This window comes from Coregonus clupeaformis, chromosome 17, assembly GCF_020615455.1.
Source record: "Coregonus clupeaformis isolate EN_2021a chromosome 17, ASM2061545v1, whole genome shotgun sequence".
In the NCBI taxonomy this organism is placed as follows: domain Eukaryota; kingdom Metazoa; phylum Chordata; class Actinopteri; order Salmoniformes; family Salmonidae; genus Coregonus; species Coregonus clupeaformis.
In genome coordinates, this window is record NC_059208.1 from 41,763,223 (window position 1) to 41,905,866 (window position 142,644).

Consider the following 142,644-nt stretch of genomic DNA (forward strand, 5'->3'; position numbering starts at 1 on the left):
GGCTTCGCAATGGCATGTTGGGGTTTCATTTGTGTTTTGTAATCACTCAGCAGTTTTCCAACACCATTGGAAAAACATCCATGGAAACTGCTTGCTGTCCATCTGTTAACTGTTAAAGTAACTGTCCGGTGTTTCCAGATTTCTATGAAATATGACCTATAATTACTTACAATTTCAGTGAAATAGTTTTCTTTCCAAAACATGTTAAAAAGCAGCTTTTCTGTGTTGGAATGGTGTGGGCGTACCCCAACAACAGAATGGGGTGGGCATAAAAAAATATTCATGCAAGTAGACAGCTGATTGGCCAATCAGCTCAGGAGTATGACATCATACTCTATGAGGAAATAGCAAACATTTTTGAAACAGTCTGTTTGATATACATGTTTGAGGTGTGGTTTTTAAATTGTTTTTTTCTCCAATATATGCTTTGGCCACATGAGTATAGAACAAGTCAACAACATTATTTGGGTATGAGTTATTAACAGAATATTAACTTTTTAAAGTGAGATTTTCACTTAACAGTTACTTTAAACACCCTAAACATCAGCGCTACAGGGTCTGTTTTAAAAGGCTCTGAAAACATAGTGTGATGTGAAAACCCCTGTGCTTTCCCTGCCTCTACCATAGTATGTAATTGTCCCCTTTCTGGGCATTTTTATTTATTTTCAAATGCCAAGATAATCAAGTCTTTAATGAAGTTCAGTAGTGCCTTAAAGTTACAGTATGCAGAAATCGCCCCACCATTTTCTGGTTGCTAAAACTCTAATAGTTTGCCTAATTTCAGTTTGTGACTAAATAAGATACTATAGTGTAGAGAATCATTGTACCATCTAAACTGCTGTGAAATATATTTTCCATAACCAAAAATATTGTTGTTTCAGCTGTTTGAAGCTGGTGTACAAAATCAAAAGTAAAAGACCCAAAAACAAAACTTAAGAACGGGAAGCATAGAAATAGCGCACATAGAACAGATCTACCGCTTCTTAGACTTGCTTCCAAGTAGAATGATAGATCTATAACTCTATTTCTATGTTAATTTGGTCGGGTCGCCTAAAAAGTTACATATTGCCACTTTAAACATCTTGGAACTATATTTTTCTGAGTTAAGGATGTTTTTCTATTTGACGGGCACCGCATATCAACATCTGTTTTCTCAATTCACATCCGCTCTCTATAAACTGTACTGTTCAATACTGTACAGTATAGTTGCTGGCCCAGACAGTAGCAGTTGCTAGACAATGAACCTTGCTGGACCCTGAACCCGCCAAACCCAAGAAGCCATAGCTATGCCCTCATCATATTGCAGTGCCAACCCCAATGAGGAACATCCCTCACAGCAGGCCATGCCCAGTGAACCTCTCACTCTCCCCGCCTCTCTCTCCCCTTCTGTCTCTCTTTCCCCTTCTACCTGCTGTGCCTCTATTCGAATGAACAGGTGCTCAAAGTCTTAGGGGGTTGCCTCAGGCAACAGGATTGGTACACCATTAGCCACTGCTATAGTCTGAGAGAGCGAGAGAGAGGTGTGTGTGTGAGGCATCTTTTAGTTCACACGCACTGCTTACCGGGACAGAGGTGGGCAATCCGAGTGGTGGGGAGATCTGCTGCAAGCGCTCGTTTACACTGTGTGAGAATGTATATTTGTGAGAGAGTATCTTTCTCTCTGTGTGTGTCTCCGGTGTGTGCCTGCGCACACTCTCCGGCGTGGGCACAGAGCTGGAAACGCTGAGACAGACAGCAGGTTTATTTTTGGGTCAGTGACAGTGTGTCAATGGCTGCAGATGCGTCGGAAAGGAAGGCTTTGAGATACCAACAGACCCTGGTCAGTTCTCTCTCTCTCTCTCTCTCTCTCTCTCTCTCTCTCTCTCTCTCTCTCTCTCTTATCTTTTTCCATTTGCTCTGTCTGCTGCTGCGTAACGCTATATATCTCTATCACTAACTTTATCTCTAACTCTGAAATGAATCTTGCACAATCTCTTGCATGACATATCGGGTCGTCTCTGCTCTTTACTGTCTGTGCATAGGGAGCATGGGGGGCCACACTGTCTGGTTACGGTGGTCACGGAGACCTCTTAGCAGGTCTGTGACTGTGGCAACAGGTGTCTGTGTGTCTGAGGATCCCACACCTTTAGTCTCCGTCACCGTCTTAACTCTCTCTCTCTTTCTCGGCCACCTGTTCATTAACCTCTCCACCTTTTTAATTCCTTTCATTTATTACCCACAAACATAGATCGCTGTTAGTTCAACTACCTCCTTGGTATTGGATGGTGGTAAGTGCCTCTCTGTGCTCTCAGATAGACCTGGGAGAAATGTGTTTGCATGTAAGTGGGATTTCATCCATGGAGATAGATAAATCTATGTTTACAGCAGTGTATTGTGGGAAAGGGGAAACCCGATCGTGCATGTGGAATATATTTGTTAATCTCCGCTCATCACGTAGTCTAAGATGACCCCGGGGTCCAGAGTGTTCCAAAACATCCGGAGGGACTTCAACCATTGGATGTTCAGTATGTTTATTTGATTTATAAGAAACACACAGGCTGGAAATTGGTGTGGTGTACTGTATTGAACAGGGTAATACTATACAGTGGGCCTTTGGCTAAGGCTGTTAGTCTGTGTCCACATGGTGGTGGTTGCGTTTGTGTCTGCGTGCATGCATGTACTGTATGACCTGTGTGTGTTAGTGCAGGCCATGTGGGCTGTGATAACCGTGTGTTTACACTGTCGCCCAGGGAGCCGGGCTATATTGAGAAGTGTCACTTTCTTTGAGCGGGAGTTTGTTTCTGTTCTCCTTGTCATTGTGCTTGGGAGGATCAAGAAAAGAGATCACGCGGGGGCCTCCCATTCAAATTGAACTGGATGCCATTGCCAGGCACAATAGAGAGTTATGTGGAGAGTTGTTGACAGACATGTGGAGAATGTATGTGGTTAAGACTCTGGAGGATATTTTCGAAGACCTTCATGTGTATTACATTTGACTTTACATGACATAAGAGTGGTGACACACAACACCGTCCAACCTTCCCGTCATGTGACCTATTGCTGTAGATGTCATGCGTCTGTAGGACAACTGGACTAGCAGATGGACGGACATGTAGATAGGCAGAGGTACGCAAGCAGACAGACAGACAGATAGGCAGGCGGGCAGGCAGGCAGGCAGTAGATTAGGAAAGTAGATAGGTAGATTCGTATTTGTTACTAATACTATTATTACTTCTTATATTTTTGTCTCTCTTCTGGTGCCATTGGGCTGCCACTTGAGGACATGTTATATTGTGAATACAGTTAAGGGTGTTGTCAGACCCGACGCGCAGTGAAGGGCCCTGCAAACGCTAACAGTGATTATTCATAACATGTTATGTATTTTATCCATCCAAGCTATCAGTAACAGCTTGACAGTGTAATACATTTAATTCTTCACTTTACACTGTCAAGCTGTTACAGAAAACTTACTCATGGTGTCTTCATCTATTCTCATGTTGTTATCTCTGATTTTCATCCACCTTGCCTATCTCACATGTGTCCAGGTATGTGTCTTCATTGTGAGAAATACAAAAAGGTATGATGATTACGAGCAGATATGTTCTTTGAGATTACATCTGTTTTGTAGTGAGTTGATAAAACCTGACACTGGCAGTTATTGATTTCTCTCTATATACTTTGTAATAAACGTGCTCGCTTTCCACTTTACGAACATGCTCTATCCACACAAACCAAACTCCCCTTACAGAAGTCCTTAAGGGTCAGTGGGATGGACAGACAGATAGTGAGAGATCGAGAGATACACCCGGAGGGCGAGAGATAGTGAGAGGTGTGGAGAAGTGTGTAGCGTGAACGTTGGGTCACACGGGTGCTAAATATAACTCCCAGAGTAGTGTTACACCCGGTGAGAAAGGGGGAGAGAGGGAAAGTGTTCGAGGGGCATGAGGTGTAGAGGCAGAAGAGAGTGAGAGGGGCTCGGAGAGGGGAGGAGAAATGTGGAGAAAGAGGGGGATTACATGTACTGACAGAGGTAGGGAAAGGCAGAGGATGACTGATGGAGTTGTGAGAGAGCAGCAATGCGATGGTATGTGATAAAACACATGTATCAGGCACACATGTATCATTTCAAATTTGAGTATGTTGACTGTTCAAATATGTTGAACTTTTAAATCAACCAGCTTGTTGATAAGGTGTTGATACTGGCACTTTATAAGACTAATCTGACACAATGTATAGACAAGCAAATTGAAGGGGAAGTTAACCATTTTGTAATATTACAATGGTTACAAAACCTTTAGCATATGACCTGTTGTGTAGTATATTAGCAGTAAAATAAGTAAGAGTAGTTGTAGTATAGTATATTGTGTAGAATAGCCATATGATAGGCATGCATTACAGCCATGGACCAGTTAGTTGATCTCATGACTGTCCTGAGTGAGATCCAGTTACATGCTAGTTAAGTAAATGCCTGGTAAATGTTTGTCAATATTTCTGTGTACTAGACATATTTGGTGAAATCTTTAAGATTCCAATTTACATAAAATAGATTTGCCTTCCTGTCACAGGTGTTTGCCAAGATGTTATGTTACCACAATATATCCTGAATGTGAGACAGCCTTGAGTTTGTACAGAAACCACTAGGAAACATAAAAAATAGGGCAAACGAGAAAGAAGTGAGGATTGAGTCTTGCGGTACACCTCACACTAATAAGGAATCTGCAGGGGAAGAATTTCCTCAAGTTCCCCAAACAGATTTTTAAATCAAAACATACAGTATGAAATTCCTTAATAAAAACAAATGTTTATATAAAACATTATTAGACATGATTTTTTTGTCATTATTTTTATTTTATTTTATTTTATTTCACCTTTATTTAACCAGGTAAGCCAGTTGAGAACAGGTTCTCATTATTAACATTATTATCTTTTGATTTCCACTCAATTGCAGGCTGGTGTTTCAGCTAACCACACCTTGCACTAGAGGTTTCTTCTTCCTTGGTATAGTATAACTAGTGGCATAACAAGCCTTTACTGCTGCACTTCAGGGGACTGAAAGCATTTCTGACTCCTTTTCTGGAGGCTAGTATTTCCCAATAAATCCATGACTACAGCTATATGGATTTTGTGGACACAATCTCCTTAAGCCTGCTACTGATTGATACCTGTGTTGAATTCAGCCATTCAAATCCAACAACACACTGTTATAAAACATTAATGGTCAGTAAATCCTGTCCACAGAATCTGCAGACAGCAGCTGGGAATGGGCCCACATGAAAAAAGACTACAGTTTACTATAGAATACTACAGTACTTACTATAGAATTCTGTAGTAAACTGTAGTATATTGTAGAATACTATACTACACACTGTTATATCGCTCAATCGTGATGTGCTTACTATAGAATTGTGTAGTATACTGTAGAATACAATATTACACACTGTTATATCCCTTGATCGTGTAGTGTTTACTATAGAATGTTGTAGTATACTGTAGAATACTATAGTAAATACTACAAAATTATCAGCAAAAGAAAACACTGTGGTAAATACTGCAGTATTGTCCGCAAAACACTACACTTGTTTAACTATAGGAAATACTACAGTATTTAATTTGCATATACTCTGCCCATTCCCCTCCCCCATATTGCAATTTGTACCACCCATAAGTGAGAAACATATATATGACAATTATAGACCATATATTGTGTTCCCTACAGGTTATAGAAAAGAGCAGAAGCTCTGAACTATCCGTTCAGACCCCAGTCCTACCTACCGACAGGTTATGGAAAATTTGCTCTTTTAGTATTTCTCCAGTATATTTCCTGAAGGAGAAAGCCTCCACTTCTATGTCAAAGATTTTAAAAAATGTAAACACTATAGTAAATACTAAAGTAATTTCTGCAAAAACACTACAGTAAATAATACAGTATCAAAAACACTAGAGTAAATACTACAATGTAGTACAGTCTGCAAAAACATTACAGTAAATACCACAGTATCAAAAATACTACAGTATATACTACAGTTTTCTTTTACTACAGTATTAATACTAAAGTTAACTGTAAATACTGCAGTACACTACAGAAAAGTCAGCAAAAACACTACAGTAAATACTGTAGTATTTATACCATAGTATACTACAGTCTTTTTTATGTGGGTGTTGATTAAAGAAAATCCCCACACATTCTGTCTGGCTCAATGTACACTGAACAAAAATATAAACGCAACATGTAAAGTCTTGGTCACATATTTCATAAGCTGAAATAAAAGATTGCAGAAATGTTTCATACACACAAAAAACTTGTTTCTCTCAAATTTGGTGCCCAAATTTGATTACATCCCTGTTAGTGAGCATTTCTCCTTTGCCAAGATAATCCATCCACCTCACAGGGGTGGCATATCAAGAAGCTGATTAAACAGCATGATCATTACACAGGTGCACCTTATGATGGGGACAATAAAAGTTCACTCTAAAATATGCAGTTTTGTCAGACAACACAATGCCACAGATGTCTCAAGTTCTGAGCGAGCGGGCAATTGGCATGGTGACTGCAGGAATGTCCACCAGAGCTGTTGCCAGAAAATGTAATGTTCATTTCTCTACCATAAGCAGCCTCCAACGTCGTTTTAGAGAATTTGGCAGTACGTCCAACCGGCCTCACAACCGCAGACCGTGTGTATGGCATCGTGTGGGCTAGTGGTTTGCTGATGTCAATGTTGTGAACAGAGTGCCACATGGTGGGGTTATGATATGGGCAGGCATAAGGTACGGACAACAAATACATGTGCATTTTATCGATGGCAATTTGAATGCACAGAGATACCGTGACGATATCCTGAGGCCCATTGTCGTGCCATTCATCCTCCGCCATCAACTCACTTTTTAAAAGTGTCTGTGACCAGCAGATGCATATATGTATTCCAAGTCATGTGGAATCCATAGATTAGGGCCTAATGAATGTATTTCAATTGACTGATTTCCTTATATGAACTGTAACTCAGTAAAATCTTTGAAATTGTTGCATGTTGTGTTTTATATATTTGTGCCTATTTTTGAAATGAAACAGGTTCTTCAACATGTTAAGAGGTTTGTTCGACATTGAGAGCTGATATAGGTATGATACAGTATGATACTTATTGTCAATGTATCCCATGGTAAGCCTGACTGTGACATGTCTGGTCCAATGGAAGTCACGTCGTGTGTGCAGCTCATGTATATGTTGGTGATTTATTCGGTATACATATCCATGTGTATGACTGACGTACAGTACTCTTTCTAGGACCCACAGAGACAGGCTTGTACATGTACACTAAATTATGAGGTGTTGAAAGGTTATTGGAAGGCGGCCCACAGCATAAATGCTAGGCCTGACTGATTCCTAGTGTGGTATTGTTGACTGGAGGTCAACTGCACTGTGAAGATGTTGTTTGTTTGTTTGTTTGTTTGTATCTGAGCACTCATAGTATATGCATCAGAGGGTTTTCAGTGTCCTCAGATTGTTGGTTTCCCACAAAAGCTTTTGTTTCACTAATTCAACTATGTATGATGTCTACAGTATCTAAATTATGTGATAAAGATCAATTTACCACTTGATCAAAATGTTCATTCACAATAAAGGTATGTGTATATATATATAAAAAAAAATATATATATATATATATATATATATATATATATATATATATATATATCAAAAATGTATGGGTTCTACTCGATATTACATATTGTCCCAAACAGCCCATCACCCCATTGACATTGATGTGCGTTTGATTTCAGGAGGATGTTTTGTGTCAATATGCCCATCTACTGTGTAATAGGCCTTTTCTAATTTGGCCAAAAGTCCGTCCTCCACTCTCTCTCCTCTGTCCTCTCTCCTCCGTGACCCGGAAACTGATAAGTGGTCGAGGACATTTCAATTCATTAGTAGGCGAACGGAAGCGTGTCCGCAACAGCCACCTTAATCGAGGATAGTCGTGTATCCTACCGGAGTCCTTTGTGAAAGAGTTTTGTAATCTGCCACACCCCCTTTTGAATCAGCTTTTGTTTTGTCGGAGGTCAAAAGCATGCACACGTTTAAAAACAATATGCTACTTATCGCTTTATCTATTAAATGTCTCGCACAACTAACTTCATTTGTTTTATCACTTTACACATTTTATTTTGGGATGTAAACGTAATTTGCCTGATGGCGCGCGGTGGCGCGAGTGGAGAAGGAGAGTAATTTCATACAAGCGCATTTTCGTCCACATTTTCGTCCACATTTTCGTCCTCTCCTCGATTAGATTTTACCTTTATCAAATGGAGGTGAGAAAGGGCGGAGAGAGGATGCAGAGGTTGAGCAAATCCAATTGAGAAAAGGCCATAGTATTGCGTTGCAATGTAGGCCTTCACTCTGCATGCAGCAGGTATAAGAATAACTTTTAAAGGAGATAAATGTAGTCTACAACAATGGAGGCTGCACATAGTGTCACGGTAATAAGCAAACATGAATCATAAGGCCACATTAACTATACTGTATTATGACATTATTCAGGTCTCAAACGTCATTGTTATTTCATCATTATGTACATAGACAAAGGTTCATCTGTTTAAATAGGTTTGAAGACCATTCAACTGTTTATGTGGAAAAGATTGGCGTGGAGAACTTATTCCTTCCAAGATGGTCTGCCATTTGATTGTGTTTTTATCTTAGTAATTAGTAGACTTAATTGGCCATTTATGCGAGTGAATTAAAATATGTTGTCTTCCATTTAGAATGGAATGGATATTTGCCACCTCTCCAGTTTGATTGTGAAATATGTCTCATGATTTACAAAGTGGGTGAAATACTTACCCACAACCCAGTGCTGGTCGTGTCTGATAGGGGATCACATACCTTGGATCTTGGCTTGATCTTTGTTTGGTATAGTAACTTACCGACCCCTTGCTCCCCCCACCCCCATAAGAAACAAATGTAATAGCTATCACTCAAAAATATACATTCTATGTATTGTAATTACAAAATGATAAAAACCAAGTAATGTAGTATTAGATTTACTAGATAATAGGACATTAGTTTAGTGTGTGTTTATTATAATAATAATAATAATAATAATATGCCATTTAGCAGACACTTTTATCCAAAGCGACTTACAGTCATGCGTGCATACATTTTTGTGTATGGGTGGTCCCGGGGATCGAACCCACTACCTTGGCGTTACAAGCGCCGTGCTCTACCAGCTGAGCTACAGAGGACCACGGGACTACTTTTATGAATGTATGTCAGTGTTTCTATGTGTGTGTCTGTGCGTGGGAGAGTTACGGGCTGGAGTTCTCTCTTTGCCAGATGTCTGGATGCTGTCCAGATGTAATTAATCCAAATGTAGCCCCATGCAACATGTTGAGGAGTTTTGTCTTTCTGTGTGCCCTCCGTCTGCCAGAATACAGTGAGCTCCAAAGGTATTGGGACAGTGACACGTGTTTTGTTTTTTGGCTCTGTACTCCAGCACTTTGGATTAATGTGGATGCTACCGTTATTTTGTGCCCAATAGAAATTAATGGTAAATAATGTATTGTGTCATTTTGGAGTCACCTTTATTGTAAATAAGAATATAATATGTTTCTAAACACTTCTACATTCATGTGGATGCTACCATGATTACGGATAATCCTTAATGAATCACATTATTTACCATTCATTTCTACTGGGCAAAAAATTTGAAACACAACCAAAACAAACAGCAAATGGATCCAACAAGTTTGTAGAGTCACAAGCTTGATGTAATCATTGCGTGCTAGGAATATGGGACCAAACACTAAACTTTTGACTACTGTAATATACACTGAGTACAGTGGGGGGGGAAAGTATTTAGTCAGCCACCAATTGTGCAAGTCCTCCCACTTAAAAAGATGAGAGAGGCCTCTCATTTTCATCATAGGTACACGTCAACTATGACAGACAAATTGAGGAAAAAAAATCCAGAAAATCACATTGTAGGATTTTTTATGAATTTATTTGCAAATTATGGTGGAAAATAAGTATTTGGTCACCTACAAACAAGCAAGATTTCTGGCTCTCACAGACCTGTAACAACTTCTTTAAGAGGCTCCTCTGTCCTCCACTCGTTACCTGTATTAATGGCACCTGTTTGAACTTGTTATCAGTATAAAAGACACCTGTCCACAACCCCAAACTCCACTATGGACAAGACCAAAGAGCTGTCAAAGGACACCAGAAACAAAATTGTAGACCTGCACCAGGCTGGGAAGACTGAATCTGCAATAGGTAAGCAGCTTGGTTTGAAGAGATCAACTGTGGGAGCAATTATTAGGAAATGGAAGACATACAAGACCACTGATAATCTCCCTCGATCTGGGGCTCCACGCAAGATCTCACCCCGTGGGGTCAAAATGATCACAAGAACGGTGAGCAAAAATCCCAGAACCACACGGGGGGACCTAGTGAATGACCTGCAGAGAGCTGGGACCAAAGTAACAAAGCCTACCATCAGTAACACACTACGCCGCCAGGGACTCAAATCCTGCAGTGCCAGACGTGTCCCCCTGCTTAAGCCAGTACATGTCCAGGCCCGTCTGAAGTTTGCTAGAGTGCATTTGGTTGATCCAGAAGAGGATTGGGAGAATGTCATATGGTCAGATGAAACCAAAATATAACTTTTTGGTAAAAACTCAACTCGTCGTGTTTGGAGGACAAAGAATGCTGAGTTGCATCCAAAGAACACCATACCTACTGTGAAGCATGGGGGTGGAAACATCATGCTTTGGGGCAGTTTTTCTGCAAAGGGACCAGGACGACTGATCCGTGTAAAGGAAAGAATGAATGGGGCCATGTATCGTGATATTTTGAGTGAAAACCTCCTTCCATCAGCAAGGGCATTGAAGATGAAACGTGGCTGGGTCTTTCAGCATGACAATGATCCCAAACACACCGCCCAGGCAACGAAGGAGTGGCTTCGTAAGAAGCATTTCAAGGCCCTGGAGTGGCCTAGCCAGTCTCCAGATCTCAACCCCATAGAAAATCTTTGGAGGGAGTTGAAAGTCTGTGTTGCCCAGCGACAGCCCCAAAACATCACTGCTCTAGAGGAGATCTGTATGGAGGAATGGGCCAAAATACCAGCAACAGTGTGTGAAAACCTTGTGAAGACTTACAGAAAACGTTTGACCTGTGTCATTGCCAACAAAGGGTATATAACAAAGTATTGAGAAACTTTTGTTATTGACCAAATACTTATTTTCCACCATAATTTGCAAATAAATTCATTAAAAATCCTACAATGTGATTTTCTGGGAAAAAAAATCTCATTTTGTCTGTCATAGTTGACGTGTACCTATGATGAAAATTACAGGCCTCTCTCATCTTTTTAAGTGGGAGAACTTGCACAATTGGTGGCTGACTAAATACTTTTTTCCCCACTGTATATCAAAAGCATGTTTTTATTTAACTAGGTAAGTCAGTTAAGAACAAATTCTTATTTACAATGACTGCCTACCAAAAGGTAAAAGGCCTCCTGCGGGGACGGGGGCTGGGATTAAAAATAAAAATATAGGACAAAACACACATCCCGACAAGAGATACCACAACACTACATGAAGAGAGACCTAAGACGACAACATAGCATTGCAGCAACACATGACAACACAGCATTGTAGCAACACCACATGACAACAACAAGAAACACCTTCCTAATATTTTTATATTTAGTTGCACCCCCCCTTTAATCAAAGTGTTGGAGTACAGAGCCAAACAACAAAACGTGTCACTGTCCCAATACTTTTGTAGCTCAATGTACATTAACAATTCTCCCACAATCTGGAACAATCAATATACAGTACCAGTCAAAAGATTGGACACGTACTCATTCAAGGGTTTTTATTTCTACATTGTAGAATAATAGTGAAGACATCAAAACTATGAATTAACACATATGGAATCATGTAGTAACCAAAAAAGTGTTAAACGAATCAAAATATATTTTATATTTGAGATTCTTCAAAGTAGCCAGCCTTTGCCTTGATGACAGCTTTGCACTTCTCTCAACCAGCTTCACCTGGAATGCTTTTCCAACAGTCTTGAAGGAGTTCCCACATGAATGCAGAGAACTTGTTGGCTGCTTTTCCTTCACTCTGCGGTCCAACTCATCCCAAAACATCTCAATTGGGTTGAGCTCGGGTGATTGTGGAGGCCAGATCATCTGATGCAGCACTCATCACGCTCCTTCTTGGTCAAATAGCCCTTACACAGCCTGGAGGTGTGTTGGGTCATTGTCCTGTTGAAAAACAAATGATAGTCCCACTAAGCGCAAACCAGATGGAATGGCGTATCGCTGCAAAATGCTGTGGTAGCCATGGTGGTTAAGTGTGCCTTGAATTCTAAATAAATCACAGTGTCACCAGCAAAGCACCCCCACACCATCACACTTCCTCCTCCATGCTTCACGGAGGGAACCACACATGCGGAGATCATCCGTTCACCTACTCTGCGTCTCACAAAGACACAGCGGTTGAAAACAAAAATCTCAAATTTGTACTCATCAGACCAAAGGACAGATTTCCACAGGTCTAGTGTCCATTGCTTTTGTTTCCTGGCCCAAGCAAGTCTCTTCTTCTTATTGGTGTTCTTTAGTAGTGGTTTCTTTGCAGCAATTTGACCATGAAGGCCTGATTTCACGCAGTCTCCTCTGAACAGTTGATGTTGAGATGTATCTGTTACTTGAACTCTGTGAAGCATTTATTTGGACTGCAATTTCTAAGGCTGGTAACTCTAATGAACATCCTCTGCAGCAGAGGTAACTCTGGGTCTTCCTTTCCTGTGGTGGTCCTCATGAGAGCCCGTTTCATCCTAGCGCTTGATGGTTTTTACGACTGCACTTGAAGAAACTTTAAAAGTTCTTGAAATGTTCCGTATTGACTGACCTTCATGTCTTAAAGTAATGATGGACTGTCGTTTCTCTTTGCTTATTTGAGCTGTTCTTGCCATAATGTGGACTTACCAAATAGGGCTATCTTCTGTATACCACCCCTACCTTGTCACAACACAACTGATTTGCTCAAACAAATTAACATTTAACATGGCACACCAGTTAATTGAAATGCATTCCAGGTGACTACCTCATGAAGCTGGTTGAGAGAATGACAAGTGTGCAAAGTTGTCATCAAGGCAAAGGGTGGCTACTTTGCAGAATCCTTAATATAAACTATATTTTGATTTGTTTAACACTTTTTTGGTTACTACATGATTCCATATGTGTTATTTCATAGTTTTGATGTCTTCACTATTATTCTACAATGTAGAAAATAGTAAAAATAAAGAAAAACCCTGGAATGAGTAGGTGTCTCCAAACTTTTGACTGGTGTATGTATATTCTGTCTACTATGTATATTGCTTTTACGTTCTTCTACGATAGATGAATTTTCCTTTTAACATAAGAGTTTCTTAGATATTTTCATATGTAAACATATATGAACTGTTACGTGTAGATATACTGTATGTATAATAATAGTATATATACTGCATGATATATATTTTCTTTAAAATATACATGTTCAGTGCGAATCAAAATCTCTTAAACTATTATTTTTTATTTTCCTAAAATGAAATTGTTGCCCTCTAACCTTACCTGAACTACGTTTTCAGCGGGTCTTCATTGTAGTCCTTTGCTCATGAACATATGGGTAATGTAATCCCTCTTCCTCCTGTCACTTTCAGCTGTATGGGGAATACAGTGAGCACCCGGGTGGGTCTGGCCGGAGAGAGGCCACCCGACTGCTAACAGAGAGACAATGGAAGAAACACGACCATGGTCACCATCCGCAGCATCGCCATGGCCACCATCACCACGGCCACCACCATGGCCACCCCCACGGTCACAGACATGGACACGGGCTCCACAGCAGGCACAGGGGTCGGCATCACTCGGATGAGGCGGGACATGCACATATGGCTACAGAGCAAGGCAACCCTTTGTCTATAAAGAAACGCCGCTCCTACTCAAAGTGCAGAGGTGAGGAGTCCAAGCTCAGTAAAGTCGCTGGTGTTAAATTAACTCTAACAGTGTTAAAGTGAATCATGTCTGTCATGGTGTTTTCTCAGACTGTGTAGCGCGGGTACAGAGGTTCCTGGTCACCAAGCTGGGAGAGGACTGGATCTTCCTGGTGCTGCTGGGCATCTCAATGGCGCTGGTCAGCTGGACCATGGACTACACCAGCGCCAAGAGTCTACAATGTACTACAATACCCACAATGCAACACACACACACTAAACAATCCTGTTTTATGATGATGCAATATGCTTTTATAATGCTTGCATTCAAGCCACTGAACCGGCAGCTCATACAGTTGCATGAATGCTTTTACAGCATAAATAATTATCTAACCAGACACCTGGTTGCTTATTGTCGGAGGGTTAGTGTGAGTGATTATCGAAAAGGGTTGCAAAATAGTTCTGTGGTAACCTGATATGCTCAATTAAACTTGCAAAACAAACATTGCAAAATTATGAAATTATGTTTACAGTCATTACCCATATAAGGGAGTTTAGTGAAGTTTGGACCGCTATTGTTCTAATTTTATATGCTACCTCTCAGTGATATTATTCATAAACACAGAGTACATTTTCACTGATACGTGGATGATACACATCTGTGCATTGTAAAAAAATATTTGTTGATTCAACTTACAAATGTTTGTTAACAGGCTACCTTAAAATTCCATGTCAAGTCCAATTCGGATTTTGTGTGGAGTTAACTTCATCTAAAGTTCTTCAACCTGGTAAAGTTAGTGGAACTGACAAATGTGGATTTAATAACTTGTTGAATGAACTCCGTACTTTTAGTCAAATTAACAGATTATTTTTAGTTGTGCTAACAAATCTACTCAAGTTGTGTAGAGGACAAGTATTTGCTAGTCTGAAAAACTAAACAAAGTTTTTTCAACTTACCAAAGTTTGTTACCAGGCTGCCTTAAAATGTTAAGTTGTGTCAACTTCCAGAACTGACTAAGTCTTTGAAATGATATGATAGAAATTTCAGTGGGGAACATTATGCTCCCATCTGTCTCTTGCTCATGTGTGAGCTTTTTCGCCAGTTTTGAAATTGACAGTATACTCAACCAACCAACAGATCACTTTACCTACAATAGCATTCTCAGTAACAGTAGGCAGGTTTCCATTGACCCAGGTTTATTAGACAAAAGCAATGACGCAAAAAAAAATATTTGCAACATATGTAAAGGAAATGGCAGATTTCTTTTTTCGAACTGTAAAAAACATTTTGACAAATGTTGATGGAAACTGTGTTTTCCGAATAAATGATGATTGACAAATCAATTTGAAGGTACGTGGGGCACGTGATATCACCGCATAACTATAAAGCGCCACTCCACATTTAATTCTAAATACCTACTGCTTGCAAAAAAAAGTTTTACTATAAAAAAATAATGTTTCTTTGCAGGACAAGGATTGTCCTGACTTTCAAGAATACCTGAATTGCTTCACCTTGCTTTTCTGGTTGGCTGGCAAGTTTCACCATCCAATTATTTTAGATCTATAGGAGTAGGACGGATCGTGGCGGTACATTTACATTACATTTTAGTCATTTAGCAGACGCTCTTATCCAGAGCGACTTACAGTTAGTGAGTGCATTTATTATTATTATTTTTTTATTTTTTTTCATACTGGCCCCCCGTGGGAAACGAACCCACAACCCTGGCGTTGCAAACGCCATGCTCTACCAACTGAGCTACATCCCTGCCGGCCATTCCCTCCCCTACACTGGACGACGCTGGGCCAATTGTGCGCCGCCCCACATGAGCACATGGCACATGAGAATTATTAGAATATGTATTAGTGGATTTATACAACGGGTGGGTCTAATCCTGAATGCTGATTGGTTAAAACCGCATTCCAGCCAGTGTCTATTCCACAAGTTACCACCGGCTAAATCTATGACGTTAAAATGCCCATTTACTCTGTTCCATCTGACTGCGCAATCCGCTCTCTCATCAGCCCAGCCAGGCACTTTATAAACTTGATCTCCACTGTAAAAAGCATTTAGAAATTATCTCAAATTTGTTTTAGACTAACATTTAGTTTTCAACAGCGGAGATTTGTATAAACCTTGCTGTCTGTCTCTGACATTTGCAACATTGTTTCATTAGAGAGCACATTTTCTTTGCCAGGCGAAATTACCCCTCATTAGTTCATTGTTATGGATGTTTTCAAATAAATGTCAATAGAAAACAGCTTAAACAAATGCAAATGCAGCTACTGTTGTTATTCTGGCTGCACTGTCTAACGTGACTAAGTTAGCCGTAGTTGGCTAGCTAGCGAGCTATTTTCTATGTGAACTTTCTAAATGTCGACAAATAAATCACTGGGCAAGTTAATGGAAACAAAGCTACTGACAGAAACGTTTTACTTGTTCCTTTTTACATGTGGTTGTTTATCTACCTATGTTGAATGCACTAACTGAAGTCGCTCTGGATAAAAGCGTCTGCTAAATGTCCATTTTTGTTATATAAAACGCACAGTTGCAAAGTATGCTGGGTATTATTATAATGAGCCCCGCCCCCCCCCCCCAAAAAAAAAATTATAATAATTTAAGTCCTCTGAACTTGACATTTTCAGTCAACACTACTGTTATGTTGCTTCCGTTGATTTGACTTCATGGTTGTGAATTTCTAAGTTGAGTAAATATTGTTTTTTGCTAACTCAATTAGATTTAATACGTTTTGACATTTTGAAGACATTTATTGTCAACTCAACACATTATTCAAATGTATTTTACTTGGCTAGACAAAACTAGTCATTTTGACTGAATCTCAATATCTTTTTTTTACATTCTTCCTTCCCCCCTCTGTTTTTCTCACATTCTCCTCTACCTTCCTGCTTTTTCTCACATTCCTTCACATGCCTCACCCCTCCCCCCCCCTCCCATCGCTCTGTCCCTCCCTCTGTCCCCATGTCAGTGTATAAGTGGATTCACTGGGAGCTGAGGGGTAATGTCCTGCTCCAGTACCTGGCCTGGGTCAGCTATCCCATGGTGCTCATCATGTTCGCCTCCATCTTCTGCCACCTGGTCGCCCCGCAAGCCATCGGTGTGTACGTGCTCACGCGCTCAATGCTTACTGCTTCCTTTCCCCATCACCCGCCACCCCTAATGATCTGTTACCCGCAATCTGTTATCCATTGATCTTCTCCCCTCTCTGCATGTGTACCTACCTAGCCCTGGCCTCACACACTGATGTCCTCACTGTCTATCTAGAGTTATGACCCTTTCTTGTTGTTGAGTCAACATATATTTTGTTTTCCTGTAAAACAACAATTGTGTAATTATTTCTCTTCCCTGACCTCTTTTCACCTCCCCACCCTGTCTGTCTCTCTCTCTCTCTCTCTCTCTCTCTCTCTCTCTCAGGCTCTGGTATTCCTGAGCTGAAGACCATTCTCAGAGGGGTAGTGCTGAAGGAGTATCTGACTCTCAAGGCTTTTGCTGCCAAAGTCATTGGTCTGACTGCAGGTCTGGGCAGTGGGATGCCAGTGGGGAAAGAGGTGGGTTACACTCACTCACATCAGATTCCCTGATTACAGCTATCTAAAAAAAGACTACAAGTTTTCTTGTTTCTGCCCCCTTTTCTATTTTGCTTCCCAAGGGCCCATTTGTTCATATAGCCAGCATCTGTGCTGCTGTACTGAGCAAGTGTATGACATTCTTCTCAGGAGTCCATCAGGTTAGCATTTACCTGACCAGCATTGAAAATAACAAGGACATTACAGTTTTGTCGGATCACTTTGCATTATGCTTTTAGGCGTTTTTCATTTACTTTCTCTTTTCCTCCCTTACTTGTATGGGATCCTCTTATCCCTTTCCCTCTATCTGTCTGTCCCTTCCTCTCACTCTCTTCCTCTCCCCTCCTCTCTCTACCTTACCTCTCTGCTGCCCTCTCTCTGTCACCCTCGCTCTGTGTGCCAGTAGAGCCCATACTGCTACACAGACATCCTCACAGTTGGCTGTGCAGTTGGGGTGGGCTGCTGTTTCGGTACCCCTCTTGGAGGTACAACATTATTTTCCTTTTCCTCCTCTCTATTCACATTCCATTCATCTAGAATAAAGCAAGCTACAAAATCAGCTGAAACAATTGTCGTGTCTGAAAGTCAATATAGGCATAGTGCTGAAATCGCCTCAGTTAGATGTATTTGTGACAGGTCATCATAACAACAAGCCTTCAGTGTACAGTAAATATGCAATCTAGCCTTTGACTACATGGCACATTTTATAATATAATATCGGAATGATATTTTACTGGTCTTTCTTTGATCCTGTTGTGTCCACCAGGGGTGCTGTTCAGCATAGAGGTGACTTCCACTTACTTTGCTGTGAGGAACTACTGGAGAGGTTATTTTGCTGCCACCTTCAGTGCCTTCATCTTCAGAGTGCTCTCTGTGTTCAACAAAGATGCAGGTGGGTTAATGTACTATGACATCACTATGGGATGCAAGCTTTTTGGTAAACACATAACACTTTGTGACGTCTGTCTACAAACATGTTTGGCTAGAGGGCACCCTTTCCCATAGAACCATATCTGTGAAACTATATAGGCCTATTCAGGTATGATAATGAAAGCAGAAATTCTACTAGGTGGTGCCCTCTGGTTTCCTCTATGTTGTATAGTATGCATGTATAAATTCTAAGACTCTCTCTGTCTCTCTATTTACCTCTTCCCCCTGTCCTCTCATCCACTATAGTCACCATCACTGCTCTCTTCCGCACCAAGTTCCGCATGGATTTCCCCTTTGACCTCCAGGAGCTGCCAGCATTTGCCATCATCGGGTGAGAGAAAGGGTCAAGAGGGGGCCCCAGGAGCGTGGTGAGGGCACGGTGACCACGCTGTGCGTAGTTCTTTGTCACAACCCAACATGAATGCATAATCTCAGTCTATGTGCCATAAATCTCTTATATTGGTAGTTATTATAAGAACTGAGATGCTGTGAATGGTTTTTCTTGCTAGTGTTCTTGCTTCAGTTTCCTAGACTACAGATCTATCAATAAATATAGGCTAGATCAACACTAACTAAATTAACAGCTGAAGCAAGCGCATATACACTGAGTGTACAAAACATTAAGAACACATGCTCTTTCCATGACATAGACTGACCAGGTGAATCCAGGTGAAAACTATGATCCCTTATTGATGTCACCTGTTAAGTCCACTTCAATTAGTGTTGATAAAGGCGAGGAGACAGGTTAAAGAAGGATTTTTAAGCCTTGAGACAATTGAGACATGGATTATGTATGTGTGCCATTCAGAGGGTGAATGGGCAATACGAAAGATTTAAGTGCCTTTGAACGGATTATGGTAGTAGGTGCCAGGCGCACCGATTTATGTCAAGAACTTCAACACTGCTGGGTTTTTCATGCTCAAGAATGGTCCACCACCCTAAGGACATCCAACCAACTTGACACAACTGTGGGAAGCATTGAAGTCAACATGGGCCAGCATTCCTGTGGAACGCTTTTGACACCTTGTAGAGTCCATTCCCCAATTAATTGAGGCTGTTCTGAGGGCAAGAGGGGGGAGGGGTGCGCAACTAAATAGTAGAAAGGTGTTCTTAATGTTTTGTACACTCAGTGTTTATTCTTTAGAAAATGTACATTTTTTGTTCTTATTTGGACCTTGGGAGTGAGTGAGGTAAAGGTCCTGGTGGTTGTCTCTTCAGGATCTCCTGCGGGTTCCTGGGGGCCTTCTTCGTCTGGCTGAACCGCCAGGTGGTGCTGTTCATGAGGAAACCCAATGCCATGACACGTTTCCTCACCAGACAGTGAGTTACAGGGATGGGGGATGTATTTTGATGAGACACTTGAGGAAAATGCACACCTGAATTGGAGAGGATCAGGCTATGGACTTAGATTGGAATCTAAATAGAATAGAATATAATTATTCATTGTCCTCCCCCAAATAAATTATTGTTGCCGACTGGTAGATTTTACAAAAACAAACAGAAAATCAAACCATCACCCAGACATTGATTGATCCATCTATAAGCAGTCGGTGGTCTCTGAAAAAGAAACTAGTTACACACTCTCGCTCCAATACAAATGAATGATTTAGCAGCAACCAGTGCAGCTGCTTTTGTCAGAGCTGCACATAGTTACACTGTAGATGATGGACGGGAGCACTGAAATTAGGCCAACAGAGAGCAGGACGGGGTAATTATATTGTCAGCTTTGAAAGTGTTAAATTGGTGCTTGTTCTTAGGCCTGTCCTACTGGGAGACAGAGGGGGGTTATCTTATCTTATAGGAGGAGAAGCAGGACATTTTTGAAGAGGGTATTGTGGCATAGGTTGCAGTTATATTGAGAAGGTTATACAGTGCCTTCAGAAAGTATTCACACCCCTTGACTTTTTCTACATTTTGTTGTTTTACATAACGGGATTAAAATGGATTTGTCATTTTTTGTCAAAGATCTACACGAAATACTCTAATGTCAAATTGGAAGAAAAAAACTTTTTTTTTTGTGGAAAATAAAACACTAATATATTTTGATTATATTTTATAATTCTTCAAGCTCTGTCAAGTTGTTTGTTGATTATTGCTAGACAGCCATTTAAAAGTCTTGCCATAGATTTTCAAGCCGATTTAAGTCATAACTGTAAATAGGCCACTTAGGAACATTCAATGTCTTCTTGGTAAGTAAGTAATTGTCCCGCTGAACGGTGGATTTCTCTCCTAGTGTCTGTTGGAAAGTAGTCTGAACCAGGTTTTCCTTTAGGGTTTTGCCTGTGCTTAGCTCTATTCCTTTTCTTTTTATCCTAAAAAAACTAAATTGCCGATGACAAGCATACCCATAACATGATGCAGCCAAAACCATGCTTGAAAATATTAAGAGTGGTACTCAGTGATGTGTTGTGTTGGATTTGCCCCAAACATAATGCTTTGTATTCAGGACAAAAAGTTAATTTCTTTACCATATTTTTTGCAGTATTACTTTAGTGCTTTGTTGCAAACAGGATGTACTGTATGTTCTGGAATATTTGTATTCTGTACAGGCTTCCTTATTTTCACTATGTAATTTAGGTTAGTATTGTGGAGTAACTACAATGCTGTTGATCCATCCTCAGTTTTCTCCTATCACAACTATTTAACGCTGTAACTGGTTTAAAATCACCATTGGCTTTCCTACCTGTCAACTGAGTTAGGAAGGAGGCCTGTATCTTTGTAGTGATTCCAAAGTGTAATTAATAACTTCACCATGCTCAAAGGGATATTCAATATCTGACTTGTTAAGCTAATTTTTACTCCTGAAATTATTTAGGTTTGCCATAACAGAGGTTGAATACACATACAATCCTGGCGTTGCAAGCGCCCTCTGCCAACTGAGCTACAGGGATATAGGGTTGGAACATAGAGTTGAAAGAGAATGGCTGTTTTTAACCCTTATTCTTTCACCAGCCGACTGATTTTCCCTGGTGTTGTGACGTTAGTGATAGCCACCTTGACCTTTCCCCCTGGATTTGGACAATTCATGGCTGGAGAGGTCAGATTTCAAATTAAATTTTGTTTGCCCATTTTTGTGTTATCTGTCACTATGTTAAAATGAATATACTCTGTAGAAGACCCTATTTATCGGGATGTGAAAACACGTAACACTTATGAATACGCATAAATGTTATATAGTGTTACGAAAATTGTTATGCGACTTATTCTATTCCCAATCATGAAAAACATAACTGCAGAGACACATTCATAGGATTATCTAAAGAGTATAACTGTTTACTTAAATGTGTGAATTGTTAGCGCTGTCATTTCAACCCAAAACATTTATGTGATGACGTTAAACTCATTGGATTTGAAAAGGCAGGTAAGGGCATTTCGTATTTTTTTCACCCAACTTTTAACCTAAATCCTGGGAGTCGAAGCAAGTACAGGGAGTGAATTTAATAATAAATGAAACACGAGTAGCGTACAGACATGAAACACAGGAACAGAAGCAATAACGCCTGGGGAATGAACCAAAGGGAGTAACAGATATTGATAGGGGAGGTAATCAGGAAGGTGATGGAGTCCAGGTGAGTCTCATGAGGCGCGTAACGATGGTGACAGGTGTGCGTAATAATGAGCAGACTGGCGACCTCGAACGCCGGAGACAAAATCCAATGACATGGTGGCATTTTTTTTTTTTTTCACATTGAATTCACGTTAGTTGACAACTCAACCAAATGTACATCAAAGCTAGACATCGCACTAACGTCTGTGCACAGTGGCTGGCTACCATTACCAGTATGTTTCTGCTCTCATGAGAATTCCACAAGGAGTTACATTTTACATTTTAGTCATTTAGCAGACGCTCTTATCCAGAGCGACTTCCAATTAGTGAGTGCATACATGGACTGGGTAGAATCTAGATGCTCAATATTAGCTGGATATTAATTGAAGAAGCCTCTTTGCCCAGCCATGCAGAAATAAACCTAGGTTAATCATGTATTTTGAGAATGAATGAGGTGTGTTTAAAGCAGCCAGAAATAACTGTGTGGGTGGCATCTTCACCCTCAAGCTACGATGTTTAGCACCTTTTTAAGATGGGACTTGTGCCCCATTTCTACGGTGCTAAAATGCAGAGGTATTTCGAAAACCGACCATTTTGCTCACATTACAGTATTCGCATTTATTTCAAAACCTCTCTTTTGGCAATATATTGAATAGGCCTATGGGTTGACATATGTGATGCACACAAAGCAAACTTCATCTGCAGTATTTTGAATAAGTTCTGACTACAGTACAGTTGGTTTTGTCAAAATATCACTATATTTATATATTTAAACTATTCATTACACGTTTTAAGTGTTTTTCATTAAAACGTTTTAACAGTGTTTTTCATTAAAACGTTTTAACAGCATTTGCCATTACTTTTTCCTCATCCGTTCCCTTATTTCATGCCACATATAGCTGATGCCCAGAGAATGCATAAACTCACTGTTCGACAACTTCACCTGGACCAAAATCTGGGGTTCCCCCCATCCCCCCGGCCTGGGGCGCTCCTCTGCCTGGCTGCACCCCGACGTCAGCGTCTTCGTCATCCTCCTCCTCTTCTTCATCATGAAGGTAGCGCTCCTCATTCACCTACTCCTTCTTTTTTTCCACACCGTAGCGTTTGTCAGTATAGTCACACATTGCACATAGCGTCACTCAGTACAATGACAGACTCCTGGCTGAGTCACTCATCTAAGTAGAATAAGAATCTCCTATAGAGAAGAACCCTGTAGTGGAGATGTAATCCTTAACACTGCATCAGTATCACACTTTACATAGTTGCCTAGAGATTTCCACTGTGTGTACTAGAGGATAAGAGTGTAATACTGAGTGTTAGCATCAGTATGATTAGCGTTTCCCAATGAGAATAAATTGATTTGTATCTTGTCGCAATGGTATTATAGGATTGGAGAACTGTCATTGAATAGAGCAGTCGGGAATGTAGTCTATTATGTGAAAAATACCTTTAAAGTCAAATAATTCCTCTACACTATTGTGGAAGTACTAAGATGCATTAATTCTGCTCAGTTACTAATTGAATTCCACCCATGTCTCAGTTTTGGATGTCTGCTGTTTCGACGACGATGCCCATCCCTTCTGGAGCCTTCATGCCTGTGTTCATACTCGGTAAACAGAAGCGCAACATTATAGTATGTCATTAGTCTTAATATGAACACAAATTCCATATCAGTTTTAAATATTTAGTCTCATGTAAATTGACATTATTGTTCGGTGGTGAAATAATCTGATAGAGCGTTCCAATGTAGGCCTACAGTACATGACTATGGCATAAAGCATAATGGGTAATCATGAAGTAGAGCATTCTGGGTAGTTTTTAATCAGTGTACCTTCAAGGATGAGATGTCATATATAACCAAAGAGTGAAAAATCATTAGTGAGCCACAGAGGTAGATGAGTGCTTAGGAGAAGGTCAAATGAACATTGAGTGGCGGAGGAGGGGGGAATAAATGTCAGATAGCCAACATAATAGCAACGTAAACATGACATTCCACCTCCCATATCCACCATCATCTCTTTCTTCCCAGGAGCCTCTTTCGGCCGACTGGTGGGGGAGATCATGGCTGCCCTCTTCCCCCACGGGATTCTGTTTGATGGAATCTTGTACCGCATCATCCCAGGAGGGTACGCAGTCATTGGTCAGTCTCCCTTTCCACCTCCTCCTCTCCGTCTCTGTCAGTGCCTGCCCGTCATCACCCTATTGTCCCTTTGGTGTGATAGTAAAATGTCACTGTCTGTTCTCTCTCCTGTCCTCCGCTGTCTCGGTGACCCATAAACCTATACGCTACCATTCATCTTCATCTTCTCTCTCTCGCCCTACACACCCCCTTCCCCTCCTCTTTACCTCTGCTCCTTTTTTCCATCCACCCATCACCCCCCCCCCCCCCCCCCCTTTCATATCTCCATCTCCTGTGGATCATCCATCCCTTCCACCTGAAAATGACTTCTTTCTCCCCTTTTCTCTTTCTTTCTCTCCCTCCCCATCCCTCTCTCCCTTCCTCTCTTCCATTTCTCCCTCTCTCCCCCCTTTCCCTGCTCTTCTCCCGCCTCTCTCCCAGGAGCGGCGGCACTGACCGGGGCGGTGACCCACACGGTGTCCACGGCGGTGATCTGCTTCGAGCTGACGGGCCAGATCTCCCACATCCTGCCCATGATGGTGGCGGTGATCCTGGCCAACATGGTGGCCCAGGGCCTGCAGCCCTCGCTCTACGACTCCATCATCCAGATCAAGAAACTGCCTTACCTCCCTGAGCTGGGCTTTGGACACATCAGGTGTGCAGAGAGAAGCTGCAACCGAGGTGACATGTTGGCTCTGAGGGACCCAGTCGTATTGAGGGTCCCATGCGAAAACAATGAGTTGTTTGAGTCAATATGGCCGCCTCAGCATGCTTGATTCTTCAACATAGACACACCAGAAGTACACAAGTGTTGAGCATGAATGAATGATTGGCATTTCCTTCTGACTTACAGCCAGTATAACATCTTTGTGGAGGACATCATGGTTAGGAAAGTGAAGTTTCTCTCGTTACAGTCCACCTACAGGGAGTTGATACACCTCCTGGACTCCACTTCTCTCAAAACGATACCACTAGTGGATTCAACAGGTAAAATGAATGTATTTTTCGTGAACGTGAGGATACATTTCAGTGTCTTCGAATCATTTCTTGAGTGGTTCATCATGTGACTCTCTCTTCCCTGTAGATTCTATGATCCTATTAGGCTCCATCGAGCGGTCAGAGCTTCACGCTCTCTGTGATTGGTGGCTCTCTGCTGAGAGGCGGATCCTTAGGCAGGAACAGCGTTTACAGGAGCAGAACCAGTATGCCAAAGACAGCTGGGAATCCTTTGCCTTTGTGGATGAAGATGATGAGGAGAGTGGAGATAAGGTTTGTCAGAGAGACCGAGGGTAAATGTTCAAAAGGAGTCAAAAACAAACTCTTAGAAAGTCAATCAAGTCAAAGTTTATTGGTCGTGTACACAGATTTGCAGATGTTATCGCAGGTGCAGCAAAATAGGGTTCTAAAAGGGTTATTCTACAGGGACTAGGTTCTACATGGGTCTACATGCAACTTTTTTAATTCAAGAAGGTTCTTCGGAGGGTTCTAAAACGATTATTTGTTTGGTGACAAGGTTCTACCTGGAACCAAAAAGTGTTCTTCTATAGGGACAAGCTGGAAAACCATTACTGAAGCATCATGTGGCAAGGAACTTATTGTATTATGTCATTATTCAAGCTGTGAATGTGATGATTTACTGTTTTGTTAAATTTCCCAGAGCACCCCAGTTCAGGAAGAGCGAAATGGCCCCCTGCCATCTCCTAAACCGCAGGAGCCCTCGTCCAATCACACAGCTCCTGGTGAGTTGAACCATCTCTGTGGAACAATACTTCTATGGGTGCCTGGCAACAGTCACCTATTATTATACAGCTTATTGCATAATCATATTATTATACAGCTTTGAATTATTTAGTTATCAATCTCAACATCAAGACACCTTTGTAAAATACTTTGACCCTCCTCCATCACATCTTTTATCATCTGTCCTTTTCAGACAAGGGCCCTCTTCAGTCGGTTAGGAGAACTCTACAGAATATCTTCTCCTCCCAAGACAGACAGGCAGAGGGACAGTCACAGGTAGTCTATAACTGTGTGTGTACAGAATGTCTGTGTCTGTTTCTGTGCATGTGACTGTACGGTAGTGCTGAGTGAATAACCAAAATGTTGGTTATTTTTCGGTTTTTAAACAAGTAATTGATCAACTTCAGTTAAATTATTAGAATTTCAGTTAGTTCAGTTTTTTTCTGTGAGCTCAATGCACATTTTCTCTAGAGATAAATCAGATCAAGCCCGAACTGTGCGATGTAGTAGGGAGTTGTAGTTTTCAACAGGCCAATATTCTGGTAATTAACTACAATGACCATAATCCATTGTGCGCCTACTTGTCCGGTCCATGTGGTAGAGATGAGATGATGACTTGGAATTCAATAATAAAGTCATCAAATAAAACAAATGTAATATACACTGATTATACAAAACATTAGGAACACATGCTCTTTCCATGACAGACTGACCAGGTGAATCCAGGTGAAAGCTATGAACCTTTATTGATGTCACCTGTTAAATCCACTTCAATCAGTGTAGATGAAGGGGAGGAGACAGGTTAAAGAAGGATTTTTAAGCATTAAGACAATTGAGACATGGATTGTGTATGTGTGCCATTCAGAGGGTGAATGGGCAAGACAAAATATTTAAGTGCGTTTGAACGGGGTATGGTAGTAGGTGCCAGGTGCAACCAGGGGCGGCCTGTTCAATAGGGCGATATGGGCGACACACTGCCAAACGGGAAAAGGAAGGGATTTTTTTTCTAATCAATTATATCACGGCAACAGTAGTTATCAGTGTTGTAATCTAGACGTCTAATCTGCCACAGTGCCACACTGCCACTAAATGTCCAATCATGCTAAAGTCGTGCTTCAAATGGCCACCCCCCCTTTTGGGGCGATTTCAGTCAGGTTGAAAATCGCCCAGAAGTCTGTCATAGACTCCCATGTAAAATCTATTTTTTTCAAATTTCAGAGCTTTCAATACAATCTCTATGGGTGTCTGAGGGCTTGCACTTACGCGCTTTCGTCATACGTAACGTAACCATGAACGTAACTAAGAAAAGAGCGGGTATGCAACTCGATTGTGTCTTTGAAAGAAGTTCCTTTTTGTCGGCGAACAAATGAAGATAAATTGGCAACGAAACAATTAGGACCTCCCAGACCAAATTTAATAATTCAACAGGTTTCTACTGAAGGCGGAAAGTCCTACACCCGAGGATTTTCCAAAAATTGGTACGAACGAAAAAATAACATTGCCACTCAACTGGATGAGGGATACAGGCTAGCTGTCCGCCGCCACAACGATGAGGTTAGTGTTGATAATCACAAGTTTACTGGAGAACTGAGACCAAGTAGAGACTTTGGACAGGGTGGATATGGTATAATAAAGGCAGTTTATTCAGAGGTAAAGATATCTGGAATCGCGTGCACGGACCCGTTCGTCAAACTCTTAGGGAGCTATACATTAAGCCCCATTACTTACCATATCAGATAAGAGAAATTGCTGCAGCTACATATATTTTACATCCTGGCCCTACATAGTTCACTATTTGCATCACTTACCAAAATATTACATGTGGTCATATATGCTTGGAAAGTGGAGATGCCATAGAACGTCAAAAAAGTAAACATTGCTGGAGACACATTCACGTTTTGGAGAAGACATCGCGTTTGCTAGCAAAGAGATTTGTTGTGGCAAATGAACTTGGGCTGGGAATTGCCAGGAACCTCACGATAAGATATATGCATTGCGAGTCTCATGATTCTATACGTATTGCGATTCGATACTGTGATTTTATTGCGCACCATATGTCTGTTGCAGAGGGATCAGAAAGCCATGAGAACGAGTTTTGATCAGTCATGGAAATAAAAGTGCTGAAAACAAATTGGCTCCCAATGTGAAAAGATTGAGAACAAGCTATGAAGGAACAATAATGGTGTTTTGGTGCAGGTACAGCCAACTAGCGCTAAAATATTGCGATATTGTCAATACAGTATATCGTAAAGTATCACTATGTAACTCGATTTCTTTCACCCCAATCCCTCAAATTAACGGTAAATAACTGAATTGTTTGCCCCACATTTAGCTAAGATGATTAGCTAGCCAGCTAAAATGTTTTATTTAGTTAGCAGTCGCATCTACAATAGTTTACTGTCAATAACATGTCTCCAAAAATGACGTGGTGTCTCCAATTGTGTTGACATTTTACAATTGCGATGCGCATCCATGAGTATCCACTTTCTGTAGCTCAGCTGGTAGAGCACGGCGCTTGTAACGCCAAGGTAGTGGGTTCGATCCCCGGGACCACCCATACACAAAAATGTATGCACGCATGACTGTAAGTCGCTTTGGATAAAAGCGTCTGCTAAATGGCATATTATTATTATTATTATTATTATCTGAAGAGAGCCCCGAAACATTGTGTGCAGACATTTTATGCAATAAATGAAGTAGGTTGAATCTAGTAGTTCTGATCTTCTGATTGGTCCTGATGAGTTGGGCGAGGTCCCCTCCAGGCTACTGTCACTGTTGCATTGGCTCTGAGTCGGGTTCTCTGTCTTCAAATGTTCAGCCTAAGAGAGGGGATTTGTGTGTGTGTGTGTGTGTGTGTGTGTTTAACAGTGATGATGTGTGTGTGTGTGTGTGTGTGTGTGTGTGTGTTTAACAGTGATGATGTGTGTGTTTGTGTGTGTGTGTGTGTGTCCTCAGAGCAAGAACTCGTGAGTTGGAAGAACTGAGAGGCCTATGGCGTGGGTGTTGTCCTTGGCCACCTGCTGACAAGGCTGACAAGATAGGACCTTTTTGTCCATTGTTATTGGATAGGAACAGAACTTATAACCAGCTCCTGACCTAAATAGATCTTAGCACAACATTTTACTCAACATATCATATTCCATATTCACTATAACAAATATATTTACTACGACATTAGCAAGAACCGCCACATCCTCAGCCGGCTAATCCAGTGTGTGAAGTTTTGCGGAGTGTTTGAGTTAGCTTTGCGAGGCAAAGATGAAACTTAGGGCTCCACCAACCCTGGTAAGCCAACACTTTTGAGATCAGTCAATAAATGCTTCTGGTATTGACTTATATGCTGCCCCTGTCTTCATGTTGTTGCTGGACATATCTTTTTTAAAATGTGTGTAGGTCACCTAAATCATCAGAAAAATTGCCCCCCCTGAGAATTTTTTCAGGAGCCGCCACTGGGTGCAACGCTGCTGGATTTTTCACACTCAACAATCTCCTGTGTGTATCAAGAATGGTCCACCACCCAAAGGACATCCAGCCAACATGGCCCAGCATCCCTGTGGAATGCTTCCGACACCTTGTAGAATCCATGCCCCAACGAATTGAGGCTGTTCTGAGGGCAAAAGGGGGTGCAACTCAATATTAGGAAGGTGTTCCTAATGTTTTGTACACTGTGTACACAACTGAAATATTTTATTAAAGTAATGTGAATAAAGTGATAAGCAGTAATGGGCAGTCACTGCCATCATGGGACTTTTATTAATTGTTTTATTATGTGTCGTTACAGCATACAACTCACATAATGCATAGGGCATTTAATGTAAAAAAAAATTATCATCAAAATTGAAAACGTGATAATTTTTTCATAATCGAATCAAAACTGAACCAACCTCAAAAAGCACTAATCGCTCAGCACTACTGTACGCACACCAATGTCTTCCTAACGATCACTAAAGTATTTCTGAAGTCAAAAATTTAGCAGCAAATAAATGACTGGGGTAATGAGCCGTTGAGATGTAGATAGTCTATCCTTGGCAGTTAAATTGAAAACCAGATTTCAAGATGGGAAATATAAATATTTATCCATTATATTTGCATGGGATGATTCTTATTACTGGGCTCTGCTCTTTATGTAAACACACTTCTTTATCTAATTGAGTGTGACAAATGAATTCACAAAAATTGCAAATGGGTATTGCTCCCTAGTCAAACATATTCCCTCTGAGTTCTCTCATATGAAAATCAGCATATGAAATATGGTTATTATTTGCCTGGTATGGCTGGATGGCTTTTCATATTACAAATGTATACTGCAAATATGAAAAACAATGTATGTTAATGATACTATTCAATCTCCCTATTCATTGTTGATCATAATATTTTGCCACTCATCATAGTTTTACTACTGGATAGGCCAGCCTTTGGATTGAATTGTACACCCCAAACTTGTTACTATTTCATTTTGAAAAGCCAAGTCCATAACTATTTTATACTCAAGGATGTGCTTGTAAGTATGGGAATTGAATTGGATTCATACTATTCCTGCTGCACAAAGTACTGTCTATCTCTCTTTTCAGTCTTGATTTGTCAATTTTCCCACACAAGCCCATCGTTGTTGTAGAGTCTTCTACTGGCTAGCACTGCCTTGGGGTTGAATTGTACACCCTAAACTCATTACTATTTCATTCTGAAAAGTTAATATTATGTTTTACACAAACGCCTGGCTTAAAAAACCAACAAGAGTACATCCATGAACATGCAGCCCACACAAAACCTGTTATTCTTGACTCTGTATTCAACCAAATACGGTACATAATTCAATATATTTTGAAGAGACAAATATTAGTAATTGGTTTCAAGAACAGCGACAATCAGCTAGGTTATGGGATGCAGAAAATGTGGGCAACTAAAAATGTGTGCATGACGTTAGTCAGGAAGTGTCTTATCTTACCTCCCGCTATTTTCTCTCTATCTCATCAGGAGCCTTGCGCCAACCCTCCCCTGTCCGATACGATGACACCAGAAGAGGTAACTGATCTCATTCAGGTCCACTTAAGTGCAGTCCCAAGAACTTTACATCCCCTGGTGGCAGACCAAATGATTAGAGTAGGCTGCCTTGTACATTTTCCTACACTTTTGACCTTGTCAAAAGAGTCTGGGCTAATATGTTGAAACCCTTAAGAGGGTTAAAAAGTGTCAACAACCCTAAATCTCTTATGGAGGCAGTTGACGTTGAAGGTTGCATTTTAGAGTGTATTTAGCCAATTACAGTGTTGTGTTTCTTGACCTTGTGTCTTATTGGCTGGTGCAGATCAAAGAATGGGAGGAGGCCGAGATGGACAAGCCAATGGAAATTGATCAGATCCGAATAGATCCCTCCCCTTTCCAGCTGGTGGAGAGGACATCACTACACAAGGTTGGTTGAAGTGCTGCCAATTCATACCAATTTAGAGATACAGTATCTGACATGATGTCTAGACACAACTGAAATACAACCGATAGTAGATTTGCTCAGAACAGAAGCCATAGCAGAATGTTGAACCTAGAGCAGTTAAAAGTGGGGCCTAATTTGACGTCTGACCTTTTCTGCCTGTCCCAGACCCACACTCTTTTTTCATTACTGGGCCTGAGTCATGCCTATGTCACCAGTATCGGAAAACTGGTGGGTGTTGTGGCACTTAAAGAGGTAAGAAAATGACATTTTTTTCTCATTTTCGCTTTCTTTTATCTCTCTCTCTATTTCTACTCTACAGTATTTCATTCTCTTTTGCTTGTGACTGAACCTGACAATTTAGTAAGGGTTGAGTCATATTGCCATATGAGTCTACTTATCATGCTATTTTCATGTAATTCAATGTTGTGTTCTTCTAATGTTTCCCCTCTCTTTCCCTATCCCTACAACCCCATTCTCTCTTAGCTCCAAAAGGCCATCGAGGGCTCTACGCGTAGCGGGGTCCGGCTACGTCCCCCCCTGGCCAGCTTCCGCAACATCAGCCGAAAGTCATCCAAGCCCCAGACAACCTCAGCCCCCACCGCCCCCTCCTCCCCTCTCTCCCCCGCTCCCATCGTCCCCCACGCCCCTGCCCCACCACCACCTCCCCTGACACAGGAGGAGGAAGAGATGGAGGTGTGGATCGAGGGCACGAGGCGGGAGGTGGCGGAGGTGATCAGCAGTAGTAGCAGCAGCGGAACGGGGAGCAACAGTAGCAACAGTAGCCCTTCGCTACCCCACTCCTCGCCCCTCTCCATCCCCCTCACCTCACCCCTCTCCATGCCCCTCACCGCCTTCTCCACCCCCCTCACCGCCCTCCGGCCTGCCACAGAGCAGCAAGTGGAGGAGGAGGAGAGTGATGATGAGGAGCCCATCTAGCCTTATAGACGAGTGATGTTTTTTTATAACGTTTTTTTTTATGGCGTGAACTTCTCTTTTAGTCTTTCGCTATCCCTCCATTTTCTCTCTCTCCCTATCTCGCTGTTCCCTCTCGCTCTGTCTTTCTTCTCTCTGTGAATCCATGAGGATAAATAATCTGGGCTTGATAGTAGTACCTGACTTTTTAAGATGATCATTAGTGTCATTGGTTTTAAACGGGAGACAATGGCTACCAGTGGTGTTTCAAGAGGCCAAACACAACTTCTAATCTCATCCTCACCTAGTGAGGGAGTTCTATGATCACCATGCTGGGTTGATAGATGAGTGTTAAATCAGACTGACGACAGCCAACTCAGATGTAATGATGCTAGAGATTTTTTACTTAATGATGCTATGGCTACAAACGGAACAACCACCATCCATCCCCCTTTGTAATTTTGATTAATCGCTCACTTGATGATAACGCAAAACAAACACATGCTGAATGATTTTACGATGGTGACTTTTCCTACCTACCCCCCAAAAAGCTGGGTCGTGTTCTTTTGGCACTAGATGGAGGAAAATGGACTGAAACAGGAGGGACTACCTCAAACTCGGCCAATAAGAAATGCTCATTTTCATTTTACGTTGCGAAACATTGTAAAATGTTAGTCTTTGCATGCCCTAATGAACATAACCCTGATGTTCTTCTGACACCACTGAGCACAGAAGAAAAAATAAACAGTATGACAGTGTTATATGTGAAAAGTAGTTGAATTATGAATTAACTTCTCTCGCTCTACCACAACTGCTTTTCTCTCTCTCTCTCGCTCTCTCTCCTTCAAACAGTTTCTCAGGTTGCTCCCTATGTCTTTAAACCTGCAGATGTTGGACAGAGGATTCTTTGCTGTCTGTTAAATGAAAAGGATTTCAATTATATTGTGTCAATCCGTTTTTTTATGTTTGAATGTACAGTATGTATGTACAGTGTGCTCGTATGTGTGAGCACACGTGTTTACGTTTATCTGTCTGTGTTTAGTCATGTATTTATTTATTTATCTTTCGTAGAACCAATTTTTCTCAGAATATATAAACGATGACTAATGTAGTTAATAAAGGTTAATAACTTATCTGCCAAATGCTTTGTTGTTGTGATTATTCAATGCATATGGATTTGGAACAAAATAATAACTTGTATATAATGATTAAAGTAAAACTAATACAACTATTATAAAACTATTACTACAAAAGTTAATGCTACTTAATTTATATTAAATGAACATAGGCTTTTTGAATAAACTTTGTACTACGCAACATGCCTGTTCATTTAAAGCAATAGAGGCATTTTTGTCATATTGATGAATTGGTAAACAAATTAGTGCTTCCCAGCTCCACTCCCATACTCCAATCTTTTTCTAACTCTCACTTCTATTATAATCAATGTTAGAGGCAGTAAAACAATGTCCTCCAACAGAACAATTAGTCAGTTATAAAGAGACAGAGAGAGGGTAGTGAAGCCTACAGTAAGACGCCAGTAACGAAACCAGAAAAGCCATATTGTTTACAGGACTAACGCTCCAGATTTCATAGCATTGTGGGCGGAACTAATGGATTCCAAAATTCAATGAATAAATGTTGTGCCCTTTTAATCATTTTCAGCTATGTCAGAATTAATGGGATATTTGAGTTGTCCTTTATCCATGGTGGATGTGAGTGACCCAGTATACTCTCTGAATCCTAAACCAGCTGGCAAGCATACAGAATTGCAATTTTAATTTTAATTAAAGGAAATATAATTGAATTCAGTGAAATTCAAATACCTCTTCTATTCTATATTTGGTACAAAAATACATTGTGTACATAAAACATCAATGAAAATATAATTGGCTATTCTAAGTACTAAGGTTAAAAGAGTACATGAACATTCTTTCCAGAGAAAAGTTATATATATTCTTTGGTATCTTTGGTATTTGTAAAATGTAAATGTAATGTATCTGTAAGTGTGACCTGTCAGATTCAATGAAACTCTCATGTTTTATGATTGAGTGGAATTTCTTTGAATTGCACTGAATTAAATTATACTTCCTGTCACTCAAACCGAAGTTTAAATTCTACATCCTAACGCTAATTTGTATGGCTAATTCAATTAGAATTTCAACTCATGAGTTGAATGGGAGTCAAACTTCTAAATTGAGCCCAACCCTGGCATGCAGTGGCCAACAAGCGTCCCACCAGAGCTTTAAATGGTATATGTGACCACCTCGATTCGGTCTTATGTTGCAAAATTTGAAATGAGGATTTTTATATTGGATAAAAGTATTGTATATCATACGCTGCAGGTGAGGAACACTGGGAAAGTAATTTTGCTTTCAAAGTTGATAAACTTGTAACCCCACTTTTGAGAAAATGGCCCATGAATGTTTTGGTACTCCTACTGGAGAGCTCTTCTTTGTCTACAACTATTCAGTATCGTTCACACTCTCTTAAGCCTTAGCCCCACCCATCTCTTTAAGGATTCACATGCGAGGCACCTGGCTAATTTGATGGGTCATGTAATCATCTGGTGAAGTGGAGTTTTTTTTTAGACATGTAACTAGCTAGCTAGCTAGCTAGCTAAACAATAAAAACAGAATGTCATAGCTAGCTACCATGCATGAAATGTTGTTGAGAGCAATACCAACACTTTTTGCAGTTCTCCATGGCTAACGTTATATATTTCAAAAAAGCTGTGGTAGCAAGGATTATCTACACATACTAAGCAGCTCATGTTATAGACAGAAGCATGCTACATGCCAGACCAATCCAAACTCATAATAATAATATAATATGCCATTTAGCAGACGCTTTTATCCAAAGCGACTTACAGTCATGCGTGCATACATTTTTTTTGTGTATGGGTGGTCCCGGGGATCGAACCCACTACCTTGGCGTTACAAGCGCCGTGCTCTACCAGCTGTGGTCCTCTGTAGCTCAGCTGGTAGAGCACGGCGCTTGTAACGCCAAGGTAGTGGGTTCGATCCCCGGGACCACCCATACACAAAAAAAAATGTATGCACGCATGACTGTAAGTCGCTTTGGATAAAAGCGTCTGCTAAATGGCATATTATTATTATTAGCTGAGCTACAGACCATCCATTATCTCAGCCAATCATGGCTAGCGGGAAGGTTCCTGTCTTTTTCTGTGACTAAACCAACTAAGCTTGTAATTTAACAATTGTATTCATATTTACAGATGGCATACAAGTTTGTTATTAAGGCACATGAAAGTTCACATGTTCCAGCAGGCATTTCTGCCCCAAAACACATTTTGATCCCTCTCTTGTGAAGTAGTGATGTGCGACATAAGCCTAGCTTCCTGAAACAGTCACAAATTATCCATATTTTTTGTGTGTGTATGTAATCTCAGAAACCAAGAACTCAAATCTTGCGTCAAACGCTCAATGAAGTTATGTTAGAAAATATACTAAAACAAGGAGCGGAACTCTCTCTCTCTCTCTCTCTCTGCAAGTTTATGAGCCAAATGTCCCCTCCCCTTCTGAAATATATATCACATTTTTTGGGGGGGTCATTTAGCAGAAGCTCTTATCCAGAGCAGTTTACAGTAGTGAGTGCATACATTTGAGTAGTTTTTCATACCAGTTCCCTGTGGGAATCGAACCAACAACCCTGGCGTTGCAAGAGCCATGCTCTACTAACTGAGCCACACGTGAGCCAAAAATGCAAGCTCCTGCGAAATGGTGATTTGTCCAAAATGATCAGAGACAGAAATCTGACCACTGGAACGAAGTTGCTTATTGGTCGTCATATCCCATAGTCTGTTGAAAGACGTTCCGATACCATTTATGTTACGTGCGTCTGAGATTAGTTTGTGTGTAAAACTATTGAACACCACACACAATACCACTGCCAACAAGAATATGTTTTTCGAGAATATATATATTTTTTTGCATACATACATAAATACATACAAACTGTACATACATACATTCAAACATTTGAACACTCTCACATACACATACATGCACACACACGCACGCACGCACACACACACACAAACACACTAATACATATTACTTTATTTCATTTTTCGTTTTTATAAAAAATCATTTAGATATTTTTACTTTGTATACGGTTTACTATTATCGTTAAATTACTTTCAAAAGCATGCACTTTCTTTTGGTTGTCTCGTGATTTTCTGTATTGCACTGATCTTTTCCCAGCATTCTTTTTCTTTCTCTCTACTCCGTTCTTTCAATTTCATTTCCATAGTTCAATATCACTGCAAAACAAGTACTCACGTTTATGCAAACCTACACATTTTAGCAGTCAATGAGTTGTCTTTAAAGTTCCCTTTCATCATTGTCATATCCAATACTTTCTCCTCCAGGAAAAGTTGTTCTGTTTTTTCTCAGTCCCAGAGTGGGTAAATAGCTGGAAGGGGGGAAGAATAGCTTGATTGGTTGATTATTGATAAGTATATCCTGTTTGTCAGTCTCTCTTTCTGACTATCCCCCTCAATTGGTCGCCACGGCAACAATAGACCCCTTCACCACCTCTTCGTCCTTCTCCTCCAACGATTGGACAATGCAGGGTGTGACCACAAAGGGTATGCGCTCTGCCATTAGTTCTGTGCGTGCTAGTTGTGGACTGGTGCCTCCAATCGGGGTGGCGTCTTCTCTAAGCGGGGACGGGGTCAAAGTTGGTTCTAAGGTTAACGTAACCTCATCTTCCTGTGAAAACAGTAAATGGATGGTTTACTGGCTATACTGTACTTACCAAACTGTGAGGATCAGTCAAGAGGAACTACCTGTGGGTACATCATAAATCCATAACCCATTCATTAGCCTTGAACGATATCTTGTGGCTGGAGGACTTTGAAGTAAAACACTTGTAGTAGCCAAGCCAAACATAAAATCAATAAATCATAGCACCTTTTTTTGGCTCACTCAGTAGTTTTACCTGATAAAGTAGAATCCTGTTAAAATATAATGTTACATCTACCATTTATATTGCTAAAACATTTTTTTATATATACTATTGCTGCTTCCTGTTGTCATGGCTTTTTGATCTATGGCCGAGTGTCAAAACATTGGTTTTATATGTCCAAATTCATAATCAATATGCTGAAATAAGTTGTGATTTTTGAGGACCAATACATAAAAGTTCCTCCTTACACACACGTGCCACCCTTGTGTTTAGATTACTTGTATTTTGCTAAATTAGTACCTTATAAACTACACACGCAACAATATTTACCAGGCGGTCACTCAAGACGAGTTGATTAGCTTGTCCTACTGTAATAAATTGCACGCGCAAATGAATCATTCACATCGATATTGTATTTGTAGTGTCTAAACAGTTTAGACTTTGTTGATGTTTGCAAATGGTGTGTTAGAGGAAGTCTGTTAGGTGGCCTCCTGGGATTGGTTTATGGGAAAACACCCATATTATGTTACATAGGGCATAGGATATAAATACCATGGTTGAAACAAAGGACGGGTAGTAACAACATATCAGAGATTGGGCGGTTGTTCTCCAGATGTCTGCAGAAGTCTGTAAATTGGCGCTGAAATCTTCAATGTAATAAAACTATTATAATCGAGGACAGTGTCAGCGGATTCCTTGTTCTCACAGGAACTTTGGGACGTGTTGCGTCTCTCCAGCGTTCCATTCATGAGCTACGAAGTGACTCCCGCTCAAGACGCCGGCACATAAGGTGAGATTTCTCACAATTTTGTGCGCTGGTCGGTTCGTTTGCTTATGTGGGTGTGTGCGCTGGGGAGATGTACCGTTTGAAAGACTTATGTGTGCACTTTGCTGTTATTTGCTGTGGGATAAGAGTCCGTTCTAAATTTCTAAATTTGTTTGCGCTGGTAACAACGCAAACAGGGGGGAGTGTCTATAAAAATTGATAATACTGGACACAGGGATATTTTGCTTGAATAAAATTTTTCAAAAAGAATACAATGAAGGAATAAGGCCAAGGAAAAATGTATACAAATTAGGACGTCGTTGATCTATGGCAAGCCCTCAAACGAGGCGATCATTAGAATGGGCCGAAAATCCTGAAAACTCACTAGGTTGTTTTTAGGTCAGTTCCGGGGACTGGAGATTGTGGTAGATACATTCGGTTGCAAGTTACCGCTACACTTATAGTTGACGAGGTATATGTTCGATGTAACCTCTCATTTGAATATCTGCAAACTCGAGGTAGCATAAATTTAGGAAGGAATAAGGAGAAATAAGGAGCGACGGTAGCATGCTTTAGAGGTCCGTAGGAATGGATACAAGCCTCTTGAATTGTGTGTGTGTGAAAAAAAATAAAAATAAAATAAATAAAATAAAGACGTCTCTGTTGTGTTTAAACTGTGTGTCGACTCATGTTAGGATAACATTTATGTTAGAGATATATACATATATATGTTTTGGTTGAGAACAGGGGTTTTTGTTTTTTGTAAGGAAATATGTAAGTTAAGGTTAAAATCTTATGAGTCTCCGTTGGTGAGAACGTTAATAATTGTTAACTATATATGAACCCCCTGGAAGGACGTTAAGGTAAAAATATTATGAGTCTCTATAAAAAAAGCGAACGTTTAATAACTGTTAGAAGATCATGAGCCTACAGGTAGGAGTTTAAAGAGTGTATAGAGATGTTTTGTAATGGATAAGAAAATAACTATAAATCTGCAGATTAGGATAAGTGAAGTTAAGAAACTTCAAAGTAGGATTTGTGTTCTATGTTTTGTGTTGGTTTGTGAGTTCTGTTAAGTGTTACTGTTTGTCTGTGTTGGGGAAATAACGGAGGGACTACTTTCTGTTGTTTAGCTTGGAGAGAGCTGCTTGGGAGCTCCTTTTACTCTGAAATCGCACTGGTGAATGAACTGCGCATGTGTGGGATTTTATGAGTTTAGAGTTACGTAGAGCAAATATGCCACTCCCCTGCCTGCACTGAGCTGCTGTGACATGCAGACAGAGAAGAAGGGGGAGACTTACACACGAATAAAGTATTCTGTTTGTTAAATCGGCTGTTGCTTAACGATGAAACTATTTGATTGAGATCTATTGAATTGATAAATGAGAGATATGTTAATGGTTTATTGAGCTATTTATATTATTCCTGAGTTAAGCTGTTTGCTTATTTCTTAGCACGAGTGTGGAAATAAGTATGACTAGAGGGGTATTGCATGGTTGAAATAACCCAGGGAGTGCATAAAATGCTAAATTCTTGTCTGTTCCTTTGTTCTTCTGTGATATGAGAGACGATAAGGAGGAGACAGAGAGAGAGAGGAGGTGCTGACGAGTGCATCACGCGACAGGGTGTGCTGCAACGGATCAAGTAAAATCAAGGCTAGTACTGTTCTATTCACAAAACTTACCTTCCCATAGAGGATATTTTGTGTGCCTAGCATATTTCATGTTGTGACAATTTGACAGGGACTTGGCAACAGACTAATCAATTGATGTAATTGAGAATTGCATATTGGAGTTTTTTGTGCATGAGTTGGTTTGATTAGAGTTGAGTTGGAAATCCAGCACAGACATTATTCTGTAAAATTAAGGTAATTGGGTGCTTATTAAGCAATTGGTTTGTGAGTGCTGTAGTGTTGCTGGATTACAGGTCTTTCTTTTTTGGATTGCTCTGAAGTTGACTACTTTCCTTTACTTTTCCTGATCGGATGTGGTAAGATTGCCACTAATTAATAATTTGGTAAAATAAATAAATAAATATATTGATTGATAAAAAAAAAAATTAAAGGGGAGGGAACAATAAGCTACATAGTCTAAAATAATAAAATAATTCACAATAAAGGAATATAAAATAGTTGTTACAACGGGGAAAAAGGACATCAAAACTATGAAAGTAATTACTCCTGTTGATGTAGTAGAAAATAGTAATCCTCTAGTTAATGTTATTGCAAGGTTATCTGGAAAATGGAATAAACGTTGGCATGACATTGAACAACCATGGCCAGTGGAAGGGACTCTTAACCCTGATGTCATCAACATAATGAAAGTCCTTCTGTCAATTTATAAGGCAGATCAAAAGAAGCGAAAAAAAAGGGAACAACGTAAAGAAAAGAGACAAAGAGAGCTGGGTGATCTTGAGCTGTTTGAAAATGAAGGACAAAAACTGATAAAAGATACCAACGATAAAAGAAACAGAGGTATAGAGAAAATTGTAAAAGAGGTGAAGGTGACAGAAAAACTAATGGCAGAAGTCAATACACCTTTCTCACATACGGATTCAGCAAAAAGACCCCACCTTACAAGAAAGAAGTAGAGTTTAAGGACGTCTATCCTCAGCTTCTAATGATCATTCAGGAGGGTGATTATTGCATCAGAGATGAAGATGAACGAATAATAGAAAGAGGACAAGCAGAAACGACCATAAAGATGAATCCAAACTCCAAAAGTAAGAAGAAAATGAGATGTCTGGAAACTAAGGGTGCAGTGAGGTTCAGGAGGATGGAACTTGAAGATGATGATGATGATGATCAGAGTGATTCAGAAGAGATCATGGGTGGATATGACCCTGTGATCAGACGGAAGTTGGCCAGAGCGGAAAGAAGGGGTGATGGATGTTTGAAGGAGAAGGATACAAGATATTTGAGTTCTGATGAAAGTAAAGATGAAGACAGCGATAAAGATTTGGAGATTAAAGGTGCTTCATATTCAAGAGGATTTTATCCTACAATGATTAGCACAAAATAAATAGAAAGAGATATAGACCGATGCGTATCATGCCTGGATAAGGCGAATAATTTAGAAGAAGTAAGAGAACTGGAAGAACAACTCAAGAAGCTGAAGATACAGAAGAAAAAACTGCTGAGAAAAGGATCCCAAGAATTGGAGAAGAAGTATACATTGAGGCCAAGGAAAGAGAGCACAAGTAAGAAGATGATGTCAGTGATAATTCGAGGACAGAACCTAGAGTATAAGCCTTTGCAGAATACCGATATGTCAGATATATTTGAGAAGCTGCCTACTCTTCAAGATAGAGCATATCCTTGGATTTCAAAATTGGAAGAAATTACGGTGGGAACACAGTCTGCCATAGGAGACATTAAGAGACTTTTGGCTAATCTCCTTGGGATTCCAGATATGGAAGAAATTTTTCAGAGAGCTGGACTTGATAGATATGTGGGGACTGCGGTGAATGACCCTGAATTGTTGGCTGCAAGTAGAAATCGGCTGTGGAGAGCACTGAAAGATAAGTTTCCAACAAATGTGCATCCTGACAACATTCTGATTGACCCACTAGGACAACAAGAAAATCAGAGAGCCTATGTGTCAAGAGTTCATCAAGTGTGGAGAAACATTACCGGAAATGATCCAGATGTGAGTCAAATTGAGCAGTCAATTTTGAGATCTAAACTGCAGATGGGACTGCCCTCACCAGTAAGGAGCAAACTGGCAGAGGTGGTTGGACTTGGAAGCATGACAAAAGGCGTCTATACAGATCATATAGCCCATCAAGTGGATCTGTACAGGAAAAAGGAACACAACCAGAAAGAACAGGACCAAGAAACTCTCAGAAAACTCAATCAAATACAACTGGTGGAGAATAAGAAGGAGAAGAAACAAGCTTTGGTTATGCAGAATCAGTGTGCACCAAATCAACAATCACTGCCACAGCTTCAACCGGACCAGTTCCAACCGCAATTGTACCAGCCACCAATAGCGGTACCAGTTGTTTCATATCAGTCTCTGGACAGACACAGAATTGGAGAGGAAGAGGACGAGAAGACTTAGGAAGAGGAAGAGGAGGAAAATTTAAGCCATACTTCCAGCAATCTTCAGAAGTGTGTTATAATTGTGGACAGGTTGGTCACTTTGCCCGTGAGTGTAATGGGCCAGAAGGAAACACAAGAGGGAATTTCAGAGGAAGATACAGGGGCAAGTCAAGATCATCTGGAGGACAGGTGAACCCCTATAGGGGCCCGGAGCAAGGATTCTAGGGGTGCCCAGAAGATCCGAAAGGGGGGTGTCAGCTGGTAGCATCAGGACCGGAAAAAGATCCAACAATTGAGGTGAAAATAAACAACCGACCATTGGAAGTGATGGTGGATAGCGGAGCTGCTTTTACCTGTGTTCGGCCTGAAGATGCTACACATCTCCCTATGTCCAATCAACTAATTAGGACAATCGGATTTGAGGGAGTGAAACAGCTGATTCCTCTTACGGAACCAATTGAGCTCTGCCATAAAAATCTGAAAATTACAATACCCATACTGGTATCAGAACATACACCTATTGCATTGTTGGGAAGAGATGCATTGTGTAAGTTGAACTATACAATAAAATGTACACCAGACAGCTGTCTGGTAGAAGTGCCAAAGGAAAAGGTTTGCCAATTGGTGATGATGACAGAGATGGATTCGTCTTTATTATTCTGGATTGGAAATCTCAGTGAAGATTTTTTGAAGCAGGCTAAGATATGGGAGAAATGTATTGTGGCAAATATGCCAGATGCGAGGCTTCCGGAATATCCATTTCATTGTACGCTCAAGTATTTCAAGAATGCTGCCCAATCGAATTCAGAGGAATGGTTGAGTCATCAACCAAAGAAAGTTCAACTCAGCTCATGTTGCATAATTTTAGGACCACAAGGAGCAGCTATGAAGATAAACACAGACGACCGTGTTGGTTTCTGAAGGCTATGAGCAGAAGCAAATAGGAGAAATTATGACAGAAGCAGAGAAAGCTGTTTTTGTACCGATGAAAGAGAATTTGGCGATTTGGAGGAGTGAAGATCAGCGATTTCTCAAAATAATGATTTTGGCTCAAGGACAAGGAGAGCCACAAGCTGTACGGATGACACATGAATCTATTTGCAGTGTGAAGATGGATTCAGACCCTATGAAAGAGGAGATGTTGCAACAAGTTCCAGAATGTTTGTGGTCTCAACACAGTACCGATATTGGACTTGTGAAATCAGCCCAACCGGTGAAAGTTGAACTTCGACGAGGAGCAAGACCTCCTTGGAAGAATCAGTATCCATTGAAAGATGAAGCAATCCAAGGGATTGAACCATAAATTGAAGGACTTTCGAAAGCAGGTGTTTTGAAGACAATAAAAAATCCTTAGAGTAACAATCCTTTGTTGTCTTTGGAGAAACCATGAGGGGTTGATAGTAGCGCCTCTAGACCTATTAGGTCTGATGATTCAGGAAGCTATGGGTTAGCTAATGTTGCAAGGGGGGAGGTTAGGAGAAAGATCACAAAGGAGTATGGTTTTTGGGCACCATATTTGCTTGAACAGGTTGACTATGTCATAGGCAGGTGCACAATCTGTCTGAAAAATAATGTTTGCAGGGGTGTGACTGTTCTTCCTGGTTACATTCCTACACCAAGAGGTGCATAGGATGTCCAACTAAGCAAAAATATGCTCAGTCGTTTGCCAAGTTCTTGTGTAAAGAAGTCATAAGCAGGTGGGGATTACGCGATCGAATATCCCCAGATAATGGGAACGAATTTGTGGATAAATCAGTGAAATTGATGTTGCAAAAATTGGGAATTAAGCAATGTCTTGGAGCAGTTTATCACCCACAAAGTCAAGGGATTTGTGAAAAAATGAACGGTGTCTTGAAAAATCGCATTGTCAAAATTTGTCAGCATACGGGTCTAAACTGGATAGCGGCGCTTCCTTTAGCATTAATGGTGTGTCGCTCAAGTGAGTTGCATGATCTACGTATGACACCCCATGAACTGGTAACAGGAAGAAGGATGCCTACGCCTTGTTTGCGAACAAGCAGAAAGGGTCCAAGCTTGGCTCTTTTGGAAGATGAAATGAGAGCGTACGTTACACATATGGACAATTTTCATAAAAAGTTGTCCACATATGTTTCTGACAAGCAAAGAAAAGAAGAGGTGCAGGAGGAGCTTGATGAGCAAAAAAGGAGTGCAGTGCAACCTGGGGACAAGGTGTTCGTGAAGGTATTTAGAAGGAAGTGGTATACTGAATGTCGTGAAGGACCATTTGAAGTTGTTCGTAGTACTGGAACAGCTGTCCAGGTTAAAGGGTCTCCAACGTGGTATCATTTGTCACATTGTGTTAAAGCGCCTGGAGAAGAGGTGCCACGCGCAGAGAGACAGGATGTTGAAGGCTCAAGAGAGCAGGATGGAGATAGGGGAGAACAGGCAGAAGGAGAGATGCATGACAATATCCAGAGTGAAAACCCAGAAGGAGAGATTGTCCATGTTGTGGACAACGTTGATGATAATGTTTACACTTCTGATGATGCCAGAGATGACTCTGCAATGGATGGAAAGGAAAGGAGATTTGGGGACATTGATTTTCAATACGTCCCAGAGACAACAGGGAATATTTCAGTGGAATGTGAAGCAGCGGAGATCACCAAGGGTAACTCTGTTACAGGAGAAGCTGGTGATTCGGTTAGACAAAGTAGGCCCAGACCAGTTAGGAGAAAAGTCAGACCAAAACGTTACGAAAACTAGGGTTGAAGTAACTCTAGGACAGTCAGCTCAGCTCCCATGTAAGTGCACGAGAGAGAACAGTGGTGAAGGGAAATTTAGAGTTCAGTGGGAAGATAGATATGGCAGGAGTTTAGATCTGTTAGGAGCAGTTGCATTGAGAAAGTATGCGTTGCTGAATGATAAGAGAAGAATGAAGATTGAGGGTGATTGCAGTCTCTATGTGTACAATTCCCAGCAGGAGGATCAATGTGATTATAAATGTATTTTTTATAATCAACAGTTTGAAAGTGAGGGATTAGAGTTGGGACTGAGAGTTAATGTAGTGACACTAGTGGTGATAGATGGAAATATAAGTAAAGAGTTAAAAGCTTAGGGAAAATAGATGAATCAACAACAATGACATCAACACTTCAGCATATTACAACAACAGTGAGAAGCAATTCAACTCTTTCAACATTGACAGTTATTAAAGCTATAAATGTATCACATTTGATTATAATGGAGCCAATCGCTCCAACACCAATTTTAGAGGAAAAGACTGTCATTAGGGTTAGGATGGGTGGTACAGCTCATCTTCCTTGTAGATGTGAGAGATGGAGTGGGGGTGGTGACATTCCTCCCACGTGGAGAGATAATTATGGAGAAGAACTGTTGTTATCAGGACCAGAAGTAGAAGCTGTGCCCCCTAGTCAAAGGAAGTATATTTTGTACAACGATATGAAGTGGAAGAGGGTTATGAGTGATTGCTCACTTATTTTGCGTAATGTTACATGGAAAGATCAGGGAGAATATATGTGTACTTATTTAGTGCAAGCATTAAAATTTGTTCCGGTTAAGAATTATTGGTTAAAAGGCTATGTAACTCGTAAGGTGACGCTTATGATGGAAGATTTAAAGTCTGTTGAAGCTTCCACAGTCACCAAAGGAGTTCAGGAGAAGTATATTACAGTAGCCATTCCAACAGTAAATAATACACAGAGGACATCTGTCACTTTCCCACTGGAAATAGTTAAGAGTGTTAATACATCAACTAAAGCAACTATTTTAACAGGAACTTTGAAAGAGATTAATGTTACGACGGCAATAACAAATTTAGGTAATGTGACACAGACACCAACAACAACTTCTCTGAAACTAAAGGATGTAGTAAGAGTGACTCAGGAGTTTATGATACGGATGGAGAGTGCTGTGAATGGTAGTAAGGATAGTGTTGAAATAGGAGAGCAGATGGTAGTAGAGAATTATGTAGATTAATCTGAAATAGTGAAGAATACTATCATGGAGGTACAGGATGAGTTCTTTGATTTTGATGGAAGACAAGAAGATATATCTGATCAATACCGATCGTTAGGGAAGAGAGAAACTAAATGGAAGGCATATGGATTTGATTCTTCTGTTTTGCAAATTAAAGATGGATGGGCAGGTAGGAATCTATGGTTCCAGCAGTTAACTCATTCTGTAAGATCAGTGAGGAATCTTGAGGGTCCATGTCTGTTGAGAATTCCAGCACCAGGCACATGGGGTTCAATCTTATAGACGGTGGCTCAACCTCTATCAAGTACGTGTCAATCTTATGCTTTATCATGGCTGTTGTATCAGCAACAATCATTAATAGATACAATAATGTCATTGTCGAAGCATTTGTTTAGGCCTAGGTTTAAGTGTTCTTGGTTAAATGAATTACCCTATGTGAATTTGTAAGATCGGAAGGAAAATCAGTTAACAGCGATTCCTGAAGCATTGGAGGTGAAACCCGTGAGGGCTAAAAGCTGTTTTTGTTCAAATAAAACATATGATGGAAAGGGTATGTTTATGGGAATATCAGATTGTGATGATTATATGATGACTTTGGGTAAGCATGAACATAAGGTTAGTAATGAGGAATATAATGTAACTTTTTATGTTCCAGTTAGTAAGAAGAGCAGGACTTTGATGGTGAAAGATCAGCTTTTACATTTACATTTTAGTCATTTAGCAGACGCTCTTATCCAGAGCGACTTACAGTTAGTGAATACATATATATTTTATTTTTTTTATATTTTTTTATATATACTGGCCCCCCGTGGGAATCGAACCCACAACCCTGGCGTTGCAAACGCCATGCTCTATCAACTGAGCTACATCCCTGCCGGCCATTCCCTCCCCTACCCTGGACGACGCTGGGCCAATTGTGCGCCGCCCATGAGTCTCCTGGTCGCGGCCGGCTGCGACAGAGCCTGGATTGCGACTTTTGCCTGGTAATGTGACTATTGGGAATATTAGAGATATTTGGTGGGTTTTTGGTGATAAAGCATATATATTCTTACCCTATGGATGGACAGGATGTTGTTACATGTCGACGTTGAAGCTTCCATATGAGGCTTTTACCATTAAAAGAGGGGAAGCACCGGACACAGATAAATCTGATTCTAGGTTTGGAAATAGGGTGAAAAGAGACATGGTGAAGTTTCATAGTCTGGAAGCCTACCATTGGAGGATAAGTCTAGGAGAGAAGTGGGGACTTGGACTTTTTCCATGGTATAATGTAACATTTTTGGCAGATCACATTGATAATATTACCTATACTTTGCAGGGTTTTGCAAATGAAACGATAAGAGGGTTTAACCTTCTGTCAAATACTCAAAGAAGTCACAGACTGACGCTGTTGAAACATGACAAGGCTCTTGACTATATTTTAGCAAAACAAGGTGGCTTATGTTTGGCTATGAACTTGACGGGGGATGATTGTTATACTTTGATTCCCGATAGTTCCGATGATATCACTAGTGTTATAGATTAATTGAAGAATATAAGGGATGCGTTTGGTAGATCTGAAGGAGCTGGATGGTCAGCGAAGGCTTGGTTGCAAGATCAGTTAGGCTCAGTGGGAGCAGTGATAGTTCAGATTTTAGTGGCCGCTCTTATAGCGCTGTGTGTGATGTTTTGCTTTTGTACTTTGTTATTGACTTTTGCGAAGGCTATGATATTGAGATGGGTTGGAGTTGTGATGCTTGGAGAAAACACTCAGATGCCGTTGTTAACTGTTACTGATCTAGATGGAGATGAACAAGTGGGACTGGATGGAGTGTTGATGGATAGATATCCATTTTAAATATCCGATAATTTTTCACATGTTTTTACGTATTATTGTGATATTTAGTATTTTGTTATGAATCAAAGGGGGGAAATGGAATGTGATTCATTTTATATATCATTTTTATAATATATCATTTTATATTATTGTTGATATTGATGTTTTAATTTGCATGTGTTGTTTTGCAAAAGATACTGGTTGGTGTTTTATTTTCTTCCAGAAGCATATGGGGGAATATGTAGAGGGGATTCAAATACTCAAACATGGACAATATGAATGGACTGGAGGAAGTGGAACAAGGAAGGTGTGGAAATGTTCAGATTCCATTATCAACGTTTCATTGAAAGTCGACACTGCTGAGGAGATGCAGTGTAGTGGACTAAATTCCAGTGTCTGCAATGATATATAGACATATTTGCATGTATAATACATAATTTGTGTCATATTCTTTCTGTATTAATTTTTGAAGAATGATATTTTATGTAGTTGGGTACATGTGGGGATCTCAGTTGTTTTTGTTTATTTCATGGATGCTTAGGGATATTGGGTCTAGGCAGGGGCAGAGAGAATCCACAGGAGGGTCCGATGGGTCGACCAGCCTGAATGTGGACATTTTTTGATTGTATTTTATTTTCTGAGGCTTTCATGTGTATTCAATTGTATCATAGTTTAAAATGCATTGATAAAGATTTATGAATTGATCTGGAGTACTTAGGGGGTTGCCTGGGGCAGAGGGGCCGTGAGAGAATTTTACTGTCTTGATTGATTGATGGATATTTGGAAAGAAAGCTGCCAAACAGGTTTTTCGCTCTCACACTCCATAAAGATTTGTTCATATTTCATATAAATTTATTTACACTCCATAGAAAAATGTGTTTACTCTCCATACATTTTGGTTTATTGCTAAAGTTACTCAATAAGAAAAATAGTTATTTGTCATAATCCTATTCTTTTTGTTTTCGAACTTAATTAGTCTCGAGGGGGGAAATATGTAGTGTCTAAACAGTTTAGACTTTGTTGATGTTTGCAAATGGTGTGTTAGAGGAAGTCTGTTAGGTGGCCTCCTGGGATTGGTTTATGGGAAAACACCCATATTATGTTACATAGGGCATAGGATATAAATACCATGGTTGAAACAAAGGACGGGTAGTAACAACATATCAGAGATTGGGCGGTTGTTCTCCAGATGTCTGCAGAAGTCTGTAAATTGGCGCTGAAATCTTCAATGTAATAAAACTTTTATAATCGAGGACAGTGTCAGCGGATTCCTTGTTCTCACAGCGTAATTAGCATAATTATTTAGTTACAACATATTGAAATCAATGGAACTGGGACAATAACTGCGGCAACATGTACCGTTTGTGCTCTAACAGACAAACCTCAAAGATCTTGAGTATTCTACATATATCTGTCGATAGATGACAACCTGTCATAGCCATTCATCAACTTACAATCTTTGTGAGAAAGTGATTTTGGTAGATGGCCAACACGGAAAAGGAAACACAAAACTTATAAGTGGATAATTTCAACGAATCACCACCTCACACCGTTACTAAATAGCGACAGGGGTTAGCTTTCATTTGAATGATAGTTTAACCCTCAAATCCATGAAATTATGTGAGGCTAGAGACGTTTACGGGAGGAGCGCACAGCTCCTCCCGTAAAGCTGCAAATCCCACTACGGACTGGCACGTATGACAAAAACCTGGTACTAAACGAAAGATATTGATATGCTTTAAGAAAACGATTTTGTGAGATTGTGATGACTATAAACTTTAAAACTAACATCACCAAACTGAGATAAAAAGGATGTGTATTTCCTGGAATTCTTGTGCAGTGAAAACGTCTGTGTAATGTAGTAACATGTTCTGTCCACCATAGGGAATTTAGCGTAATATAACATAATTAAATATGTCAAAGTAATTCAATATTTATAATAGTAATGTAGCACACTCACACCTTTTTTCAACAATTTCTTCCTACTTTAATCATGCCTACTTGTAGGGCCTGCTGTTGAGAGTGACAATATCAGTTTGGCTCAATCTGCTTAGTACCATTAGGCATCAATGTGTATTATATCTTTTTTTTTTGTGAATTTGACCCCCTTTTTCTCCCCAATGGCAATCTTGTCTCATCGCTGCAACGCCCCAACGTGCTCAGGAGAGGTGAAGGTTGATTCATGCGTCCTCTGAAACATGACCCGCCTAACCGCGCTTCTTAACACCCGCCCGCTTAACCCGGAAGCCAGCTGCACTGATGTGTCAGAGGAAACACGTTCAACTGATGACCGAGGTCAGCCTGCAGGCACCCGGCCCGCCACAAGGAGTCGCCAGAGCACAATGAGCCAAGTAAAGCCCCCCCGGCCAAACCCTCCCCTAACCTGGATGACGCTGGGCCAATTGTGCGCCACCCTATGTGACTCACGATCACGGCCGGTTGTGACACAGCCTGAGATCGAACTCGGGTCTGTAGTGATGCCTCAAACACGGTGATGCAGTGCCTTACACCACTGCGCCACTCGGGAGGCCCAATATGGATGATACAGTGGGGAAAAAAAAGTATTTAGTCAGCCACCAATTGTGCAAGTTCTCCCACTTAAAAAGATGAGAGAGGCCTGTAATTTTCATCATAGGTACACGTCAACTATGACAGACAAATTGAGGAAAAAAAATCCAGAAAATCACATTGTAGGATTTTTTATGAATTTATTTGCAAATTATGGTGGAAAATATCCTCCACTCGTTACCTGTATTAATGGCACCTGTTTGAACTTGTTATCAGTATAAAAGACACCTGTCCACAACCTCAAACAGTCACACTCCAAACTCCACTATGGCCAAGACCAAAGAGCTGTCAAAGGACACCAGAAACAAAATTGTAGACCTGCACCAGGCTGGGAAGACTGAATCTGCAATAGGTAAGCAGCTTGGTTTGAATAAATCAACTGTGGGAGCAATTATTAGGAAATGGAAGACATACAAGACCACTGATAATCTCCCTCGATCTGGGGCTCCATGCAAGATCTCACCCTGTGGGGTCAAAATGATCACAAGAATGGTGAGCAAAAATCCCAGAACCACACGGGGGGACCTAGTGAATGACCTGCAGAGAGCTGGGACCAAAGTAATAAAGCCTACCATCAGTAACACATTACGCCGCCAGGGACTCAAATCCTGCAGTGCTAGACGTGTCCCCCTGCTTAAGCCAGTACATGTCCAGGCCCGTCTGAAGTTTGCTAGAGTGCATCCAGAAGAGGATTGGGAAAATGTCATATGGTCAGATGAAACCAAAATATAACTTTTTGGTAAAAACTCAACTCGTCGTGTTTGGAGGACAAAGAATGCTGAGTTGCATCCAAAGAACACCATACCTACTGTGAAGCATGGGGGTGAAAACATCATGCTTTGGGGCTGTTTTTCTGCAAAGGGACCAGGACGACTGATCCGTGTAAAGGAAAGAATGAATGGCCCCATGTATCGTGAGATTTTGAGTGAAAACCTCCTTCCATCAGCAAGGGCATTGAAGATGAAACGTGGCTGGGTCTTTCAGCATGACAATGATCCCAAACACACCGCCCGGGCAACGAAGGAGTGGCTTCGTAAGAAGCATTTCAAGGTCCTGGAGTGGCCTAGCCAGTCTCCAGATCTCAACCCCATAGAAAATCTTTGGAGGGAGTTGAAAGTCTGTGTTGCCCAGCGACAGCCCCAAAACATCACTGCTCTAGAGGAGATCTGCATGGAGGAATGGGCCAAAATACCAGCAACAGTGTGTTAAAACCTTGTGAAGACTTACAGAAAACGTTTGACCTGTGTCATTGCCAACAAAGGGTATATAACAAAGTATTGAGAAACTTTTGTTATTGACCAAATACTTATTTTCCACCATAATTTGCAAATAAATTCATTAAAAATCCTACAATGGGATTTTCTGGATTTTTTTCTCTCATTTTGTCTGTCATAGTTGACGTGTACCTATGATGAAAATTACAGGCCTCTCTCATCTTTTTAAGTGGGAGAACTTGCACAATTGGTGGCTGACTAAATACTTTTTTTCCCCACTGTATCTAAAACAATACAAAACGCTAGTCTGAAAATCAACACATTTTTCTTCAACCTCATGGCTCACCTTAGTCTCCTCCTCTTCCTGTTGCTCTGGAATGCAATCGCTCTCCTCCTCTGGCTCCTCCCCCAAGGTCTCAACCACACCACTAACCATGTCAGCCATTGGCCCGCTCATCTGTCCAACAATCTCCACCTGCGCAGAGCCCCATAGGTCAGCCAGGCGAGGGTGAGTAGGCAGGCCCAGACTGTGGATAGTGCTGTTGGGCGTGGCTTGGAGGGAGTGGTTTGCACTGTGTAGCCTGTGTTCCATTGCCTGAAGATAGGGAACACAGTTCATTCACATTTTTTCATGACAAAAAAAATAAGATAATCAAGAAACCTACCCATGACCCGATAGCTCATGGCTAGTGGGAGGAATGAGTCATCTGTTGCTCTTGGCAACAAGTATTTCTGTATTTAATTAGTAGGACTAGCCTTGGTAGCATTACATTACCAGTAAGAAGGATACAAATTTGGATAAATGTTTTACTAATAACCAGTGGTGACCCATCATTCAGGGCAGGTGGGGCTTTTTTGTTGTTGTTGTTGCCTGTTTTGTATATTACTTTGGCATTAATCATTGAGTTAATAAAGCTGCATATAAACATGGTCTCTTTTTTGCTTTCTTGAGTAAGGCAGCTCCAAAATGCAGGTGTTTCAGCCTAGCTCAGTGCTTTCTGTGGTGGTAGGGCAGCCAGCGGAAAATACGGAGCATAGGGGTTGGTAATGTTCTCTAGTTGCGCCGTGATTGGCTCAGTGTTCTGTCACTCATGGGGACACCATGTCACCGCCAAATCTACAGGGAGAGCTCGAAAATTCAAGCCCCTTGGGTGCTGCCATAGAGTTACATTAGAAGTGCCCATCCAAGTAAGGCCACAGATAAAATGATGTCAAATCACGTTATATCTACCGTAGCTTTGATTGGACTGATCATGTCAACATCATACTTTGAAAATCTTAGCTAGCAAGCTAGCAATCATCATCATGAATCGAGTCAACAATCTACTGGCAAATCCTTTTCAATCCTTGTCATATGAAGAGAAATTATGAAGAGAAATTATAGATAAAACGTATCGGTGCTCATCGGCCATTGGACACAAACATTACACAACAAGTTGGAAATCGCAAATTCAACTGTCACGATCGTCGGGAACAGAGGAGGACCAAGGCGCAGCGTGGAATGCGAACATATTTATTTATAGATGATCACACGAACAAAACAACAAAACGAAAACGTGACGTCCCTGGTTACATTCACAAACCAACACGGAACAAGAAACCACACCAAATGAATGCCTAACGGCTACTTAAGTATGGCTCCCAATCAGAGACAACGAGCTACAGCCGTCTCTGATTGGGAGCCACCCTGGCCAACATAGAAATACAACAACTAGAACAAACACAAATGAAAACTCACACCCTGGCTCAACATACTAGAGTCCCCAGAGCCAGGGCGTGACATCAACAATGGTTTGGAAGGAATCAGTGGCTAACTGCAAGCATTGCAAAGCATTCACTAGCCTGCTATTCAGTGGAGTGGATGTGTGGTCCAAGTCTGGGTTTAAGGGTCTCTTTTCCAAGCTTAAAATGATAAACATTCAACATTGGCCATGCTGTCAATCCAGCATGACTTCTTCCGCATTCAAAACAACTGGAAACTCAGAACTGGGAAATCTCAGACTTCAGTGAGTTCAAGACAACTGGGAACTCTGAAAAAAACAAGCTCCGACTGGGTAAATACGTTTTGAACGGTCATCGAACTTGGAATTCCAAGTCGGGAACTCTGGCCTCTTTCTAGAGCTCCGACCTGAAGATCACTAACGTCATGATTCAACCTTGTTTTTTTTCAGAGTTCCCAGTTGTCTGGAAAACACCACAAATCCAGAAAATGCCAGACTTTGAAAACAAAGTGTGATGACAAAGTTTGCCCACGAAGGACCGCCGCGCCACCTTCCTGTTCAAGTGAGCACGGCATAACAAGGTGCCTCCAAAAATGTATTGTATGCTGCTGCATAAATTATGTAATATGCCAGGGAGATATGTACAGTGTCTTGCAAAAGTATTCACCCCCCTTGGCGTTTTTCCTATTTTGTTGCATTACAACCTGTAATTTAAATGGATTTTTATTTGGATTTCATGTAATGGACATACACAAAATAGTCCAAATTGGTGAAGTGAAATGAAAAAAATTACTTGTTTCAAAAAATTCTAAAAAATAAATAACGGAAAAGGGTTGCGTGCATATGTATTCATCCCCTTTGCTATGAAGCCCCTAAATAAGATCTGGTGCAACCAGTTACCTTCAGAAGTCACATAATTAGTTAAATAAAGTCCACCTGTGTGCAATCTAAGTGTCACATGATCTGTCACATGATCTCAGTATATATACACCTGTTCTGAAAGGCCCCAGAGTCTGCAACACCACTAAGCAAGGGGCATAACCAAGCAAGCAGCACCATGAAGATCAAGGAGCTCTCCAAACAGGTCAGGGACAAAGTTGTGGAGAAGTACAGATCAGGGTTGGGTTATAAAAAATATCAGAAACTGTGAACATCCCACGGAGCACCATTAAATCCATTATTTAAAAAATGGAAAGAATATGGAACCACAACAAACTTGCCAAGAGAGGGCCGCCCACGAAAACTCACGGACCAGGCAAGGAGGGCATTAATCAGAGAGGCAACAATGAGACCAAAGATAAGCCTGAAGGAGCTGCAAAGCTCCACAGCGGAGATTGGAGTATCTGTCCATAGGACCACTTTAAGCCGTACACTCCACAGAGCTGGGCTTTACGGAAGAGTGGCCAGAAAAAAGCCATTGCTTAAAGACAAAAATAAGCAAACACGTTTGGTGTTCGCCAAAAGGCATGTGGGAGACTCCCCAAACATATGGAAGTAGGTACTCTGGTCAGATGAGACTAAAATTGAGCTTTTTGGCCATCAAGGAAAACGCTATGTCTGGCGCAAATCCAACACCTCTCATCACCCCGAGAACACCATCCCCACAGTGAAGCATGGTGGTGGCAGCATCATGCTGTGGCGATGTTTTTCATCGGCAGGGTCTGGGAAACTGGTCAGAATTGAAGGAATGATGGATGGCGCTACATACAGGGAAATTCTTGAGGGAAACCTGTTTCAGTCTTCCAGAGATTTAAGACTGGGACGGAGGTTCACCTTCCAGCAGGACAATGACCCTAAGCATACTGCTAAAGCAACACTCGAGTGGTTTAAGGGGAAACATTTAAATGTATTGGAATGGCCTAGTCAAAGCCCAGACCTCAATCCAATTGAGAATCTGTGGTATGATTTAAAGATTGCTGTACACCAGTGGAACCCATCCAACTTGAAGGAGCTGGATGTGCAATGCTTATAGAGACATACAGTGGGGAAAAAAAGTATTTTTTAGTCAGTATTTTTAGTTTATATATTTAGTCAGCCACCAATTGTGCAAGTTCTCCTACTTAAAAAGATGAGAGAGGCCTGTAATTTTCATCATAGGTACACGTCAACTATGACAGACAAAATGAGAAAGAAAAATCCAGAAAATCCCATTGTAGGATTTTTAATGAATTTATTTGCAAATTATGGTGGAAAATAAGTATTTGGTCAATAACAAAAGTTTCTCAATACTTTGTTATATACCCTTTGTTGGCAATGACACAGGTCAAACGTTTTCTGTAAGTCTTCACAAGGTTTTCACACACTGTTGCTGGTATTTTGGCCCATTCCTCCATGCAGATCTCCTCTAGAGCAGTGATGTTTTGGGGCTGTCGCTGGGCAACACGGACTTTCAACTCCCTCCAAAGATTTTCTATGGGGTTGAGATCTGGAGACTGGCTAGGCCACTCCAGGACCTTGAAATGCTTCTTACGAAGCCACTCCTTCGTTGCCCGGGCGGTGTGTTTGGGATCATTGTCATGCTGAAAGACCCAGCCACGTTTCATCTTCAATGCCCTTGCTGATGGAAGGAGGTTTTCACTCAAAATCTCACGATACATGGCCCCATTCATTCTTTCCTTTACACGGATCAGTCGTCCTGGTCCCTTTGCAGAAAAACAGCCCCAAAGCATGATGTTTCCACCCCCATGCTTCACAGTAGGTATGGTGTTCTTTGGATGCAACTCAGCATTCTTTGTCCTCCAAACACGACGAGTTGAGTTTTTACCAAAAAGTTATATTTTGGTTTCATCTGACCATATGACATTCTCCCAATCCTCTTCTGGATCATCCAAATGCACTCTAGCAAACTTCAGACGGGCCTGGACATGTACTGGCTTAAGCAGGGGGACACGTCTGGCACTGCAGGATTTGAGTCCCTGGCGGCGTAGTGTGTTACTGATGGTAGGCTTTGTTACTTTGGTCCCAGCTCTCTGCAGGTCATTCACTAGGTCCCCCCGTGTGGTTCTGGGATTTTTGCTCACCGTTCTTGTGATCATTTTGACCCCACGGGGTGAGATCTTGCGTGGCGCCCCAGATCGAGGGAGATTATCAGTGGTCTTGTATGTCTTCCATTTCCTAATAATTGCTCCCACAGTTGATTTCTTCAAACCAAGCTGCTTACCTATTGCATATTCAGTCTTCCCAGCCTGGTGCAGGTCTACAATTTTGTTTCTGGTGTCCTTTGACAGCTCTTTGGTCTTGGCCATAGTGGAGTTTGTAGTGTGACTGTTTGAGGTTGTGGACAGGTGTCTTTTATACTGATAACAAGTTCAAACAGGTGCCATTAATACAGGTAACGAGTGGAGGACAGAGGAGCCTCTTAAAGAAGAAGTTACAGGTCTGTGAGAGCCAGAAATCTTGCTTGTTTGTAGGTGACCAAATACTTATTTTCCACCATAATTTGCAAATAAATTCATAAAAAATCCTACAATGTGATTTTCTGGAATTTTTTTCTCAATTTGTCTGTCATAGTTGACGTGTACCTATGATGAAAATTACAGGCCTCTCATCTTTTTAAGTTGGAGAACTTGCACAATTGGTGGCTGACTAAATACTTTTTTTCCCCACTGTACCCCAAGAGACATGCAGCTGTAATTGCTGCAAAAGGTGGCTCTATAAAGTATTGACTTTGGGGGGGGTGAACAGTTAGGCACGCTCAAGTTTTCTGTTTTTTTGTCTTATTTCTTGTTTGTTTCACAAGAACAAATATTTTGCATCTTCAAAGTGGTAGGGTGTGTTGTGTAAATCAAATGATACCATCCCCCAAAAAATCCATTTTAATTCCAGGTTGTAAGGCAACAAAATAGGAAAAATGCCTAGGGGGGTGAATACTTTCGCAAGCCACTGTATACTGTAGCTAAGAAAGTAATACTAAGTGAATGTTTTGTAGTAAGCTGTTAGTAGCCTATGTGCCTCACCCTAATAATTTGGTCCCTTTTCCCCTCATAATTTAGCCAACTGTTCTGACTTGGTCGTGCACATGTAGCCTATAGCCTGTTTTAGAGAAACGTCATAATCAAATATTGTAAGAGCTTTCATTGTCTGCTTATATGTCCCCTTTATCCTATGGTTCTGACTTGGTGTACAGGGAGAATATTGTAAGAACGGCCCATATTCTGAATTCTGTCGCTGTACATTTTAAAAGTGCTGAACAAATAATTATATTGACTACGTCCGTCCTAGCTCGCTCATTATTGTCTTAATCTAAATTACGGATTGCCTCTCATCCGCTCGTTGTCCCCTTATGCCATAGTTTGTACGTCTCAAATGTCAGTAGAAACCACATTTGTTTAAGCAAGCAAGTCAGCCATATCAGCTATGTTTTTTTAAAGGCAGTAAATGAGGCTGAATGAACCGTTTCACTGCCAGACATGACTCCGCTGATAGCCATGTGTAGTGGTGGTAAGGTGTTGGGACTGCTGTAGGGACTTATGTAGGCCAGTTTGTGGGCACCGTTATAGTCCAATTCATGTATTGTTTAGTGTTGTGTTGTGTTGTGTAGTGGCTTTTTCTAGAATGCATTTAATTATAAGTGGCGCAGTGGTCTAAGGCACTGCATCTCAGTGCTAGAAGCGTCACTACAGACCCTGGTTCGATTCCAGGCTGTGTGTATCACATCCTGCCGTGATTGGGAGTCCCATAGGGTGGTGCACAATTGGTCTGGTGTAGGCAATCATTGTAAATAAGAATTTGTTCTTAACTGACTTGCCTAGTTAAATAAAGGTTAAATCAATAAATAATATTTTTTGAGTTTGCCCCACCAAGATTTACATGCTAAAATCGCAACAGCTAATAACACTAGTGTCTCAGCAAACTGCTAGCATACTGCTGTCTTACAATGGTTGTCAGTTAGACAGTTCCATGTTGTTATTGAAACACTAACTCCACCAGGTGACAGTGATCTATGAGGCAGTCCAGTCCAGTCCAGTCTGTCTCACCTGTTGCTGTTGGTAGAGCATTAGCTGCTGGTGCTGGTACAGCTGGATCTGCTGCAACTGCTGGAGCTGCAACTGGCTCTGCTGCTGCAGCGTGAGCTGTTGGGGCTGCTGCTGCTGGATGAAGACGCCACCGTTGTCCATCTCACCGTAGCCCTCACCGGGTGTCCCTCCTCCCCCACCTGCCATGATGTAGGTGGCCGGCGAGGCCACGCCCGAGGGATCGTTGCTAATTGGCTCCCAGGCGTCAGAGGAGGAGAGGCAGTAGAGGCCCTGGGCGACGTAAGTGTTGGGCCACACGTCAGCTGAGGAGTGATGCATCGCCTGGTCTGTTGTGTTAGGGAGGGATGAAGGGAGAAGTATATGTTTACATTTTGGATTACATACAAGATATACACTGAGTGTACAAAACGTTAAGACCACCTGCTCTTTCCATGACATAGACTGTGTCATGACTCTCCTGGGTGAGGATCAAAGGCCTCAGATCAGCTTGGCAAATGGCTGACAACAACCAGACCCTCTGACCCACAGAAGAGGGGAAGGGGGGCTGGGCCGGTTTTGACACCTTAATACTCGGTCGTAAATTAGGCAGGAGGGGAATCTCTTTCTTGCTCTCCAGTATTGATTAGAATGTCCCTTTGTCTCCAGAAGACCTTTGCCGCCAAAACTATACCGTCCAAAAAGGAAACACTGGAACAATATTTCTAACATCCGAATGTTTGGAATGGTCAGTGGGGATCTAAAGAATAATCATGTCACATTGTTTATTATTTTGTGATGTCATTAAAGATGGTATAACGAACAAAGATATCTACACGTAAATACATTCATGACTTCTTACCCAAACGGGCGGTGGTTCGTGAGCAAAGTATTATGATTACTTTGAGGGTAGCTTCCAAATGTATCAACGATAAGTTGACTCTCTCTTTGTCTCTCCCCCTCCCTCTCTCTTCCTTACCCCTCCCTCTTTTGATAACCAAGCAGTCATGCTGTTAGTACGCTAGGGACTTTTTCTCATGTATTAAGTGTATGTATTCTGTGTTATTATTTAGTGAGCTAGTAAATAAATAATTAAGCCAATTTGTGTAGTGCTGAATCATAAGTAAAGCTGGGGTTCTTGCAGATCCAAGAATTCTGCGACCGTTCAGAATGAGTGGGATAAGAGGTAATGATTGATACGTTGACAGATAAATAACAGTTATCATATTAATGAAAGTCACGTCACGACAACTGACCAGGTGAATCCAGGTGAAAGCTATGATCCCTTATTGATGTCACTTGTTAAATCCACTTCAATCAGTGTAGATGAAGGGAAGGAGACAGGTTAAAGAAGGATTTTTAAGCCAATTGAGACATGGATTGTGTATGTGTGCCATTCAGAGGGTGAATGGGCAAGACAAAATATTTCAGTGCCTTTGAACAGGGTATTTTAGTTGGTGCCAGGTGCACCGGTTCACGTATGTCAAGAACTGCAACGCTGCTGGTTTTTCACGCTCAACAGTTTCCTGTGTGTATCAAGAATTGGTCCACCACCCAAAGGACATCCAGCCAACTTGACACAACTGTGGGAAGCGTTGGAGTAAACATGGGTCCATGCCCCGACGAATTGAGGCTGTTCTGAGGGCAAAAGGGTGTGCAACTCAATTTTAGGAAGGTGTTTTGTTTTGTACACAAGCAAATACTTTTTATGTATCATAGAATTTGTATTCATTTTATTTTACCCTTATTTTACCAGGTAAGTTGACTGAGAACACATTCTCATTTACAGCAACGGCAGTGGATATAGGTAAATGTGGCCTTTAGTTTCCATAACAATGGTTTACATTAGTTGGGGTCAAAGGCCCTTAAAGCAGCGGTATCACCAGATATCAGAAGATATTTACAGCAGTATCACCATTTCGACAAGAAATACACTGGCAACTTATTTAAAGCTCAACGTATCTAAAGGATCAAATTAAAGCTCGCTTGACGATGAGCAAACCATGCCTTGGTTATTATAATGCCTATAATAAGCAGATTTTAATTGGTCTCTGGGTTGATAATAGCAGAGAATAGGCCCATATGGTGCTGTTAATGAGAGCCAGGCTAAGTCCTTGTGTTAACCTACAAGCTCCCCCAGGGTTTTCTGCTACAACACAACACTACCTAACCAAACACCCCAGGACCACAGCTGCCATTTTGAGTTTCTCCGCAACATTTCTTCATAAAGCCCTGATGCACCTCTAGTGGCCTGTCAAATGGAGTGGAAATGACATCAATCAAACCGGAGTAAACAAGCTCAATCAAAATGGCTGGAAGCCTTCTACAGTAAAATATGGAGGAGCACAGTCCAATACAGAGTTGATGTGGAGCTCACAAGTCAATTATGATCCCTCTTCACAACTAAATAAGAGCTAAATTATGTGGTTTTGCATTTGGTACTAAAATTGTTGTGGAAAAGTATATGCTTAATTTAGTATACATTATTGTTTTTATTCATTCATTAAACCTGGAATCCATAGCGGTGAAATTGCTATGTCCATTTGCGATATTACAACAACAAAGATGTTACTTCAAACAATGAACACAGTTTCTTCCTTTCAGACATCATTGCTCACCATTGCACGCACGATAGAACAGCAGAGTATGTACCACGAATTATTTTTACCACGATGCTGGATGCTCATTTCCTCAACAACAAGAAAAAACAATAACAAATGCACCTGGGGTGGCCAGTGGGGCTGTTGTGCCTATCTCAGATCTCAGCTTTAAATGCTATATGCTATTAAATGTTACCTGTACATCCTTCTAAATTTCACAATAAAGCACTATGGCATTGGATGAACAGATTCAGTGAGTGTTGTTCATTGAGATTTAGTTTGCACTTTAAAAACAAAAGGTCTAATAAAATGGCTGCCCTATTTGTAGTGTGTTGCGGCCATGTTTGTAGTCCTGTACCTCTGCTGGTGATGCTCTCCTGGTTGGTCTCACTGAGGTGTGCCACACTGCCATGTTTGGAGCCAGCACAAAGGCCGTCTTCCTCCATAGATCTCCAGCCCAGCAAAGTAGCCTCCGATAAGGCAAATTGTGCCATTAATCCTGGGAGAAACAAGGGGAGAGACTTTGTAAACAATGTAAAATACATGGTTCCAAATCAAATTTATTGACGTGTTGATTTGTTTAATTTTAATTGGTTCTTATGTTCACTCTTACCTGCAGTGAAGCGGGCCTCCTTTTCTCCTTCACTGAGTTCACTGTACATTTCGCTCTCCATCCGCCTCTCCTTCTCGCGTTGCGAGGTTGGGATTTTGGCGACCACATTCCCTTCAGTCCCATTGGATGGTGTGTTCCAGCTCTGCCATTCGATCATGTGAGCCACTTTGCCTGAGGCCATGGCAGTGGGCTTAGTTACTTTATCCTTCATGGAACGGGACACGCCTAAATAAAGAATAAGTATAAGGACACTGTTTCACAACACATTCAATTTGTGAATATGGAACCTCCCACAACGGATTTGGGCTCAGGAAGTGAAATGGGCTGGGAACTGTGGAAAATCCTTAATGGGTTGTGTGTTCTTTCTGGGAGGCAATGGTGCTGTAGCCGAATATGAATTCGGTACAAAATGGCTTCTTCCTCTCTCATGCATGTCTCTCAGCAGCTCTGGGTGGTTGGAGATTGAAGTGAGTGTAGATGGGGCTTACTGCATTATTAGAAGCTGTCTATTTATTTGTCAAGGCTTGTTGACTTCATCAATCTCTCAGTCGTCTGTGGTGAGCAACAAGGGTGAAATACAGAACTCATTGAGCTCATCAAATTAATCAAGAAGATGAGATTCATTAGACTGTAAGCATTTGTTTGTAATTCAAATGTGAAAAAAAAGTTATCTTTGCTGTAAACATAATTCTGAAAAGGCCTTAATCAAAATGCAAATATCTGACGATAAGGAAGGATGTATTCAATCAGTGTTGGGCTAGCAATAAAAATCGAATTAAATCAATTGAGTGTGAACTGAATCCATTTGGCAACAGCAGATACGTTGGGTTGAAGCCTTGTTGATATATTTAAAGTGGAGTTAAAAAATATTGTAGTTCTCATAAAAATGCAAATATAATTCATAAAATAATAGTAATTGTAGATTTGTATTCAGTGTTATGCAAAGTTATTTTGAGAGTAAGGAAAGTGGATTTGGGGTCTTTATTAAACACAAACACGTTATCAATCAAATATACTTCGACTGCACCAGACACGACCACAATACAGTTTTATGGCTCTGAGCACAGACAAGCACAGAGCCATAAAACTGCCTTGCCACCACAATAAACACACACCACCACCACAAATACCACACTACAAAACACTACATTTCCCAACACGCCTGTGGAGTTGCATTGTGGTTTCTGCACTTACTTTAAAACTTGTATTTTCACAAATCTGATTTGATTCCATCAATTGCCTATAAGCAGCCATTGATGTGTGCATTAGGTATCAATGGGGATGCAGGGAGTGAAACAGAAAGGGCACCCACAGGGGTGACCATGTTGGCTCCATCTCCTCTTCCTGTCTGGAGCCAACATGGGGCTGGTTTACCATCTATCAGGACAGACACACACCTGACACACCTGTCAGTGAGGACTTAGCCAGAGCACCGATCCCGTAAGCGTTGGAGTTCCTCTTCAGATGAGGCAGGATGGAGGAAGTGTCCTCCATAGAGAGCTGTAGAAAGGGACGAGGGGAGGAAATAAATAAATAAATAATTGTGGAGGGGAAAAGGGAGACGAATGGCCAATTGTTGTGAAGGGGTAAAACAATATGGTTGGTTGAGGATTAGATATGCGATAAAATAAAATAAATAAAATAGGGGAAAATCCTACTTAACAAATGATCAAATACAACTACCAATATATTAAGCAAAAGATACATTACATTATCCAACACATCACAAATGATATCAGTACTTTGGTCAAACCAGTGATAGTCAACACAGTAGTGTAGTAGTTCACTGTGCAGTCAGTGTACTGTACCTGTAGGACCTGTGATTCACATGATTGATACATAAAGGAGCATCATGCTAGCAGCTAGCATTAGCTACTGTAGATAAGGTAAGGTTATTACAGCTTGTTATCTGCCAGCCTGAGATACTATGTAACACAGGCAGTACAGTAGATTAGCAGCAGCGCTAAGATAGAGAGAGGGAGGGAGGGAGATGGGATGGGGAGAGACTGAAGGACAAAAATGTTGGCTTATCTACAGACAGAGAGAGCCAAACCACGCGGTGGGACGGAGGAAGAAGAGGAAGAGATTAGCACAGGACTTACATTGATTCCTTCCCAGGAAAACTCAGCACGCCCGTGCTAAGAGAGAGAGGAAGGGAGAGGAAGAAAGCCAGGAGAGATATAGGTATGTTTGTAGAGGAGCCGGGAAAGGGAATGCAACAGAGAGGGGATAGCATTAAAAGAAGAACACATACAACAACAACAACAACAACAACAACAACAACAACAACAACAACAACAACAACAACAAAACTGACAAATAAGGTGTGTAAAAGATACACAGGACGAAATCAGTCGTAGTAAAGAAGTAAAGATTTGGGTGGAGGGAGGAAGAGAAAGCGTCTGAGTAAAGAAGGTGGAATGCAAAAAGTGCAAGAGAGATTTGGACGAGGCAGGCGGGGAGGATTGAAATACCGATCAATTGAGGATAGAATAGAGATGAGAATTCACTGTCTGTGAGGGAATAGATTCTCTCATATCAGCTTGACCATACGCTTTGGAAACCAAAAGAGACAAAATACAGTTTTATTGCCAGTGATGTCAGTGTTAGTGTTTGTAGTGCTTCCCTAACAATAATAGGATACAACTCATTATTCATAATTGAATAATATCTTATAGTATTATAACACATCCTTATAAATAGGACAATACATTACATAAATGGTGCCCCTTGTGAGGAAAATTCCCTACATAAAATGGTGCCCCGTGTGAGGTCATTCTCCTACAATACTCTGAGTCGATATTCACTTCATAAGAACAAATTCCCCTTGACCACACCCACAAATTGGGGGAAACAAACATTATTTTCCATTGACCCCCATTGTAAAAGAGCCAACTTATACAGAAATAACAAAACATGCAGAAAGCTAGCGTGTTGTTCAATGTACATGTAACCAGGTCAAAAATCCTGACCAACATGCTCCATCGTAGGGAAATAGAGCCTGCGAGAAGAGCCCTGTGGCTTCAGGCTATTTGGAGTGGGAGAGTGGGACATTTTGGTGACCTGGTGTCCAAGTAGGCTACACGTAGCTATGTGTGTGGAAAACATTTCATTAGACATGTTGTACTTTTCTTAAATGTAGTTTTGTAATTGGCTAAAACAAGCAGACAACAAGAAAACTGTGTTTGAAAAGGTCAAGTTTTTGCTGTGAGCCAATGGGGTAACCAAGGTAACCAAGGGTTGTTTTCCCACAAGGTGGGCGGGGCTGCGATGTTCTGTCTAATACCGACTGGGAGTATACACTAGTCATAAAATTGTAGAATCTGACCCATCATCAGGCCTATCATACTCCAGTGTTATGATAACAAGGAAAGGCTTGAGGTCAACTCTGACCTATTTGCCAGGGGCAACTGCAACTTCTGTGGGCAGTTAAGTGGCCCAACTGGAGAATGCCCATTGGCCATTGCATTTTGTCAGAAAGAACGAGGCTGGCCTTGGAAGATGTTGAGTACTGCTGCTTCTGTCTGCATCACACACAGCTGTCAAGGATGTGATGTCCAAGCATTGCATCAAGGGGTAGATGTCTCGTTGGATATAATGAGTATTGCTCAGTTCAACCTAGTTGAACAGACTAGATTTGAAGTTTACAGAAACATTTACAGGGGCCTGGTGTAACTTGTTGTTAGGAATACACACTACGTTCAAAATGTCCTTGTTTTCTAAAGAAAAGCTATTTTTTTGTCCATTAAAATAACATCAAATTGATCAGAAACACAGTGTAGAGATTGTTAATGTTGTAAATGACTATTGTAGCTGGAAACGGCTGGTTTTTTATGGAATATCTACATAGGCGTACAGAGGCCCATTATCAGCAACCATCAGTCCTGTGTTCCAATGGCACGTTGTGTTATCATTTTAAAAGGCTAATTGATCATTAGAAAACCCTTTTGCAATTATGTTAGCACAGCTGAAAACTGTTGTGCTGATTAAAGAAGCAATAAAACTGTCCTTCTTGAGACTTGTTGAGTATCTGGAGCATCAGCAATTGTGGGTTCGATTACAGGATCAAAATGGCCAGAAACAAATAACTTTCTTCTGAAACTCATCAGTCTATTCTTGTTCTGAGAATCAACGTCAACAGTGAAGAGGCGACTCCGGGATGCTGACCTTCTAGGCAGAGTTGCAAAGAAAAAGCCATATCTCAGACTGGCCAATAAAAAGAAAAGATTAAGATGGGAAAAAGACACTGGACTTTTTCTTTGCAACTCTTCCTTAGGTCAGCATCCCAGAGTCGCCTCTTCACTGTTGACGTTGAGACTGGTGTTTTGCGGGTACTATTTAATGAAGCTGCCAGTTTAGGACCTGTGAGGCGTCTGTTTCTCAAACTAGACACTCTAATGTATTTGTCCTCTTGCTCAGTTGTGCACCAGGGCCTCCCACTCCTCTTTTTATTCTGGTTAGAGCCAGTTTGCGCTGTTCTGTGAAGGGAGTAGTACACAGCGTTGTACGAGATCTTCAGTTTCTTGGCAATTTCTCGCATGGAATAGCCTTCCTTTCTCAGAACAAGAATAGACTGATGAGTTTTAGAAGAAAGTTATTTGTTTCTGGCCATTTTGATCCTGTAATCGAACCCACAATTGCTGATGCTCCAGATACGCAACTTGTAAAGGCCAGTTTTATTGCTTCTTTAATCAGCACAACAGTTTTCAGCTGTGCTAACATAATTGAAAAAGGGTTTTCTAATGATCAATTAGCCTTTTAAAATGATAAACTTGGATTAGCAAACACAACGTGCCATTGGAACACAGGACTGATGGTTGCTGATAATAGAGCTCCTGAGTGGCGCAGTGGTCTAAGGCACTGCATCGCAGTGCTAACTGTGCCACTAGAGATCCTGGTTCGAATCCAGGCTCTGTCGCAGCCGGCCGCGACCGGGAGACTCATGGGCGGCGCACAATTGGCCCAGCGTCGTCCAGGGTAGGGGAGGGAATGGCTGGCAGGGATGTAGCTCAGTTGATAGAGCATGGCGTTTGCAACGCCAGGGTTGCGGGTTCGTTTCCCACGGGGGGGCAGTATAAAAAAAATATGTATTCACTAACTGTAAGTCGCTCTGGATAAGAGCGTCTGCTAAATGACTAAAATGTAAATAATGGGCCTCTGTACGCCTATGTAGATATTCCATAAAAAATCAGCCGTTCCCAGCTACAATAGCCATTTACAACATTAACAATGTCTACACTGTATTTCTGATCAATTTGATGTTATTTTAAAATTAATTGCTTTTTTCTTTCGAAAACAAGGACATTTCTAAGTGACCCCAAACTTTTGAACGGTAGTGTATATTATGGAGACTGGTCTTGAGGAAGGCCTGAAATGTCGACGTCAAACAGCCTCCACTATATTGCCGTTTCTTGTTTGTCTCTATAGGAATATGTATTGCAACGGCAAGTGAATCTTGAATAGTGATACTTTCTTACAAATCACCTCATGAGTTGTCAGAGTGATTAAGCAAGCCCCATGAAGTCCAAGCTAGCCGCCCAGAGGATTTCTGCTTTAGTTGGGATGGATAAAAAGAATCCCACAAAATGTTGAATTATTCACCGAAAAAAGTGACTGTGGTCCGTGCTTCCTCTTTATTTATGAGGGCTTGCGGTGTGGGGGCATCACTAGAAATGATTTATCATGGTTAAAATGTGCATTAACAGGAAGGGAGAGGAAGAGCAGCAGTGTCCTTGGAACTTCTTCTTCCTAGCAACAGGCCTAGTGATTTCTGGGAACACTTTTGTCTCAATCGGCCAATCAGACATCAGTGGTCTTGTTGTTGCCATCAGGCTCTGGCCAGTCCAGAGGAGTGCGTACTGTCTCTCTAATCTTGTGTGTTACGAGGCTGCTGGCTGCATCTACCTCAGCTCAGCTGCCACTGCTGTGTTGACAGATTTCATAAAAATAGGTGGCCCCTGGCCAATCCATATCCATCCATCATATCCAGAAATGTATGGTGTAAAAAAAAGTTGCTTGTCAGACATCTAACAGAGATGTGGATGGGGGTCCCATAAAATTCAAATTTTCAAAGAGCATATTAAGTGTAGTAGAATATGCTTAAACATCTGTGGTGGTCTTGTTGGTTGCCATTGTGTAGGGTCTTTGTGCTGTTTGAAAATACCCCATTGTGTATTGCAATTCAGCCTTGTAGCCTCTTTAAAGAGAGAAAAACAAAACAGCAACAGTGGTAAAGGAGTAAGATGGATCATATGCTATGTCCCTGGAGTGGGAGATTATATATAGTACAGTAATGGTTTGGGCTCTCGAGACCTGCTCCAGTGGCCTTTGTGAGAAATTCAATACAGACCATCTCTGAGCAACATTGTATCATGGCACTCTCAGTATAGGAAGCAGTGTGAGCGAGTCAAGCTCAGTTTCACTACTAGATATGAGAAACCTTTTCCTCAATGGCCATCTTGGCTCAAGGATCCATTGGACATAAATAAGAAATGTACTCGAGGGTAGAGCTGGAATGGTATAAAATCCAGACAAATTATATTTCACTTCAGGGGGATAAAATGTACATTGAAATGTCATCCATACCTGTTCCTCATCTTTCCGTACAGGAACAGCATCCGCTGCTAGACAGATAGAAAAACAGATAGAAAAACATGAAGCCAACCTCATGCAACCTTTATTGAGTAGAGCTGACAGCACTCTCGAACATTTACGCTGACATTCACACAAAGCACTAACATTGTATTATTATTTGCGCCAAATGTTAGCACATTAGAAAAAACTAGTATGTGTCATTATGGGCCAAGATCTTTAGATTCCTCTACTGATTATGTTCAAAAAGGCATTGAATGACAGCTTTGTATGGCCTATTTCAACTGCATGATCATTAGGATGCATTTGATAGTAGGCCTACTAAATCATCCATTGAAATACATAATAAATGCTAATATGTTATGTTTTCATTATTATTAAACTATTAGTAAGGCATATTGTATTATTATACCCAAAATACAGAAAATATAGTAAAGTAATATTATATTGGCACATACTGTAAATTGACACTGCATTGTGTGCCCTCTTCTCCACACAGAAATAAGGTGAAAAAAGTCATTAATTTAATTCTAAATCCTTAAAACACTTGCCTGTAATGTTTTATATCCTAACATATCACTTTAATATTTTACCAGTTAAAGTGTCTTTTAAAAGGGCAACAAACATAAAGGAACAGTATCCATCATAAAAGGGGAGTTCTGAATTGAAACACATCTTCATGACTATCTAAGAGCCCCATCTAAATGTGAACACTTTTAACACTTGAAAGTGTCCTTTAAACAAGCAAATGAAACGGAAAGAAATAGATCCAACATAAAATAAAGTCTAATTGAGTTCTACAATCTGAATTGAAACACTTCTCTCTTTAACTACAGCTGAGTTGACACCCAGGGGAACCTGGAGGCCATTTTCCTCCATCAGACACTCACACACCAGAGACCTCTACAGCTGATGGAACTCCAAGATAACCGAGGAAAATGAGGGTGAGGAACAGGTAGTAGCGCTCGAAAAAAAAAAGAAAGAGGACATGGGAGAGAAAAAAATTACGAGGGTATACCGAGATGGGGCAGAGAAGAAAAAAAAAAAAAAAAAAAGGGACAAAACTACGAGGAGGAGGGTGGGGCGTTCCAGTAGATCAATATTTTAATGGTATCAATTCAGTTTTATGGTAGGTTATCAGGCCTGCATCTTAACCAATGGAATGAGAAGGTGGTGAATGTTTTATTGTTGGTGTTAAAAGAATCTTCACATAGATTATTTTAACACCGAATTGTGAATTGTGTCCACAGTTGATTAGACTTATTTTTTTAAATGCCACACCTCATGTGTAAGGTCCATTCACCTGTAAAACATGCAAATAGAAAACAGGCCCAAACACACTCATCTTAACCCCACACTTGTCTCCCTGGACTGTCAAGAGGTCTTCAATCTTCATAGGCATCACTGTCATCTAACAGCTTGGAGTAAACTAGACAGACATACCTCTTGACCTTATGGAGAACTAAGCCTCCACTTTGCTGTAGAAATTGTCTCGTTGTAGAGAATTTTCTTTCCCCGCATTCATTGATGAACAAAAACATCGGAGTCAGATATTGAACCTTTTAAGAGGAGAGGTAAGGCCTCAACCATCACAGGAGTCTTATGATACAATTGTACAATTACAAAGGTGGGGAAAAAGCCTTGTTCCGACCAATTGTGTGGGCTGGGGAAGGGTAGGTCTATGTTCACACAGTGGGCGAAATAGCAGGGGCTCGCCACTCGCGCTGCACCGAGCGAATTCCTTACGGGGCTTTAGCCTACTGTGACCAACCGAGCGGAAGTCAGAAGTCGCGAGGGCCGTCAAAGCAATAAGCGGTGGAAGGGAGCATCGTCGGACACTGCCGCGATCGCTCCTGACAGATCTCGTGGTTTGAAATGTTAGGGACCATCATCATCTGTCTTTTGCGATCGCTTGGGGCCGAGTGGGGCGTCTTGGTGGTGACACACGGTGGGTGACGTGCGCCCTGACACTGATTCAGGGTGAAGGCCAAAGTCTGACTCACCTCAGCTCCAGTACCGGTGCCGAAGGGCGTTCTAGTGGGACAAGGTACTGAAAAAAATATTATTCTGAGCACATTTGCAGCTATTATCAAGGTAAGGTATGGCCACGGTAAGACCAGGGCTTGAAACCAAAGTGACAACCTAGGGGAATTGATTTCGTAGCTTATATGAGGGGACTGTATTTGTGCACAGAACCGCTACATTGTTTTGATAAAAAAAACTGTTGAGATACCACAAATACTGTCAACCTAATTTACAAAAGCATGGGATCCTAAATACATACCCACTGGGCACAGGCGTCAATTCAACGTCTATTCCACGTTGGTTCAATGTATTTTCATTGAAATTACGTGAAAACAATGTTGATTCAACCAGTGTGTTCCTAGTGGGTAACTACTGGTTAAACAAAGAGTTCGATAACTATTCTAAACTATTAATGGTAGAAAAATCACTGGATATAAAGCTACCGTGAGCTCCCGAGTGGCGCAGCGGTCTAAGCCACTGCATCTCAGTGCTTGAGGCGTCACTACAGACCCCCTGGTTCGATTCCAGGCTATATCACAACCAGCCGTGATTGGGAGTCCCATAGGGCGGCGCACAGCGTCGTCCGGGTTTGGCTGGTGTAGGCCGTCATTGTAAGTAAGAATTTGTTTTTAACTGACTTGCCTAGTTAAATAAAGGTAAAATAAAAAAATAAAATAAAAAATACCAAAACAGCATGCTACTAATTAAAATGATATGTCTCAGAGATTAAGTTAACACTTAGCCACCCTAAGCCATTGATGCCCAACTATAGCACAACCCATGCTTCTCTGTCTTCTTTTCTCCATTCCTCCTTTAGTCTTCTCACTCTTCCAAATTCCTTCCTCCCATTCTCTTCTCTCTCTGAGCCCCTCTCTCTCCCCTCTTTACCTATGCTCACTAGCAGTCTTCCACACTAAAGGTCAGTAGCAGCTCAACCATGACCACCTGTCAAGCAAACTCCATCGACTAGTCACCTTGGCCCCATGTCCGTCACCTTGCGAGTCGTCAATCAACTGACGTCATCAGCCGTGCGGTGTGTGAGACACAGCGAGTGTGCTCCGCTCAGTACTGAGCATCCGTCAGTCAGTCTGTCAGCACTATTAATGAAATCAATATTGGGGGGCATTCCTGTGTAATGCAATATCTCAAAGACACTCAATAGAACAGAACAACAAACAAGATGAGCGGTGCTAAATAGTGCACAACAAGCTACAGCAGGACTCTGGCAGGTCAAGGCTTCAGCAGACTGTTGAGTAGTGTGTTTGTTTATGGGAAATTGAAGGAGGTCTATGTAAGAAAGTGGCAGTTTCACCAATCATATGAACACACACTTTCAGTACAGATTAGAAACATAAATACTTTCAGTATACAGAAACATAAACACCTTCAGTATACAGAAACATAAATACTTTCAGTTTACAGAAACATAAATACTTTCAGTATACAAAAACATAAATACTTTCAGTATACAGAAACATAAACACCTTCAGTATACGAAAACATAAATACTTTCAGTATACAGAAACATAAACACCTTCAGTATACAAAAACATAAATACTTTCAGTATACAGAAACATAAACACCTTCAGTATACAAAAACATAAATACTTTCAGTATACAGAAACATAAATACTTTCAGTATACAAAAACATAAATACTTTCAGTATACAGAAACATAAACACCTTCAGTATACAAAAACATAAATACTTTCAGTATACAGAAACATAAACACCTTCAGTATACAAAAACAGAAATACTTTCAGTATACAGAAACATAAACACCTTCAGTATACAAAAACATAAATACTTTCAGTATACAGAAACATAAACACCTTCAGTATACAAAAACAGAAATACTTTCAGTATACAGAAAAATAAACACATAAACATAAACAGACCCTTTCAGAGCAGTCCTTTGCTTCTCTCCTGATATATTCACGCTCATGTCATGACATGATCATTTCCATGTTCCAGTTGGTCTATTTACTAGTAGTTCAGTTTCACATTGTATAATTTACATTATAGTAATATAAATACACAAAACCTCTTTATTGGAGTTAATTTAACTTAATGGTACTATGAGTAGGCTTAGCTAATTCAGCTATTTCCCATTTTAGCATTACATTAGGCCTACTTTCAGCATCTTATTTATTTTTAGAAATCCTTCTTGGAAACATACAGACCTGATCTGGTACTTCAAAATATACAGTAACTCAGTTTAATACATAGTGTATCTTGTATATTGAACTATGCAGTGCATCATAGAGTTTCAACTAATTCATCAATATTTCCAATACATGATTTCACCCTTAAATCCAGGTCTCAACTCATTATTTTATTTACTGTATTGAACCATTACGGTGTTAAAAGGGTTACAACAAACAATAAAAATACAAATTGCCTACATCCATTGGCTTTCAGTAATTGGACTGTTTTTGAAGAGTGAGGAGAAAACATGACATCAACGTCCAATATTGCCATTGCCACTGAGGCTTGCTAAATGTCTCACCACCCATGAAAGACAAATTAAGTAAATCACAGATATGTGATGGTTGAAGGGATATTTGGAAAAGGTCACAGGAAACATGTCATGGTTACACACAGAAAAACACTACATGGAATGAACGGTATTCCTCAATTTCTCAGCTGTATTTCTTATTACTTTCACTTCCATTGACCAATTCCTTTTAAGTTTAGGTGAAATTTAGAATCTCTCAAAAGCCATGGATACATTTATTTAATTAACAGCATTTTCGTTCATAGTTTATCTATTGTACAACTGAACGATAATCGAATAACATCAGCATAATCTGCCTCATAAGGCCTGTTACGAAGCATTATGATAAGTATGATAAGTGATATGCACATTTTCCTTGAATACAACCACAGAACAAACCAAGACAATATTGAATAAACACGGTTGTAGAGCTCTGTTTCGCCTGCCATAAAATAAAGGAGTCTAGGAATAAATACAGTCGGGTAACCATTCATCATAAACACCATCCATTGTGAACATAATGGAATACAATAACTAGGTCAGGCACTCTACACAATTCACCGGAAGAATACATCTGGCAAAACAGTAGAATACAGTAGAATCAGATCATGCTGTCTTGTTGGCATTGTGTGGTTACTCTGGGAAACATGGTTCCTCTGAATGTTTCCCAGAGGAGCTAAACACTGTGTAGGGATGTGCTGTTGACCCATATTTACTTTAAGCGTCTCCTCTCCACTCGCATCCATCAACCTCACTCCATATCAGATGCTATATATAGCAATATATGCTTATTATAACAATGCGCGCTCAGCAATGGGCTGTTGTTGTTTCTCACAAAAAATCAACCTCAGTTCACACATGATATCAAATGGCCCATTAAATGTGATGAGATGCACTAAAATGCCCATGTCTTGTTATTGTCACGGTTTCGGCCGATGCTGCTCCTTCTCCTTGTTCGGGCAGGCTTCGGCGGTCGTCGTCCCCGGAGTACTAGCTGCCACCGTTCGTTGTTTCTGTGTGTGTTTGGTTTGGTCTGATTTGTTACACCTGTTGCTCATTTCGTCTTGATTATGTGTCCTTTAAGTTCTCGTTGTTTCTGTCTTGTGGTTGTGTGTAGTTGTTCTATGTCAGCAGGTGTTGCCAGTCAGTTTGTGCTCTATGTTATTAGAGAGTCCGCACGTTGTGCGTTTGTTGTACTTTTACGCTGAGTGCGTTTATTTTTTCCTTGTTCAACCGGCTCTGTTTGTAGCCGTTATTTCTGTGGACTTTATTAAAGTGTTTTTGGACTTGCATCTGCATCCTGCAATTGATTCCACACCACACCTACGCCCGTCCTTGACAGAACTACACACCGGTCAGTCCCTTAGTCCACGCTCCGGAACGCAGTGGGATTCGGCTCTCGCTCCCGAGGGCGTATGATGGTACCGCTGCCGAGAGCATTTCCGCCCTCATCTCCTGTCTCACCGGCAAGGCGTTGGAGTGGGCCAATGCCGAATGGAGGAGAATAGACCCCGCGACGATCACCTATGCGGAGTTCTCCCGTCGCTTCAGGGCTGTATTCGACCATCCACCTGAGGGGAAGGCGGCGGGAGAACGTCTATTCTACCTCCGACAGGGGAAGAGGAGCGCACAGGATTTTGCACTGGAGTTCCGGACTCTAGCGGCAGACGCAGGGTGGAATGAGCGGGCCCTCATAGACCACTTCCGCTGCAGCCTACGGGAGGACGTCCGTCGTGAGTTGGCCTGCAGGGACACCACCCTCACGTTTGACCAGTTAGTTGACATGGCCATTCGCCTCGACACCCTGTTGGCCACACGCGGACGTCCTGAGTGGGGGTCGTCCATTCCACCCTCCAGCACCTCCGAGCCTAGTCCTATGGAGCTCGGGGGTGCTGGCGCTAGAGAGGAGAGGAGAAGGAGCCCCAGGGGAACCAACCCCTGTACCTACTGTGGCCGTGGAGGACACACTGCGGCCAGGTGCTGGGGGGGGTCTCCTAGGGGGAGAGACGGCAGGCCACGCTCTGGGGAGTCCTTCCAGGTGAGTAGGCGCCCCACTTACCCAGAGCTCTCTGTTGATCACCTAACCATACCTGTTTGCTTCCCACAGGTTGCACCTCATTCCCAGCATAAGGCGCTAGTAGATTCAGGCGCAGCTGGGAATTTTATAGATCGGTGATTTTGTGCTGAGTTAGGGATTCCCCTCCTTCCAGTCAGTAGTCCCTTCCCTGTACATGCTTTAGATAGCCGTCCGTTGGGATCTGGGTTGATTAGGGAGGTCACAGCTCCACTTAGGATGGGGACGCAGGAGGGTCATGAGGAGACTATTCAGCTATATCTTATAGACGACTCTCCTGCGTATCCGGTGGTGCTGGGGCTTCCCTGGTTGATTACTCATAATCCCTCTATTTCGTGGCAACAGAGGGCTCTCAAGGAGTGGTCTGTCCAGTGTGTAGGGCGATGTCTGGGCGTTTCCGTAGGGGTGACCTCGGTGGAAAGTCCAAACCAACTGCCGGCATTGCACATTCCCCCCGAGTATGATGATTTAGCAATTGTGTTTAGTAAAGCGAAGGCGACGCAATTGCCACCACATAGACAGAGGGATTGTGCGATAGACCTCCAGGTAGGAGCTGCGCTTCCGCGGAGCCATGTGTATCCTCTGTCTCAAGAGGAGAAGAGAGCTATGGAGACTTACATAGCCGAGTCTCTGAGACAGGGATACATACGGCCCTCCACTTCCCCTGCGTCCTCGAGTTTCTTTTTGTGAAGAAAAAGGATGGAGGTTTGCGCCCGTGTATTGATTACCGCAGTCTCAATCAGATTACTGTGAAATACAGTTATCCACTCCCTCTGATTGCGACTATGACGGAGTCTTTACACGGGGCGCGTTTCTTCACAAAATTGGATCTCAGGAGCGCATACAACTTGGTGCGTATTAGGGAGGGAGACGAATGGAAGACAGCATTTAGTACCACCTCAGGTCATTACGAGTATCTCGTCATACCATACGGGTTAATGAATGCTCCTTCAGTCTTCCAATCCTTCGTTGATGAGATCTTCCGGGATATGCAGGGGCAGGGAGTGGTCGTGTACATTGACGACATTCTAGTGTATTCTTCTACCCGAGCCGAGCATGTAGCCCTGGTGCGCCGAGTATTGAGGAGATTGTTGGAGCATGATCTGTATGTCAAGGCAGAGAAATGTCTGTTTTTCCAGGAGTCTGTCTCCTTTTTGGGTTATCAGTTGTCTGCGTCAGGGGTTAAGATGGAGGTTGACCGTGTGTCGGCCGTGCGTAATTGGCAAACTCCAACTACTGTTAAAGAGGTGCAGCGGTTCTTGGGTTTTGCGAATTACTACGGGAGGTTTATCCGGGGTTTTGGACAGGTGGCAGCTCCCATAACGTCTCTACTAAAGGGAGGTCCGGTGCGCTTGCAGTGGTCTGCTGAGGCGGATAGGGCTTTTGGGAGACTGAAGGACCTGTTTACCTCGGCGCCGGTGTTGGCGCATCCGGATCCCGCACTCCCAATCCAGGTCGAGGTAGACGCGTCTGAAGCCGGTATAGGGGCCGTGCTCTCACAACGATCTGGCACGCCCCTGAAACTCAGCCCCTGTGCTTTTTACTCTAAAAAGCTCAGTCCGGCGGAGCGAAATTATGACGTGAGGGACAGGGAGCTGCTAGCCGTGGTCCAGGCCCTAAAGGTGTGGAGGCATTGGCTAGAGGGGGCTCAACACCCTTTCCTCATTTTGACAGACCACCGAAACCTGGAGTACATCCGGGCAGCTAGGAGACTGAACCCTCGCCAGGCTAGGTGGAATATGTTTCTGGCCCGGTTCGTTTTTAAGATCACGTACATCCCTGGGTCCCAGAATGGTAAGGCAGATGCTCTGTCCCGGCGGTATGACACGGAGGAGAGGTCCGTTGAGCCCACGCCCATACTCCCGCCCTCTTGCCTGGTGGCACCGGTGGTGTGGGAGGTCGATTCCGAAATCGAGCGGGCGTTGCGTACCGATCCTAGCCCTCCACAGTGTCCTGTGGGTCGGACGTACGTGCCGTTCAAGGTTCGGGATCGACTTATATATTGGGCTCACACGTCACCCTCCTCTGATCCAGGGATTGGCCGGACGGTGCACTGCCTTAGCACTAAGTACTGGTGGCCAACGTTAGCCAGGGATGTGAGGGTTTATGTTTCCTCCTGTTCGGTATGTGCCCAGTGTAAGGCACCCAGACATTTGCCCAGGGGTAAGTTACAACCCCTGCCCGTTCCACAACGACCCTGGTCTCACCTCTCGGTGGATTTCGTTACTGATCTTCCCCTCTCCCAGGGAAATACCACCATCCTGGTCGTTGTGGATCGGTTCTCGAAGGCCTGTCGTCTCCTTCCCATGCCGGGTCTTCCCACTGCCCTACAGACCGCTGAGGCACTATTCACTCACGTCTTCCGGCATTACGGGGTACCCGAGGATATAGTGTCTGATCGAGGCCCCCAGTTTACCTCTCGAGTCTGGAGAGCGTTCATGGAGCGCTTGGGGGTCTCGGTGAGCCTTACCTCGGGGTACCACCCGGAGAGCAATGGGCAGGTTGAACTAGTAAACCAGGATGTGGGTAGGTTTCTGAGGTCAGTATCCAGGGCCGGCCGGAGGAGTGGGCGAGGTATGTTCCCTGGGCCGAGATGGCCCAGAACTCCCTTCGCCACTCTTCCACCAGACTCACTCCTTTCCAATGTGTATTAGGTTACCAGCCGGCTCTGGCACCTTGGCATCAGAGCCAGATCGAGGCCCCTGCGGTGGATGAGTGGGTGCGGCGCTCGGAGGAGACGTGGAACGCTGCTCACGTACATCTGCAGCGGGCCATCCGTCGACACAAGGCGAGCGCCGATCTCCACCGCAGTGAGGGACCGGTGTACGCACCGGGAGATCGAGTCTGGCTCTCGACCAGAAACCTGCCCCTCCGCCTGCCCTGCCGGAAGCTGGGTCGGCGGTTTGTGGGGCCTTTTAAAGTCCTGAGGAGGTTGAACGAGGTGTGTTACAGATTACAACTTCCTATTGAGTATAAGAATATTAACCCCTCGTTCCATGTGTCTCTCCTCAGGCCGGTGGTAGCTGGTCCACTCCAGGAGTGTGAGATAGCAGAGACTCCTCCGCCCCCGTTGGACATCGAGGGGGCTCCGGCGTACACAGTTCGGTCCATCCTGGATTCGAGACGCCGGATGGGGGGTCTCCAATATATTGTGGAGTGGGAGGGGTACGGGCCGGAGGAGCGGTGCTGGGTGCCGAGGAGAGATATCTTAGTCCCGTCTCTTCTGACTGAGTTCCATCGTGGTCATCCCACGCGCCCTGCTCCGCGTCCTCCTGGTCGTCCCCGAGGCCGGGGTCGGCGCACGGCTGGAGCCGCGCGTCAAGGGGGGGGTACTGTCACGGTTTCGGCCGAGGCTGCTCCTTCTCCTTGTTCGGGCAGGCTTCGGCGGTCGTCGTCCCCGGAGTACTAGCTGCCACCGTTCGTTGTTTCTGTGTGTGTTTGGTTTGGTCTGATTTGTTACACCTGTTGCTCATTTCGTCTTGATTATGTGTCCTTTAAGTTCTCGTTGTTTCTGTCTTGTGGTTGTGTGTAGTTGTTCTATGTCAGCAGGTGTTGCCAGTCAGTTTGTGCTCTATGTTATTAGAGAGTCCGCACGTTGTGCGTTTGTTGTACTTTTACGCTGAGTGCGTTTATTTTTTCCTTGTTCAACCGGCTCTGTTTGTAGCCGTTATTTCTGTGGACTTTATTAAAGTGTTTTTGGACTTGCATCTGCATCCTGCAATTGATTCCACACCACACCTACGCCCGTCCTTGACAGTTATTAGACAAAGCTGGTTGGCAGTTAGTATTATTAGTATCACTATAATAGTATTAAAGTATTATTCTATAATACAAATTTTACAGCATTTTGCTGGAACCCATGTGTTTATTCTGCAGAGTCAAACCATGACAGAGAGAGAGAGAGAGAGAGAGAGAGACATTATGAAACTACTTCTTCATCAATCTTGAGTGATTTTATCTTTGTTTGTAGTGACTTTACATTGCCTTTTGTATTAAAACATATTGTAGAGTGTAGAGACCCAGTTAGAGGGAAAACTCTAGTGTTTTTTACTGCTCCAAATGCTACATCCACACTAACACCTTCCCTAGCTTGTTTTCAGACACTCACACATTTCACACACTAATTTGTCTCTAAAACGCCAGGCTGGCTTTCATTACCACGCTCAAAACACATGCTACACATCTACAAGCTCAATGACAATCAAAGGTCAAATTTTCTGCCATCCATTTATTTATTTAATTCATCTCTGACCGGGAGCCTCCACATTTGTTTTCATAAAGGAACTGACAAGGCTTGATGAAGTGTTTAATAAAAGAGGGCAATCACTCTCCATTATGTATGCTCCAAACAAACGACACACCACGCTTCAATTAATCTCCGTTACACTATCTACAGTATAACACACCACATAATATCCAATCCCATGGGAGCCGGATCGATTTCAATGAAATCATCCACTGCCTATGTCACAGCCGTGTGGACCGTACGAGTTCCACAGACCAGTCTACAGTATGCTCCATGATACCATTAGCACTGAGGCTCCTTTGAGCCATACACCTCAATGTAGTTACGCCGGCTGTATTAACCACTGGCAGCGTTGACTTTGCTCAATTGACCTACATGTGCAGCGCATCCAGGCTCACACCTGGGTTAGTCGCGATCGGTTATGACTCATCCAATGCGGGTCATAGTCCAGCCGAGTTTGTGTGTGTGTCTCCATTTTATACCTTCTAACCTGAAATGCACTGCTGCACGCATGCTTCAATTGATTACCCGCCGGCATGACGCACTCCAACGGAGGAGAGGGGAGCATTTACGATTTTCTCAGACACAGCAAGCGGTTACCTTAGCTCTAAGTCAAGGCAGGAGGGCGGTTAAACAAGAGGGAGTGCACACACACACACACACACACACACACTCACACAGTCAAACTAACAGTCCATTTCCTCATGACCATCCCTTCATCCATCCATCTCTCCCTTCATCCATCCATCTCTCCCTTCATCCATCCATCTCTCCCTTCATCCATCCATCTCTCCCTCCCTCCGATCCCTTCATCCATAAAGAAATTCTGAGATCTGCTCTCTTTCTCTCTGCTTCGCTCTTTGGCTTTTTTCTCTCCATCATTATTTATATGTGCAACAGTATACCATGCAGAGACACTGCTAACAGGATTTCACATCATTCCTTTCTTTGTTCCCCCCCCCCCTCTCTCTCTCCCCTCTCTGACTTTCTCTCCTTTCATCTGTCTCCCCTGAGATCATTGTAAACAACCTCTACCGTCATATTTCAGTCTCTCTATCTCCTCAGTACCCTCTGTATCTCTCTCTCTCTCTCTCACACACACACACACACACACATGCACCTATCGCCATGCGCACATGGTCGTACAGCCCATCAGGCATATACATTTGAAATGTCAACCGAGTCAGCCCGTATTCCAGTCCACTACAAATCGCCTCACGTCCTGCCTTCACATCCTCTGTCACTTCCTCTGTTCTCCCTATTCCCAGCATTCACCATGCAAAAGAAAAACATCTCCTGTCTGTCTAGCCTCAGTCGTACGCTGCCGAGCCCCATTAACCAACACGTCTCCATAGAAACGTACTTACGGCTTCAGATGAGAAATTCAGAGTCCCCCCCAAAGTCCCCCTCCCCCACCCCCACCCTCCTCCATCTCTCTCGTCACTGGGGAAAAAGCAGAAGGGGAAAAAGATGGGGTCTGCTTACTGATGGTCCGGGAGCCGATGCAGCCCATGGTATCTCTCTCACAGAGGCCCTGGAAGCAGCAAGCGAGGAAGCGCCACCCTTTCACCAGGCATTCTCTCCACTCCTCTTCTCTCCTCGCGTCTCGTTCGGTATGTGTGTGTGTGTGCGTGTGTGCACGTCTCTCTCTCTCTCTCTCTCTCTCTCTCTCTCTCTCTCTCTCTCTCTCTCTCTCTCTCTGCTCTGCCTTTCTCTCGTGCAATCCCTCTCTCCCTCTCCTTACCTTCGTCAAACACACTGGCACACACACAGAGACACAGCTAGAGTGCAGTGTTGCGATGCTGGAGCATCCCAGTTAGTCAGTCAGTAAGTCAACGTGTCTGAGAGCAAGGGAGGATGGAAGGAAAGACCTGACATCATTGAAATAATGACAAGCAAGTACTAGCTACTTCATTGTCATTAATATCCCAACTCTGCAAATTATTCAAGTATAACTAATTTAGCAGAAATATTGACCTATTCTATGAACTGGAAATATGCTCTGCATCTTCTGATGGTGTGATAAATGTGTCTAGTATGTCTCTAATCCCCTACCTCTCCCTCTTTCTCTCTCTCTGACAATGCAGTACAGCTCTTTTCCTCTCCTTCTGCCCCTCCTTCCTTCTGTCTCTCTTCATCTTACTCACACAATATACATATAAACACAGACAGTGATTCAATTGTGAGGAGGCGAGGCAGGAGGACAATGGAAGGGTGCTTAAGCTCTCTGACTCTCTCCTACTCCCTCAGTGACTGCTTTTATGCTCAGAGTCAAATCTCACACATTGAATACTGGCTTTTCCCCTATGGAGCTCAATGCTTTGACAGTATTGGCCGTAGAATTCGGTTGTGTTGAAAGTCATAAAACATATGTTTAAAATAGGCAAATATCTGTTGGTTAATATAGAATAGACTAGAATAACTAGAATATTAACGTTTGGGTAAGTATTGGCTGAATAAGGGGAGAAAGAGTGAAATTATTTATTTAACATATTCATCTTACACAGATGAGAGAGAGATGAGATGAGAGAGAGAGAGACAGATGGAGAGAGAGAGAGGGGGAACTGAGGAGGAAGGAGTGAAGGGGGGAACGCTTTGAGTCATGTTAAGGAGGGGTGAGGCTGAGATGCACAAATTAGTATTCTAGGAGGGAGGGGGAGGGAGGAGGAGGGAGGGAGGAGGAAGGGGGAAAGGGAGACAGAGGCAGGGAGGGATGCTCGTGGGTCTGCATACAGAAAAAAACATACAGCCATGTTTCTATGTATGGCTCTGTGTGTATGTGTGTGTGTGTGTGCGTTTGTGTGGCTGGCTGGCTGGCTCGCTGGTTGCTAGCTGGCTGGCTATGGGTCATTCCATGTATTTGGTTTGTACTTGTGTGTCCGTGTGTGTCCATATGTGTCTGCATATTTGTCCATGCACATCATGTCTGCATATTTATCTATGCACATGCATGCATCACATGTGTGTGTACTCATTACTTCATCACTGAAGCAGGTTAAGGGTCATAGAAAGGTGACCACAAAGAGACATGCCAAGAGAAGGGGCTGATGGATAATCCTATTCTTGGCAATGAGTTGGTCTATCACATGCTGAGTCTCATGGAAGGACACTACTTAGATATTCACTTTGACCTCACTGGTGCCTGAACTGTAGTTGAGAGCGAGAGAGAGTTTTAGCTAGGTGGCTAACGTTAGCTAGGCTAGGGGTTAAGGTTAGGGTTAAGGTTACGGTTAGGGGAAGGGTTAGCTAAAAGGGTTAGGGTTAGGGGAAGGGTTAGCTAACATGCTAAGTAGATGCTAAAAAGTAGCTAAAAATTAGTAAGTTGTTGAAAAGTTGATAATTAGCTAAAATGCTAAAGTTGTCTGTGATGAGATTCAAACTCGCAACCACCAACCACCCTAATTTCTTTTTTGCCTTAAGTAACCATTTGTCTTATGTAACCGTACCAAACATAACATGTCATACTCATTTGAGTGTCCCGGATTTACGTCTAGTCTGAGACCAAGCTGCCCACACACATACTGATATAAAGCCCACAAAAGGCTTATCAGGTTCAAAAGCTTACAGCAAAAACAAATAATGAACAGTCCCACACTCGCGACTTCAGCTTTAATCAATAGGCTCACTTCACCTCCACACAGCCGAAAGTAAAGCATCTGATCTCTGCTGCTCTCTCCCAGGGAAGAGAACTCAGAGACTCTGAGGCTGCGTCCCAAATGGCAATCCAATTCCCTATGGGCCCTGGTCAAAAGTAAAGCTTTAGGAACACTTTCTTAATCCTCCCACTACGCATCATCATTAAAAAACACATTATGTCTCTCCAATGTATTGTAGATTGGAGCTTTGTTATAAGGGCGTCTCTTCCTCGATGACAGAAATGAATGTGATTGGTTAAATTCAGTGCAAATAATGTGATTGGTTAAGTTTAGGCAAGGAATTACAATTGGTTGAGTTTAGGGTTAGTGGTGGTTTAAATTTGCGTAAGTTTGTCATGCATGGCCTTCCAAGCCTCTCTGAGGTCCAAAACTAATTTAATTAATCTGGCTTTGGTAGATGGTGGTAGCGAAATTATGATTGTTCCATTTCCCTCAATGACCATATGTTTGCGGTTTCAGAATTATTTACATTATTCTTATTTCTCTGACACACAGTCATGTTCTTCCCAGACCTGGGTTCAAATACTATTAGAAATCGGCAAATCAATTTTTCTTACCCTTGTTTGACCATCTGGTTGTTCGAGCTGCCCTGATGCATCAACAAAAATAAATACATTTTTCACATAGCATCAGCTCATCAGAAATCAACCGTATGCATGATCGCTCAAAGCATACGGTACTATACATTTCACTATAAGAATAATAGCTATAAAGAGCCATTCGCACAACTGCCACAGACAGTGTAATAGCCGTAGTGACACTTCAGGTGTTGTGTTGAATACAAGCCCCATGGAACAGTGCACATCTAGAATGAATGTGGTGGCCTTGCCGCTGTTGACAGCCCACTAATCCAAACAGAGAGCACCATTTGGGGCCCCCACCTGTACCGGTTTGTTGCCCTTGGCGACGATCGATTCTTTAGGTGGAATAGGAGCAATTCAGCAGGGTTTTATTTACTCACCGGCTTATTGGCTCGGCAGATGCCGTCACTCACGGCGACTGATATAGACGACTGTGGTTTCATTAGGACACATAAACTGACTCAACCCCTTTGGTTAAGCATATTGGGTTAACTGCCTCTCATGGGGATGTCAGTATTTTGCTACCCTGAGATGGAGCTAGCAACCATCTGGTTTAAACTGGTTTCTCAGCTTTGCAACATTTTGAAACCAGTGAGCAATGCGCACTGCCACTTTAGTCTGCTTATTGTGACTTTGTTGTCTGACTGTATCATACCTCCACTGCAAGCATCCACCTTATCGTCAGCACTAGGATTGTTTATTAGAAAATGTGTATTTAAGATGTTGTATTGTGTTGTTTGCTGATTCTAAATAAGAAATTGTCAATTGTAACCCTTCGCTGTTATTCATACTAAATAATGCTCCCAATTGAAAATAAAAATCACTCTCTCTTTCCCCAACAAGGAAGAAGTAAAAGACTGTTACTGTATAACATGTAAAACTGCAACAATGCCCCTATAAATGCATAAGTTGGTATATAGTTTAACTTTTGGGCTAAGGTCATGTTATTCTGGTAGGAAATACAATACTATAGTAACTGAAAATGCCTCGAAAACCACATTCCAAAGGCATTTGGGTCTCCTGAGGGTAGCTCTTCATCCTGGTCAGTTACGGGATTGTCGTGTTCAAGGCTGAGGAGAGAGACGACGTAGAGGAACACAAACTAGGTACAAACGTTTCTCTCTCAGATGGTTCTGAGGTCTGCAGCTCTGATTATTTGTGCTGGGACTGATAAGCAGTTAGGTGTGCTGTATTGGGTTCTGCTCTTAATCTATTGTAGAGATGGCAGGTGGGGCTGGTGGGCATCATATCATTGGCGGATCATTTAAGGACGTGGCGCATTCACCATCTCAGAGTGTTGGTTATGTCAATGTTTTTGAAGGACACTGCTTAGAAACGCCTGAAATGGTCTCTGCCTAGGGCTTCATATTACTATGTCCGCCCCTGAGTGAATGTTATATAAATGTACTATTCAACTCAGCCTTTACTGAACCTGTTTAAGGATTGACAGCAACCTGAATCTATGGGCTCAAATGACAACAAAACATAAACAACGGCGTAAAATCATAATATTTTGGGTTACGATGGGGTTAGACAGTTGTACTTACCAAGCTCATGAGGCATTTATAAGTTATATTGTTTAAGAATCAGTATACAGTATACACTACATGACCAAAAGTATGTGGACACCTTCTCGTCAAACATCTCATTCCAAAATCATGGAGTTGGTCCCCCCTTTGCTTCTATTTCCACTAGATGTTGGAACATTGCTGCGGGGACTTGCTTCCATTCAGCCACAAGAGCATTAGTAAGGTCAGGCACTGATGTTGGGCAATTGGGCCTGGCTCGCAGTTGATGTTCCAATTCATCCCAAAGGTGTTCGATGGGGTTGGGGTTGAGGTCAGGGTTCTGTGCAGGCCAATTTGAAGAAAGATGTTCAACAATAGGTTGAAACTGAGTGGAAAACATGGTCATTGTGGATGTTGTTTCAAAGCCTAACACAACGAAATGGTCAGGGCATTCTAAGATGATGATTAATTCAAAACACCCATATGTATATTAGAGCTTATGTATGCATAAGCATAGGCCTATATATGAATGAGCCCATGGCCGATTAAAAAATACAAATAAAATAATGATTGTGCCTTTATACAATACATAGCCTACCGCATATTACACATGGCAGAAAAACATGAACAATATATACTGATTTAAGATATCTTTGGTACACAATTGGTGTAGCCTAAATTAAACAAATTCAGATTTAGCCTAAAATTATAGTACATTTGTTTTTGAACAGCCTAGTAATAGTGGCCTCCATTAGCTATTCCAGTGCACGGATGACATGTCTTTTTTTTTTGTCTTGCCCCTGTTCTTACCCATTTGATAATGGGCCATTCTAAATTGAAACACATTTTCCATAGTAGTAAAGACGAGATTCCGTTGAGAATAGTCTGATGGGTGAAAATATGATCACTTGATGAGAAAACAGCGTGTGCAGCCTGAGACAAGGAACAGAGCGCAAGCTTTTTTTGCGACATTTTCAAATCATCAATAGCCTATAGTCGCATCACACAGCCCATATATCTTTTGATTTCTAAGGCATTCTAAGGTTTGTATCATTCATAACTAAAGTTGCCAAATAACTCTAAATGTAGCGTATAGGACATGATCAATTTTATGCTCAACATGGCCACTTCATATGCGCGCACTCGTTTCGGAATGGGAAAAAAATCCATAATATTTTATTCAACTAAATTCAATTATATTATTCTTACTATAAAATCATATAATATAAAATAATGGCACGGTACTTATAAACATATATTGTCTGCTAAATTAACAAGGTAACATACAGTAGGTCAACTCATATTCTGATCTTCTGAAATACATTTTCTTCATATCCAAATGTTTCTTTAGACCTGCCTAAAATAAATAATGCATTTTTTGTGATGGTGTATATTCAATTGATTTTAAATGTAGATGTTCCAAAGCATCAGAAGCTTGTATGGATGGAGCCTGGAGATGCTAAACGTGTTTATGTTAATTAACGGTCAATTACCGTGAGACAATAATGGGCTGACAAAATGTCATGACCACCACAGCCCTACCCCAGACCATTATTCCTCCACCACCAAACTTTACAGTTGGCACTATGCATTCAGACAGGTAGCGTTCTCCTGGCATTCGCCAAACCCAGATTTGACATGATTCATCACTCCAGAAAACTTGTTTCCACTGCTCCAGAGTCCAATAGCAGCGAGCTTTACACCACTCCAGCAGATGCTTGGCATTGCGCATGGTGGTCTTAGACTTGTGCGTGGCTGCTCGTCCATGGAAACCCATTTCATGAAGTTCCCGACAAACAGTTATTGTGCTGAGGTTGCTTCCAGAGGCAGTTTGGAACTTGGTAGTGAGTGTTGCAAACGGGGACAGACGACTTGTAACCGCTACAGGCTTCAGCACTTGGTGGTCCCTTTCTGTGAGCTTGTGTGGCCTACCACTTAGTGGCAGAGCCGTTGTTGCTCCTAGACATTTCCACTTCACAATAACAGCACTTACAGTTGACCGGGGCAGCTCTAGCAGGGCAGAAATTTGACGAACTGACTTGTTGGAAAAATGGCATCCTATGACGGTGCCACGTTGAAGGTCACTGAGCTCTTCCTTAAGGCCATTCTACTGCAAATGTTTGTCTATAGAGATTGCATGGCTGTGTGCTCGATTATATACACCTGTCAGCAATTGGTGTGGCTGAAATAGCTGAATCCACTAATTTGAAGTGTATCATTAATTGAAATGACGATTGAACAGCAGTAAATATAACAGATTTTAGCATACTATTTAGGGTCTACTTGTGTGTCAAGAAGCCCTGTACCAAAACTTGTCACGCAAATTATGGGAAGAACACAGCTGCAGTGTTGATATGACCACAGGGTTAGATAGAGCAGCCAAACCACAAAAAAATATAATCAACAAAAAATCTGTGGCAATAACAAAATTATTAATTGGCAAAAAAAAAAATATGTTTTATTGTCATGTACAGTGAAATGTGTTGTTTTACAGGGTCAGCCATAGTACTAAGGTAGGGTTAAGTGTCTTTCTCAAGGGCACATCAACTGATTTTTCACCTTGTTAGTTCAGGTATTCAAACCAGTGACCTTTTGGTTACTGGCCCAATGCTCTAACCGCTAGGCTACCTGCCACCACCCCTATCTGGCAGCATAGCTTGTTTTTTTCTTATTTTTTTCAGCCCTATTCCTCTGTTTAGCAAATCAAGTGTCAGGGAGTGCAGTTTGCTGACACTCAAATTCAGGGTTGTGGCTTTAGCACCGGTCATGTTTTTCTTCATGACAAAATAACAGCATATTTCGGAACCAGCTTGGACAGTGAGACATAAGACGTCTGCGAGAGGAAGTGAGATAAAGAGCTAATCTAGTTTAACCTCCGCGAACAAGTGGGCGGCCTGCTTGACACACTGAGGCACAACTGATGAGGATGAAGAGTGGCAGTGGGCGCCCAGAGAGAGAAAAAGAGGGAGAGCGAGAGAGAGAGAGTGTATTTGTGTGTATGAGTGCCTGCATGTTTGTTCTCTATAATTAAGAGCCTTTCACACTCGTCTGCATGTCATGCAGTGCACATGTCTGTGTTCCTCACTCCTCCGCCTGTTAGTTTGTCAACCCCTCTTCATGTTCACGTTTGTCTCTCTTAGTGATGTGTCTCTGGTGGGTTGAGTGCTTTTGTCCTGATAGGTTGGTCATTCCTTGCATCTCACCTGTGCTGCTACTCACTCAGTGCTTGTGACTTCAAGTTAGAATACGTTTAGGCTACCCTATCCCCAATCAGAATCATTAGGGGACTGAAACATTTCTGATTCTGGATCAGTGGTAGGGGAAACTATTTCCATTTCGACAGGTTCTTTACTGACAGTGAATAATGATGGCGATAGAATACATTACACTGCCACCTATTGATGACATGCACTCAGAGAATCGTTTTGTAATTTTGAAGTGCCACAAATAATAAATAAATGAATATTTAATAAATTAATGAATGGTGTCTTGTCTGCATCCTCTGGCCAAATTATTTCATTCACTCCATCTGGTTGCCTGCCAGCTGTTGAATACATTAGGCTAATGTGACACTCTGGCTCCACGGACCTTGATATTTGAGCCAGGGTTGTTTAGTTTCATTGTTTGGGTGTATTTCTATGTTGGGGATTTCTGGTTGTGCATTTTCTATGTTTGGTTAATTGTTCTTGATTAGTCGTATGACTCCCAATCGGAGGTAACGAGTGTCAGCTGTCGGCTCGTTATCTCTGATTGGGAGCCATATTTATACTGTGTGAGTTCACTTTGTGTGGTGGGTTATTGTTTCTTTGTTGCTGTTAGTAGTATTCAGTATAGAACTTCACGGATCGTCATTTGTTGTTTTCTTCGTGGTTGCTTTAAGTTAATAAAGTCATCATGTTCACTCGCAACGCTGCGCATTGGTCTCCTCCTTCAGACGATCGTGACAGAATAACCCACCAAAAAAGGACCAAGCAGCGCGTCCAGGAGCAAGGGGTCTGGACACAGGAGTTATGGATGCCTCCTAAGGACTTTTGGACATGGGAGGAGATTCGGGCTGGAAAGGGTCCTTGGGCACAACCGGAGGAACATCATCGCCCTCGTGAAGAGCTGGAGGCAGCTGCAGCCGAGAGGAGGTGGTCTGAGGAGGAATATCACCGCCCTCGTGAAGAGCTGGAGGCAGCTGCAGCCGAGAGGAGGTGGTATGAAGAGGAAGCGCGGAGTCGAGGCTGGAAGCCCGTGGTTACTCCCCAAAACATTTTTGGGGGGGGGCACATGGCTTGGGCGCCTGGGCAGCAGGAGGCTGCCACAGGGAGAAAAGGAGAGAAGGCTATCGGATTACGGGAGCCATTGGCGAGTAGAGGGAGGGAAGTTGTTGTGGCACGGCATGAGAGACTGAAGTGTGTTCCCAGTCTGGTCCGGTCCGTTCTTGATCCCCAGTTAAGGCCAGTGGTGGGTGTTCCCGGTACGGTCCGGCCTGTTCCTACTCCACGCACCAGGTCCACGATGTGCGTCGCCAGCCGGCCTGAACTGGCCGTCTGCCCAACGGCGCCTGAACTGCCCGTCTGCCCAACGCCGTCTGAACTGCCCGTCTGCCCAACGCCGTCTGAACTGCCCGTCTGCCCAACGGCGCCTGAACTGCCCGGCTGCCCAACGCCGTCTGAACTGCCCGTCTGCCCAACGCCGTCTGAACTGCCCGTCTGCCCAACGCCGTCTGAACTGTCCGTCTGCCCAACGCCGTCTGAACTGCCCGTCTGTACTGAGCCTGCAAAGCCGCCCGTCTGCCATGAGCCTTCAGAGTCGTCCGCCAGACCGGAGCCGCTAGAGCTCTCCGCCAGACAGGATCAGCCAGAGCCTTCCGCCAGACAGGATCAGCCAGAGCCTTCCGCCAGACAGGATCAGCCAGAGCCTTCCGCCAGACAGGAGCAGCCAGAGCCTTCCGCCAGACAGGAGCAGCCAGAGCCTTCCGCCAGACAGGAGCAGCCAGATCCGTCAGCCAGCTATGAGCAGCCAGATCCGTCAGCCAGCCATGAGCAGCCAGATCCGTCAGCCAGCCATGAGCAGCCAGATCCGTCAGCCAGCCATGAGCAGCCAGATCCGTCAGCCAGCCATGAGCAACCAGATCCGTCAGCCAGCCATGAGCAGCCAGACCCGTCAGCCAGCCATGAGCAGCCAGACCCGTCAGCCAGCCATGAGCAGCCAGATCCGTCAGCCAGCCATGAGCAGCCAGATCCGTCAGCCAGCCATGAGCAACCAGATCCGTCAGCCAGCCATGAGCAGCCAGACCCGTCAGCCAGCCATGAGCAGCCAGACCCGTCAGCCAGCCGCGAGCAGCCAGATCCGTCAGCCAGCCATGAGCAGCCAGATCCGTCAGCCAGCCATGAGCAGCCAGATCCGTCAGCCCGCCAGGATCCGCCAGATCTGTCAGCCCGCCAGGATCCGCCAGAGCCGTCCTGCCAGGATCCGCCAGAGCCGTCCAGCCAGGATCCGCCAGAGCTGTCCAGCCAGGATCCGCCAGAACCGTCTAGCCAGGATCCGCCAGAGCCGTCCCGCCAGGATCCGCCAGAGCCAGCCAGCCAGGATCCGCCATCTAGTCAGGTACTGCCCCTTAGTCCGGTACTGCCCCGTAGTCCGGTGCCGCCCCTTAATCCAGTGGGGTTTAGTTGGGGGGTGGTCATGAGGAAGGGTATACGGAAGCGGATAGTGACTAAGGTGGGGTGGGGACCACGACCTGGGCCAGAGCCGCCACCAGGGACAGACGCCCACCCAGACCCTCCCCGAGACTGTATGCTGGTGCGCCCGGAGGTCGCACCTTTAGGGGGGGGTAATGTGACACTCTGGCTCCACGGACCTTGATATTTGAGCCAGGGTTGTTTAGTTTCATTGTTTGGGTGTATTTCTATGTTGGGGATTTCTGGTTGTGCATTTTCTATGTTTGGTTAATTGTTCTTGATTAGTCGTATGACTCCCAATCGGAGGTAACGAGTGTCAGCTGTCGGCTCGTTATCTCTGATTGGGAGCCATATTTATACTGTGTGAGTTCACTTTGTGTGGTGGGTTATTGTTTCTTTGTTGCTGTTAGTAGTATTCAGTATAGAACTTCACGGATCGTCATTTGTTGTTTTCTTCGTGGTTGCTTTAAGTTAATAAAGTCATCATGTTCACTCGCAACGCTGCGCATTGGTCTCCTCCTTCAGACGATCGTGACAGCTAATGCATATTTCATCTTGTTTGTAACATAACCTACTGAAAGGAAAAAATAGGCCCACAGAAAAGTTATTTTTTTAAAAGTTGAAATAACCAAAATGCAATAGAAAATCTTTATTATGTATTAAATGTATAAAAAACATATATTGTTGCGCAAAAATAAAAAGGATGTCCCTTACTGGGTCCCCCCCCCCCAGCGTATGGATCAGCAGCTCAGACATTACAAATAAAAAAAAGCTAGATGTAATCCAGGCCCTAAGAATATGTTATGGAGTAGTCAGGACCTCCCTGGTGGCAGCACTGCAGGTAGAGTTGGGAGAGATGCTGTTAAAGTTGAGAAGACAACCAACCATGACATATTGGGTAAATCTTCACAGACATAAGGTTACACATCTTACAAAAAAGGTACTCCTAGACTGCTGGGAGCATGAATTAAGTCTGAATACAAGTTTTGGGTGGATAGGTAACCGCATGGCGAGAGATGGGACTGTTTGGGAAGGACTGTTTAGTCCCCTGTAGCTCAGTTGGTAGAGCATGGCGCTTGCAACGCCAGGGTTGTGGGTTCGTTTCCCACGGGGGGCCATTATGAAAATGTATGCACTCACTAACTGTAAGTTGCTCTGGATAAGAGCGTCTGCTAAATGACTAAAAAATGTAAAAATGAGTTCAGCCCTTCTGTGGTTCTTCCTGCTATCCCACCTTGGTTGCTCCCTCAGCCAATGATAGACCTAGGGTTGCTTGAGAGGGTAAGAGCTGGTGAGGAAGGAGTAAATCCAGTAAATATTGTAAGTGAACATTTAAGAACACAGTACTATGCTTTTTTGAATATATTCACTGATGAATCAAAGGACCCTAAAACAGGGAGGACAGGTGCAGTTTTTAGTGTTCCTGAGTTTAAGGGGGCACTGACAAAAAGAGCAACGGATCATTTATCTGTATACACAATGGAGTTGCTGGCCATACTGCACCTTAAAGGGGCTATCAGCAGTTGAAACAATAACAAAGCAAACTCACCGTCCCTGTTTCGGTAAAAAGCTGACGGATAGATCTAGAGAAATGTAACCACTCTCAAATTCATGGACAGAGCTATGGATGCAAGGACTGACTATCCATGATATCAAAATGATAGTTTTAACCATATTTTGAGGCTATATAGTGTTTGTAAACATGTACTTTGATTACTAACAATGGTGTAAACCAAGCTTATATTTTAGGTTCTGATGGGGTACGACAGTTGAACTAAGCTCATGAAGCATTCACGCTGATTGCCCCTTTGAAGTTGGTTGCCAACCGCCATATAAAATCCACAGAAGAAGAAGATTTCAGGGAGTAAGTGTAATTAATTCATACTACAGAATAGTAAGTTGATACACAGCCAATACAGTCGGCATTTACCTATAACATTTGTTTTCAGACTGCCATAATACCAAAGAAGAAGACGATTTCAGGGACTTGGGTTGGGAATCAATGTCAGAAGTGAATGCCGAGTTTGAAACGAGAAGCGCGTGGAGTGGAGTTGGAGAAGAAGAAGAAGAATGGACAACAGTAGTGTTGAAGAATGGAATGAAAAAGAAGAAGTGTTGATAATTGAAGGGGAAGATGATAAGTGTAGCTCAATTGGTAGAGCATGGCGCTTGTAACGCCAGGGTAGTGGGTTCGATTCTCGGGACCACCCATATGTAAAAATGTATGCACACATGACTGTAAGTCGCTTTGGATAAAAGCGCCTGCTAAATGGCATATTATTATTATGATTATATATCGGACAAGCATTTGTTTGTTGTTGGGATGTGATTTTTAGATGAGGATGTTTATCTGGGAGATCCGTTTGGGGTCTCGAAGAGGATGAATTGTATTTTGGAAAAAATGTAATCAGAGTGACCAGGAGTGGGCTTGTCCTGATTAATTGTGTGGAACAGAGGAAAAGGGCAATGGGCCTCACAAGAATCAAGCAACCCGAAGTATCGTGATTTGAACTGCGGAGTAGGGCACCTGTTGAGGGAGTCATCTCCGGGTGTCGATGGAAGTTAAGGAGGAAAACCTTGCGACGAGAATACCAGGTGTGGTTAGTGCTCGTCGCTTGACCTGCAGGATGGTGTTATGTGGGCAGCTTGTCTCTCCCTTTTCTGTTTCCCTTCCTCCTTGTTTTGTCCCCTCTGTCTGTTGTATCTGTATGTGTGTTTGTCCCCTTTATGTGGGTGTGTCTGGAGTGGATCAGGGGGCGTGCTCAGGATCTGCCTCTCCTGTGCAGCTGCGGGTTGTTTCCAGTGATTCCTGCCTACGCAGCTGCATCCTATTCTCTCATCAACCTGCACTACTAATTCCGGGGCATGGCTCTCCACCGGCGCCAGATCGTTGTTCTTACCAGAGCGTTCAGACATACCTCCCAACCTGCCTGCCTTCCTGCCTGCCGGTCTGCCTGCCTGCCTGCCTGCCTGCCTTAGCCTCTCCTTCCTCCCGGAGCCGACTAGCCCACTCTGTTCCTTTACTTCAGTTGTTTTTGGACTAAGACAATTTGAACTTTTATTAAAGTATTTTTGTTTCTTCCACTCCCTTTGTCGTGTTCGTTTCTCTGAGTGCTGGGTTGAACCATAGCCTAACAGAACGATCTGGCCATGGACCCAACAGAGAAACAGCACGGGGCAAACGAAGACAGCTTCCAACAAGCTATCCAGGCTCAAGGAACGTTGCTAGGACAGCATGACCAATTGATTCGGACTCTTTTGGAAGATAATCATCAACTGCTGAACCAGGTGACTCAGTTAACTACACAAGTCTCTAAATTGTCTGTTATCAGCTCTCCATCTCTCTCTGTCCCTCAGTTTGATGCACCCCAAGTTGTTTCCTCTGACATTATGCAGGCTTCGTTCCATCGGGAACCCCCTGTCACGTCGCCTGAACCGTTCAATGGAGAATTGGACAAGTGCCGGGGATTTTTGCTTCAGTGTGACTTGATTTTTCGGCAGAGACCACTGTCGTTTTCTACTGATTCTTCTAAGGTACATTATGTTCTGGGGCTGTTAAGAGGGAGAGCTCTGGTTTGGGCTGAGTCTGTATGCTCAAATCAAACTTTGACTGGATTGACTTTCGCTGATTTTTCTGCTAAATTGAAGACTGTTTTTGACCATCCTGACCATGTGGGTAATTCCTCCAAGATACTTTTTAATTTGAGGCAGGGTTCTAACAGTGTGGCTGAGTACTCTATTGAGTTCTGGACTTTGGCAGCAGACTCCAAGTGGAACAATGTGGCACTTCAAGGAGCATTTCTAAACGGTTTGAATGAAGCTATTAAGGATGAACTGGCTGCTCGTGACGAGCCACATGATTTACATTCTCTCGTTTCCCTGTCCATTAAGCTAGACAACCGGTTGCGGGAGAGGCGTCGGGAGAGAGGCGGTCGGCCGCATCTAGGAGGACGAGTTCCCCAGCCTTCAACCACTCGAGTCTCGCCTCCCGGAGCCGGCAGCTTCTTGTTCCTGATTCCATCCCGAGCACAGAGGAGGAACCTATGCAAGAGGGTCGAGCTCGACTACCTCCAGCAGAGCGGCAACGGCGCCTCCAGGCGGGTGAGTGCCTGTACTGTGGAGACGCCACAGACATTCTGGCTACATGCCCTAAGCGGCCAAAAGACAAGGCTCGCTCGTAACGGTGGGTCTACTTGCGAGCCCAGAGTTAGATCCTGAACCCATCATTCCCCGATTACAAGTACCTGTAACCTTACGTTTCCAGAGTCATTCCCTGCCACTCTCAGCTCTCATAGACTCAGGTGCAGAAGACAACTTTATTAGCCACCAGTTCGTTACACAAGCTCGTATCCCCATGGAGCCACTACCTACCCCCATTCGGGTCACAGCCCTTGATGGACGCCTCCTCGCGGAGATAACTCATCAAACCACCCCCGTTTCCCTAGTGATTTCTGGCAATCATTGTGAAAGCATTCAGCTAAGAGTTATGTCTGGCTCAGCTACCTCCCCTTATCCTTGGCTTCCCCTGGTTGGCTCTTCACAACCCACAAATTGATTGGACACGTCACACCATTCTCAGTTGGAGCACTAACTGCCATTCAGAGTGCCTTAGGTCAGCGGTTCCCCCACTAAGTGTAACCCAACTCATCCCTCAGCTCCTCTTGATCTGTCATCTGTCCCCAAAGAATACCATGACTTAGCGGAGGTTTTCAGTAAGGACAAGGCTCTGTCTCTACCACCACATAGGCCTTATGATTGCCCTATTGAACTGCTTCCTGGTGCTCCCTTGCCCTCTAGTCGCTTATACAATCTGTCCCGACCGGAAAGAGAGGCAATGGAGCAGTACATTGGTGATTCTCTGGTCTCGGGCATAATCCGTCCCTCGTCGTCTCCTTTGGGTGCAGGTTTCTTTTTCGTGGAAAAGAAGGACAAGTCATTACGCCCCTGTATCGATTTCAGGGGTTTAAACAACATAACTGTTAAAAACAAGTATCCCCTTCCACTCATCAACTCTGCTTTTGAACCTCTGCATGGCGCCACAGTTTTCTCCAAGCTCGACCTCAGGAACGCTTATCACCTTGTCCGGATCCGAAAGGGAGATGAGTGGAAAACCGCTTTCAACACTCCACTGGGACATTTTGAGTATTTGGTCATGCCCTTTGGGCTCTCAAACGCCCCTGCTGTTTTCCAAGCCATGGTGAACGATGTTCTTAGGGATTTTTTGAACCGTTTTGTCTTTGTATACCTGGATGATATTCTTGTTTTTTCCAAGTCACCCGAGGAGCATGAGTCACACGTCCGTCAAGTCCTTCAACGGCTCTTGGAGAACAAGCTGTACGTCAAAGCAGAGAAGTGTGAGTTCCACAAACAGTCTACATCGTTCCTTGGTTTCATCATTGAGAGCGGGCAGGTGAAGGCGGACCCCGAGAAGATCCGGGCAGTGACGGAATGGCCCATACCCACCACCCGTAAGCAACTTCAACGATTTTTGGGCTTTGCTAACTTCTACCGTAGGTTCATTAAGGGTTTTAGTAAAGTGGTGGCACCCCTTACTAGACTCACATCCCCTAAAGTCCCTTTTCTGTGGTCCCCTGAGGCGGAGCAGGCGGTAGGGGTTTTGAAGGAACTGTTTTCCACCTCCCCTGTGTTGATACACCCCAATACCTCTCTACAGTTTGTTGTGGAGGTGGACGCGTCGGACTCAGGTGTGGGAGCAGTTCTCTCCCAGCGCTCCCCCACTGACCAAAAGCTTCACCCCTGTGCTTTTTTCTCCAAGAAATTGTCACCCACAGAACGGAATTACGACGTTGGAAACCGAGAACTGCTGGCGGTCAAGCTAGCATTGGAAGAATGGCGGCACTGGCTGGATGGAGCTGAACTGCCGTTTGTGGTCTGGACAGACCACAAAAACTTGGCTTACATCCAAGCCACTAAGAGACTCAACTCACGCCAAGCCAGATGGGCCCTGTTTTTTAGTAGGTTTAACTTTATTCTTACATACAGACCGGGGTCAAGAAATGTTAAACCAGATGCTTTGTCCCGCCAGTTTGCTGACCCTTCGGAGACCAGCGAGCCTGAGGCAGTCCTACCTTCCTCATGCGTCGTGGGCGGCAGTACAGTGGGAGATCGAGTCTCTTGTGAAGACTGCACTTGCCACGGACCCGGGACCGGGTGATGGACCTCCCAACCTACTCTTTGTTCCCGAGACGGTCCGGTCTCAGGTGTTGCAGTGGATTCACACCTCCCGTTTTGCTGGTCACCCTGGGATGAGACGCACGTTGACGCTGCTTAGGAGACATTTTTGGTGGCCTTCAATGGAAACTGACGTTCGGGCTTTTGTGGCAGCCTGTTCAACCTGTGCTCGGGGCAAAGCCTCCCATCAGTCCCCTTCGGGGCTGCTGCTACCCCTCCCAGTTCCCAGCCGTCCCTGGTCCCACATAGCCATGGATTTTGTCACCGGCCTACCCAAGTCTGAAGGTAATGATACTATACTTACCATTGTGGACAGATTCTCTAAATCTGTTCACTATATAGCATTACCAAAATTACCGTCTGCCAGTGAGACAGCGGACCTCCTAGTCCAACATGTATTCCGTCCCCATGGAATACCTGTGGACATCGTATCTGATAGAGGCCCACAGTTTACTTCCCGTGTTTGGAAGGTTTTCTGTTCTGCTTTGGGTGCTTCCGTTAGGCTATCCTCAGGGTTTCATCCCCAGACCAACGGTCAAACAGAAAGAGCCAATCAAGACCTCGAAGCAACCATTCGTTGTGTGGCTGCTCAACATCCATCATCCTGGGCCAAACATCTGCCTTGGATAGAGTACGCCCACAACTCCCTCACCACCTCTGCCACTGGTCTTTCACCCTTCGAAGTTACCATGGGTTATCAACCCCCTCTGTTTCCTGCTCAGGAGAAGGAATTGGCTGTTCCTTCGGTTCAGGAGAACCTCCGCCGCTGCCAGAGAGTGTGGCGCGACGCTCGGGAAGCGTTGCTTCGGACCACCGACAGGAACAAGATGACAGCGGATAGGAGCAGGACTCCCGCACCTGTGTTTCATCCTGGTCAAGAGGTTTGGCTGTCGTCTAAGAACGCACTCTTCGTACCAAATCACGCAAGCTGTCTCCTCGGTACCTGGGTCCGTTTGTGGTGGAGTCCATCATCAACCCCGCTGCGGTTCGTTTGAAGTTGCCTTCAGCCATGAAGATACACCCTACTTTCCACGTCTCCCAACTGAAACCTGTGTCCTCCAGCCTTTTGTGTCCGCCGGCTGATCCACCTCCACCTGTTCGCCTCATTGACGACCATCCGGCCTACACCGTCAGTAGGCTCCTGGACTCTCGGAGGCGGGGTAGGGGTCTCCAATACCTAGTCGATTGGGAAGGTTATGGACCAGAGGAGAGGTCTTGGATCCCTAAGCGTTTTGTGTTGGATCCTCAGCTGATCACGGACTTCCATCACGGCAACCCTGACAGGCCTGGTGGGTCGCCAGGTGGCGACCATTGAGGGGGGGGTACTGTTATGTGGGCAGCTTGTCTCTCCCTTTTCTGTTTCCCTTCCTCCTTGTTTTGTCCCCTCTGTCTGTTGTATCTGTATGTGTGTTTGTCCCCTTTATGTGGGTGTGTCTGGAGTGGATCAGGGGCGTGCTCAGGATCTGCCTCTCCTGTGCAGCTGCGGGTTGTTTCCAGTGATTCCTGCCTACGCAGCTGCATCCTATTCTCTCATCAACCTGCACTACTAATTCCGGGGCATGGCTCTCCACCGGCGCCAGATCGTTGTTCTTACCAGAGCGTTCAGACATACCTCCCAACCTGCCTGCCTTCCTGCCTGCCGGTCTGCCTGCCTGCCTGCCTGCCTGCCTTAGCCTCTCCTTCCTCCGGAGCCGACTAGCCCACTCTGTTCCTTTACTTCAGTTGTTTTTGGACTAAGACAATTTGAACTTTTATTAAAGTATTTTTGTTTCTTCCACTCCCTTTGTCGTGTTTGTTTCTCTGAGTGCTGGGTTGAACCATAGCCTAACAGATGGATGGAAGAAAGTTTGTCGGTTCTATTGTTTTTTTATGGTGAGCACCTCCCTACGCATGTAAAGCCAGTGATGTAAAGTACTTAAAGTAAAAGTACTTTAAAGTACTACTTAAGTAGTTTTGGGGGGTATCTGTACTTTACTTCACTATTTATATTTTTGCCTACTTTTACTTTTACTCCACTACATTCCTGAAGAAAATATGTACTTTTTACTCCCACACATTTTCCCTGACACCCAAAAGTACTTGTTACATTTCGAATGCTGAGGCAGGACAGCAATATGGTCCAATTCACGCACCTATCACTAGAACGCGTTGTCATCCCTACTGCCTCTGATCTGGCGGACTCACTAAACACAAATACTGCGTTTGTAAATGATGTCTGTGTTGGAGTGTGCCCGTCTGTCCTTTATATATATATATATATATATATATTTATAGTGCAGTCTCGTTTGCTTAAAATAAGGAATTTGATGTATAGCATTTACTTTTTACTTTTACTTAAGTATGACAATTGAGTACTTTTTTCACCACTGTACTTAAGTACATTTAAAAAAAGATACTTTTAGATTTTACTCAAGTAGTATTTTACTGGGTGACTTTCACTTTGACTTGAGTCATTTTCTATTAAGATATCTTTACTTTTACTCAAGTATGGCAATTCACTACTTTTTCCACCACTGTGTAAAGCTGGGGTATATGAGGTTGCAGTAAGGGCTTTTGTCCCCAAAAAACTACGGTGTACCACGGTGTAAAAAAAAAGGATTTGGCCATGTTTCAAGTTTGTGCAGACGGATGGAGTATACAGAAGATCAGAGTGAAGAGCGGCCATGTTGCAATTGTGGTGGGGATCATGACCCAGAGTGTGTGGAATGCCCTGTAAGGGTGAAGGAGGTTGAGGTGGCAAAAGTTAGGCGGTCCATCGGATCTCTTATGCGGAAGCAATCAAAATAATTGAGAGAACAAGTGATGTTGAAGAAATGGTAGTGGATGGACCACAGCCCATAGTGAAGAGGCATATTTGTCAACCAAGAGAACCAGACATGCTGTATGTAAAGAAAGTGGATTTAATGGCGTTTATTGCAACTGTGGCTCAAGTAGCAAGGAAATCAAAAAAACTGGACATCATTGTGGCTGTGGCAGGACTTCACAGTGGAATATTTACAAGGGTTACTGGCGATGGAAGATGATGCCATCCCAGGATCCCGATTCTGTATAGAGACTGTTTTTAACAGATCGAGTAGGGAGCGTTTTGATGAGTGAATTTGGGTAGTTAATGAGTATTTGTTTCCATAATTATTTGTTCGTTTTTTGGGATCCTTTATTTTCATCCCTCACAGTTGGTGGAGGCAATAAAACTTTTTGGATGTAGTCCACCGGAAAACCCCAATGAAGAAGAAGAAGTAGATGATTTCCTGTCTGGAGGAGAGGTTTTGCTTCCACCCGGAGAGCCTCGAAAATGAGAAAGCAAGAAACAGATGTATGTCAGGAGAATTGCAGTATTCTCATAAGGAGACGTGTACTTGGATGACAGAGGAGAAATGGAGGGGAAAAGAGAGGCAGAGGAGGTCTAAGAGAGAGCAAGGAAGACTGTGAGCTTGAGTCTGTAAAAAATGGTGGGAAAAAGGGAGAAGGTTTGTTAAAGAAGAATGGTAGGAAATGTAAGCAAAGTGAGCTGAAGACAGGAGGAGAAATGGAAGTGAATGAGGGTGAAGTATCGGAGGTGGTAGGTGTGGCTAGCACCGAGGGTCAGGATAAAGATGAGTCTGGGACAGTAGGAGTGAAGTTTTTGGAAAAAGTGGACCCTTGCCTTTTGGCTGATCCATTTGTGGTTTCAGGATGGGTGGAAAAAGAGTTGGGTATAGTGGAATCGGTGAGGGTAACCAGAAGTGGTCTAGTGATAATTGTTTGTGTTTCTGTTGGTCAGAGGGAGAAGGCGCTCAGAGTTAAACAAATGGGGGAAAAAAGTATGAATTGTTTTCGCTATCAAGAAAAGGGCGCCATTGAAAGGAGTGATTACTGGGGTAGCAGTAAATGTAAAAGTTGACTAACTGAAGGGGAAGATTCCCGGTGTTTGTGATGCTCATCGTTTGGTGCGACGCAAACAGGGTGGCGAGAGTGGGGAAACAGAAGAGTCATTGTCTGTTCTTTTGAGTTTTAAAGTTGAGTCTTTGCCTGACAAAGTGAAGTTAGGACATATACAGTGGGGGGGAAAAGTATTTAGTCAGCCACCAATTGTGCAAGTTCTCCCACTTAAAAAGATGAGAGAGGCCTGTAATTTTCATCATAGGTACACGTCAACTATGACAGACAAATTGAGAAACATTTTCCAGAAAATCACATTGTAGGATTTTTTATGAATTTATTTGCAAATTATGGTGGAAAATAAGTATTTGGTCACCTACAAACAAGCAAGATTTCTGGCTCTCACAGACCTGTAACTTCTTCTTTAAGAGGCTCCTCTGTCCTCCACTCGTTACCTGTATTAATGGCACCTGTTTGAACTTGTTATCAGTATAAAAGACACCTGTCCACAACCTCAAACAGTCACACTCCAAACTCCACTATGGCCAAGACCAAAGAGCTGTCAAAGGACACCAGAAACAAAATTGTAGACCTGCACCAGGCTGGGAAGACTGAATCTGCAATAGGTAAGCAGCTTGGTTTGAAGAAATCAACTATGGGAGCAATTATTAGGAAATGGAAGACATACAAGACCACTGATAATCTCCCTCGATCTGGGGCTCCACGCAAGATCTTACCCCGTGGGGGTCAAAATGATCACAAGAACGGTGAGCAAAAATCCCAGAACCACACGGGGGGACCTAGTGAATGACCTGCAGAGAGCTGGGACCAAAGTAACAAAGCCTACCATCAGTAACACACTACGCCGCCAGGGACTCAAATCCTGCAGTGCCAGACGTGTCCCCCTGCTTAAGCCAGTACATGTCCAGGCCCATCTGAAGTTTGATAGAGTGCATTTGGATTACCCAGAAGAGGATTGGGAGAATGTCATATGGTCAGATGAAACCAAAATATAACTTTTTGGTAAAAACTCAACTCGTCGTGTTTGGAGGACAAAGAATGCTGAGTTGCATCCAAAGAACACCATACCTACTGTGAAGCATGTGGGTGGAAACATCATGCTTGGGGGCTGTTTTTCTGCAAAGGGACCAGGACGACTGATCCGTGTAAAGGAAAGAATGAATGGGGCCATGTATCGTGATATTTTGAGTGAAAACCTCCTTCCATCAGCAAGGGCATTGAAGATGAAACGTGGCTGGGTCTTTCAGCATGACAATGATCCCAAACACACCGCCCGGGCAACGAAGGAGTGGCTTCGTAAGAAGCATTTCAAGGTCCTGGAGTGGCCTAGCCAGTCTCCAGATCTCAACCCCATAGAAAATCTTTGGAGGGAGTTGAAAGTCCGTGTTGCCCAGCGACAGCCCCAAAACATCACTGCTCTAGAGGAGATCTGCATGGAGGAATGGGCCAAAATACCAGCAACAGTGTGTGAAAACCTTGTGAAGACTTACAGAAAACGTTTGACCTGTGTCATTGCCAACAAAGGGTATATAACAAAGTATTGAGAAACTTTTGTTATTGACAAATACTTATTTTCCACCATAATTTGCAAATAAATTCATTAAAAATCCTACAATGGGATTTTCTGGAGAAAAAAAATCTCATTTTGTCTGTCATAGTTGACGTGTACCTATGATGAAAATTACAGGCCTCTCTCATCTTTTTAAGTGGGAGAACTTGCACAATTGGTGGCTGACTAAATACTTTTTTTACCCACTGTAAGTTATCCTGTACGAGCTTATGTGCCGAATACATTACGATGTAACAGGTTTCAAACTTATGGGCATGTGGCAGCAGTGTGTAGGAGGGAGGTTCCAAGGTGTGAGAAGTGTGCTGAAGGGCATGAGACAAAGGAATGTGTAGCATTGGGGAAAGTAGTGGCATGTATTGTAGGGGTGCCCATGGGGCTGGGGATCAGAGAGGCAGGTTGAGGTTTCCAGGGTAAGAGTAGTGAAGAAGTTGTCATATGCTGAGGCAATTAAGAAAGTAGAGGAAGATGGGTCAAGGGGGAGGAGTGGTGAGAGTAGTAGATATGTACCAGTACAGAGGGATAGGCCGACAAGTGATATATGTTTCAGTAAGATTTGATTTTTAGCATTTATAGCAATGGTTATTAATTGTACTGCAGAGATGGAACATAAGTCGAAGAAAATTGAGGTTGTGGTGGCAGCTGCAGAGAGGTATTTGGGTGTGCGAGACTTGACATCAGAAGAGTTACAGGTAGTGTTAAGTGGTGATGTCCGATCATTTCAGGTTGAGGGCATGAGGTAGGAATAAATATATTTAAATAGTGGAGTAGGGTGGTGTTAATTATTAATAATATTTTTGAATTTGTGAGTGTAGTGTTAGATGGTAGGGTATTTCTTTATTTTATTTTTCAAGCAAAATATAAGGGACTCCAGTCTAGTAGGTGGCGGTAATGCAACAAATTGGATGCCAACCGCCGTTAAACCTCATCTAAGAAGAAGAAGAAGACCCTTTATTTATTATTTTCAAGATGGCAGCAGGAATGTACTTGGAACACTACCTTGACAGTAAGATAGTTTTCTTATATTCATGAAATAATTTATCATCCTACTAAAGATTGTGTAATATGTGTTGTGTGTATTTGTTTTACATGCACGCATAGCTACTCCCAGTACCAGCACCTGAGCTTGAGGAGACGAGAAGCCCAGTTACTGTTTCAGCTAACGTTATTCCCATGAAAAGTCCAGAGCGAGGGACAAAGAGCACACGAGAAAGCTAGCTCGCTTGCTAATCTAGCTAGCAAAACAGTGCACAAATGTACCATTCTTAATAGATTCTAAATTACTTTGTTGTATTGTAGGGTTCTATTCAGTGGTATACCTACGTTTACTACTATACATATTTATAGGCCAGCATTGATCATTTTAGTAACGTTACCTAACACACATAATAAGCTAGCTATGTTGCAGCCCACTGATGATACTGCTGTATTTGAATTGAAACCGATATATAACTTAGTGTACTGTACAACACCATGTTTTTCTAGGTATAGAAAACCTGCCATTTGAGCTACAGAGGAATTTCACTCTTATGAGAGACCTGGACACACGGACTGAGGGTGAGACTCTCACACAGATCTGATATTATCATTGTTGTTGTTATCACAACAGGTAAATAGCAAACACTTATCCAGAGTGTCAAAAGTCAGTGTGCATGTAGCCCATGTGATGGTTGTAACCACAACTTACTATAAATCAATTCATCTCTCTTTCTCTCAGATCTGAAAGGGCAGATAGACTCTTTGGCTCGTGAGTACACGTCAAATGCACACACCCTCTCCTCTGAGCAGAAGCTCTCCCTGCTCCGGCAGATCCAGCAGTCATATGGCAAGTGTAAAGAGTTTGGAGATGACAAGGTACAGCTGGCCATGCAGACCTATGAGATGGTGAGTAAAACTTTAGGATGGTTACAGTAGATTGAGAATAGGAGTGCTGCTTGGGGTCCATAGTAGTAGTGAGGAAAGGAAAGGTTGTCTTTGGAGAGAGGGTTACCCTTGCCTGCCCGTGAACATGCACTGTAGAATCATTTGTTGTTTGTACCTCAGGTTGCAGGTAAACCTTACATAGTTAAAGATATGTTATATTCTCAATTAGCATGTTTGATGCAGCTGGAAATGTTGAATAGTACACATTTTGATGTTGAGCAGCAGTGGACACACTTTTTTTCTTCCACTGTGATTAGTTAGCCTAGAAAAGCTGTGATGTCGAGTAATTTCTATGTGATGTCTCAGTCAGTGTTCTGTTATTCATTGTGACCCCTCAGGTGGACAAACACATCCGCAGGCTGGACACAGACCTGGCCCGCTTCGAGGCAGACCTGAAGGAGAAAAAGATTGAGAGCACCGATTATGATTCGACCTCCAGCAAGGGAAACAAGAGTAAGTTCTGTTCGGACACTTTGTGCTCATTTTAATTTGGTTCTGTAGCTTTAACCCACATGTGACTTTTTAGTGTTGTCTCACACAAACAACAACATTTAAGCCTATAGATAGCTGTGAATTGGGCCGTGTTCATAATGGCATGCAATGGAAAATGTTTTACAAAAATGAGCTTATTCTTATTGGACAAGTCCAATTAGTCCCTCCCTATATCAGTCTATTTTCTTCTGTTTAGTGCTTAATGAACACGACCCAGGCAAGCTCCATATGTGTCCATAGCCTGAAGAGTTTTGCGTCTTTTTTCAGGTGAGCTCAGGGGGCCAAAAGAGAAGAAGGTGGCTCGCACAAGGTTAAAGGTGAAGTCAGACGACGACTGCAGCCCCAAGAGCGGACAGAAGAAAGTCAAAATAACACAACCGTATGTACAATTAAAACATACTGTAAGCTGATTCTTTGGACCAGATATAAGCTAGACTGCAAATTCTCATCTCCACTCCAATAACCCCCTGAACCTAACCGAAATGTGCTGTTCTGGTCTTCTCTCACTGTACCTTACAACAGTCTCTGATACAGTACATCTCTTCCTCTCAGTATTAATTCCCATTGTCCTCCCTTGTTGTGTCCTTAGGCCTGAGTTCACAGCCCCTACAGTGAACTTTGGGAACGTCCACCCCTCGGACGTGCTGGACATGCCCGTGGACCCCAACGAGCCCACCTACTGCCTGTGTCACCAAGTGTCCTACGGAGAGATGATCGGCTGTGACAACACAGACGTGAGTCTACAGCTTTCTGCCATTGGTAATCTAGTGGTACATGAGCACTAGGTCCAGAGTTGGGGTCAGTTCCTTTTCAATTCAGGAAGGAAACTGACATTCTAATTCCCTTTTTTTTCCTCATAGAGAGAAGCAATGACATCACTTCCTGAGATGATGGACTTGAAATGAACCCCAACCCTGATTGGGTCAACTATTCACTATGAGCCAAATCCTAACCTGAAATCTGGACACTAGAATGTTCCTACATAAAATACCACATTGACATGAATGTGTGATTTCACGAAGTCTGAGTTATAAATGAGAGATGGCGTTGAATGTTTGGCACAATGTTTGGTAAAACCTAAATAAAGGCTAGTTCCTTTTGGTCCATTTTGACCAAGATAAACCCACTAGTGACCAAGAGAATCCCTATACTAATGGAATAATACTAATCAGAATGTACTGTGTGTGTTGGTCTCATTGCAGTGCTCCATTGAGTGGTTCCACTTTGCCTGCGTTGGGTTGACGACAAAACCCAGAGGAAAATGGTAAGTCAAAGAAGAGATGGAAATCTGGAATTTAGGATGAGAAAATAAGGATGTTTCTCCTGTAACAGAAGAGATCAACTCACTGAATGTACATTCCTCTCTCTCTCTATTTCTCTCTCTCCCTCACCCTCTTTTCTCTCTATCATTTCCTTCCCCCAGGTACTGTCCAAGGTGTACTCAGGAGAGGAAGAAAAAATAAACCCAGAGAATCATAACCAACAATCATAACCCTAGAGGGATGTAGAGTTTACAAAGGAGGGTTCAGTGTTTGTATTGGAACATGGGAAACCCTCCATAAACAATAACATAGACTCTGCGGGTCATGTTTAATAGGTCACACTGTTGCAAATTGTTTTGATACGCAAAACCAAAATGAGCATTTCCTATTGGACCAAGTCCCCTTTTTCAGTCCGTGTTCTTTCGTTCAGTGTCTAATGGTACTTCCAGTCTGCTATCCTGTATACCTCTCTTTGTTAAACAGAAAGAAGGACATTTGACGGAGGTGTAGTTACAGCCGTTAGCCTAATTGATGTTCCCCAATCATTACTATTATATTGTTGAACTTTTTGATGGTTGCTTTAATGCTTATTTATGCAGAGTACTACAGGGACGTATACCCTGTCATGAAGCCACTCAGTTGCTTCATGACAGACTGTAACAGCGACTCGTACTGGATGCTTTTATACTGAACACTATTCAGCCCTGATACACACCGATCACATGTAACAACTATTTTATTCTCCAACTATTCTCTATATTCTCACAGGTTATTTCCATATCAGACTTTTGGGGGACAAAAAAGAAAGTGGATTGATTAAGCAGAGTCGTTGATTTAGCTAGATTGTCGATTTGACTGAAACGAGTGTGCAGATCTAGCGGGGGGAAAGCACAGATCTAGATGTGCTAGTTCAGAATGCTGTCGGAAGCAAACTGGACAATTTCTCTCACACATTCACTTAAACAGCAATCACCTGAATTGCAGGTTGTTTGCACAAAAGAGTTGGAATTAGTGAACTGGAAAAGGAAGTGAGTAACAAAGTCTAGATGGTAAAACTTTCAAAATATATATTTTCAGATATATGGACATTTTGATAGGCCCCATCTCAAATCATTCAACAATGCCCTGTATATTTCTATTAGGAAGAGGCATTTCTTTGACTGGCTGTGCTTTATGAAGAAGCCTTCCATATTGATCAGTACTGTAATAACTGTAATAACCATTTACATGTACAAGTATCCAGAATGACTGGCTACGTTGCTCAGTATGGTTTGACTGGTGCCTCAAGAATATTATTTCATTTAGGTAAAATGTTAAACTAATTTAAATGTATTTTGATGCTATGACTTTTTGTATTCTGACTGTAATTGAATACTGTACTTCAAAACATTGGGTGTTGTTTTTGATGTTATCCATTCTTAAGGAATAAAGCAACAACAACAACAATTTGAGTAAAATGACATTTCTCATTTCTAGAAGTTTTTTAAACATCATGAGCTTAGTAGGTGTATTCCTGTTTATTTCCTACTTGTAATCATTTTCAGCCTAGTGTATGAGATGTCTGACAAAGATGGACATTTTTGTTCGCATGGATAGTATTGACAGAATATCAATGTGAAGTCAACAGTTCATCACTCTGATATGTTCTTTCCTTCTACACTGTTATTTAGGTAGACATCAAATAACTTCATAAATCCAACATTGTACACTGCTGGCCCATTCGCTAAGTATTACATCTCCAGTGCAGTGTTCAGTCTGGCCACAAGGTGCCAGTCTTCTCATCACTGCGCTATTAGACCATAGGATATCATGTGCTTTCCAAAATTCCAGATGGTGTCTACTGTCTCCCCTTTGTCATATGACACTGATGGATTGATTATATAACATAAATGTACATATACAGGTAACTGCCAAAATAAAGGAAACACAAGTAATGAGGGATACAAAGTACAGTATATTGAAAGCAGGTGCTTCCACACGTGTTTGTCCAGAGCAATTCCTAAGCAATTAACATCCGATTTGCCAAGCGTCGTCCAGGGTAGGGGAGGGAATGGCCAGCAGGGATGTAGCTCAGTTGGTAGAGCATGGCGTTTGCAACGCCAGGGTTGTGGGTTCGATTCCCACGGGGGGCCAGTAGGAAAAATAAAAAATGTATGCACTCACTAACTGTAAGTCGCTCTGGATAAGAGCGTCTGCTAAATGACAAAAATGTAAATGTAAAATCATGCTTAGGGTCATGTATAAAAATGTTGGGCTGGCCCAGTTGCCCATTATTTTACCTACCATGGCTATGCCCCCATAGGATGACAATGCCCCCATCCACAGGGCACGAGTGGTCACTGAATACACTGCTCAAAAAAATAAAGGGAACACTTAAACAACACAATGTAACTCCAAGTCAATCACACTTCTGTGAAATCAAACTGTCCACTTAGGAAGCAACACTGATTGACAATAAATTTCACATGCTGTTGTGCAAATGGAATAGACAACAGGTGGAAATTATAGGCAATTAGCAAGACACCCCCAATAAAGGACTGGTTTTGCAGGTGGTGACCACAGACCACTTCTCAGTTCCTATGCTTCCTGGCTGATGTTTTGGTCACTTTTGAATGCTGGCGGTGCTTTCACTCTAGTGGTAGCATGAGACGGAGTCTACAACCCACACAAGTGGCTCTTGTAGTGCAGCTCATCCAGGATGGCACATCAATGCGAGCTGTGGCAAGAAGGTTTGCTGTGTCTGTCAGCGTAGTGTCCAGAGTATGGAGGTGCTACCAGGAGACAGGCCAGTACATCAGGAGACGTGGAGGAGGCCGTAGAAGGGCAACAACCCAGCAGCAGGACTGCTACCTCCGCCTTTGTGCAAGGAGGAGCAGGAGGAGCACTGCCAGAGCCCTGCAAAATGACCTCCAGCAGGCCACAAATGTGCATGTGTCTGCTCAAACGGTCAGAAACAGACTCCATGAGGGTGGTATGAGGGCCCGACGTCCACAGGTGGGGGTTGTGCTTACAGCCCAACACCGTGCAGGACGTTTGGCATTTGCCAGAGAACACCAAGATTGGCAAATTCGCCACTGGCGCCCTGTACTCTTCACAGATGAAAGCAGGTTCACACTGAGCACATGTGACAGACGTGACAGAGTCTGGAGACGCCGTGGAGAACGTTCTGCTGCCTGCAACATCCTCCAGCATGACCGGTTTGGCGGTGGGTCAGTCATGGTGTGGGGTGGCATTTCTTTGGGAGGCCGCACAGCCCTCCATGTGCTCGCCAGAGGTAGCCTGACTGCCATTAGGTACTGAGATGAGATCCTCAGACCCCTTGTGAGACCATATGCTGGTGCGGTTGGCCCTGGATTCCTCCTAATGCAAGACAATGCTAGACCTCATGTGGCTGGAGTGTGTCAGCAGTTCCTGCAAGAGGAAGGCATTGATGCTATGGACTGGCCCGCCCGTTCCCCAGACCTGAATTCAATTGAGCACATCTGGGACATCATGTCTTGCTCCATCCACCAACGCCACGTTGCACCACAGACTGTCCAGGAGTTGGCGGATGCTTTAGTCCAGGTCTGGGAGGAGATCCCTCAGGAGACCATCCGCCACCTCATCAGGAGCATGCCCAGGCGTTGTAGGGAGGTCATACAGGCACGTGGAGGCCACACACACTACTGAGCCTCATTTTGACTTGTTTTAAGGACATTACATCAAAGTTGGATCAGCCTGTAGTGTGGTTTTCCACTTTAATTTTGAGGGTGACTCCAAATCCAGACCTCCTTGGGTTGATAAATTGGATTTCCATTGATCATTTTTGTGTGATTTTGTTGTCAGCACATTCAACTATGTAAAGAAAAAAGTATTTAATAAGATTATTTCATTCATTCAGATCTAGGATGTGTTATTTTAGTGTTCCCTTTATTTTTTTGAGCAGTGTAGTTTGATGAGCATGAAAACGATGTAAACCATATGCCATGGCCGTCTCAGTCACCAGATCTAAACCCAATTGAATACTTATAGGAGATTCTGGAACGGCGCCTGAGGCAACGTTTTCCACCACCATCAACAACAACAAAAAAAGATTGCATTTCTTGTGGAAGAATGGTGTCGCATCCCTCCAATAGTTCCAGACACTTGTAGAATCTACAGTGAGGGAAAAAAGTATTTGATCCTCTGCTGATTTTGTACGTTTGCCCACTGACAAAGACATGATCAGTCTATAATGATTAATGGTAGGTTTATTTGAACAGTGAGAGACAGAATAACAACAACAAAATCCAGAAAAACGCATGTCAAAAATGTTTTAAATTGATTAGCATTTTAATGAGGGAAATAAGTATTTGACCCCTCTGCAAAACATGACTTAGTACTTGGTGGCAAAACCCTTGTTGGCAATCACAGAGGCCAGACGTTTCTTGTAGTTGGCCACCAGGTTTGCACATATCTCAGGAGGGATTTTGTCCCACTCCTCTTTGCAGATCTTCTCCAAGTCATTAAGGTTTCGAGGCTGACGTTTGGCAACTCGAACCTTCAGCTCCCTCCACAGATTTTCTATGGGACTGGCTAGGCCACTCCAGGACCTTAATGTGCTTGTTCTTGAGCCACTCATTTGTTGCCTTGGCCGTGTGTTTTGGGTCATTGTCATGCTGGAATACCCATCCACGACCCATTTTCAATGCCCTGGCTGAGGGAAGGAGGTTCTCACCCAAGATTTGACGGTACATGGCCCCGTCCATCGTCCCTTTGATGTGTGAAGTTGTCCTGTCCCCTTAGCAGAAAAACACCCCCAAAGCATAATGTTTCCACCTCCATGGGGTCATAGGCAGCATTCCTCCTCCTACAAACACGGCGAGTTGAGTTGATGCGAAAGAGCTCGATTTTAGTCTCATCTGACCACAACACTTTCACCCAGTTCTCCTCTGAATCATTCAGATGTTCATTGGCAAACTTCAGACGGGCCTGTATATGTGCTTTCTTGAGCAGGGGGACCTTGCGGGTGCTGCAGTATTTCAGTCCTTCACGGCGTAGTGTGTTACCAATTGTTTTCTTGGTGACTATGGTCCCAGCTGCCTTGAGATCATTGACAAGATCCTCCCGTGTAGTTCTGGGCTGATTCCTCACCGTTCTCATGATCATTGCAACTCCACGAGGTGAGATCTTGCATGGAGCCCCAGGCCGAGGGAGATTGACAATTATTTTGTGTTTCTTCCATTTGCGAATAATCGCACCAACTGTTGTCACCTTCTCACCAAGCTGCTTGGCGATGGTCTTGTAGCCCATTCCAGCCTTGTGTAGGTCTACAATCTTGTCCCTGACATCCTTGGAGAGCTCTTTGGTCTTGGCCATGGTGGAGTGTTTGGAATCTGATTGATTGATTGCTTCTGTGGACAGGTGTCTTTTATACAGGTAACAAACTGAGATTAGGAGCACTCCCTTTAAGAGAGTGCTCTTAATCTCAGCTCGTTACCTGTATAAAAGACACCTGGGAGCCAGAAATCTTTCTGATTGAGAGGGGGTCAAATACTTATTTCCCTCATTAAAATGCAAATCAATTCATAACATTTTTGACATGCGTTTTTCTGGATGATTTTGCTGTTATTCTGTCTCTCACTGTTCAAATAAACCTACCATTAAAATTATAGACTGATCGTTTCTTTGTCAGTGGGCAAACGTACAAAATCAGCAGGGGATCAAATACTTTTTTTCCCTCATTGTATGCCACGGCGCATTGAAGCTGTTCTGGCTCGTGGTGACCCAACGGCCAATTAAGACACTTTAAATTGGTGTTTCCTTTATGTTGGCAGTTACCTGTATGTGGAAGGTATTCATGGGTAGAGATTATTTGGGTGCACCAGTGTGTAAAAACACCAAGAAGCATTCTGAGGCCTGTTGCAGGGGGTTCTGTATTTCAAGTGGAGAATCAAAACCCTTATTCCTGGACTGTCCCTAGGAATTCTGATTTTCATGCAAATGTATCTATTTTATTAGAGCATAGAACTGAGGTTTACATGAATAAAAAATGATTGAGGGGAGTTCCTTGCTAATTAGTGACCGTATTTCATCAATCAAGTACAAGGGAGGAGCGAAAACCTGCAGACACTTGGCCCTCCGTGAAATGAGTTTGACACATGTGCCTTAGGGTATTCATTACACCAAAGCCTTCCAACTCCATTCCTTCAGGGTCAAACGCTGGTCTTTGCTCCAGCACCACTCTATCATGGTATCATCGTTCAAGTCACATACATTCGATAAATCCACATGGCAAATAAAATTGGCACCGTCCTTTCTGGTTCCTGATACGTTCCATTTTTAGGATGTTATTTGAGCTTCCAACATCAACATGTCTTGACTGAACTTGGGACAATGTGGAGTGTTACAGTTGACAAATTGATGAGTATCAATATGTAATTGGCTGCAGGCACAATGAAAATCAATGTCTCTACAAATATGGTCACTCACTGAATGGAGATGAGTTGAAATGACAAGCAATAGGCCTACGGTAGCTCTCCAGCACCCCACATTTGAACCCTTGCAGTAGTTAAGTCACATAGGCGAAGTAAAGGTCAACCTAAAAATATAACCTCATTAAGATAACCTCATTATCTGCCAAGCTACTGAATACATATACACTGCACCCTGGGATGGCGTTTATCTCTCTATTGATATAGTTTTATTATGTCAGAGGGTGACATTTTGCCAAGGCGACACAAAAAGGCAGGCACAACTCTACCATGGATACTTTCTTGATATGGTAATATGAATGTTTTATGAAATCTTGTCAATGTCTATATAGGCTAGGTTTAGGGTGGGCAGACCCTGCCCTGGACTGGCAGCACCAAACACTTTCATTGTTTATGGGGTTGTCATAGTAATCAGGGGGTCTGTGGGGATATATGCCACGTTCAAAACAACTGGGAACTGGGAAAAATACGAGGTCAAATCATGATGTCAGTGATCTTCAGGTTGGAAAGTCGGAGCTCTAAAAAGAGGCCAGAGTTCCCGAGTTGGAATTCCTAGTTGGATGACCGTTCAAGACTCTTTTTCTCAGTCAGAGCTAGTTTTTTTCCTGAGTTTCCAGTTGTTTTGAACACACTGATGTTGGAAGTCAGATTTTCGAGTTCCCAGTTCTGAGTTCCCAGTTGTTTTGAACGCGGCAATAACTAGGGGGAGAGCCCCATTTTGTTCTCTCATTATTATCTCTCTGGGGGAATACCTCCTTCTGGACTGTGAGTTAGCTACTGTAGTTCAGGCTAGGTTTGTTGTTTTGTGCAGCTCCCAATACCCCGCAGTGTAACATTAAAACGTCTGTTGGCATTAACTGTAATTCCCTCTCCGTCCGTTTGTTATTTAAGCTAGTAAGGCTATCCCACTTCTGACACCATGTAGCAAACAGGGGGGGCAGGGAAGTGAACCCGGGTCGCTAGCGTGAAACCCTACACATCGCGCCAATTTGGGTTAATCCACTTGGTGAGAATTGTGACGTAGCTCATAAAGCGAGGATCGCCAAACTACCCCCCGAATTCGCTACATTGGTGTCAGAAGTGGGATGACGCCCGGGTATAGAGAAGCATAGGGACACACTCTCCTGAAGGAATGGGGTAATGTAGCAACCTTGAAGGGATACTTCAGGATTTTGGCCATGATGCACTTTATCTACTTCCCCAGCGTCAGATGAACTCGTGGATACCATTATGTCTCTGTGTCCACTATGAAGGAAGTTAGAGGTAGTGTTGTGAGCCAATGCTAGCGCAATGACTGGAAGTCTATGGGTATCTGCTAGCATGCTGCCCGGTACAGTTGAAACCGGGATTCATCCATGAAGAGCATGCTTCTCCAGCGTGCCAGTGGCCATCGAAGGTGAGCATTTTCCCACTGAAGTCGGTTACGACGCCAAACTGCAGTCAGGTCAAGAGACTGGTGAAGACGACGAGAACGCAGATGAGCTTCCCTGAGAAGTTTGACAGTTTGTGCATAAATTCTTCAGTTGTGCAAGCCCACAGTTTCATCAGCTGTCCGGGTGGCTGGCCTCAGACGATCCCGCAGCTAAAGAAGCCGGATGTGGAGGTCCTGAGCTTTGAGGCCAGTTGGACGTACTGCCAAATTCTCTAAAACTATGTTGGAGGCAGCTTATGATAGAAAAATTAACATTCTCTGCAAAAAGCTCTGGTGGACATTCCTGCAGTCAGCATGCCAATTGCACACTCCCTCAAAACTTGAGACATCTGTGGCATTGTTTGTGTGAAAAAACTGCACATTTTATAGTGGCCTTTTATTGTCCCCAGCACAAGGTGCACCTGTGTAATGATCATGCTGTTTAATCAGCTTCTTGATATGCCACACCTGTCAGGTGGATGATACTGTGTGTGACTTGCATTTCGCTCATCTCAGTGGTCGCGCTCCCCTGCTCAGACCTTGCATGCATCAACCAATGGTTGCTTGCCACATCATCGACTGTGTCAGACTGACAGATTGCGATAACCTATTATGTGGTTAGCTGATACATGAAATACCTATCCAGGCCACAGGAGGCTGCTGAGGGGAGGATGGCTCATAATAATGGCTGGAACGGTGTTAATGGTATGCATCAAACACATGGAAACGTTGTTTGATGTATTTGATACCATTGCACCAATTCTGCTACAGTCATTACCACGAGCCTGTCGGAAAGCACCCAATATCTGCGGTGCTGCTCATGGTAACAGTCTACCTGTATTTCCATGTGTATTAATAATTGTCAAATTAGTTTATCCATCCATCTAACCCCACCTGTTTCATTGATTAGCAGGTATATGAATGAAATATCCAATTAGGCTGATAATGAGAATATCTATTTTTTTTGTTGCCAAGATGCATCCATTTGCAATGCTGCCAATCTGGTCAAAACAATAATAAGGGGGGGGGTTCAAGGCACGACTGTCCACATCGTCCAGGGGGGTGGGTACAAGGCACGACTGTCCACATCGTCCAAATGAATGGTGTAGGTTTTTTGTTCTGTACTTCCTGCGATTGACAAGCGACTACGACCTTGACATTCTGAATGGGGCGTGCGCACGCGGAGGCGTGTCCACGGACTCAATGGGAAGATATAATGAGAGCGCACCTTTGCTCGCCCCCGCTTCCCCTTGCAAACAAGTGGACAGACAGAGGCTATACAAGAACGGTACTTTAAAACTTTATTTTATACATTCAAAAACTAATTTTAATTGACAGTTTCAAGTTTGCCTTAATTGTATGTGATTTACGCACTGTGTATGCTTACCTGGTGTTTTGAATTGCTATCTTTTGACTTTGGGCTAGCCGACGTGTTTTAAAATGTTTTCTCTGTGCATGCAGATTTAGTAAATTTTCTCAAAGTTTTCCACGACTGTTTGGTCAACTGTGTACATTAACAAAAAACACTGCTGATAGATGCCACAGGTTTTCTCATGGCCATTGAATATATATAATATATATTTCTATAGTGACTGTTAATCAGTGATTGATTGATATACGTAGATCAGTGTTTCCCAAACTCAGTCCTGGGGTCCCAAAGTAGTACACGTCTTGGTTTTTGCCCTAGTACTACACAGCTGATTTCAAATAGCCTAATCAAAGTATGGTGAGTTGGTCATTTGAATTGGATGTGTACTGCTAGAGCAAAAACGAGTTTGGGAAACGCTGACATAGATGCTTATTCTGAATGTGCATTCTATTCCTACTTCTTTTTATTTATTTTTTTCACTTTCAGAGCACTAGACCATATCAGGCAAAATGGTGAAGATTGGGATCAATGGGTAACCTACTTTTGTCAATACTTAAAAAAAAAAAAAAAGATAAATGACATGACAATCTTGAAGAGTATCTTATTTAAAACCATTAGGACTGGTTGACTTTGGGTTATGTATAAGAGCTAGAGGACTGAGTTCAAAATGTCACAGGAGAGACCCAGGCTTGCAATGCACAAATCCCTTGATACAGTTTGTGTACTTTGGAACCGAGTTGGAGGAAAGTTCAAGCCATACTGTAACTACAAATTTAGTTCAACAGCCTAGTCTGGACATTTCTCATGTCCATTCTCTATGTATTTATAGTTTAGGCGTCACACTGCCTCTCTACAACACTCTTGTATCTCTTCAGCTGTCACATTCCTTTATTCTAGCCATCTAATAATATCCTGCTAACCTTGTCAGCTAAAGTTCAGAGATTGTTTGGATGTGCTCTTTGACCAATCTTATCCTTTTAACCTTTATTTGACCAATAGACTTCAGTAATTGAGCTGCAGGAAGATTAGATTGAGATAAGCCCTTTCCCAAATTCAACCTGTAACGATGCCCATTTGAAATCTGAAACACTGTCATGAAATTGCTGTGCTGATTGAACTTTTATACAGTATGGAAACTAAACTCTTAACACTGAGTGCAATAGATCCTCCTGACTGTTCACAGTTCCCCCAAAGCCAATGTCAGACTCATAAAAAGGTGTTTTGTTGAATATGACTTAACTTCATTGACTAGAACAAATTACTTGTTAATGGGAATGGATGGCAAGGGATTTGCTCCAGAAAACCAAGTTCACTGGCTCATACTGTTACCAAATAGGCTACTTGTTTTTCACCCTGTTTTTACTCAGTTCTGATGCACTTTGACTCCTCTGTTGGTCAATACATTGACCCTTGTGAACAGGACACCCTTTTAGTTGGGGGTGTGTCTGCTTGCGTCACTGGACAAAGTCCAAATGAGTTAAACATAAGGATCATCACAATGAACGACACTGAATCCTCAATCACAAGGATTTTATCATCCACTCTGTGAACTTGATTGGTCAATATATACCACAAGACAGATCTGTGCAGTAATTGGCTGCAAATGTTACAGACATGGAAGTTATTTCAGCTGTCCAGGAACTGACGTTTTATTTTTAAATTGAGACTTAATTATTATAGACTATAATCCAGTTTACTTTGTATTTCTATGGTGTCTAGACTTGCCATATTATCGACCCTAGGCTTTTCTCAACCGCTGACTGCAACTGAAGTCTCCAGCATTCACAGTATTTGACTAATGTGGTCCTATCAGACTTCATTCATTTCACCTAAGGGAACAGTCCCATGTGGATTGCACTGAACGTTTCATCCAATTTATGCTGAAACTGGACCTACACATTCGATGGCAAGATGTGGATTAATCTATACTGAACAAAAATATAAATGCCACTTGCAACAATTTTAAAGATTTTGCTGAGTTACAGTTTATATGAGGAAATCAGTCAATTGAAATAAATTCATTAGGCACTAATCTATGGATTTCACATGACTGGGCAGGGGCGCAGCCATGGGGAGGGCATAGGCCCACCCACTTGGGAGCCAAGCCCACCCAATGGGGAGCCAGGCCCAGCCAATCAGAATGAGTTTTCCCCCACAAAAAGGCTTTAATACAGACAGAAATACTCCTCAGCACCCTGGGCTGCAAATGTCAAGTATTGTTATCAGTCAAGGTTGGCAGGGTTGTAGAGCTGTCATCAGACATGTCAGTATAGGGCTCCTGCCACATGCTGGTATAGTCTGGTAATCTGGATACATGGGGATTAACTGGAAGACTCTCATCTCAGATTTGGGCGTATTGGGCGTCTGGTGACCCGTGCCGCCGCCAAGAGCGGGAAGGTCGAGGTCGTCGCCATCAATGACCCCTTCATCGACCTGGACTATATGGTGAACTTCATACTGCATTAAGAAATGCAGTACACTTAACAAAAAAATTGTACCACTTTTAGCTGCTCATGTTTACTGTACCATCACTGACTGACTTTAAAGTCCTGCCCCTGTACCATAGGTCTACATGTTCAAGTATGACTCCACCCACGGTGTTTGGAAGGACAGTGAAGTGAAGCAGGAGGGTGGAAAGTTGATCATTGGCAACCTGCACATCACAGTTTTCCATGAGTGAGTTGGTTTTCCTTTACTTATTCAAATTACACATTTGGATGGTTTCGGCACCCATATTAAGCTTTTTGGTGGACTAAAAAGCACTCAATGGAGATTTCTCTCTGGTTCTAGGAAGCTGACTCTCGGGAGTGCTCTAGTGAGCTAGAATATTTATATTATGATGCCAATGGCTTTCACACCAATTGGAGCCATTCTAGTTCTGTAATTGTAATGCTAGTTTTGTAGTGTCACCCCAACTTAATCTCTTTACCATCTTCAGGAGAGACCCCACCGCCATCAAGTGGGGCGATGCTGGCGCTGACTACGTTGTGGAGTCTACTGGTGTGTTCACCACCATCGACAAGGCCTCTGTAAGTACCTCAGTTCACTAGCAGTAGGAAGGCCATGGTCACATTTTTATATAGTTAGTGTTTGGGATATTGGTGCGAGTTCATTATAATTTTGGTAGGCATGTTATGCAGTGTGACCTCACTTCTTTCAATTAAGACTTTATTGGGCTTTTTAGCTGTATGTGCAACAAGGTTGGCTGGCATGGTTCATTCAGTGGCTTTGCTTTTCCACAAACTTAACCTTTTCCCTCATCCCAACTACCACCACCACAGGCTCACCTGCAGGGAGGTGCCAAGAGGGTCATAATCTCCGCCCCCAGCGCCGATGCCCCCATGTTTGTGATGGGTGTCAACCACGAGAAGTACGACAACTCCCTGAAGGTCGTCAGGTAAGCCTCCCGTTGCGTTATCTTTAAGGAGCAGTGGTAATTCCCTGTGGCCAAAAGATGACTTGTACAAAGAATGGCTGAAACAAACACGCACTGTGTGCAGTATTCTCACTCCTTTCTCTGTCCTGAGTAATACTATTTCAATATAAATAAGTGTGCATTTAAGCTGATTATTTTATGGATTTGTGGCACAAGGTTTAATCACTAAACATTTGTGGTTATTAACAATTATGTCCTCACAGCAACGCCTCCTGCACAACTAACTGCCTGGCACCCATCGCCAAGGTTATCAACGACAACTTTGGCATCGTTGAGGGTCTCATGGTAAGAAGGGATTTTTGAATGCCATAGCACTTTAATCTAGGTGGTTCTCCATAAACCCTGCATGGACTAATGTCGTCGTCCCCCCACCCCAGAGCACAGTTCACGCAGTCACAGCCACACAGAAGACTGTTGACGGGCCCTCCGGGAAGCTGTGGAGAGATGGACGTGGTGCCAGCCAGAACATTATCCCCGCCTCCACTGGTGCCGCCAAGGCCGTGGGCAAGGTTATCCCCGAGCTGAACGGGTATGAACCAATCCAGTACCATAGTTTTTTTAAATGGAGGTTTTGTGACCATAGTAATACCGGCTGAGATTGATATATAGCGCTAGTGCCTTTTACTAGGGTTGAGTTTTTTGAAATAGTTTGAGGCCCACTTGTGCTAGTAATGGTGTGGCTCCTGAACCTTTTGTGGGTCTTTCTGACCCACAGCAAGCTGACCGGCATGGCCTTCCGTGTCCCCACTCCCAACGTTTCCGTGGTAGACCTGACTGTCCGTCTTGAGAAGGCCGTAAGTCTCCCAACCACCTTTTCTACTTTTGCTAATGTATACTAACGGTTAAACTGGGATTTTGGGGCAAATTACGACGTCATACATTTATCTAGATCTTTTACATGTTCGCTCGTCTGCTTTAGGCGCCTTATGACGAGATCAAGAAGGTCATCAAGGCTGCCGCTGAAGGACCCATGAAGGGAATTCTGGGATACACAGAGGACCAGGTAAATATTTCCCCACTCAACCCTGTGTCCCAATCTGTCCTTTTCTTGAAGTGTGCACTTGTACACTACTTCCCCATGAATTTAAAATAATTCGATTGGTCTCGATCAGGGTTTCCCAAACTCTGTCCTGGGGCCCCCCTGGGTGCATGTTGTTTTTTCCCTAGCACAACACAGCTGACTCAAGTAACCAACTCGTCAAGCTTTGATTATTTGAATCTGCTGTGTAGTGCTAGGGCGAAAAACAAAACGTGGACCCAGTAGAGTTTGGGGGAACCTTGGTCTAGATAAGCGTTTCCCAAACCTCTCCTCGAGTACCCCAGCCAGTCAACATATTTGACGTATTCCAGAACTAGCACAGCGGATTTAAATAGAGGGGCTTGATTAGGTGACAATTTGAATCAGTTGTGCGAGTTCTGGAACGCATCAAATAAGTGGATGCAGTGCACACTTTGAGAGAAAGAAGTAATTGGTACGTAGGTCAACCTTTCCCTACTTTAATGCCCTGGGCCTCAAGGTCATAGGTGGAAATGTCTAAACTCTTAATCGTTTACCCTAAAGCTTGTTACTCTTCCCCCCGCCAGGTGGTGTCCACAGACTTCAACGGTGACTGCCGCTCCTCAATCTTCGACGCCGGCGCAGGCATTGCACTTAACGACCACTTTGTCAAGCTGGTCTCATGGTATGTATGCAGGAACCTACGCATGAATCATTGTACATTGTACTCTCACACCAGGTGTCCACCGACTCAACGTTTCATCGACATGTACAGCTGTGCATAATTTGCATTGCAGTGAATGTTGCAACTGTTATATTACAAGGGGCAGTATATGTAATGAACAGTGGTCCAAGAAAAGAGCCTTGAGGAACACCGAAACTTGCCATTGATTTGTCTGAGTTTCCATCCACAAATTGATACCTTGCCAGGATCTGTAGCCTCCTGTAGCTCAGTTGGTAGAGCGTTGCGCTTGCAACGCCTGGGTTGTGGGTTCGATTCCCAAGGGGGGCCAGTATGAAAAATGTATGCACTCACTTAACTGGATAAGTGTAAATCTAAACCAGGCAACAAAAAAACATTCAACCACAAAAGGGCTTATTAAATCAACTTCCTGTAATTGTGGGATGGCAAAATGCAACACGAGTTGGAAAAAAAACAATGTTTGAACTTGTGGCATGCAGTGCTGCCTAGTGTGCCAGCTGGACTGCAAAGGTGTGGACTGCCTCCTTTGAAAATTACTGCATAGTTGAATGCAGTTCATGGACGTGGGTGTCACTCACACGGACACATTCAATATTGTAATTCTGTTCCATCACAACATTCATTGAATTAGTATAGCCTCAACATTCCCGTGATTTTAGGTTTTTGTGAATTCTCTAACTCATCGGTCTTCCATAGGTACGACAACGAGTTCGGCTACAGCAACCGTGTTGTTGACCTGTGTCTGCACATGGCCTCCAAGGAGTAAAGTTTCCACACCACACTTCCAACCCCCCCATGTCCCATGACCTCTTCCTTCTCCTGAACAGACATCCCACCAGTCTGCTGCCAGAGAACCTGTAGTGAACTCAATGGCAACATGTTTAAGTCACACCTCTGTTCTGTTCAGTGTGAGGACTGAGTATGATTTTTGCCTGCAGAATATTTCTGTTTACCGCACCATGGCTTAATTTGCACTCTGTCAAAATAAAAGTCCTGTTATTGAACTGTCATCTCATTCTTCCAGAGCACATGTTCATTCGGTCACGCAACTGTTCTGAAACGATTTGCAATGGAACTTTAATGTAACAGTTTTCTTCCATGTGGTGCCTAATAAACGCCACACTGCATGGACTAACATCCCTACCCCACAGTTCATGCCATCGCAGAACACTGACGGGCCCGCCGATAAGCTGGAGAGATGCGCCAGCCAGGACCACTGGTTCCTTAATGGATTTTTATCAACGGAGCGATGGATAAGGTTTGTATAGTGCTTTTCACTAGTGGAATCCCAATTCTTAAACAGTCATATGGAGCTGGTCTGAAGTAGTCGACACCCAATTGCTGTGCGTTAAGATACCATGGTATTGGACACAGGTTCAAACAGGTTCTTTAATGTTTACATTTAGGCCACATTTTTCTTGTAATGGTGTGGATCTAAAGTGAACTTTGACCTGCCGCAAGCTGACGGTATGGCTTCTGTGTGGCCCTTGTCTGATTGACCTGACAATCCATCTTGTGAAGCCGTAAGTATAGCATGATGACTCCACACTAAATTACTCCACAGGGCTGTCGTTTGCTACATACTTTATTCTGAGACTGACATTGTTTGTGGTGAGTGGGGAGCATGAGGGGTGTTGTACAAAAGTAATCAGCGATTGGATCATCTCTAACCAGAGTATCAAAGACAATGACACATTTTCTAACTGCCACTTTACCCACCTGTGTTCTGGACCAATCGGACAGCCCCGAATGTGTTCACATTTGAAGGGTCGGGAGGTACTCTGCGCCAGACTCATTGCTGCGAAAACGTCTGGGTGTAGCGTTTGGCTGGAGTAATGAGTCTAGGTAGCCAGGGAAGTAAATCTCCCAGTCAGTATTTCCTATGCTTTTTAGTGTCAGCTAGGGTCAGGGTTGGTGTCAATTTAGTAAATCAATAGGAAATTTAGTAAATCTATAGCTAGGTTTCCATCAAATCTTTCACCGATTTCCTGCAAATATTCTAAAATCCGCATAAATATAATGTGTGTTTCCACCAAACTGACTTGTGGATAAAAAACAGTGCCTGATGACAGTGCACAAAGTTTAAAATCGGAAAACCTGGTAATGTTGGGGAAGTTACCACTCATTCGTTTTTTGAAGAAATCACTATGACAACTGGGTTGGTGTGTGTGTGTGCAAGCTTTCCTTTGCATTGCATTCACCACATGTCCGATCAGGGATTACTTCAAGAAAGGGAGGAAGTAAGGATACATTTGTAAGAGTAGCGAAAAAGGCTCAAGCTTTCCCTACTCATGTCCTGGGCCTCAAATACAAACTGCAATGTCTAAGCTCAGACACAGGGGAGTAGTAGAGTAATTATTCATTTTTCACATCTCGCTCATCCCTCAGGTGGTGTCTGCAGAATTCATCAGTATCTGTTGCTCAATCCCTGATGCCGGCATTGCACCCAACGACCACAATGTCAGGGTGCTCTCATGGTGTGTATGCAGGAATTTATAAATTGTTTGACTAAGCAGTCATTAATATTGTAGTCAATTTGGCCTACTTATGTGCTTGTTTAATAGATTTTCTGGGACGCACTAATTGTCACCATTTTTAAAAAGGGGTACAAATCAAGACTGTGGGAATTATCGTTGCATCTCCCTCCTGTCCACCACAGGGAAAACACTTGCATGCATACTGGACAACCGACTCCTTCACGTCAAAAGAAATCCTCCCAGAATCTCAGTATGGCTTTCGTCCAACTAGAGGCACCACGGACATCATCTTCACAGCATGACAACTGCAAGAAAAAGGCCTGCCGCAAAAGTAACCACTGTACATGGCGTTTATAGACCTTACAAAAGCCTTTGACTCTGTGAACCGCAATGCCCTCTGGCTGATTGTGTCAAAAATCAGCTGTCCTGACAAATTCACCAGAATACTGCGACTGCTGCATGAAAATATGTCAGCTTCAGTAACTGTGGCGCTGAAACGGAACCGTTCAAGGTGGACACTGGAGTTAAACAGGGCTGCATCACTGCACCCACCCTGCTTTTCTATCTTCATCGCTGCCATCCTCCACCTCACAGGCCATAATCTGCCTTAGGGAGTCCAAATCCTGTACAGAACAGACGGCAAACTCTTCAACCTGAACAGATTCAAAGCCAAGAGCAAAATTACCAACACTTCCATTGTGGAGCTCCAGTATGCAGATGACAAGGCCATCACTGCCCACTCAGAAGAGGACCTTCAGTGCATCCTGGACATTTTGCAAAGGCATACAAATTTCTCGATCTGGCCCTAAACACAAAAAAATACCCAAATCCTCCTCCAACCACAGCCTAACAAAAATACACCGGCCCCAACAATATACATTGACAATGCCACTGTTGAAAATGTGGACCACTTTCCCTACCTTGTTAGCCTTTCTCCTCCAAAGCCGACATTGACGCGGAAATACACCACCGCCTAAGCTGTGCCAGTGGAGCCTTCTCAAAACGGAGGAAAAGAGTCTTAGAGGATCGCGACATCCAGGCCAGAACCAAAATCCTGGTCTACAAACCACTAGTGCTCCCTACCCTACTGTATGGGTCAGAAACATGGATCACATACAGCAGGCATCTTAAAGCCCTGGAGCCGCACCACCAAAGATGCCTCCGCAACATCATGAGGATCAGCTAGGAAGATGGACGCATCAACACCGATGTCCTTGAGGAGGAAAGCATCACCACCACCACCGTTCAACACAAGGCCATGTTGTCAGGATGCCCAACTCTCGACCTCCTGAAACAGGTCCTGTATTCACAACTAAACGCAGGACAGCGGGCTCCTGGAGGACAAAAAAAGCGGTACAAAAGAAACCTAAAGACTAACCTCAAGTGCCAAAAAAACATCTCCAGCTGGGAGGACACTACAAAAGATAGGTCGACATGGTGGAAAACTGTCCAAGAGGGAGTAACACGGTACGAAGAAGATCGCCGCTGTGCCGCAGAGGACAATCAGCAACTTCTAAAGGAGAGACTTTCCGTCAAGAAGGCCCATCCACCGGTCACCCCTGCCCACACTGCACCAAAATATGTGACGTCCGGATCGGCCTCTTCAGCCATCTGAAAACCCACAAGCAGGACCCACCAGGAGGACGAACATACTCAACCCTGAGTGATCGCCAATAATGAATATTTTTTTCTGTCTTGGGTTGTATAACACATTATCTACATTAGGTGGCACTATATGTTGAGTCATGGGTCATTGGTCACGTACACACATGTGACCAGAAAATAGGGAGCGCTTACGAGGCATAAACAGGTGTTTTAGGCTCAAACATCTTAAGTGATTTAACAACTTTTAAATGACTTTCCTGAATCTTAACCTTTACCCTAACCTTAACCCTAATCATAACCTTAGTATCATTTATCACATTATTTAGTATATAACTGGTTTGTATCAACCAAGTTATTCTGAGAATCCTATGATAACATTAGCAAAACAAACCTTGCAAAACATACTATGGGGAAATACTGGGTTGTAGGTCTTGTAGTTGAAGAAGCTGACACAATGCGCCATATGCATTAGACTGCACACTTGAATGATGAGACTCTGCATAACTCACAAGCAGGTATCAAATAAATAATAAGGGGAGGGAGAATGGTGACACCTCCACACATTACATCATGGCAGTCTTCTACCCAGAAGCCCTCGCTCTAATATAGGAGCCAATTAGAATGCCGGTATGGATGCAGGTCACAATAAAAGTCCAATACATATCACATCACATTCCAGTCTCACATCTCCGTCCCAGTCTCTGCCTCCTATCCTCAATCCCACAGCCTGCCTCTCAGGGTCGCATTGCCTAATGTCCTACCCTTTGAAACTATACGAAGAGAGATCTATAGGCTATCCCGGGTCGGTTACAGTACAGTAGCATAGCAGACCATTGAGAAGGTTTCTGCCATATTTTAAGGCTGACCTTTCCTTCGCCTGTGTGTTACGCAACCAACTAGACAGCCTACATAAACATTATGTCTACATACAGTGCATTCGGAAAGTATTGAGACCCCTTGACTTTTTCCTCATTTTGTTACGTTACAGCCTTATTCTAAAATGGATTAAATTGTTTTTTTCCCATAATGAAAAAGCAGAAACTGTTTTTTTTTTAAACTGAAATATCACGTTTACATAAGTATTCAGACCCTTTACTCAGTACATTGTTGAAGCACCTTTGGCAGCGATTACAGCATTGAGTCTTCTTGGGTATGACGCTACAAGCTTGGCACACCTGTATTGGGGAGTTTCTCCCATTCTTCTCTGCAGATCCTCTCAACTCTGTCAGGATGGATGGGGAGCGTCGCCGCACAGCTATTTTCAGGTCTCTCCAGAGATGTTCGATCAGGTTCAAGTCTGGGCTCTGGCTGGACCACTCAAGGACATTCAGAGACTTGTCCCGAAGCCACTCCAGCGTTGTCTTGGCTGTGTGCTTAGGGTCGTTGTCCTGTTGGAAGGTGAACCTTTGCCCCAGTCTGAGGTCCTGAGTGCTCTGGAGCAGGTTTTCATCAAGGATCTCTTTGTACTTTGCTCTGTTCATCTTTCCCTCGATCCTGACTAGTCTCCCAGTCCCAGCTGCTGAAAAACATCCAACAGCATGATGCTGCCACCACCATGCTTCCCCGTAGGGATGATGCCTGGTTTCCTCCAGACGTGACGCTTGGCATTCAGGCCAAAGAGTTCAATCTTGGTTCCATCAGACCAGAGAATCTTGTTTCTCATGGTCAGAGTCCTTTAGGTGCTTTTCGGCAAACTCCAAGCGGGCTGTCATGTTCCTTTTACTGAGGAGTGGCTTCCGTCTGGCCACTCTACCATAAAAGCCTGATTGGTGGCGTGCTGCAGAGATGGTTGTCCTTCTGGAAGGCTCTCCCATCTCCACAGAGGAACTCTGGAGCTCTGTCAGGGTGACCATCAGGTTCTTGGTCACCACCCTGACCAAGGCCCTTCTCCCCCGATTGCTTAGTTTGGCCGGGCGGCCAGCTCTAGGAAGAGTCTTGGTGGTTCCAAACTTTTTCCATTTAAGAATGATGGAGGCCACTGTGTTCTTGAGGACCTTCAATGCTGCATAAATGTTTTGGTACTCTTCCCAGATATATGCCTCAAAACAATCCTGACTCTGTGCTCTACGGACAATTCCTTCGACCTCATGGGTTGTTTTTTGCTCTGACATGCACTGTTTACTGTATACTGTATAGACAGGTGTGTGCCTTTCCAAATCATGTCCAATAAATTGGATTTACCACAGGTGGATTCCAATCAAGTTGTAGAAGCATCTCAAGGATGATCAATGAAAACAGGATGCACCTGAGCTGTAATTTTAGAATAAGGCTGTAATGTAACCGAAGGTATATGGCATATATGTGTATGTCTACTCTTGCTATGTCTAGAGGTTCAATACCTGCCTAGCTCATCCAAAACCTGTCTGAATTTGTTATTTTCATGTAAAAGTAAGAGTAAGCGAATAGGGTGTTGGATGCATGTGCCTAGGAAGACAGTAAAACTTACCAGGGCGAGCTCTGCCCTGACTCCAATAAACGGCCAGCCCAAGCAGTGTAGTTCAGTACGGTGACAATAATAGAGTTGAAGTCGGAAGTTTACATACACTTAGGTTGGAGTCATTAAAACACATTTCTTGTTAACAAACTACAGTTTTGGCAAGTCGGTTAGGACATCTACTTTGTGCATGACACAAGACATTTTTCCAACAATTGTTTACAGACAGATTATTTCACTTATAATTCACTGTATCACAATTCCAGTGGGTCAGAAGTTTACATACACTAAGTTCACTGTGCCTTTAAACAGCTTGGAAAATTCCAGAAAATGATGTCATGGCTTTAGAAGCTTCTGATAGGCTAATTGACATCATTTGAGTCAATTGGAGGTGTACCTGTGGATGTATCTCAAGGCCTACCTTCAAACTCAGTGCCTCTTTGCTTGACATCATGGGAAAATCAAAAAAAATCAGCCAGGACCTCAGAAAAAAATTTGTAGACCTCCACAAGTCTGGTTCATCCTTGGGAGCAATTTTCAAACGCCTGAAGGTACCACGTTCATCTGTACAAACAATAGTACGCAAGTATAAACACCATGGGACCATGTAGCTGTCATACCGCTCAGGAAGGAGACGCGTTCTGTCTCCTAGAGATGAACGTACTTTGGTGCGAAAAGTGCAAATCAATCCCAGAACAACAGCAAAGGACCTTGTAAAGATGCTGGAGGAAACAGGTACAAAAGTATCTATAGGCGCAGTAAAACGAGTCCTATATCGACATAACCTGAAAGGCCGCTCAGCAAGGAAGAAGCCACTGCTCCAAAACCGCCATAAAAAAGACAGACTACGGTTTGCAACTGCACATGGGGACAAAGATCGTACTTTTTGGAGAAATGTCCTCTGGTCTGATGAAACAAAAACAGAACTGTTTGGCCATTATGACCATCGTTATGTTTGGAGGAAAAAGGGGGGACTTGCAAGCCGAAGAACACCATCCCAACCGTGAAGCACAGGGGTGGCAGCATCATGCAGTGGGGGTGCTTTGCTGCAGGAGGGACTGGTGCACTTCACAAAAGTCAGGAAGTTAAAGCTTGGTCGCAAATGGGTCTTCCAAATGGACAATGACCCCAAGCATACTTCCAAAGTTGTTGCAAAATGGCTTAAGGACAACAAAGTCAAGGTGTTGGAGTGGCCATCACTAAGCCCTGACCTCAATCCTATAGAAAATGTGTGGGCAGAACTGAAAAAGCGTGTGCGAGCAAGGAGGCGTACAAACCTGACTCAGTTGCACCAGCTCTGTCAGGAGGAATGGGCCAAAATTCACCCAACTTATGGGGTTGCTTGTGGAAGGCTACACGAAACATTTGACCCAAGTTAAACAATTTAAAGGCAATGCTACCAAATACTAATTTATTGTATGTAAACTTCTGACCCACTTGGAATGTGATGAAATAAATAAAAGCTGAAATAAATTATTCTCTCTACTATTTTTCTGACATTTCACATTATTAAAATAAAGTGGTGATCCTAACTGACCTAAGACAGGGCATTTTTACTAGGATTAAATGTCAGGAATTGTGAAAAACTGAGTTTAAATGTATTTGGCTAAGGTGTATGTAAACTTCCGACTTCAACTGTATATATTGTACAAAAATAAATCTGCTGCAGTCACTACCATTTAAAGTACTTAAAGACAAGCCAGCACACACATTTTCTTACATTTTAGCAGACACTCTTATCCAGAGCGACTTACAGTTAGTGCATACATATATTTTTTGTTTTTTTCATACTGGCCCCCCGTGGGAATCGAACCCACAACCCTGGCGTTGCAAACACCATGCTCTACCAACTGAGCTACATCCCTGCCGGCCATTCCCTCCCCTACCCTGGGCCAATTGTGCGCCGCCCCATGGGTCTCCTAGTCGCGGCCGGCTACAACAGAGCCTGGATTCAAACCAGGATCTCTAGTGGCACAGCTAGCACTGCGATGCAGTGCCTTAGACCACTGTGCCACTCGGGAAATGTAATTTTTCTAGTTATCATTTGCTTACTTCCACCACCTGTAGCACTATAACTGTGAAAGCCACAAACACCAAAACAACTTTAAAATGTCCAGACTGACACTGGTCAAGTTCCTTGAAAAAACATATTTATACCGTTTATAAGTTTCATACTATAACCATATTTGTATAAATTCCTATGCATTTCATTGGCCACAGGTTACATGGTCAACAAATCTGGTTGGGGAACTGAATGCATTTAACTGAAATGTGTCTTCCGCAATTAACCCAACCCCTCTGAATCAGAGAGGTGCGGTGGGGCTGCCTTAATCAACATCCACGTCATCTGGGGAGCAGTTAACTGCCTTGCTCAGGGGCAGAACGACAGATTTTTACCTTGTCGGCTCTGGGATTCGATCCAGCAACCTTTTGATTACTGGCCCAATGCTCCTACCTGCCAGGATACCTGCCGTCCAGAACTAGTCTTCAAGCGTGTAAGCCACAAAAGACCAAACCATCTTTAAAATATTATATTTATAATTTTTTTTAAATAACTATTTAACATTTGCATAAAAGCTCCATAGGCTATAATAGTCCATTTTGGATTCACCACTGCTCTTGAACCGTTTTAGCTACAAACACCAAACCTACGTTGAAATGTACAGTCAACTTAAATTGATCGTAAAAAGCTTTTTGATACCATTTACTATATTTTAAATTAGCATAAAAGCTCCATGCTACAATGATACTGTAATGTCTTCTCTAGACAGAACGGAATTGCAGAGAGGTATGTTTCAATCATGTATTCCCTGAACTCAAAGCTAACCCTGGGTTGGTTACACTAAAAGTACATGAAAAACTTCTAAACTTAGCTATCCCTCAACTCCGAACTGAGCATCCTTTTCCCTCACGAGCAAACTACTCCAGGTCAATGAACTCTCTCTTCCCACATTCGCCACCCTGGCCTTACTATGTGTGACACCCCCCAAAACAACCCAACAAACCCCCTTCCTATTGGATATAACTTGTAGTCCATGAAGAGGCCAGACCATGGCCCTTTTGGTTTCACCACTGGTCTTGAACCAGTTAAGCTACAAACACTAAATGAAATGTGCAGACTGACTCAACTTTAATTGCCAAAAGCTTTTTGTTACCATTCACATTTTTTGAAACTGTAAATTCATTTTGATGGCTGAATGCAGACTTTAAAATTAGAAACGTAATAATGTTCAAACTAAAATACAGTGAGAGCTTGAAAGCATACTCTAGGGCTTAAGCTGTTATAGTACTCAAACTACCTCACAATTAGCTACTCACTATAGATGAGCAAGCGCACACATTTTCTTCAGGAAATGTCATTTTCTAGTTTTGGAGGATATAACTGGTTTACATCAAACCAAGTTACTCTGGAATTAGGAAAGCAAATTTAGCAGAACATACCATGGGAAAATACACTGTCACCACGTCTATCCTTGATCCCACAGCCTGCATCTCGGTGTCTCATTGCCAAAATGTCACACCCTTTGACAGATTTAAACTATAAGAAGAGAAAGATATATGCCATCCCCAGGTCAGATGCACTGTATACAGTAGCATGGCATACCATGGAGAAGGTTATCTGTCATATGGTTGACCTTTAGGCTGACCTTTCCTTCGCCTAGGCCCTATGTGAAGTCTGTGCTCAGAAAAGAGATGGCTCAATTTAGAGGAAAATACTAATTTCATTAGTTTCTTGCATACTCAGACATCTGTAGCATACAGACCAAGAAGGTCTACACAGAGATAGAGAAATTCTACTTGTCTTAAGGGTTTTAAATGTAGGGTGAAAGTTGTGCAAGCTACTGTGTGTCTAGTCATTTCAACTCATCTCCATTCAGTGAGTGACAATATGATTATGCAGCCAATTTCGTATTGTCACTCATCAATTTATCAAATGTAACACCCCAAATTCTCCCAAGTTCAGTCTAGTCAAGACATGTTGATGTTGAAAGCTGAAATAACATCCTAAAAGTGGCATGTATCGTAAAACGGAAATGCATGTTTTATCGAAGAAGGGTCTACTTGCAATGTTTTCCCTTGAAAAGTTGAATGCAGGGACTGTAGGTCGCTCTGCATAAGAGCATCTGCTAAATAACTCAATTGAAATGTAGATTGAACGGATGTGTCATGAGTTATGGTATGAAGAGTGGTGCTGGAGCAATAGCCAACAGCTGACCCTACAGGAATGGAGTTGGAAGGCTTTGCTGTATATGTCAGAAGGATTTCAGCCAAATTGCCCCTATCCAAATCACTATGTAAACATTTGCCTTTGGCTTTTATTGAGACATGTTACGACTTGGACGAACCATGGCAGGCCCATAGTAGCCACCGCTGCGGCCAGGCAGATTCCTACTGTGGAGTCTTTTCCTGTACCAGCAGTGGTGCCAAAGCCCTCTCCAGGGAGAGGGGCACAGCCGGCCCTGGCCCCAGGATCCTTGCCTGGCCCTGGGCCAACCTCCAGCAGCAATTCTGGATCCACCGTTGATTCCTCTGCTGGGTGATAAGCCTGTAATAAGAAATCCTCCCCCTGACTCAGAAGTAGGATTACATGCATGAATGTAATGAATACAACAGCAATAATAAGTATAAAATATAAGTGCAGATGGAATGGAATGATAAATACACTAACAATAGCACCATAGAGCAACAAACTTTAAGATAACAAAGGACTGCATAAAGGTAGCAGTACAAACTCAACCCAATACCAATACCAAGAACAGGAACAACAATGCCAAACTTACATTTGAATACACACTCAACTTTATGAGAGCAGCTCATAGGATATTGTGCCAGGTGTTGAGACTCTGACCTGCTGCCGGGAAACTGTGGCTAGTGGGAGAGGTGAGCAGATTTTCTGGGCAGGCTATAATGGGATTGACTAATGGAAGGCCTGGTCACTCAGGTCACAGAAAGTTACAGACAGTTACAGGTGGCTGAGATGCTCCCTCCCTCTGCTCATCAGGCTTAAGATGCTCCCAAAGACAAACTGCTTCAACTCCCTTCCTGATCTCATATATATGTTTTTGAATACTACAGTATATTTGCATTAGATTTTTTGTGTGCTTTTTAAGCGCTTTGAGATACGTTATGTAATAAAAATCACTGTATCAGTTAGATGTATTATTATTATTATTCATAATAATAATAATATTATATCTAGGAGCCTAGCAGCCTGGGCACAGTGGGGAGCTCACCATGCCCCGTTTTATGGCTCTGCTATTTTCCTCAGCAAGACAAGGCTGAGTTTTGGGGAGCTTGAGAAAGAGCTGAAGAGAGTGTCAGAGCTCACCAGCAGGGGAATTCTAAACAGTTATTCCTAACGGACAGTAGAACAGGAGGAAGCGTGTGAGGAACTAGGGAATGAGGCACAGAGTCTCAAGAGACTCACCATCCAAGTGACGCCGGCTATCCTCGATCCCGCAGCCTGCCATTCGGTGTCAGCACCTCGCGTAGCTAATTGTAGTTCTTGCTCAGGCAATAAATTAGACTCAAATTCTGCATGCATAGTAGCCTTCTGTAGTGGTGCTGGGCTAAAGTTCTGGGTTATGCACTAACAGATCCCCTCACTATGCACACCCCTCTTAGGGGAGGAGGGTAGGGGGGTGGGGGGGGTTTAGAGGATCTTGTAAATGTCAACCTTCAGTTACTTTTTCTTTTTTTTTCTTACATGGACTCACACACTACCCTGTCCTCTCTCTCTCTCTCTCCATGTTTATTTTGGCCCTGAGAACATTGATGCCTAGGTTCATGATAAGTAATAAAGAACCTCCAACATTCAGTACCTACACTTTAGTTCCCTTTACATCCAAATTCTCAGAATATAAGATAACATTAATTTATCTAGCTGCATTAGGCATTCTGGAGCTCTTGCAGGATATCACATAGCAATGGGCACCAGAGCATCACATGCCCCATCATGTCTCAAAGTCAGTGTTTGGCTTGGACTGAAATAGGTTCTGGTACTCATTTTGGGTTCTGGTACTGTTTATATTTAGGTGCAGGAGCTCCACAACACTTTTGAGCTAATATTCTATACGAGGAACAGGAGCTCAAGCAGTAGAACATTTGAGGTGCCGGTACTCAGCTCCGGTGAGCTCCTTCCCAAGTCAAGCACTGCTCAAAGTGTAATAATCTGAATTTGAGCCCCCTTGACTGTAAATAAGTCTTAGTGCAGCTGTGGTCTTAGCTTGGCAAAAGGACAATTGATGGACACACTGTTATCACTCTAAGAAGCATTGGGTTTCATTCCATGCTCTTTCAACTGTCTTTCATTGCAACATACTATATTGCAGCCAAGCACACCCAATGCCCTGAACAAATATTATTACAATGTTTTTCCCAAAGATTACAGCCTTTAATTAAAGTTAATGCTAAACAGCTGGTTAATACAATTATTATCCAACTATCAAATCAATCCAAATGGAAATTGCTCATCTTCCTCTTATTTGGCAAGATGCATCCAGTTCATTCCACACGCAATGTAGCCAAGATGATCACATCAATAGTGGGGGGGTGTCATTCAAATTAATTTCCTGTTCTGTAATTTATGTTCCTGTCGACTGCGACAACGACCTTGGCTCCCCTATCCATCTGTGACTTGACATTCTGAAGGGGCGTGTGCACATGGGTTGTGTTCACGTGGGGGCGTGTCCATGGACCTATAGGAACATAAATTGCGAGCGCACCTTGCCAACATTGTGGACAGAGCAACTCACAAACGGTATTTTCCAACTTTCTTAATCTTTTTATGGCTTCGTAGCCAACTTGACATTTAATTGTAGAATTATGCGTTGATTCTATGTGGCAATTTGCATTTTGGCAGGTGGAGTCCTACCTTGCTGTTTTGAAAAGCTGTCTTGTATGACTACAAGTTGTATGGACGTAGGCTACAATTTGTGTAGATAGAATAAATTAGCCTACGTGGCATGGAAAGTTTAGTATTTTAGGGGAGCAACATTTTTGGGCTCTTTGAAATTATTCTATTGTCGTGTGCATTGTGCAATTTTGGGGGATTCTATAGATGCCACAAAAGAGATTTGTATCTATCAATGCTACTTTCTTTATATAGTGACCGTTAATCAGTGACGCTTAATGTATTGATGTACATAGATGATTTTAGTTGCTTATTCAAATGTTGCCTCATGCTCATACTGTAACTGTGCTTGGTTATGTAACACACAAGTTAATTAACTTTATTTTTTATTTTTACCTAGACCAGATCAGGCAAAATGGTGAAGATTGGAATCAATGGGTAAGTTGCTTTTTTTGTGTGCATATTTATCTTTGAAATGATCTATTTTAAAAAGAACAGAAGGACTGGCTGTTGACAGGATCAAGTGACATGATGATACCCTGGGTTGCATTGCACTTCTGTACTGTACATTCCATAGGTGTTTGCTCTCAAGTTCATAAGCCTGACCAAAATGCTGGGCCATGCATTATGTGTAGGACTCCTTTTTTAGTTGGGAGTGTGTCTGCTTCTGTCACTGGGAACATTTGAATATTTTCAATTGTGTATATATCTTAAAGGGAATATAAGAACTGTCTGTTGACAGGATTGGGTCACAGGATAGACCCTGGATTGCATTGCACTTCTGGACTGTACATACCCTATAGGCGCTTGCTCTCAAGTTCACAAGCCTGGGTTGTACAGCTTTCACTAGAAACGAAATAGAAGCAAACAGGCCGAAATGAGAAGGGGGCTACCTGAACTTTTCCAAGAAGAAATGTTTCTTTTCATTTTCCATAGCATATCTTTTGTTTGTTTTTGCTATGGTTGTTCAACACCTCCATGGTCTGGCCACTACCATTCTCTACTTATTTATAGTTTGGTTGTCACAATGCCTCTTTGCAACACTCTTGTATCTTTCCTCTCCTCAGCTGTCGCGTTCCTTTATTCTATCCATCTAATAATATCCCGATAGCCTTTTCAGCTAAAGTTCAGAGATCACAGCAAGGCTAACCTTTATTTGGCCAATAGTCAGCTGTCACTAAACTGCAGGAAGATTAAAGTTTGTTATGATAGGCCCTTTCTCAAAATCAACCTAACAGTTTTACTGTGCCCACTTGAAAGATGAAACGCTGCGACCTGGAAATTGATATTTCACTCCTGCTGATCAACCTAAGTATGGAAACGAAATTATGTCTAATGACTGACTAAAAGATCATGCTGACTGTTCACAGTTCCAAAACGGTTTGAAGTATAGTATGATGTAACTTTGTTGACCAGAACAAAATTACTTGTTAAAGGAAATTAATAACAAGGTATTTTTCACCAGAACACCTTACCAAACCTTTGTTTTTTGCCCTGTGTTATTTTGATGTACTTTGGCTCCTTTTTGATGTACTTTGGCTCTGTTGCTGAGCCATACATTGACCCTTGTGTGCAGGACTCATTTTTAGATGTGGGTGTGTCTGCCTGCGTCACAGGGCTGCTGCCACCTGCTGGTATAGTGTGGTAATATGGATATGCATATATAGGAATTAACTGTAAGACTGATTTTCTCTGATTTCTCTTCTCAGATTTGGGCGTATCGGGCGCCTGGTGACCCGTGCCGCTGCCAAGAGCGGTGAAGTCAACGTCGTCGCCATCAACGACCCCTTCATTGACCTGGACTACATGGTGAGAACTTTTTATATAGGCTACTGCTTAATATACCGAAATGTAAAATCAAAATATAGGCTACTGAAATTGAAACGTATAGCGGGAGAAATGTAAACATATTTTACCGAAGTCAGACCTTGAGTGGATCAGGTTTCTTTCGGTTAAACTCAAGAAGGATCTCATGTGCACAAGTTTACTGGACACATTCAACACCTCCCTAAAGGTTGTTGTTCCATAGGTCTACATGTTCAAGTATGACTCCACCCACGGTGTATGGAAGCACAGTGAAGTGAGACAAGAGAATGGCAAGCTGGTCATTGGCAACCTGCACATCACAGTTTTCCACGAGTAAGTGTTTTTCCTTTTCCTTTGCTAATGCTCCAGGTGCATTCATTGGCTTATTTTGTACAGTTTTTGAGATACGTGGTTTTGCACAGAATCAAATTGATGGGTTATACACTTCTTCTGGCAATATGAAGATTTGTCTGTGTATCTCAAACATTGACTATTGGGAGTGCCTTAGCAGTGGGCTAGACCATATATACACTATACAGTGCATTCAGAAAGTATTCAGACCCCTTGACTTTTTCCACATTGTTTCGTTACAGCCTTATTCTAAAATTGATTAAATCATTTGTTTTCCTCATCAATCTACACACAATACCCCATAATGACAAAGAAAAAACAGGTTTTTAGAAATTTGTGCAAATTTATATATCCAAGAACTTAAATACCTTATTTACATAGGTATTCAGACCCTTTGCTGTGAGACTCGAAATTGAGCTCAGGTGCATCCTGTTTCCATTGGTCATCCTTGAGATGTTTCTACAACTTGGAGTCCACCTGTGGTAAATTACACTGATTGGACATGATTTGGAAAGGCACACACCTGTCTATATAAGATCCCACAGTTGACAGTGCATGTCAGTGCAAAAACAAGGCCATGAGGTCGAAGGAATTCTCCATAGAGCTCTGAGACAGGATTGTGTTGAGGCACAGATCTGGGTACCAAAACATTTCTGCAGCATTGAAGGTCCCCAAGAACAGTGGTCTCCATCATTCTTAAATGGAAGAAGTTTGGAACCACCAAGACTCTTCCTAGAGCTGGCCGCCCGTCCAAACTAAGCAATCAGGGGAGAAGGGCCTTGGTCAGGGAGGTGACCAAGAACCCGATGGTCACTCTGACAGGGCTCCAGAGTTACTCTGTGGCGATGGGAGAACCTTCCAGAAGAACAACCATCTCTGCAGCACTCCAGCAATCAGGCCTTTATGGTAGAGTGGCCAGACTGAAGCCACTCCTCAGTAAAAGGCACATGACAGCCCGCTTGGAGTTTGCCTAAAGGACAGACCATCAGAAACAAGATTCTCTGGTCTGATGAAACCAAGATTGAACTCTTACATCTGGAGGAAACATGGCACCATCCCTACGGTGAATCATGGTGGTGGCAGCGTCATGCTGTGGGGATGTTTTTCAGCGGCAGGCACTGGGAGACTAGTCAGGATCGATGGAAAGATGAACGGAGAAAAGTATTGTTGTGTCGCGTCGATGCTGGTACTTATTGCTGTCAAACAAAGAGTCCGCTTAGGCTGCACTTTGATTATAAGGTTTATTTATATCACAAGATTTCAGCATAAGTTTACAGACCTGCAGTGTCTGGAGAAACAGTGTCCCAAATTAATCTGTCTGTTCTAACCCCCTCTGCCTCCAGCATATACTTATAAACAATGCAAAAATATGGGTTGCTCCCTCTGCTGTCCAATCACCTGTCTCCCCTGGGGCGTCACCCTACAAATGGCTACTTTTGAACTAAAATAAACATCCTTTCAATTCCACATGAAAAACATTAACAAAGACATAATCCTAATACACTACAGTATCCTTGATGAAAACCTGCTCAAGACCTCAGACTGGGGCGATGGTTCAACTTCCAACAGGACAACGACCCTAAGCACACAGCCAAAACAACACAGGAGTGGCTTCAGGACAAGTCTCAATGTCTTTGAGTTGCTCATCCAGAGCTTGGACTTGAACCCGATCAAACATCTCTGGAGAGACCTGAAAATAGCTGTGCAGTGACGATCCCCACCCATCCTGACAGAGCTTGAGAGGATCTGCAGAGAAGAATGAGAGAAACTTCCCAAATACAGGTGTGCCATGTGTGTAGCGTCATACCCAAGAAGAGTTGATGCTGTAATCGCTGGCAAAGGTGTTTCAACAAAGTACTGAGTAAAGGGTCTGAATACTTATGTAAATGTGATATTTCAGTTTTCTATTTTGAATAAATTTGCTAAAATTTCTACAAACCTATTTTTGCTTCGTCATTATGGGGTATTGTGTGTAGATTGATTAAAAATAACAATTTAATCCATTTTAGAATAAGGCTGTAACGTAACAAGGTGAAGGGGTCTGAATACTTTCCGAATGCACTGTGTATATACAAAAGTATGTGGACACCCCTTCAAATTAGTGGATTCGGCTATTTCAGCCACAGGTGACAGGTGTATAAAATCGAGGACACAGCCATGCAATCTCCATAGACAAACATTGGCAGTAGAATGGCCTTACTGAAGAGCTGTGACTTTCAATGTGGCACCGTTATAGGATGCCACCTTTCCAACTAGTCAGTTCGTCACACTTCTGCCCTGCTAGAACTGCCCCAGTCAACTGTAAGTGCTGTTATTGTGAAGTGGAAACGTCTAGGAGCAACAACGGCTCAGCTGTGAAGTGGTAGGCCACACAAGTCACAGAACGGGACTGCTGAAACACGTAGCGAGTGAAAATAATTTGTCCTCTGTTGCAACACTCACTACTGAGTTCCAAACTGCCTCTGGAAGCAACGTCAGCACAAATGTTCATCGGGAGCTTCATGAAATGGGTTTCCATGGCCGAGCAGCTGCACACAAGCCTAATATCACCATGTGCGATGCCAAGCGTCAGCTGGAGTGGTGTAAAGCTCGCCGCCATTGGACTCTGGAGCAGCGGAAACTCGTTCTCTGGAGTGATAAATCACACTTCAACATCTGGCAGTACGACGGATGAATCTGGGTTTGGCGGATGCCAGGAGAATGCTACCTGCCTGACTGCATAGTGCCAACTGTAAAGTTTGGTGGAGTAGGAATAATGGTCTGTGGCTGTTTTTTCATGGTTTGTGCTAGGCCCCCTAGTTCCAGTAAAGGGAAATCTTAATGCTACAGCATACAATTACATTCTACACGATTCTGTGCTTTCAACTTTGTCAACAGTTTGGGGAAGGTCCTTTTTCTTGTTTCAGCATGACAATGCCCCTGTGCACAAAGCGAGGTCCATACAGAAATGGGTTGTCGAGATTGGTGTGGAAGAACTTGACTGGCCTGCACAGAGCCCTGACCTCAACCTCATCGAACACCTTTGGGTTGAATTGGAATACCGACTGCGAGCCAGGCCTAATCGCCCAACATCAGTGCCTGACCTCACTAATGCTCTTGTGGCTGAATGGAAGCAAGTTCCCTCAGCAATGTTCCAACGTCTAGTGGAAAGCCTTCCCAAAAGCGTGGCGACTGTTATAGCAGCAAAGGGGGGACCAACTCTATATTAATGCCCATGCTTTTGGAATGAGATGTTCGTCATGTAGTGTGTGTGTGTGTATATAATGATTCCATCCTTAGATTGTTATGGGAGTGCACAGGACCCCTGTAATTCTAACCCTGGATTTGTGTTATAATCCAAACTTCTCCCATCTCTTTACCATCTTCAGGAGGGACCCTTCCCAGATCAAGTGGGGTGATGCTGGAGCTGACTACGTTGTGGAGTCTACTGGTGTGTTCACCACCATCGACAAGGCCTCTGTAAGTACCTCAGTTCACTAGCAGTAGGAAGTAGATCATATTGACAATGGTCTATACTTGAATTCTGTGAGGGGAAAAAAAAAAAATATATATATATATGTGTTTTAATACTTCATGGCTATAAGACTGTGGGTGAGCAGTGAGTGAGCACAGTGCTGTATGTATTTCAATGTTGTAAATTGTTTTAATCGCCTCCAGACTACCAATTTTGCATATCATCAGCTATGAGACTGAACCAAGCAAGGCAGCCTTGATGCTGTGTATTTGTTATTACACAAACGTACCCTTTGACCTCTCACCCCACCCACCACCACCACAGGCTCACCTGCAGGGAGGTGCCAAGAGGGTCATCATCTCCGCCCCCAGCGCCGACGCCCCCATGTTCGTGATGGGTGTCAACCACCATCATTACAATAACTCCCTGAAAGTTGTCAGGTAAGCCACTCCCCCGCAGTGTGACATGTACAAACAGTCCTGCCACAGGGTGACATGTTACTTGTACAAACAATCACTGAAACACACACACACAGTTCCAGCAGGTCAAAAACCCTACCTCTCAGTCTTACTGAGAATGTGAGTATGAAACATGGCCTAAAAACATCCTAAAATTGCTCGCACACTTCAATTTAACATCGGGACAATATCACTAGAGAAGGTGTTTGACAGATTTTGGAACAGAACAGTTTTCAACCATTTTGTATACTCTCATTTCATGCATCGTTTACTTCAAAGGGATTTCCATAGACCTTGTATTACAATTCTATGGCAGCCGCATATCTCCTCTTGAGGTAAGAAAACAAATCAGATTTGGTAACATGGAAAACTATTGATTTTAATACATGTTTGCTTGAAATGAAACTACAGGGTGCAGCTCTATAAATGATTACTTTCTGGCTGTGTGGCACAATGTTAAATTACTAAACTTTTGTGGTGGTGTCATTATTAATAATAATACATAGTTCTCATATTCGGCTTTTCTAATAAGACATAAAGGAAACAAAAAGACAAAACAAACAAGAAATTTGAAAGAACTGCGGTGGAGTGTGAGTTATGGGTAGGTTTTTACAGGACTAGATGAACCGGTGGAGGGAAGGAGTTCCAGACCCAGGGTGTAGCTCTAGAGAATACCCTGTCGCCAAAACTCTGGAGGTTGGACTGGAAGAATACACCAGCAGAAAGGGAAAGTTGTGTTGCATCCAGGTTTTTATTTCTGAGATACAGGATTTAATGTAGTTCAAAGGAGTGGCTTGGTGCTGATACGCTGATGTGTTGTCGGGGTAGCAGTGGAAGTTGAGGTTGAAGTAGTGTCTTTCCGAGTGGGAGCATGTTGATTATTATTGATAATGATGTCATGTCCTCACAGCAACGCCTCCTGTACAACTAACTGCCTGGCTCCCATCGCCAAGGTTATCAACGACAACTTCGGCATCATTGAGGGTCTCATGGTAAGAATGGAGTCAAACAGCACAATTACCACAGGGACTGGGATGTAGTGGTAAGAAGTGGGTCAACACTTGTGGAGATGTAAATGCTAACATTAATAGAGATGTCAATGTACATGCTAATGCTAACAACAATCATGTTGCTGCTCTGCACAAGTCCTGGTTCGTGTTCATTAGGGCACACAACAGAAAATTAAAATGAGGTTTTCTTATTAGTTCAGATAGTACCTTCCTGTTTTCTTCAGTTTGCCTAATGAACATCACCCTGCATAGACTAACATCCATATCACTTGTTTCTTCCCCCAGAGCACAGTTCATGCAGTCACAGCCACACAGAAGACTGTCGATGGGCCCTCCGGTAAGCTGTGGAGAGATGGACGTGGTGCCAGCCAGAACATTATCCCCGCCTCCACCGGCGCCGCCAAGGCCGTGGGCAAGGTTATCCCCGAGCTGAACGGGTATGAACCAATCCAGGACCACTGGTTTCGTAATGGAGGTTTTATGACCATAGTGATAATGGATGGGATTTGTATAGTGCTTTTCACTAAGGGCACATCTGAATATTCCAAAGCGTTATATTTCCCTAGCCCCATCCCTCAGCTGTATATCAAAACAAGTGGCAGGGCTTTTATTTTTTATTTTTTTATTTTTTAAATCCCAGAATGTAGATTTAACTGAACCTTCTGACCCACAGCAAGTTGACCGGCATGGCCTTCCGTGTCCCCACTCCCAACGTGTCCGTAGTTGACCTGACTGTCCGTCTTGAGAAAGCCGTAAGTCTCCCAGTCACCTCTCTCTGCTCTTTTTGTGGTATTTTATTGAAATACAATATGTGATACACAAGGTAAAGCTACTCCGAATACCTAATTCCTCTTGACCACCCTTCCAGCCCAACCCACCTACAAGCTACCCTTGTTTTTGCAACTTTCATTTAGTTACTGTCTACATAACGCGCAATAGGCACTTCATACATAATCATTTGGTTACATTGTTGTTCTATATGTAATGTTTTCTCCTATCTGCCTCAGGCCCCTTATGAAGAGATCAAGAGAGTCATCAAGGAGGCCTCCAAAGGACCCATGAAGGGAATTCTGGGATACACAGAGGACCAGGTAAATATTTTCCCATCCCAAGACCCTGCTTGAATACTCTAAAATGCATCATTCCTTCCATACTTGAAGAAATCACTGATCTAACATGATTTGATAGGTGTGAGCAAGGTCCTGTGTTGCTGTCATGTCATAAAGTGTCATGTATGTGATTACCACAATGAAGGAAATAAGGAAGGATGCATTTTAAGAGTACTTGAACAGGGCCCAAGCTTTTCAGACTCTCATGCACTGGGCCTCAAGGTCATGATGCAATACTTAAGCTCAAACACTAGGGCGCAGTAGAGTAATTGTAATTTCAGTTTTTCACATAATGAGCCTAAAGCCTGTTGCTCTCCCCTCCTCAGGTGGTGTCCACAGACTTCAATGGCGACAAACGTTCCTCAATCTTCGACGCCGGCGCAGGCATTGCACTCAACGACCACTTTGTCAAGCTGGTCTCATGGTATGTATCTAGACCTACCCCCTTCAAAACACACAGAATCAATGTTGTAATTTTGAATATTTTTATACATTATAAAGACTTGTTCATCTTGCTCCCTCTCCCATAGGTATGACAATGAGTACGGCTATAGCAACCGCGTTATTGACTTGTGTATGCACATGGCACTCAAAGAGTAAAGTTTCCACACCACACCTACACCCCCCCCCACCCCCATGACCTCTTCCTTCTCCTGAACGGACATCCAACCCGTCCACCGCCAGAGAAAGAACCAGTAGCAAAGTCTATAGCAATGTTTTTATAATAAGTCACACCTCTGTTCTGTTCAGAAGACTGTTTTTTGCCGGCAGAATATTTCTGTCCACCGCACCATGCCTTAATTCACAATAAAAGTCCTCTGTTTGTGAAAATGTTTTGTCGTCTCAGTCCTCAGGAGCACATCTTGTAAATGCTTGAATCGTTCAAATCCACACATTAATTTAGATGCATTTACATTTTATTTCCGTGAATCAAACTTGACATTCATGGTACATTCCATTAAAGCCAAACAGAGGCTGTAAAACTAAGCATTTGGACCATGAGTGGCATGCTAAAATGTTCCCATCATTTACTCAAGTCTGAGTCTTAAATGATCTTGAAAAGAGAAGAGTTGAAGGAATGTTTTATCATTGGAATGTGATCCAAAATGAGGCAACGGTGTGCTTTAGGACCATGTGGACGCCTCCGAGCGGTCGGGTAGGC

The 142,644-nt window shown here is 42.9% G+C and overlaps 5 protein-coding genes across 10 annotated transcripts; 4 read left to right on the top strand and 1 right to left on the bottom strand.

The window, feature by feature from the left end:
* The first annotated feature begins 1,543 nt into the window (after positions 1 to 1,543).
* Positions 1,544 to 33,358, top strand: LOC121586421 (chloride channel protein 1-like). 2 transcript variants are annotated; one of them, XM_045226349.1, is made up of 23 exons: positions 1,544 to 1,819; positions 13,685 to 13,979; positions 14,069 to 14,200; positions 16,942 to 17,070; positions 17,388 to 17,521; positions 17,623 to 17,700; positions 17,946 to 18,024; positions 18,306 to 18,431; positions 18,716 to 18,800; positions 19,688 to 19,789; positions 21,422 to 21,506; positions 22,916 to 23,071; positions 23,557 to 23,626; positions 24,046 to 24,156; positions 24,577 to 24,790; positions 24,989 to 25,122; positions 25,220 to 25,404; positions 25,793 to 25,874; positions 26,069 to 26,151; positions 30,850 to 30,897; positions 31,181 to 31,285; positions 31,469 to 31,555; positions 31,787 to 33,358. In XM_045226349.1, the coding sequence occupies exons 1-23, from the start codon at positions 1,769 to 1,771 to the stop codon at positions 32,237 to 32,239; spliced, it is 3,024 nt and encodes a 1,007-aa protein (XP_045082284.1). In that variant the 5' UTR covers positions 1,544 to 1,768; the 3' UTR covers positions 32,240 to 33,358. The 2 variants fall into 2 exon arrangements, with proteins under 2 accessions (XP_045082284.1, XP_045082285.1); XM_045226350.1 differs by lacking the exon at positions 16,942 to 17,070.
* Positions 33,359 to 36,212: 2,854 nt separating this feature from the next.
* Positions 36,213 to 80,471, bottom strand: LOC121586422. 3 transcript variants are annotated; one of them, XM_041903087.1, is made up of 9 exons: positions 80,314 to 80,471; positions 67,979 to 68,016; positions 63,496 to 63,531; positions 62,800 to 62,893; positions 61,394 to 61,618; positions 61,139 to 61,279; positions 58,205 to 58,530; positions 51,854 to 52,102; positions 36,213 to 36,948 (listed from the first exon to the last, which is right to left on the bottom strand). In XM_041903087.1, exons 1-9 carry the CDS (start codon positions 80,339 to 80,341, stop codon positions 36,733 to 36,735), a joined length of 1,353 nt encoding a protein of 450 aa, XP_041759021.1. In that variant the 5' UTR covers positions 80,342 to 80,471; the 3' UTR covers positions 36,213 to 36,732. The 3 variants fall into 3 exon arrangements, with proteins under 3 accessions (XP_041759021.1, XP_041759020.1, XP_041759023.1); XM_041903086.1 differs by having other exon boundaries at positions 62,791 to 62,893; XM_041903089.1 differs by lacking the exon at positions 63,496 to 63,531 and having other exon boundaries at positions 62,791 to 62,893.
* A 22,352-nt stretch (positions 80,472 to 102,823) lies between these two features.
* LOC121586423 (inhibitor of growth protein 4) lies at positions 102,824 to 107,003 on the top strand. Of its 2 annotated transcripts, XM_041903090.2 has the most exons (8): positions 102,824 to 102,886; positions 103,366 to 103,437; positions 103,598 to 103,764; positions 104,142 to 104,256; positions 104,563 to 104,674; positions 104,885 to 105,029; positions 105,498 to 105,559; positions 105,719 to 107,003. In XM_041903090.2, exons 1-8 carry the CDS (start codon positions 102,850 to 102,852, stop codon positions 105,756 to 105,758), a joined length of 750 nt encoding a protein of 249 aa, XP_041759024.2. In that variant the 5' UTR covers positions 102,824 to 102,849; the 3' UTR covers positions 105,759 to 107,003. The 2 variants fall into 2 exon arrangements, with proteins under 2 accessions (XP_041759024.2, XP_041759025.2); XM_041903091.2 differs by lacking the exons at positions 105,498 to 105,559; positions 105,719 to 107,003 and adding an exon at positions 105,156 to 105,417.
* Positions 107,004 to 114,633: 7,630 nt separating this feature from the next.
* Positions 114,634 to 120,929, top strand: LOC121586424 (glyceraldehyde-3-phosphate dehydrogenase). Its single transcript, XM_041903092.1, has 12 exons — positions 114,634 to 114,708; positions 115,276 to 115,321; positions 117,135 to 117,234; positions 117,356 to 117,465; positions 117,728 to 117,818; positions 118,071 to 118,186; positions 118,429 to 118,510; positions 118,603 to 118,754; positions 118,941 to 119,019; positions 119,145 to 119,228; positions 119,810 to 119,907; positions 120,622 to 120,929. Exons 2-12 carry the CDS (start codon positions 115,299 to 115,301, stop codon positions 120,689 to 120,691), a joined length of 1,005 nt encoding a protein of 334 aa, XP_041759026.1. The 5' UTR covers positions 114,634 to 114,708; positions 115,276 to 115,298; the 3' UTR covers positions 120,692 to 120,929.
* A 12,200-nt stretch (positions 120,930 to 133,129) lies between these two features.
* Positions 133,130 to 142,313, top strand: LOC121586425 (glyceraldehyde-3-phosphate dehydrogenase). Of its 2 annotated transcripts, none has more exons than XM_041903093.2 (12): positions 133,130 to 133,201; positions 133,695 to 133,732; positions 135,004 to 135,103; positions 135,324 to 135,433; positions 138,820 to 138,910; positions 139,230 to 139,345; positions 140,274 to 140,355; positions 140,659 to 140,810; positions 141,047 to 141,125; positions 141,381 to 141,464; positions 141,809 to 141,906; positions 142,013 to 142,313. In XM_041903093.2, exons 2-12 carry the CDS (start codon positions 133,710 to 133,712, stop codon positions 142,080 to 142,082), a joined length of 1,005 nt encoding a protein of 334 aa, XP_041759027.1. In that variant the 5' UTR covers positions 133,130 to 133,201; positions 133,695 to 133,709; the 3' UTR covers positions 142,083 to 142,313. The 2 variants fall into 2 exon arrangements, with proteins under 2 accessions (XP_041759027.1, XP_041759028.1); XM_041903094.2 differs by having other exon boundaries at positions 133,149 to 133,201; positions 133,700 to 133,732.
* Positions 142,314 to 142,644: the final 331 nt, after the last annotated feature.

Excerpts from the sequence above, each read along its gene's own strand:
- LOC121586421 (XM_045226349.1), top strand. The coding sequence starts at position 1,769 with ATGGCTGCAGATGCGTCGGAAAGGAAGGCTTTGAGATACCAACAGACC. Across the intron at positions 14,201-16,941 it reads CAGCGCCAAGAGTCTACAAT|TGTATAAGTGGATTCACTGG; the intron begins GTACTACAATAC and ends TCCCCATGTCAG. Across the intron at positions 18,432-18,715 it reads TGTGTTCAACAAAGATGCAG|TCACCATCACTGCTCTCTTC; the intron begins GTGGGTTAATGT and ends CATCCACTATAG.
- LOC121586422 (XM_041903086.1), bottom strand. The coding sequence starts at position 80,341 with ATGGGCTGCATCGGCTCCCGGACCATCA. Across the intron at positions 68,017-80,313 it reads CATCGGCTCCCGGACCATCA|CAGCGGATGCTGTTCCTGTA; the intron begins GTAAGCAGACCC and ends CTATCTGTCTAG. Across the intron at positions 52,103-58,204 it reads TGCTCTACCAACAGCAACAG|GCAATGGAACACAGGCTACA; the intron begins GTGAGACAGACT and ends CCCTATCTTCAG.
- LOC121586423 (XM_041903090.2), top strand. The coding sequence starts at position 102,850 with ATGGCAGCAGGAATGTACTTGGAACACTACCTTGACA. Across the intron at positions 102,887-103,365 it reads CTTGGAACACTACCTTGACA|GTATAGAAAACCTGCCATTT; the intron begins GTAAGATAGTTT and ends ATGTTTTTCTAG. Across the intron at positions 103,765-104,141 it reads CCATGCAGACCTATGAGATG|GTGGACAAACACATCCGCAG; the intron begins GTGAGTAAAACT and ends GTGACCCCTCAG.
- LOC121586424 (XM_041903092.1), top strand. The coding sequence starts at position 115,299 with ATGGTGAAGATTGGGATCAATGG. Across the intron at positions 117,235-117,355 it reads TCATCGACCTGGACTATATG|GTCTACATGTTCAAGTATGA; the intron begins GTGAACTTCATA and ends CCTGTACCATAG. Across the intron at positions 118,187-118,428 it reads AACTCCCTGAAGGTCGTCAG|CAACGCCTCCTGCACAACTA; the intron begins GTAAGCCTCCCG and ends ATGTCCTCACAG.
- LOC121586425 (XM_041903093.2), top strand. The coding sequence starts at position 133,710 with ATGGTGAAGATTGGAATCAATGG. Across the intron at positions 140,811-141,046 it reads GTTATCCCCGAGCTGAACGG|CAAGTTGACCGGCATGGCCT; the intron begins GTATGAACCAAT and ends TCTGACCCACAG. Across the intron at positions 141,465-141,808 it reads TGGGATACACAGAGGACCAG|GTGGTGTCCACAGACTTCAA; the intron begins GTAAATATTTTC and ends TCCCCTCCTCAG.